General features: G+C 35.6%; 13 protein-coding genes and 1 pseudogene across 22 annotated transcripts in view; 8 read left to right on the forward strand and 6 right to left on the reverse strand.

Moving 5' to 3' along the window:
• Positions 1-6,911: 6,911 nt before the first annotated feature.
• LOC121247003 (ethylene-responsive transcription factor ERF003-like) lies at positions 6,912-8,107 on the reverse strand. The gene is made up of 2 exons (XM_041145334.1): positions 7,953-8,107; positions 6,912-7,673 (listed from the first exon to the last, which is right to left on the reverse strand). The coding sequence occupies exons 1-2, from the start codon at positions 8,033-8,035 to the stop codon at positions 7,232-7,234; spliced, it is 525 nt and encodes a 174-aa protein (XP_041001268.1). The 5' UTR covers positions 8,036-8,107; the 3' UTR covers positions 6,912-7,231.
• A 5,445-nt stretch (positions 8,108-13,552) lies between these two features.
• LOC121247473 lies at positions 13,553-26,012 on the reverse strand (annotated as a pseudogene).
• Positions 26,013-38,587: 12,575 nt separating this feature from the next.
• LOC121246511 (DCN1-like protein 4) lies at positions 38,588-49,996 on the forward strand. 4 transcript variants are annotated; one of them, XM_041144688.1, is made up of 10 exons: positions 38,588-38,835; positions 41,084-41,168; positions 41,896-41,970; positions 42,059-42,095; positions 42,496-42,579; positions 42,772-42,832; positions 42,942-43,048; positions 48,605-48,670; positions 49,601-49,736; positions 49,806-49,996. In XM_041144688.1, exons 1-9 carry the CDS (start codon positions 38,751-38,753, stop codon positions 49,694-49,696), a joined length of 696 nt encoding a protein of 231 aa, XP_041000622.1. In that variant the 5' UTR covers positions 38,588-38,750; the 3' UTR covers positions 49,697-49,736; positions 49,806-49,996. The 4 variants fall into 4 exon arrangements, with proteins under 4 accessions (XP_041000622.1, XP_041000618.1, XP_041000621.1 ...); XM_041144684.1 differs by having other exon boundaries at positions 49,825-49,996; XM_041144687.1 differs by having other exon boundaries at positions 49,601-49,732.
• Positions 49,997-53,601: 3,605 nt separating this feature from the next.
• Positions 53,602-56,171, reverse strand: LOC121244460 (deSI-like protein At4g17486). Of its 3 annotated transcripts, none has more exons than XM_041142546.1 (3): positions 55,278-56,171; positions 54,361-54,588; positions 53,602-54,074 (listed from the first exon to the last, which is right to left on the reverse strand). In XM_041142546.1, exons 1-3 carry the CDS (start codon positions 55,408-55,410, stop codon positions 53,809-53,811), a joined length of 627 nt encoding a protein of 208 aa, XP_040998480.1. In that variant the 5' UTR covers positions 55,411-56,171; the 3' UTR covers positions 53,602-53,808. The 3 variants fall into 3 exon arrangements, with proteins under 3 accessions (XP_040998480.1, XP_040998473.1, XP_040998487.1); XM_041142539.1 differs by having other exon boundaries at positions 54,361-54,648; positions 55,278-56,158; XM_041142553.1 differs by having other exon boundaries at positions 54,361-54,648; positions 55,268-55,403.
• An 854-nt stretch (positions 56,172-57,025) lies between these two features.
• On the forward strand, positions 57,026-59,828 carry LOC121244449 (uncharacterized protein At2g39795, mitochondrial-like). Its single transcript, XM_041142528.1, has 3 exons — positions 57,026-57,414; positions 58,831-59,153; positions 59,440-59,828. The coding sequence occupies exons 1-3, from the start codon at positions 57,157-57,159 to the stop codon at positions 59,606-59,608; spliced, it is 750 nt and encodes a 249-aa protein (XP_040998462.1). The 5' UTR covers positions 57,026-57,156; the 3' UTR covers positions 59,609-59,828.
• A 2,097-nt stretch (positions 59,829-61,925) lies between these two features.
• LOC121244440 (zinc finger protein 1-like) lies at positions 61,926-62,956 on the reverse strand. Its single transcript, XM_041142517.1, has one exon. The coding sequence runs from the start codon at positions 62,924-62,926 to the stop codon at positions 62,054-62,056; it is 873 nt and encodes a 290-aa protein (XP_040998451.1). The 5' UTR covers positions 62,927-62,956; the 3' UTR covers positions 61,926-62,053.
• A 3,024-nt stretch (positions 62,957-65,980) lies between these two features.
• On the reverse strand, positions 65,981-71,560 carry LOC121244481 (Golgi SNAP receptor complex member 1-1-like). The gene is made up of 5 exons (XM_041142563.1): positions 71,272-71,560; positions 70,161-70,400; positions 69,410-69,577; positions 66,819-66,932; positions 65,981-66,325 (listed from the first exon to the last, which is right to left on the reverse strand). Exons 1-5 carry the CDS (start codon positions 71,308-71,310, stop codon positions 66,212-66,214), a joined length of 675 nt encoding a protein of 224 aa, XP_040998497.1. The 5' UTR covers positions 71,311-71,560; the 3' UTR covers positions 65,981-66,211.
• Positions 71,561-71,643: 83 nt separating this feature from the next.
• Positions 71,644-76,954, forward strand: LOC121244413 (protein FAR1-RELATED SEQUENCE 1-like). Of its 5 annotated transcripts, none has more exons than XM_041142509.1 (9): positions 71,644-71,873; positions 73,259-73,403; positions 73,487-73,564; positions 73,639-73,707; positions 73,785-73,917; positions 74,022-76,107; positions 76,179-76,316; positions 76,412-76,629; positions 76,759-76,954. In XM_041142509.1, the coding sequence occupies exons 4-6, from the start codon at positions 73,648-73,650 to the stop codon at positions 74,897-74,899; spliced, it is 1,071 nt and encodes a 356-aa protein (XP_040998443.1). In that variant the 5' UTR covers positions 71,644-71,873; positions 73,259-73,403; positions 73,487-73,564; positions 73,639-73,647; the 3' UTR covers positions 74,900-76,107; positions 76,179-76,316; positions 76,412-76,629; positions 76,759-76,954. The 5 variants fall into 5 exon arrangements, with proteins under 5 accessions (XP_040998443.1, XP_040998426.1, XP_040998434.1 ...); XM_041142492.1 differs by having other exon boundaries at positions 71,645-71,873; positions 73,998-76,107; XM_041142500.1 differs by having other exon boundaries at positions 71,645-71,873; positions 73,265-73,403; positions 73,998-76,107.
• A 5,089-nt stretch (positions 76,955-82,043) lies between these two features.
• LOC121246862 (factor of DNA methylation 1) lies at positions 82,044-91,107 on the forward strand. Its single transcript, XM_041145172.1, has 8 exons — positions 82,044-82,273; positions 85,859-86,756; positions 87,148-87,329; positions 87,857-87,946; positions 88,054-88,341; positions 89,078-89,290; positions 89,680-89,917; positions 90,929-91,107. Exons 2-7 carry the CDS (start codon positions 85,859-85,861, stop codon positions 89,908-89,910), a joined length of 1,902 nt encoding a protein of 633 aa, XP_041001106.1. The 5' UTR covers positions 82,044-82,273; the 3' UTR covers positions 89,911-89,917; positions 90,929-91,107.
• Positions 91,108-94,240: 3,133 nt separating this feature from the next.
• LOC121246138 (probable CCR4-associated factor 1 homolog 7) lies at positions 94,241-95,791 on the reverse strand. The gene is made up of 2 exons (XM_041144154.1): positions 95,540-95,791; positions 94,241-95,406 (listed from the first exon to the last, which is right to left on the reverse strand). The coding sequence occupies exon 2, from the start codon at positions 95,209-95,211 to the stop codon at positions 94,387-94,389; it is 825 nt and encodes a 274-aa protein (XP_041000088.1). The 5' UTR covers positions 95,212-95,406; positions 95,540-95,791; the 3' UTR covers positions 94,241-94,386.
• A 5,212-nt stretch (positions 95,792-101,003) lies between these two features.
• On the forward strand, positions 101,004-103,415 carry LOC121246139 (40S ribosomal protein S12-like). Its single transcript, XM_041144155.1, has 5 exons — positions 101,004-101,125; positions 101,312-101,351; positions 102,144-102,432; positions 103,056-103,121; positions 103,218-103,415. The coding sequence occupies exons 2-5, from the start codon at positions 101,344-101,346 to the stop codon at positions 103,275-103,277; spliced, it is 423 nt and encodes a 140-aa protein (XP_041000089.1). The 5' UTR covers positions 101,004-101,125; positions 101,312-101,343; the 3' UTR covers positions 103,278-103,415.
• Positions 103,416-105,821: 2,406 nt separating this feature from the next.
• LOC121246155 lies at positions 105,822-114,183 on the forward strand. The gene is given in 15 exon segments (XM_041144177.1): positions 105,822-106,084; positions 107,009-107,212; positions 107,330-107,511; positions 108,276-108,402; positions 108,486-108,510; positions 108,513-108,682; positions 109,242-109,313; positions 109,428-110,381; positions 110,498-110,608; positions 111,295-111,368; positions 111,664-111,715; positions 112,316-112,399; positions 112,507-112,550; positions 113,397-113,468; positions 113,553-114,183. Coding segments are annotated over 15 exon segments (2,556 nt in total). The 5' UTR covers positions 105,822-105,955; the 3' UTR covers positions 113,809-114,183.
• Positions 114,184-117,348: 3,165 nt separating this feature from the next.
• LOC121246156 (cinnamoyl-CoA reductase 1-like) lies at positions 117,349-121,602 on the forward strand. Its single transcript, XM_041144178.1, has 6 exons — positions 117,349-117,436; positions 117,481-117,636; positions 117,864-118,018; positions 119,139-119,324; positions 119,882-120,234; positions 121,031-121,602. Exons 2-6 carry the CDS (start codon positions 117,489-117,491, stop codon positions 121,215-121,217), a joined length of 1,029 nt encoding a protein of 342 aa, XP_041000112.1. The 5' UTR covers positions 117,349-117,436; positions 117,481-117,488; the 3' UTR covers positions 121,218-121,602.
• A 20,221-nt stretch (positions 121,603-141,823) lies between these two features.
• LOC121246072 (cinnamoyl-CoA reductase 1-like) overlaps positions 141,824-143,532 on the forward strand; it is a 5,243-nt gene continuing 3,534 nt past the window's right edge. Inside the window, exons 1-3 of the mRNA XM_041144063.1 lie at positions 141,824-142,019; positions 142,260-142,414; positions 143,518-143,532. The exon at positions 143,518-143,532 is cut by the window's right edge and continues 171 nt beyond it. Coding sequence (XP_040999997.1) covers positions 141,839-142,019; positions 142,260-142,414; positions 143,518-143,532 — 351 coding nt within the window. The 5' untranslated portion in view covers positions 141,824-141,838. The remainder of the gene's footprint in view (positions 142,020-142,259; positions 142,415-143,517) is intronic.

Below are 143,532 nucleotides of genomic sequence, written 5' to 3' on the forward strand. Positions count from 1 at the left end.
TATGGGTACTTATGGTTTAGCCTTGTTCTACGTGCCAGTTTGGACAAAGTAGAGCGCCCTTAAATGCATGCCTGCAGTAGCCCGAATCGTATATAACAGTGTGTATATATATATATATATATATATAGAGGATATCAGCTAATTAGGCCAGTTCAGCTTGATTTGATCTTTGGTTTTGGCTGATTCTAGGGCCCACTCCCGAATCGTAGCCATAGAAGCATATTAAATCACGAAACGTACCGCGTGCAAGTAGTCTGTCATGCATTTGCATACATATAAATGGTAATACAAAATGTTGATGAAACTGGAACACGTACGACACAAAAATTTGATGTTAGATGTTTGGCTAACTGAGTTACATATATAATAATTTCAGGTCATGACCTTGTCGAGACGATCGATAACATCAATGCATCAAACAAAAGAAGCCATGGAGAAGGCCACAACTGCAAATTCCTGATCATTAGCAGCGGTGCTACACGTTATTAATGATATTCTGTCGATCATTCCAAGAAAAGAAACACTGCTTATAACTGATCCCCCACAGCTACAAACGCCAATTATTCGATCGACTATCTATGACAAAGAATAGATGGCCATTTCAAGCAGCTGGCTATGCACTAGCAGCACGCAGAACATGCTAGTTAAAATTGTTCATCCCGGTGGCCATGTTGAGCTCCATGATAGGCCCGTCCTTGCAGCAGAGGTCATGCATCGGAACCCAAGATGTTGCGTCGCCCATCCACATGTTTTCCAGCAGCCATGGGCAATTGTCGAACCTGAGACAACTCTAATGCCCGGCAAGAATTTCTACGTCGTACCCCTTGCAACCATACGGAAGCTTCAGCAGCGGAACGCTTTGAAAAATTCTTCCTCTTCAGGTCCGCAAACCCCAAGCACTCAATCTAGCAAAGGAGATCAGGAAGATCAAGAAAATGACATGAGTAAGGGTTCTACTCGTTCAAAACCAACACATGCTGCTGCTGCTAGCAATATGAAACCTAATACAGCCAAGCGGGGTTGCTTTTCTGATGGTAATTGCTTTATTTGCTTGCTAAGGGGAGCCAAGATTCAAGAGAACGGCGATATTAATTCGACTCAGGAAATTACAAGGTCACCAAGAAGCAGCAGCAGCATTAATAGTCCTGATCCAGATCACCAGGCCAAAGTGATTACCAGAAGGAGGAGGCATTTTCCGAGACACAGGAAAAGAGGGCTTCCCAAGAAACGGCTTGCATCTCTTGATCCTTGGCAACCAAGTCTGGAAAGCATCAAGGAAGAATCATTATAATTAGCAACCATTAATTTTAATTTTAACATGATGTACGTAAATTAAAATGGTCAAATTAAGTGGCACAATTATTCATAGATCATTTCCAAAATATTTCAATTCTGTAAAAGGCTTCGGAAACTTGTTTAAGATCAGGCTATTTCTGATCTGACCATCATTATTCAGCGAGCGTGTGACATGAAAATTTGCAAATAATGGAAAGTACTACAGTGCGCGCAGTATTAATATATATCATGATGATTAAGATATTTTTGGAAATATAGGAACAACGATAATTTTTATGGAGGGGGTCATGAGGATGATACTTTTATATTAATATCCCTTAGTTTAGTTTAGATGAGATGAGATTATATATTTTAAATAGTAATAAAATTTTTGAGTTAAGATGAGATTAACTAATTTGTAAAAAAATATATATTTGGATAATAAAATGAGATGAGATGAGATGAGATAATTTTTAATTTTTGAAATTTTAAAAAGGTGTTGATTCTACTATTGATTAAAGAGTCGAAAAGTGTACTGTTTATGCATTATTCATACATTGTTCACATACTGTTCATGTACTGTTCATTTATTGTTGAGATCAGTTTTGCACTATATACTTATTGTTCACTGTTAGTATTTACTATTTATTTTATAAGTAGATGTTTTTAAAATTTAAAAATGAAATATATTGTGTTTGGATATGGTAAACTACTGTACTGGCTAACCAAACCGGGCTAAGTATTTTGATCTAATGATTGGGCAAACAAATATTATAACTAGTTTGTTGATTATTAGTGCAAATTTTCATTTGTGATATTGTAACTTCTACTCGAGGTTGTACACATCGAAAATTGTTCTCCGGTCCATAATATGCGCGTTACTCGTCATTTATATATATAAGATAATTCTTAGAGCAGAAAGGAAAATATAGAAAAAAAAGGAAGAAAATTAAAGTTCAATTTATATATAATAAATTTGCATGGATCTCGATGGCCACATCTTAATAAAATATATAAATTGTTAGTACGTACGCAACTTGAGAGTATGAATATGTGAAGTGATGATAATTCGAAATGCAAAATATATTTAAAAAATAAATAAACTTACGAATATGGAAAACAAGCAAAATATAATTAAATAAGCGTGTATATTTAATTTTAATGCTAGGTATAAGTTTTAGGTATATTTGTAAAAAAGTAGTGAATCCCATAAAAAAAATTATTGTTATTTTTTTTCATAATGAGATCTTTTATATATATATATATATATATATAACAGACTTACAAGATTTGTATAATTAATGGAATTTATATAAATTATTACACATTTAAAAACAATTTTTCGATGGTCGGATTTGATAATGGGTCGTAGTTAGTCGAAACACAAACTGTAGTCAGGACTAAACTCTTGTGAAAATAGTAATTGGATATCAACCAATCTAACAAGTTATCTTGCTTTATTGATTTAAGTAAAAAAGTTTATCACTTTCCTAATTTCATTTTCTGCCAAACAAAACCTAGGCCGATCGAGCCCATTAGGATCTTTTCAAGTTTGTGCTTGAAACGTTGAGATAATGGGCTTATATCTACTCCCTCTTCACTGAATTCAATCGTTCTTCCAAGATCCAAGTCAACTACACCTTTTCCTTTCTTGGGCGGTCGTGTTCTTCAACCCAACTACCCAAGAAGGGAGAGAGAGAGAGATTGCAATTGGAGAACTTAAAAAGACAAACAAGATGCATTAATGTAATTTATGCTCGATATTATAAATTAAGCTGGAGCAATATTCGTTGATTTGTAAGAGGAGTTTAAAACTATAAATTTTCATTTTTTTTTTTTTCAATTTGATTTGTTAGCAATGCAGGTGTGTTGATCTCTACTTCGACTTGAAAATAGAACTTCTTACTGTTTATGCCACAAAGACATAGAAAGATATCAAGAGATGATGTTTGTCTCATCTTCTAATAATATTTAGGCCCAGTTTGTATTCGTAAATCATCTCAACTCATTTCAACTCATCTCAACTCATCTCACTACTATTCATTATTATTCATCAATTTTAACTCACAAATCTCACTACTATTCACAACCCATCTCACTACTATTTACAACCCATCTCAACTCATCTCAACTCATCTTCGAATCCAAACAATACCTTATTCTCACGAGGGGCCGTTGCTGTCTTGCTGAATTGTGCGTGCATGCTAGCAGTCACATGGTGATGGTGGATGTCCACGTGAAGGATTAATGGAGGAGGGGAATTGAACAAGAGCACATATGATCAAGGAGGGAAAAGGATGTAGCCAAAAGAGCAGGAATCCCCTTTTGTTTTCATTATATGCAAGATCATGAGGTAAGTACTAGAAGGTATAGCATGAATAGCGCCTAGCTAACCATGTGCATGCATGCGGCGATCGACCATACACATATATGTGGGGCCTCGGCCACTCTATTTGGGGGTAACATCATTGTCCATGTCATGAAGGGATGGGCAAGGAGATCAAGAACAAAAAGGAAAACATATTTAGGTTACAAACCCATGTCTTGCGCGTACATGTTTCATGTGCATGTGTGCGTGCGTGCGTACATGTAATTGACTCTCTATAAGTATGTGAGAGAGAGAGAGAGAGAAAGAGAGAGAGTTTCAAGTGATCTTTTCTAGAAGCTCATTCTACGGACAGAAATGCCCGCCACAGGCGCCCCCACAAGAATGTCACGAGTGTTTCAAAACCAGAATTCTTGACTAGCATGCATCTGATCAATCCAATGATTTGTATATATTAGATTGGAATAATGCTTAATTGTCATTAGAGGCCAACATCATGCTAAGTGCCATATATATGACGGCCCTCCTATCTCCATGATTTGGACATATATAAGATTCCTTGTATTATAACCATTTAAGGCTAAATCGATCCCTCATTCAACAGCGATAACTTTTTCCCATCTTATCGACGCACATTTGAATTATGTTTAACAGCAATATATACATGTCATGCATGAGGTTATGAATTTTAATTCGAACGGTCATGAGGGACAATATCAATCAATTCCCATTCAGATAAATAATCATGAAGCATGGTTTTAGAATAGAGGAATGTACCCCCACCATCTTTTCAAGTACTACTTAAATAATTAAGGGGTACGAGAAAAAAAAATAAAAAAATAAAAAAAGATCAGGCATGCAGAACTTCTGGTCTCTCATGAGTCATCATTGATCTTTTTCCCCGCATATATACAAATATATATTTGGCATGCATGACAAATTAAAGCTATATGCAGCAGCAGTTTATTTTCTGAAAAATTAATAACAAGTGAAAAAACAAAGAGCAATAAGCTGTCATTAATTAATATTGCTTAATTTAGATAGAGACCGTCAGAATTTAATGGTATGTGCTGTTTTTTCTCTCTTTTCCCCCCCAATTAGATCTTGATTGATAATGATATATACTCAGCAGTACTTCCAATGTTTGAGAGAATGGATCTTTGTAATATAAAGAAACCTAATTCACGACGTTGATTGATGCAGTAAGCTAGGGCGCGGATTTATTTTGTGTGATCAGTACTTTGACAAGATAAAAGTTCCAACACATTATAAACATGTGGGTCCAAAGTGTTGAGTCCCACTAGGGCTTTAATGTAAGCATGGGAGCAATCTACCATACAAAAGACTAAAGTAGCTGATCAGCCTTCACACTTCAACAAAAGTGACAACGAAAGTGCATTTCCATATCATATGAATAGTAGTGTAGCCTCCAAAAAGCAAAATGCTTTACTTATGAAAGAATTATTCTCCCAAAATATTAGAAGATTTCTTAGGATTAATGCAACAATTCCGTGTGTGGCAAAATCTTTTTCAAATTGAGCAATGCTAGGTACAGTCTCTATTTGGGGACTGTAAATTAATGCAAACCTAGATAATTTTATTTTTAAAATTTTATAAAATTACAAAATTATCCCTCCTAAAATGATGATTTTTCTCATTAAATAAAGAGCCTGCACATATTTTATATGTATAAATATATAAACAGGATTTTAGTCATATTTGGCTCTACTTTGTTTTCAAAAAAGAGGGGAACAAGAAGACAATAAGATAAGTTGCTGATCAGAACATGTCTTTTTTCTAAATTTGGGATTATTAAATTATATATATATATATATATCTATTTTTTAGTTCTTAAAATTTACCTATATTTCTTTTTTTTGTAAAGAAGAGCACGATAGTCTAATTTTATTGATTACTCTCACTTATGGCGTGGTAGAGGAAATTAACCGTGGTTATATACCTATGAATTAATTAATAGCGTTTCTTTTGAGTTTGGACTAAGCACACTGAAGATCATCTTTAAACTCGCGGACCTTGTTTTAAATGGAGTTGGATGATATATAATTTTGTAAGAATCTTAACTACCTTAGTGAGCTAAGATCAACACTTACTTTAGGGTGGATTTGAGACTCATTAATTAGACTTCATCTGCTTTTCTCCTTCTTAGAGATTAGGTTGTTAAAAAAAGGGATTAAAAAGAGTGTAGTGTGGGTCAAAAGTTCTGATGCTGTTGAAGAAATCAACGGATCTAAACTGGAAGGATAACAAAGCTGTCTAGTCTACGATCAGCCGGGAAAAAGTAAGTGGGAAAACAATAAGAAATGTCTATTTAGAGAAGAAAATGGACCATCGATCATGAGCTCCATACTCTGCAAACGTTAAGACTATCTCCATATTTGACAGCATCTGAATGCAATATTTGACTAGCTCCTAATTGTATTCTTAGTCCAAAGTATAAGGTGCCTTTTATTTCTATTGTTATTTGAGAAACAATAAATATTGTCGGGTTCATGTCGCGTATGTATGTATCTATCTATCTTCTACTTAAAGACTATCAAGTTCTGCTGATCAAATGAAGGAATGACAAAAAGCTCGGTGATCAACATCCATATATATACGACAAACTGGAAGGGAGTGGCATCAACAACCCAATTATCCAGCTAAAGCAAGAATTCGTGTGCTCCCATTCAATTGATGCATCAAGATATCACAAGCAGAACCCTTTTGTCCCTGAAATTCCATTCAAACAAAAGCACCAATATTGCATTCATAGAGCCAAAAGGGGTCATAAATAAATACAGAGGACTTTTGAACCATTCAGTGAGTTCGAGACATTGACAAAATGGGTGCTATAATTGCTCAAGTTGTGGGCTTAATTTGTCCCTGATGTTTCTTTTGTATCAATCTACCTCAATGTGATCCTTGCCTGAAAACAGCGACATCACCGGGGGGCTGGATGCATGCACGTTTAACAGTTTTGAACAAGATTTACTGTAGAAAACCACCGACATAATCATTTCCGATCTCTTTTCTTCTCCCACTCTTTCACCTTTATCTCGGTATACTCCAAAATTGGAGGTCCTGTGTTTTTTTTCTAACTTCCATATAAAATGGTACTACTTACTCGAATCGGCAGGAGTAGTAGTGCTCAGTTATTTGTGAGGATTAACAGTTGGTAAAAGCAGCAGTTGTCATGATTTCATTTCGACAAAAAGATCCACATCCAAGTTCCTGTATATCTTATTTCACACACCCAAAAAAAAAGGTCACTATACATCTGGGTCCTAAGTATTGAACCTTCTGATTCCCCCATGTCCGTACCTTCAAAGTTTGGCCAATTTCATTTCGCTTGCTGACAAAAAGAAAGGAAAAAAAAAAAAAAAAAGCAAAAGCAAAAGAAAAGATGGAAATGTGCCTTAATTTAATGATACAATGCTCTATATGTGGGCTGCTTAATATGACATTCTAACAAATTCATGTTTCATGAGATACATGTGCATCTTAGATTTCATTGCTGCTTGGTTGGCGTGCTCGATCAAATACTTGTTAGACAAAATCATATAGCATTATTACATAGTTATGATCTCGTATCTAAAAACAAAAAATTGCCATGGCAATTAGAAGATGATGCTACATTTTATATCCTACGGTGGAACAAACAATGTTGCGGAGTTCAATGGATCCATAATACAGCAACTCCTCAATCATTTGCTCTATATGGTCATCTTCAAGAGTTTTAAACTGCTGATGATGATCAGAACTCTCCGCTTGGCCCTTCTCGCCACTTTTTCCTGCAATGCCATTACTGGGGGAGAAATGGGTGTGCTCATGTGGAGCTTGGGGCTCGTTTTCTGCAGAATTTTTGGCCATCTGGAGGGATGCCAGGTGACATTTGTTTAGCTTGGCTGTCAAAGTTTCTGATAGAAGCTTGGAGGAATTGGATTGAGACTCATTGGGATTGTAAGAGAAATTGGTTCGTGCTTTTGGCCCGCACATGAGCCTTGCTGCTTCATCATATGCTCGAGCTGCATCCTCTGCAGTTTCAAATGTGCCTAGCCATATTCTGGTCTTCCTGTGCATTACAATTACATACATCAGAACGTTTCTTCAGTGAAAAAAGAAAAGAAAAACACTGACAGAGTCTAACTCCAAAAGATTCATCAGTGGGAATGGTTGAAAATGTATCTCGTACAAACGACACCCAAAAATAATAATAATAATAATAATTTCAGAAAAATCGGGACGTTTATTTTAGTATAGAGGAAAGCTGAAAGCATAGAGACGTTTATAATTTTGAGGTCTATGAAAATGATAGAAATGTGCATGAGAGATGCTTAGGAAAGGGAATTACAGTAGAGGGTGGCGAATTTCCGAGACCCAAGAACCCCAATGCCTCTGGCGGACACCTCGATATCGTTTTTGGGGCCTAGCCATGGCGATTAGTAGAAAAACGTTTCAAAAGGCTGCGAGAGCTGAATCGGTTTTGTTAATTGTTAAAAGCGATGCTAGAAGCCACAAGAAAGAGGTGAGTGAAGTAGTGGAGCAAAGCTAGCTTTATATACGCCTCTTTTGCGGCCATTTGGACAAGGGGGGTCCCAAAAAGGATTCTAGTCTTTTTTTTTTTTTTTTTTTCCTTCTCTTTCACACGAGGTGCGGTTGAGATAATGAGATGAGATGAGATGAGACGAGATGAAATGAGATGATTTTAAATAAATATTGAAAGTTAAATAAAATATTATTAAAATATTATTTTTTAATATTATATATTATTATTTTGAGACTTGTAAATTATTAAATTATTTATTATATTTTATGTGAAAAATTAAAAAATTATAATAATGAGATAAAATATTTACTATTTAAGCGGGTCCTTAATTAATTTAAAAATACACTATATATAAATAATAATAATAATAAAAGATCTAAGACTAATAAATTAGTCTGATTATGGCAAGGGAGGAGCCACTAATTCATTTTGGTAAAGTCCAGAGCCTAGACTGGACTTATTGCCTGTTGGCTGTGGTGTCACGATTAATGAACATTGAGTATCGTTGCAAGTTGAAAAGCGCCAAATGGGAGATCACTCGCTTCTGACCTTGCTTGTGAGGAAAAACATTTACTGATCTAGACTATTAGCGGCGGGTGGTTTGAATCAATATCAGTGGCCAAAAATACTCACTCACTTACGGCTGATCTGTTGATGCATGCACGTAGTAGCTAGTGAGGTGGGTTAGATCTAATAAATTGATCTTCTAATACCACAAGTATTAATTGCTAATTAAAAGACATGCAGCATGCAAAGCGCTAGCTGGGGCAGTGAGGCACAAAGATATATGATCAAGATGTGCTGATACTTTTATTTTTCTATATACGTGGGTCGATCGGAACATATGTACATATATATATAAATTAAGCAGTTTCAAAATATACTAATCATGAATTCTTTTTATGGTATCGAATATGACAAACTACTTCTTCGATCTACATTAATTATATATTTTATATGTGGATAAAGAAATTTTAAAAGTAGTTGATTTTTATTTTTATTTTTTATTCTATGTATGATCATGCACGTCGACAGAAATAAGTGATGTTCGTATTAATTTGTTGTAGGTATGGATGTTGCTACGTCCACATAAGATTTTTATCGAAATATTTTACCAAACACTTAAAATCTTTTTTTTAAAATATTTTCTTTCACTATTTTTTTAAACTATTTAAATATTTTTTAAAAATTAAAAAAATCACATATTCATTAATTTAAAAATACTTGCTTAATCATTAAATAAAAAATATATCGGTAAAAAATTCATGTTCGTGGATATAGTGTTTTCCATATAGGAAACCTACCCATGATATGCCAGCCACACTGCAATCTTGATCAAGGCACACCCACGTTTGATCATGCAATCTTCAAGCTAGCTCTCTCTCTCTCTCTCTCTCGTGGGTTTGTAATATGGTAGGAGCTGCCATATCTTTGTTGCAATATCGATCGGGCATGCAATTCGTGTATACATGATGATGCATGCTACATAAATAGATCATGGCTATCCACACCACGTCATGTTTGTTTCCTCCATTATTCAGTCTACGATTAGCTAGGTCACCTAACATGCCTTTGCCTGCATTTTGGTACGGTACTGTAACTACCATGACTTTAAGTCATGCAGTCCAAATTAAGCCATGAATCTAATGTGCGCGCGCGCGCCACACACACACACACACACATGATTATCTAAGAATGCATGCATCATGTAATTGTGTGAATCTCAGTGCTGATGATCAGGCTATCGGAATCTAATATTAGTCATATATATATATAGTAGCAGCCCTTCACTTATATCCTCAAGTGACATTATTAGGACTAAGTATATTATATGTTTCTTCAAGGCAGGGTGGAGGCCATGTGATCATCAATCGTTTTCAAAGGAGTTTTAAAGAAAAGAAACTCATGTTGCGAAGGGACAGTTCAAATTATCTTAATCGGTAGATCATGAGCTGGCCTCTTTTAGACAAATTAAAAGACGTATACGAGTACTGATCTCTTAGAATAAAGACGTGCAAACACATAAATTAAGCTAGCCAAGATTACGCGTGCTTTGCGATCCCCATACAAGTCAATAAAACAAAATCTTTATTTCTTCATCAAAATTCCAAGTTCTTGTATCGATTACGGCCGGTCTGTTTGAATATAGAGATGAGATGACCTCATCTAATTTTAACTAATAATCTCACTACTATTCACAAACTATCTCAACTGATCATCTCATCTCACTATCCAAACGAGTCCTAATATTCATTTTCTTGACATTTACTCAAGAATCACAGACTTGTTTATTTTATATCATGTGATCTAGCACTAACTTTAGCTTCTCCAACAGAGATCAGCCATGCAGACATGCATGATGCTCGACTTTAATGTCAGATAAGTACTATAGATCCTGATCATCACGATCTATAAATCATGGAAAACTTTAGTTTGGGCTTCAAATATTTCCTAATTTCTTGAGTTGTTAATGTTGTGAAATATTAGTCAAAAGGCCACGCGTGGCCCTCTACATGAGATTGGTTTTGATCTTCTTGAGGTCATGCAATCCTTATTGGATTGGTCGGTTCTCCCTCATTTCTTGTCTTTAGCTCTCTTTGTCGCTAATACTGCAGACTTTTTAAATATTTTGATGCGAGAAAGAGAGAAGAAGATAAAAGCTTGATAGATCTCATATCTGCGACTAAACTCCTTACTTTCTTTGGGTGAAATATGAGTAGGAATAGTGTACCATGATAGAGTACTGTATATGGTAACTTGACAAGACACCTACAAAGCTGAAAATCTCGTGAGAGTCCAAAATACGTCAATTGATCAAGAACTGGAAAAATCTATTTTCAAATCACATCATGTCTAAGCTAGGTGCATTAATATTACTGGCAAGTGGCAAATATATAGTTCTTGCATGCATTCGCGGCGCTGGTGCTTCTTCTTCGTGATGATGGTCTCTTTCTTACGCACGTGTTTAACGTGCAGACGACTCAGATTTGGACTGTACAAAAATTTGAAATTTGACTCCGCCTCCGACTTCGCACCTCACCGACTTCGATATTGTACATATTTTATAAAAATATATATTTTTTTTTTATAGATTAATCATATATATTTTATATAATTATATCTTATATAGTTAATTAAATTCAATAATATACTAGTATGAGCAAATTATTATAAAATAATATACTTATACTATAATATAAATAGACTAAATTCACTAATAATAGTTTAGTATACGTAAACACTATACTATTAACTATTACTACTATGTAACACTAATGTATAATAACAACTAATGCATAAACACTAATGTATAATAACATGTAATATTAATGTATAAACATTAATTAGTTTATGGGTAGGGCACTCCGACTCCAATGTAGGGCACTCTGACTCCAACATTATCGATGCTCAGCCCTAACTCGATCCAGAGTTGGTTTTCTACATTTTGCAACCTCTATCGTCTTCCATTAATTTGTTTTTATGTTGCGGAATTAAAACCCTTAGCCCTCTTAAAAAAAGAGAGTAAAATCAACACCATTTTTTATTGTATTAAAATATATATCACGATGGCGAAGAACAAAAAACACCAATAATCATAACATCTTGGGCATTTTAAAAACCTTAAAAGTCATGATTTAACGATCTGTTTATTCTAGCCATTGCTAAAAAGAATTGTAAAGCATGTGTTTGTGAAAAAATCTCACACACCATAAGAGCATATATATATTTATAGAAAAATTATACTCATCATCCCTACATGACGACACACCATACATAATTTTATAAATTTTAATTTCTTTTCTTACTAGAAGTGTGGTATATGGACGATGAGTAGAATAACTTAATTAGTTTAAAGAGGAAAAAAATAAAAAAATAAAAAATAAATAAAAATAAGTATGGTGTGTGGTGTATAGGATAATGAGTAGCAAAACTTATTGAGAAATATACTAAGAGGATTCGGTGCTTGATTGTGTGGTTGTCATATTTGTGCTTGATTGTGTAGTTTCCATTTGTGTGCATGTAGCCATTGGATTTGGCTCTTGGTTGAGTATATGGGTATTGTCAATAATCTCCCACAAACTGAGCAAAGATCAAAGGCCAAGTTTGGTGCGTAATGATTGATGTTCAGGACGTCCAAGAAGCTTTGTGAAAATGTTAGCAAGTTGGGAAGATGCAAGAATTTGCTGGATAAGGAGTAAGCCTAAAGCAACACATTCGCACCCATAGTGGTAATCAATCTCAATGTGTTTGCTATATGCATGAAAGACGGGATTACTAGTCATATGCAGAGCATTGAGACTGTCACAAAAGAGAATTGGAGCCAAGGGAAGGATAACACCAAATTCACGTAAAAGAAACGAAATCCAAGTGATTTTTGCAGTAGTATGCACCATGGCATGGTATTTTGCTTCAGAGCTAGATAGAGAAACATTATTTTGTTTCTTTGCAGACCACAAAATGCCTTTGCTTCCCAAGAAAATGCAGTATCTAGGGGTAGAACGTTGAGTATGAGGACAATTTGTCCAATTTACATAAAAAAATGCATAAAAATCAAGTGTAGAGTGGGAATTAAAATGTAACCAGTATCAATTGTATCATGTAAATAATGAAGGATATGTTTCACCACTTTGTAATGAGCCATAGTAGTATAATGCATAAGTTGAGACACAAAATTAACATCACAAGCTAAATCAGGACGAGTAAGGGTGGGAGATGTTGAAGTGCACCAATAATACTGCAATAGTGGGTCGGCTAAAAAAAAAAAAAGAAACATCACTAGTGAGGTCTTTGGTTTTGCGCATCACAGGTACCCATAGGTTTACAATCTTGCATTTGAGCACCATCCAAAATCTCAATGGCATATTTAGCTTGAGATAAGATAATACCATTAGAGTTGCGAGTGATCTAAATTCCCAAAAATAATGAATGGGTCCAAGGTCTTAATTCATAGCAAACTACCGACCAAGATCAGTTCACAGAATACTAGCAAATATCATCTGAAGTATTGAATCAGTATCACACTGATCTAGTGGTTAGACTCGGATAATCATACCATCCAAATTAAAGCGATCTCACGAGGATCTTGAACGCTAAGGTTAGTCAACAAAATACTACTCGGATCAACAGGACGAAGATTCTGAATCGTTGAACTGCCATTTAAATAACATTTAGGAAAGGATTCTCTACTCACACGACCAACAAGGAAACAGAAAACTGTGCGTAAAGCATCGCATCCGTTCATTTCATGATATAGAAAAACACAAAGAACAACTCCAAGGTGCCTTGATACAGCAATAATTAATTGTGGCAAAAATAAAAGATCTGGTCAAGTGTACTAAGCCAGAAAAAGATGAAGACAAAATCTCTGGTTATCTATAGTAATTCAAGTAACAAGCACCTTCAATTCACTTTGTACCAGTTCTGACTTGCAGCTTGCTTTTGACTTCAGACTTCTGAACCCAAGATTAAAAAAAGTCTCACTTTTCACCAGGTTGTTCCGAAGGGTAAATATATAATCATTTTATTTCATAATTTATCTGTACTCTAAACCATACACATGAATGTACCTGTGGTGAATGCAGGAAAATATAGGTCTTTGCAGTCGCTTGATTACTCCAGCCATAGCACACCTACAGCCAGTTAAAAAGTAAAGATTTCAATGCTCGTGTGAATAAAACAATAAATGGAACAAAAATATCATGTGGGTGCAATCCAATTCCAAATAAAACTGGTTTTATGACAATGAAAATGTTACATCCTTTTGTTGAATCAATATTGTATGCAAATATTATACGATCATTGTTGAAGGTATTGCAGGGTATGGGTTGACCGCAGCTAGCCATGGCCTGACAAAAAAACTTTTGTTACACATATACTTCAGCTAGAAAAGATCACTAACAACTATAGAAAAGATATCCCATGCATTAGGTTTCCTTTTTTTTGGCCTGAAATTGCACAATATATGCAGGAGGATTATATTATAGGTTGGCAAGAATGCGTAGGTACATCTATTCCAAACCATGACATTTTATTGTTGAAACATGTATCAACAAAACAAGTCTATATTGAATTAGTTACTGAAGAATAGAACCTATACTTCATTGAAATGCAGTAACAGTAATAAAAATGGTTGAAATATGATTTGAACTTTTATATGAGATCTGTACACACCTTGAGTCTCTGTTTAGTGTCTTTGTCTCAGAAATTAAAAGCACCATCTTACCCCCACAGTTGGAAAAGTGTGGTGCACATAAAACAGCAAAGACAGATAAGATCTTAAGCAGCAAGAGATTTATAGATAGAAACTACCAAACCGTTCAAAATGAGTTCAAGGACTTATGAAGATGCGAGTTTTCAGTAAAAGAATAAGCTATCAAATAAATAACTTACAAAGAGATCTAATGGCAATACAGAATCTTGCAGGATGAAAATTTAGAGAACTAATAAGAGTATATCTCATTGCCGTCCCTTTGGCATTTAAAAGAATAGTTTTTACTTTGTGTGAATGATCAAGGTGGGGTATACCAACCCTGCCTTCATCGAGCCAACCTGGACTAAAATTAGACAAAAAAAATATCAACAATCAAAACCATCCATTAATGTAAAAAATAAAAAACATGGAGTGACCTAGAAACTATAATAAAAACAGTTGACCAAAGTATTAGAAGTGGTAAAACAAAACCAAAAAAACATATGTTACATGCAAGCACCCTAAACTTAATCTTGTTCTCCATACAGACAGACAAATCGCTGATATAGCTTATTTTAATGGATTTCGAATTTGCAGGTGATATGTGTGAGAACTGGTGTTCGATTATTTGGGCCTTAATTGAGGTCTTAATCTGCAGTAAATGTTGAAAAATTATCACAATTAATGCCTACGTGATCTAGTAAATATTTAAAATTTGCTATCTTTTAATCCTTATATGCAATCTGATCAACTGACAGATCATAGTGGAAATGAGGATCTAGACTTTATAGACGATAAAGCTATAAGGCATGACGGTAAGATGTCAAATAAAACTCTTCGGTTATGGAAATGGATCACATACACATAGAAATAGACAAATGCTTTGTTCATCAACCGTTTGAGACAACCAAAAAAGATAGGTCAGAAGCAGCAATGCCAAAATTCAATAATAAAAAAATCTAGTGGATAATAGTAGACAAAGATAGGAAAGAATGTTCAAAAAGCAGATGCATACCAACCTTGCTGATCAGAAAAGGTAGTGACACATCTCTTTTGATACTTTAAAGGTGAAGTGATTCTCTTGAATTCAATGTGTTGGCATTCGGACCATAATCAGACTTCAAAGTTTTAAAGCGAAAATAAAGGAAATGAATGAATATCAGAATACTCAAACTCAATTTACATTTCAAACATCAAGGAATCTAAAGCATTTGTTCATTATTATGTAATATGCAATTTAATTTTTTTATGAGTAAACATGTAGGTTAAATTAACAGTAGTACAGAACAAGCCTCTCTTAACTCCCAGGAAGAGGCATTACAGGTTATGTTAAGTTTAACTCCTTTATACCAACAACATATAATCAGGTTTTCACAACATACCCACCAAGCTTATCTAATCCACTAAAGATAGATGTTGATATTGCCATATATATATATATATATATATATATATGTATGTATGTATATTAGTTTTGCAGATAGCCTTTTATGATCAAATGCTAAAAGCCTAGATTATGTCATTAATATCAACTGACATAATGAGTTATGAAAATTTTTATGGAAAAACTTTGAAACTTGAGTTATGATATTGAAGTACCACGTAGTTGGAAAGATTACAAAATCATGTCCAAGACATATTTCCACTGATTTCATTGAGAACATCACCTGCATGTTCTGCAAGTTGAAGACTACTGGATGTTGATCTGTAGTGCCAACCACCACCAGAGGATGTCTAACTATTAGTGCATAACAACGGTCTGGGAATTGTTGAGTATGCACTGGATTTGACTTTCAAGTATCCTGTTATGAGGTGGCTTGAATTCTGATTGAACAGTGCAAGTGTCGTAGATTCGCTCGAGCGAAGGTTCACTCAGCTCGAGCGAATTCAGACAGAGAGCTTCGCTCGACATTCGCTCGACATTCAGCTCGAGCGAATTCAGACAGAGAGCTTCGCTCAAATATCGCTCGACATTCAGCTCGAGCAATATCCAAGTCAAAGAGCTTCGCTCGACACCCAGCTCGAGCGAGTTCAGGCAGAGAGCTTCGCTCGACTCTCGCACAACTGTTGGCTTGAGCGAAGTGCAGAATATCTACGTTCGCTCGACACTTGCTCGACATTCGCTCGAGCCAATGTTCACAAAAGTGAATTCTCACTTTTCTTATAAATATCAAACGGCGCCTCTCATTTGAAATTAAGACTTCAGAATTCATTTGTCATTTGTTTTAGTGTTTTCTTGAGAGAGAAGTCTAGAGAGAGTTTTGAGAGATAACTTCCTTGTGAAGTTTTGTTGTATTGATTTGTACTCCATCTCTGTTGATAGTGAAATCTTCGATATCGACCCCACCAGTGGACGTAGGCTCATTTTGAGTCGAACCACTTAATTCTTGGTGTTCATTCTGTGTGATTGTCATCAATTTCTTTCGTTTTAGTTCCGCTACTATACTTCGCGTTAGTCCTAGCTTCACTTATTCCCAACAAACTGGTATCAGAGCTTGGCTCAGGATCTGGAGGGATGGCTATGGCTAAGTTCGAAGTGGAAAAATTTGACGGTCAGAACAGTTTCAGTCTATGGCGCATCAAGATGAAGGCTTTACTGCGACAACAGGGCTTGTCAAAAGTATTAGAAGTCTCGGTATCTGAAGATTCTCCGGCTCCTTCGAAAGAAGAAGAAGAAAAGGTACACAGTACTATTCTTTTGTCACTATCTGATGGAGTTTTAAGAGAGGTTGCTGATGAGGAGACTGCAACTGGTCTCTGGTCGGCACTTGAGAATCTGTACATGAAGAGATCTCTCACTAACCGGTTGTATTTGAAACAACGGTTATACACTCTCAAAATGAAGGAAGGTACTCTTATTTCTGAACACCTAGATGAATTTAATAAAATCATTATGGATCTGAGGAACATAGATATTAAGCTTGAAGAAGAAGATCAAGCGTTAATTATTTTATGTTCATTACCCACATCTTTTGAGAACTTTGTAAATTCCATGTTGTATGGTAGAAATACAATTTCCTTGGTAGATGTAAAGTCTGCTTTGAATTCTAAGGAGTTGAGGAATAAATTGAGTGTGAAGAACACTAATGAACAAGCTAGTGGCTTGTTTGTTAAGGGGTCCTCAAGCAGGGGTAGATCGAATGACAGGGGTTCAGAAAAGAATAAGGGGAAATCCAGGGGCAGTTCACAAACAACGTTTAGTAAGAAAAACGTCAAATGTCATTACTGCTATAAGTTTGGTCACTACAAGAACGAGTGTCCAAAATTGAAAAACAGGGAGGACGGCACTAGTTCATCTAATGCCGTTAGTGTTGCTGATAATAGGTCTAACGACCTAGATCTTGTTCTAGCAATAAGCGACTCCAATAGTCGCTTTAGTGACAAGTGGGTTTTGGACTCAGCTTGCACTTTCCATATGTGTCCCAAGAGGGACTGGTTCACTAACTATGAATCAGTCAACGGAGGTTCTGTTTTGTTAGGGAATGATATGGGTTGTAAAATTGCTGGAATTGGTTCAGTCAGAATCAAGATGTTTGATGGAATTGTCCGGACATTGTCTAATGTTCGACATATTCCAGAGTTGAAAAAGAATCTCATTTCTTTGGGTACTCTTGATTCTCTGGACTATAAGTACACTGGTGAAGGTGGAGCTATTAGAGTCAGTAAGGGCTCTATGGTTGTGATGAAAGGAGATAAGACAAATGGTCTTTATTTCCTTCAGGGCTCTACAGTGACAGGTGCAGCTGCAGTGTCAGTCTCAGATGATCCAGATTCAGATGTTACTCGTTTGTGGCATATGCGTTTGGGTCATATGAGTGAAAAGGGAATGTCAATTCTGAGTAAGCAGGGTTTGTTATGTAATCAGACGATAGGGAAACTGGATTTCTGTGAGCACTATGTGTTTGGCAAACAATGCAGGGTTCAGTTCTCTACAGGGGTTCACAGAACCAAAAGTTCTGTGGACTACATTCATTCTGATCTTTGGGGCCCATCTTCCGTCCCGTCAAAAGGTGGAGCTCAATACTTGCTTACGTTCATTGATGATTTCTCTCGGAAGGTTTGGGTCTACTTTTTGAAGCAGAAGAGTGATGTATTTGTCAACTTCAAACAGTGGAAAGCTTTGATTGAAAATCAGACGGGCAAGAAAATCAAGCGACTTCGCACTGACAATGGTATGGAGTTCTGCGGAGGTGAGTTTGATGAATTCTGCAGAAATGAGGGTATTGCCAGACATCGTACAGTTAGACATACTCCACAGCAAAACGGGGTAGCTGAACGGATGAACAGGACCCTTTTGGAGAGAGCTCGCAGCATGCTTTCTAATGCAGGCTTGGCTAAGGATTTCTGGGCCGAAGCAATCAACACGGCCTGTTACTTGATCAATCGCTCTCCAGCCACAGCGATTGGTTTGAAGACTCCGAATGAGGTATGGTCTGATACTCCTACTGATTATTCAAATTTGAAAATTTTTTGTTGTCCTGCATATTTCCATGTTAATGATGAAAAACTTGAGCCAAGGGCAAAGAAGGGCATATTCATTGGGTATGCCAGTGGGGTGAAGGGATTCAGATTGTGGTGTACTGATCCTAAATCACCCAAGTTTGTAATCAGTAGGGATGTCACTTTTGATGAAAAGTCCATGCTTAATCCGAGGAATGAGAATTCTGAGTCTACAGGACAAGAACAGGATGTTAGAAAGCAGGTGGAGTTTCAGGTGGAAGCATCACAAGGGCTGCCCAACGGCGCCCAAGATCATGCTATTGAAGATGAGCATGATTCCGATTCAAGTAGCGGCGCACAAGGTGAGCAAGACTACAGTATAGCAACTGGCAGACAGAGGAGGCAGATTAGACCACCTCAGAGGTATGCTCATGCAGATATGGTTATGTATGCTCTTACTACGGCAGAGAATATAGTTGGTCAGGAACCTTCCAGTTATTCAGAAGCTGTCAAGAGCATAGAATCTGCACAGTAGTGCGCAGCTATGACTGAAGAGATTGAGTCTCTTCACAAAAACCAAACATGGGATTTGGTTCTGTTGCCAAAGAAGGTAAAGATTGTTGGCTGCAAATGGGTTTTCAAAAGAAAAGAGGGAATCCAGGGTGATATAGATGCAAGGTACAAGGCACGCTTAGTTGCTAAGGGTTTCAGTCAGAGAGAAGGCATCGACTTCACTGAAGTCTTCTCTCCAGTGGTGAAACACAGTTCGATCAGATTACTACTAGCTTTAGTAGCATTGTATGACTTAGAGCTACAGCAACTTGATGTTAAAACAGTGTTCCTACATGGTGAACTTGAAGAAACCATTTACATGCATCAGCCAAAGGGATTCATTGTTGAAAACAAGGAAGATCATGTATGCAGATTGAAGAAGTCTTTATATGGTTTGAAGCAGTCGCCAAGGCAATGGTATAAGCGGTTTGATTCCTTTATGATTGATCATGGTTATTTGAGAAGTAACTATGATAGTTGTGTTTATCATAAGGAATTATCTGATAAGACTTTCATTTATTTGCTATTATATGTTGATGATATGCTTATTGCTGCTAGAAGCATATTTGACATAGGTTTGTTAAAGATCCAACTCAGAAATGAGTTTGAAATGAAAGACTTGGGTGCTGCAAAGAAGATTTTGGGAATGGAAATCTTCAGAGATAGGAAAGCTGGAAAGTTGTACTTGTCCCAGGGAAAGTACATTGAGAAAGTGCTTCAGAGATTGGGATGTTTGATTCCAAACCAGTAAGTACACCACTTGCTACGCACTTTAAGCTTTCAGCTTGCCTATCTCCTCAGACAACTAAAGAGGAATAGTTCATGGCTAGTGTTCCTTATTCAAGTGCAGTTGGCAGTATCATGTATGCAATGGTTTGCACCCGCCCAGACATTTCACAGGCAGTGAGCGTAGTTAGCAGGTATATGGCTAACCCAGGTAAGACTCATTGGCAGGCTGTGAAATGGATACTCAGGTATCTTAGGGGAACCCTGAACTTTGGGTTAATATTTGATAGAGATGTCGATCTCAGTTCCAAAGTTACTGGTTTTGTTGATTCAGATTATGCTGGAGACTTAGATAAAAGAAGATCATTGACAGGTTATGTTTTCACTCTGTGTGGGTCAGCTATCAGTTGGAAAGCAACACTGCAATCCACTGTTGCTTTATCAACTACCGAGGCAGAGTACATGGCAGCAGCAGAGGCTGTTAAGGAGGCCATTTGGTTGAAAGGCTTGGTCAATGATTTGGGTTTACAACAAGATGGGATCTCAGTATTCTGTGACAGTCAGAGTGCAATACATTTGACCAAAAATCAAATGTATCATGAAAGAACGAAGCATATTGATGTCAGGTACCATTTTCTCAGAGAGATTGTTATAGAGGGTGCTATACAGATTCTGAAGATTGCTACTACAGAAAATCCAACAGATATGATGACTAAGCCAGTTGCAGTATACAAGTTCAAACTTTGTTTGGACTTAATTGGTGTTCGCATTTTGTTATTCACGTAAGGGATTTGGTGGTGGGGATTGGTTTTGTGGTCGGAGGTTTTTTGTGTTTTGGCAGAGTTCAAGCCAAGGTGGAGATTTGTTATGAGGTGGCTTGAATTCTGATTGAACAGTGCAAGTGTCGTAGGTTCGCTCGAGCGGAGGTTCACTCAGCTCGAGCGAATTCAGACAGAGAGCTTCGCTCGACATTCGCTCGACATTCAGCTCGAGCGAATTCAGACAGAGAGCTTCGCTCAAATATCGCTCGACATTCAGCTCGAGCAATATCCAAGTCAGAGAGCTTCGCTCGACACTCGCTCGACACCCAGCTCGAGCGAGTTCAGGCAGAGAGCTTCGCTCGACTCTCGCACAACTGTTGGCTTGAGCGAAGTGCAGAATATCTACGTTCGCTCGACACTCGCTCGACATTCGCTCGAGCCAATGTTCACAAAAGTGAATTCTCACTTTTCTTATAAATATCAAACGGCGCCTCTCATTTGAAATTAAGACTTCAGAATTCATTTGTCATTTGTTTTAGTGTTTTCTTGAGAGAGAAGTCTAGAGAGAGTTTTGAGAGATAACTTCCTTGTGAAGTTTTGTTGTTTGATTTGTACTCCATCTCTGTTGATAGTGAAATCTTCGATACCGACCCCACCAGTGGACGTAGGCTCGTTTTGAGTCGAACCACTTAATTCTTGGTGTTCATTCTGTGTGATTGTCATCAATTTCTTTCGTTTTAGTTCCGCTACTATACTTCGCGTTAGTCCTAGCTTCACTTATTCCCAACATATCCCAATACCTAAGAATTGGTAAGAAACAATACAAATATTTGATCAAATATAAGAATCTTAGCAGTCAAGTGCACAAGAGCATCAGCTTATAAAACAGAAAAAAGATTAATAGCATGTAAAGCGATAAATAGCGCACAATTAACCAGATGATAGACACGCATGCCATAAATAATATTTCAATTGCTATCATACGAGGTTGTCGTGGCAACCTTATGATAAAGAAATCCAACTAGTCTAAATGCAGACAGGAATGAATGTTTTTACTTGAGGGTCTTGTCCCAACTTTCTGTAACTAAGAGGTTCATCTCTGGGATCCATGCAATCTCTTTGATGGATGCATCATGCACGGCCACAGACATTGGTTCCCCACTAGACAAAGGCCACATTATCGCTTGGTTATAACAGCCTCCAGAGAAGACAGTTATTCCATCATCTTTCCACGTCGAGCATAACACCTTATGAAAAAAATCAGCAAAGAGAATTATAGTTTCTATCCAAGAATTGGCAACAACGAGATTATTTGTATAGGTTATTAAGTTCAGTTTTACCGGTTGGTCGTGAGATATTGAGGCCTTGGGTGTACTACCTACAATAGCCCCACTGTCCATTATCTCCCAACATCTTACCTACAAACGTACGGCCTATGGGGTTGAAGAAAGGATAAAAGAAAAGACACACTAGAGCAAGATAATAAATTTAGTTTAGCAAACAAGAAAAGGGAAAACCAACTGAACAAACCTGGTTATCCCATGATGTAACGACAAGGTAATTGGCCTTAGGACTAAAACTGAATCACTGGGAGGTTGAGCCACCTAAAATTATATTTCAAAGTCATTTCAGCCCAATGATCCATTTTATTTTTAAACAAAATACATAATTGCAAAAAAAAAAGAAAACTCAAATCACGATTGGCAGAACGCAGAGATATTATAAAAATTTAGATTTCATAAATATCCAGGACTAGTCAGCTATACTTAGATATGTGCAGCCACCACAAAGCAATCTGAGCATGAATTTCTGATTGATAAACACTATTTTCATACAAATAAGTGCAGGAACTCGATATGTCAAAAGGTCACTATAATTAAAATCGATATGGAAGGAGGTTCATTAATTCAGGCACTAAAAAACAATGATATTTTCCAAGAACGAGAATAATAACTATCATTTCTCGAGAAATAATAAAAAATTAAAAAAAAAACTTACGATCAAAATTTATCTACGAAAATTGTTTAAAGATGAAGGGAAAAAGAAAAGCTGTAATTAGTATATTCTGTTACTAGTCAATTCAAGCTCAAAAATTGTTGAAATGCAGCAATTCAGGACAAAGATTCGGATGAAATAGTAAATGCCAAACAAATTGGCCATACAAACTTGTGTCCGAGAACACCAAGATATCTTGTCAAATTCATGTCGAAAACATAGTAAAAAAGTGTACCTGTTATTGGTTTGGTCTTATACGCATGGGCTTTGTCATTCAGCCCACAGATTTTTCTCAATGACAATTGCTTTATATATGAGTCCAATACTTGGGCCATATAAAATCCAATTCACTTCATTTTCTTTGGATCCACAAATTGGACCAAACAAATCAAGTCCAAGATTTGTTTTAAAAAGAAAACAGATCCAATTCACACCAAAACCCTACCTGATTTCTTTAACCTAATGACCCGAGTTCCTGTAGTAGAAAGAGACTCTGGTGCAGCCACTGGTCCGGTAAAAAACAAATCATTTTTCGGCAGATCTAAATGAAGGGACGCCGATGAGGACATTTCCGGCGTCCTCCCATGTCTCTGGCAGTCATTTTTAGTCAAAAACCGAGAATACAAAATAAAAATAAACATTTTTAACTACCAATTGTGGTGATTTTTTACAGTTCGAGTGGGCTACACACCGACAACGACCATAGAAACTCATAAACTGAACAAAAAACTTGTTCACCAAGAACCCCAAAACTAAAAGTGTATGAACAGGAGTGGTGAAAAATTACAAAATATGAAAAAAATGTATATTACAAATAAAACCTTATTTCTGCACAGGTTTGACAAGTTGCTCTGATACAACTTGTTGGATTTTGAATAAAATCCGAGAACACCATGATCTCTTGTCAAATATATGTAGAAAACATAGTAAAAGTGTGTGCTTGTAGCAATTGGATGGAAGAGCATAGCGGTATGATCTTCCACGTCCAATATTTACTCTCTGGTAAAAACTCACAATAATAAGATGTGTAAAGTAAAAAGTGAATCTAGAGTGGGGACCATAACGTTATATATATAACACCCAGAATTTCAGTTTTACCCATCGTAAAACAATGGAATTACATAGATCCTTAATGGGTCGCTAAACATGAATTGGGCCCATAACACTTTATGCTCATGAACTAACCAAAATCATGGGCTTCAAGAGATGTGTTGGCCCAATTATGTTACTTTATTAATCACATTTATTTGGCCTTACAAACATTATCCAAACTTTATATCAGGCAATTATACAATGTGAAATTCCAAATCTATGTAGGTTCATTAATTTAAATAATGTTAACAACTTGATCTTTTTAACATGTAATTGAGTTCAAGAATCACAATGCCTACCTCAAAGGACTTTATTAGGATTAGGGTTTAGAACTGCAGGGGTTCAATACCGAAAATAGACGTTGAAACTGCAAAATCTTAACACCGAGAAATAGAAAACCAAAAATCGGAATTAGAGTTATCAAGTTTTCAAAAGCATTAGAATTAGAATGGATAGAAGAGATGCCTCCTCAAGGAAACTAGCTGTTAATGTGTTTCGTGGGTTTGGACAACTCCATGCTTGCAACGTTCGGACTATCACTTGTATAGTGGAAAATGGGACCTCGGGATCCGTTATACCTCTAATGCTTAAGTTAGTTTTTATGTAAGAGATAAAGAGGAAATAAAAGTAGAGATCAGTGTAGAAGTTAACCTTCTTGTCAGTTGCAGGAAGCGTTTATTTATACCTGCCGACCTGGTCTCCATGGTAGTGGAGTGTTGCTCTACAGGAGATCAAATGTTCATGCTGCCTACTCACCGGGCTATAAGGCACTTAATTTTAATTATAATTTAAATATTTATTCGTTATTAAAAAAATATAAATTAATTTTTTTAACATTGATATTAGATTTTAAAAGAAAGAATTGGCATCAACTAATCATAATATTACAGAACTAGAACTTGAAGTATTCCAGTAAGATGATGCCACGCCATTGAAATGATAGCTGATGAAGACTAGCGGCCTTCTATGGTTATTTGAGATTTGGGCACTTCGTGTTTTTTAGATGAATATGAATTTTCTAGAATTGTGTGCTCGCACGAAACGAATAGGACGCGAGAGAGAGAATTTTTTATGTCAAAATAATATTTGACCAGCAACTTAAACTTAACATATTCGACTAGAGAAAATGATAAAAGTTAAAGATACTATAATTTTATTGAGTTTGCTATAATAAATTTTTATACAATTTAGTTAAACTTTACTCAAAATATAATTTTATTGAGCCAATTCACTCCTAATCCTCTTGGCATTCCCGCCGCCTTCATTATTTGAGACCTGAGAACGGTAGAATGACGAGCTTTCTTTTTCTAATTTCACTATCGTTGTGTTCCGTTTGGTTGCCGAGAAGATGCAGCGACTATAAGACAAACGCGAAAGCACAACTTTCAGAGATTTCATTCCTTTCTTCTTTCTCCTTTTCCTTGGTAATCAAACAGGGTTTCAGAGGCTATCATTTTGGGCTCTTCATGCGGAGATCTAGCATCTAACGGATAGAGATTTCTAGGGCTTGTAAGTTTGGATCTGCCATAATGTTTTGAGAATTTCTGTTCTTTCGAGCCCAATTGTTTGCTTAGAAAACACGATTTGTTACTGTTTGTATGAAAATCAGTTAATTAATGTGTTATCAGTGAATTAATGCTGTATTTGATATCATTAGGAATTTCCAGTGAACTTCGTAGAAGAAGAAACATGTCATTTTAGTAAAGTCCTGCGTAGTGGACGTTGATGGTTGCAATACATGTTTGCCCTTGGGTACAAGATACATTAAATTGCTTGAATGAGTTGAATTATCTGGAAAGTGTATTCTTACTTCATGTAAAGGCTCGATGTTTGATGATTACAAGGTACTGGACAGTTGCATCCAATAAATGATTTCTACATGCGAGTGAAGAGGGCGAGTTTCGCCTTCTGAAGGCAATGCTGTATGGATCTGGCATCAGCATGCATCGTGTTGGAACCAACTGTTGCTATCATTGTTATGATCTTATCAAGGGACTTTTTCTCACAGCCCTTTGTAGGGCTCTGCAAAAAAGGGCTTGGCCCGATCAAACCGAAAGGCCCGACATGGGCCCACCCGACTAAAATCGGGTTCAGCGGGTCAAAACCCATTACGGGTTCATTTAATCATCTATCGGTTGAAACCGATCACCCGAAAAGAAATTTCTATTTTTTCTGCTCTGTAAGGTGTTACGTAGCTCATCTCTGAACTTTTTTATTGTTTACCGTTCTTCTCTCTTGGGTCTTCGTGAAATTGCTATTCTTTGAGCGAAATTAGTTGGTGCTGCTCGGTTATTTGCATGCGGCCTGCCTGAAGATGCATTATCAACACAACAATGAAGGGTTTTTTATGTAGTGACTGTTGATGTTCATTCTTCGTTGAAAGGGGCTTTAAAACCAGAGGATAATTAGTGGGTCTACTCGTCTGAAAGCCGGCCATTGTTGCTCATTTTGCATGTTCAATCTTCCACAGTTTCCTCTTCTTTCAAAGGTTTGAATAATCATTCCCTTAGAAAATCTTTCTAGTTGTTTTGACAATTCAAAATGCTAGCTACGAAGCATTTGATCTTGTCCACGCTTATAAAGCATTTCTAGTTGTCCACGCTTCAGAAAATCTTGCTGGTTTTTGTTGATGGCCTCCTGATTTTTTGATACAATCAGCTGTGGTATTTTAAACTTTTTATTTTTTAATTTGATCTTGTCCTTCAAGTTCTTTTTTTTTTTTTTTAAACCAACCTTGAAGTTCTTTTTCGTAATTGCTTCCCAGTTAGTTTCATCTCTTTTGCTTCAATCGTATGGTATGAAGCCCAGATTTGGAAGAATGGGTAAACGTCACGCTCCCGATGAAGAAGAAAAAAATATCTACACAATCTCTTATTATTCACGCAATCTTTATATACCATATATTTTTTAATTTTTATTATTTTTTTTTATCAAATATTTAATATATGAATAATAAATAAAAAAATTAAATTATTTTAAAAAAAATAAACTCAAAAAAATTTTAAAAATATATATATAAAAATTTAAAAAAATTATAGTGCTTAAAGGGTGGATAGCATTGATTGAGAAAGAGGAGAGTTTTTCGGTTTAGTTTTTTTTTAAAGATCAGTCGGGTCATACGGGTTCGACCCAATTGTATTTTGAAGGGTTGGTTCGGGTTTGGTGCCTATCAGGTCGGGTCAGATACATACCCGGTGTTTTGAGCTCGGGTTGCAGGCCAAGCCCTTTGTGCCTGTGGAAATGTCATTGGGCCATTTATCTGATCCTTCAAATGCCCCACGTTGAAGATTTCCCGTATCTACATGCAAATGTCATGATGAATAAGATTGAGGGGGTGTTTAGATATTGAATTGATTTGAGTTAAATTGAGTTAAGATAATAAAATATTATTAGAATATTATTTTTTAATATTATTATAATTTTTAGATTTGAAAAAATTGAATTATTTATTATATTTTATATTAAAATTTGAAAAAATTGTAATGATGAGTTGAAATGAGTTGAAGTTCAAACGAAGCCTGAATCTTGGAGTTCAGAAGAATCACAACGCTCGATAATTTTCGTCAACTGCTTCCACTGCACAAGTCCTCCATATTGAACAGATTTTCTCATTCTTTTGTTGGTATCTTTGGTTCAATTATATCCTTCGTGACCAAGATTGCAGTCAGTTTCCCTTAGTTATTTTACCGTGAGGTATTTCTGAAAGAGGTGCACGTTGGTAGATTTTACTTATTTTTTCCCAAAGAGAATGCACGATATTTGTATGCCCTAAGAACGTATGTAATATTATTCTAAGTGGTATAACTCATGTCCCGTGACTTTGATTGAGATTTGACTCTGATATGTTTTTAACGATCTAATTTAAAAAAAATCTAAATCACATTTAAGCTTATGTTCCAAAAGACTTTAGGCTCGGTTTGGATTGAAATTGAGTTTTCAACTTATCTCATCTCATCTCATCATTATAATTTTTATTAATTTTTATATAAAATAAAATAAACAATTCAACTTTTTCAAATTTCAAAACAATAATAATATTAAAAAATTAATATTATTACAATATTTTATTCAACTTTCATTTCAACTCGTCTCATCTCATCGCAACTCACTATCTAAATTTAACTTTAGGTTTAGTTTGGATAGTGAGATGAGATTATCTGTAAATAGTAGTAAAATAATTTGTGAATAGTAGTGAAATGTTTGAGTTAAGATATTTTATGGAGTTTTGAGAAAAAATAGAAAAAAAGTTAAATAAAAATAGTATAAAGTTAAAATTTTATTATAATATAATTTTTAAATTTTATTTTTGTTTTGAAATTTAAAAAAGTTGAATTATTTTTTGTGTTTTGTGTTGAAGTATGAGAAAATTATAATGATTAGGTAATGATTAGATGAAAAAAGTTGAATATTTGAAATTGAAATTTTTTTATATTTATAATATTTAGATATTCATATGAGATAAGATGAGATGCGAGACTTTCAACATCCAAACCAGGCTTAATGATACAATTGAACTAAACTTACTAAAATCATTGTAGAAAATAAAGTCTTTATCACTTTCAAATAATATGAAGTCTCATTTATAATTATAGTCACCCGCTGAAATATTTGATATATAGAAAGGAAAATGCTAGTTTTAATTTTGTTCTATGAGTTTGCTCCCTAAATTTGATCGCTAATATATTTTAATTTTATTTAATGTTAAAACATTTTGCTGCTAATATATATATATATTAAAAATATATAATTATACTATAACCACACCCGTACATATTGGATAGGTCCATATATAAAAAAAGTAATGTTATATATACTCGTAGATAATGGTGCAAATTGGTCTATCTGGACCGAAGATGAACCGAACATCTTCGGTCTATTATTTTCTCAGACCGGACCAGACTGAACACCCATAGGGACCGGACCGAACCAGTAGCTATCAGTCCGGTCCGATTGGTCTATTCAGTCAGGCCTAATTTATTTTTTATTATTTTATTATATATTATTTTGTAAATCAATTAATAAAAAAATTATTTAAAATACTAAATTAAAATTAAGTGACTTATTAGTGTAGATTATGTAACTATATCAATAAAAAAATATTTTATATAGTCAATGATAATAAATTAGATAAAAATTACATTATTAATTTATATAATTACTATATAATTAGCTAATTAAGATTATATATTAATTAATTGATAGAATATTAACAAGTGTTAATAATATATTTAAAACTTTATATTGTTAATGGTCATAGGTTAGATGAAAATTACATAATAAATTGCATAATTATTATATAAATAATATATTTTTATTTTTATTTGTCATTCGGTTCGATCTGAGGTGGAAAAATCCTAGACCGAGACCGAACCGAAACTTTTCGGTCTTTTAAAATATGGACTGAGACTGTGACGCCCCAGACCTCCATGTAAGGAGACATGGAAATCGAGACGCCAGGATGGTGACAACAGGGTCACACATCCCAACGATAGTGCCAAGTGTGTGTACGTGCCACAGTGTACAATAAACAACGCAGCAGATAATTAAGTCAACTAAGTACTAGAATGATTAATACAATTTAAATAATCAGTAAAAATGTTTAAAAATTATACAGTCATCCAAAACAAATATTTTACAAGTCTCAAACCAAAACGAGTAATCTCAGATCACTCCTCGGGCGGAGCCGAATCCTCAGGCTCACCCTCGGCCTCATCTGCATCGAAATCTGTGTTACCACAAAATGGTATCACATGTAAGTATAGACCAAACAACTACGAGATAAAAATACATTAATGCGACCAATATGCATGCATATGATGAAATATACATTAGATCTAAAAATACCATTTTTTCCGAAAATAGATATTTTCAACACACCCCAAAATCCCATTTTGGCCCAAAAATATACTCCGTCATTTTCCCAGAAAATGACCCAAATCAATAAAACCTCACTTTCCCAGAAAATGAATCACATAAAATCCTTTTAATCAACACACGCTATTTTTCCATAAAACAACCCATTATTCCATTAACCAATGCATCATGATCTCCCCTAGGGATCATCCGCATGTCCTGGCTTCGTAGCGATGCTCAGTTCTGCGCCCAGCACGTTTGTGGCCAAGCACCCACTACGCAACGAGCGATGCCCAGTTTCGTGCCCAGCGCGTTCGTGGCCAAGCATCCTCTAGCCCCCGCCAGCAGAGGGGCCACGGAGTCGGCACGAGACCATCTCATCCGATCCCGTTGTCGCCCAGTGACAACCCAGGGGACGTCACTCAGTATATTCAGCTCCCGAGTGACCAGAAGAGCTCCACCGAAATAATACCCCATCTCGACTTGGGGTCGTGATACACATGCACCCAAAATCATTTAATACATGAAAACTCAATTTTCATAAAACACATGAACATGAATGCATGTACACGAAAACCCAGTTTTCTTTACAAACATGATCATGCCTGCAATATGCCATGTACATAAATAACACCAAAACAACAACCAACAATTCATAATACCAACCAAATACACAACTCTGTCCATAATCCATCCGACCCCCGAACTCCTCGGACTCAGTCCGGCATGTCCAACCAAATCACAATAATATGAGTTAGTGTAAAAATATATTTAAATCACGATAGTTCTTTGGAAAAATACTTACAGTGCTATATAATAATTTTCGAACGATCATGGTGGTGCAAAAGGTGGTGGCTCAGCAACGAAACAGTGTAAAATACACTGTGGCCGTGGGTCTCAAATACCCACTTTTGAATGGGGACAAACTAAGACCTGAAATTGATATGGTAGGGCTTAGAGAGGTCGGTGAAGCCAATGGTGGTGGTGGTTTGCCGTGGGTAGCGGCGCAAATGGTGGTTTTAGGCCAAAAATACCCAAATCGAAAATGGGGTTGGATGTGCTTCACCGGTGACGGATCGGAGCTGGGGTTGGGTCCATTGGGTTGCTAGGAGGTCAAGAATGAAGTGGTGAAGAAATGGCGGCCGATGGTGGCGCGACGGCGGCTCTGGAGTGAAGAGAGCGCCGCGGCTTGGTGTGGTGCGTGGGGGCTCTCGGCAGCGATGGAGGAGCTGGAAACCGAGGGAGGTGGTCGCCGACCGGTGGGGAAGCTGATGGGAGGGGCGGTTCGCGCACGGCGGTGGGTTGGGTGAGGGAGACACGGACGCACGGGAAGAGAGGGAGAGAAGGGTGTCGCGCGGGGGGGGGGGGGGAAGCTGGGGGAAAGAAAAAGAAGAAAAAAAAAAGGAAAGAAAAGAAAAATGAAGGGAAAGAAATGAGGTCTAATCTTCACATTTTGGGTCACAGAAAATGATCCAACGAAAATAATTTTAAAACAACAGATCCATTAAAATAAATTAAACGTAATGATACAATAAAAATAAAATAATTAAATCTCACAATCAATTAATTTAAAAAGAAGAACAATTTAAATGTACAACAATAAATAAATATTAAGAAAACATAAGAATTTAATTTTCACAATTTAAAGATCATAAAATAAACCATTTAAAATATCCGATAATTTTAAAACAAGAGAATAAATTTTTGAATTATTAAAATAATCATTCAATAAAAATACATTAAAATACGGAGTGTTACATCCTCCCCCTTAAAAAAAAAAACTCGTCCTCGAAATTAGCAAGGTCAAACATTAACGCTAAAACATGAATAAGATTCAACTAAGAGCAGACTTAAGAAACATACCGCCAGTCAATCAAATAAATATGGATACTGCTCTCTCATGACAGCTTCTCTCTCCCAAGAGAAATCCTTAGCCAACGGATCGCCCCATGACACATTCACCAAAGGTATTGTCTTAGACCTTAACCTTTGCTCTTTCCCATCCATAATCTGAGTCGGGGCAACTTCATAAGTAAGATTAGGCTGAAGTTCAATGCGTTCAGAGTCGACAAAACGCGGCTCTAGCTGTTCAAAACTCTTTTTCAAAGACGACACATGGAACACATCATGGACATCCCCAAAATAATCCGGCAGGGCAACTCTATAAGCAACTAGCCCAACTTTCTCTGAAATCTGGAAAGAGCCAACATACTCGGACTAAGCTTTCCCTTATTGCCAAAGCGCTTAACCCCTTCATCGAAGAGACTTTAAGGTAAACCCAATCACCTATTTCAAAGGATAAGTCTCTTCTCCTTGTATCTGTATAACTCTTTTGGCGACTTTGGGCTTCCGCCATTTTAGTCCTTATAAATTGAACTTGATCCTTCATTTCTTGAATTATCTCAGGCCCAATCAATTTACTTTCGCTAACTTCATCACAACACAATGGTGATCTACACTTCCTCCCATACAAAACTTCATACAAGGCCATCTGAATGGAGGAATGAAAACTATTATTATAATCAAACTCAAATAGAGATAGATGATTCTCCCAACTCCCTTGAAATTCTATGACACAAGACCGCAACATAACCTCAAGAGTCTGAATAGTACGCTCTGATTGACCGTCTGTCTGAGGATGATATACAGTACTAAATTTCAACTTAGTGCCTAAAGCTTCCTGCAAACTCTTCCAAAAATAGGACGTGAACCGCAGGTCCCGATCCGACACGATACTCTTGGGTACTCCGTACAAACACACTATCCCTTTGACATACAATCGAGTCATCTTACCCAAATAGTCAGTATTATTGATAGGCAAGAAATGTGCACTCTTGGTCAACCGATCAACTATCACCCAAACTAAGTTTTTTCCACTACGGTCCTCAGCAAACCAACAACAAAATCCATAGAATATCATCCCACTTCCACTCAGGAACAGGGAGAGGTTGAAGTCTACTAGCAGGTCCTTAAAGCTCAGCCTTAACTTGACGGCACGTGGCACATTTCTCAAAGAAAATATGGCGACATCCAACATACTCGTATTAGTCCTCCAACGGCACATCACGACTAGTATTCCTAGATGACTATGCTAACCAAAATCTTATTTTCCACAAGAACCTTAATACAATATCTAGAAAATTCTAATGATCAATAGCTCCATACAATAATCCATGCTAACCTCAATCAGCTTCTATGCTACAACTTCTAAACCTCCATTGAAGTCTACCTTTGGTAACCTAATGGCCACTTCCAAGGTTAACCATCAATAACAAATTGCACAACCAAAAGATTAATCTTCAACTACAAGAATCATCTAAAAATTTAAGTCACCACTAATTCCTCAAGATCAGTACAAAATCCGAACTTCTAACTACAACCACAAATATCACGCTTCTGCTGCACACTCTGATAATTCGTCACATGCATAAAATTTATGTCCTCATAAAAACTAGCACCATCGAGTACAAGGTGACTCCATACCTACTAACCAAAAAACTCTTACCACCTTTTGGTAAAAAATACTCTTTTTCCCAACACTAGGAGTTATCACTCATATTCCTCAATTAACTCCTGCTGCCTTGATCAAAATCAATATTCCATAAAATACATCTATGATCATAGACAGAAAACCAACCTCAGCATTCCAAATTGAAACTAAGCAACCTCAACCCAAAATATATCCGTCTCATCTACAATAAGGAGCATACTTTAAAAAGATTCGATTCCAACCCGACCAACCAAAAAAAGCACATATAAACTTTTATCCAATAATCTAAACCCAAAAGATCAACACTGACATTCAGAATAACATCTACTCTAGCGGTGACTAAACTCATTACGAACCATCATTGACTTCACCAAAATATTATCAAAACCTATTTGATAACTCGCCCCCTACTTCTACTCTTATAAGCTAGTATTAGTACGATTAGTTCCTTCAATAACACATCACTATTAAATCTCAAGGCCAGTCATATTGCTCAAATCATCAATCCACCAAAAGCCAATGCAAATCACCCAAGGATCATAATGCTTGATTAACTCACATACTTGATCATATTATTCATCGCTAATGCCTAAGCTTCAACTTCCAAGATCTTATCATACACCAAACATGACGACCCATCAATCTCTCTTCAAGTTAAATAACAATGTCCTTAATTCAACCAACTGGATTCTCAATCTCCAAAGAAAGTATAACCTCAAAATTTAAGTTCTTAGGTAACCTCAAGTCACAATTAATTCCTACAGATAATCACAATAATTATTGTTAACCATCATTCCATTGAGCAATCCGTTTCGACTACACACTCCGATTGACTCACCATAAACTCTAAACCAAAATCTCTTAAATTTAATACTATTGTATTTATTCATCTTCAACACCTACCCAAGACACTTCTTCCAAGCCAAAAATGAGACAAGAACCCTTGTATTCTCCGAAATGCATACACACTCACCACTACTACGCATCGATCTCATGCACACTTAGCTAGAACCAATAATCCTTCAAACGTGCAAGTGATCTGTCACTACCATTTCCATCATCTGTGCCTATATCTTCGAAATCAACAAGAATCATTTCCTACGTCCACACCATCTATTATTCCTTAAAATTGATATGGATTAAATCCTCAACCTGTCACTAACCTCGAGCTAAAAATAATCATTATCTGAACTAGATCAACATCTTCAATCCTCGAAAAATACACAAATTAGATCATTACCTTCTATCTCCAAAGAAGTTCTCTCCTAAAAATTCTCATATCAGTAACTCAACTCTGATCAATCCCAATTTAATGGTTACCAACTAATCAATTGATAGAGTAGCGTACCAAGTCTACAAAACTAAGAACTCAAATCCTATTATAATTCAACCCTTCAACTCTGCAATTTTAAAACCTTAAACCAGATAAAAAATCATTTCCCAAAATCTTGAAGATCCATGACCTTAAATCTAAAACATTCACCTTCTAAAACTTGTAAATTCTAAAACCCCGAATGTTATCAAACTGCTTATCAAAGTCGGCAAAATCGAAGACTTCTAATCTAAGTAATCCTTCAAATGCTTGTTGAACCTATCACCTTAAATCCAATAAACTTATTTCCTAAAAACTATGAGGCCTCAAACCTTAGGTGACCTTCTCAAAAATCTAACATTAGAATTCGTTGAACTTACAACCTCCTACTCCATAAACTCACTACATAATTTCTACGGAGGCTACGACCTCAATTAACCTAAGCGATTTAAAACTATTTCCCTTTTCAGTTGCGACTCGAGTTCCTACTCCAAAGAGTTCACCCAGATCATGTCGTTCCCTTCAAGTCTCGATATTAAAACAAACCAGTTGCCAAGAGTTTAGGCCTACTACACTAAGTGTTCAAGTCTAATAATGACATTCACAATCGCACAATCTTCCTGCCATAGCACAACTCTTAACCGGCTTTTCAATTCCGAACAAAAAAAAAAAAAAAAAAATTTCATAAATAAATAATCTACAACAAAATGAATAAAACCAACAATAAAATATCATAAGATAGAATGAATAAAACAAATGAAGCAGTGCACAATAAAATAAATAAATAAATAAATAAAATAACCTACCATAAAATGAAACAAATAATATAAAATAAACAAACAAGTAGTATACAACAAAATAAATAAAATCAACAAAATATAAAAACATAAATAAATTAAAACCATTAAAATAACATACTTCAAACCAAGTAATTTCAAATCACAAATTTAAAACTTTCTGGTACTCCACCTATGGGACATGTGGTTTTACCCAGAGCCGAACTGCTCTGATACCACCTGTGATGCCCCCGACCCCTATGTAAGGAGACATGAGAATCGAGACGCCATGATGGTGACAAGAGGGTCACACATCCCAACGATAGTGCCAAGTGTGTGTACATGCAACAATGTACAATAAACAACGCAGCGGATAATTAAGTCAACTAAGTATCAGAATGATTAATACAATTTAAACAATCAGTAAAAAGGTTTAAAAATTATACAGTCATCCAAAATAAATATTTTACAACTCTCAAACCAAAACGAGTGATCCCATATTACTCCTCGGGCGGAGCCGAATCTTCAGGCTCACCCTCAGCCTCATCTGCGTTACCACAAAATGGTACAATAGGTAAGTATAGACCAAACAACTATGAGATAAAAATACATTAATGCGACCAACATGCATGCATATGATGAAATATGCATTAGATCTAAAAATACTATTTTTTCCAAAAATAGATATTTTTAACACACGCCAAAATCTCATTTTGGCCCAAAAATAATACTCCGTCATTTTCTCAGAAAATGACTCAAATCAATAAAACCTCATTTTCCTATAAAATGAATCACATAAAATCATTTTAATCAACACACGCTATTTTCCCAGAAAACATCTCATTATTCCATTAACCAATGCACCATGATCTCCCCTAGGGATTATCCGCACGTCCTGACTTCGTAGCGATGCTCAGTTCCACGCCCAGCGAGTTCGTGGCCAAGCATCCTCTAGCCCCGCCAGCAGAGGGGCCACGGAGTCGGCACGAGACCATCTTGTCCGATCCCGTTGTCGCTCAGTGACAACCCTGGAGACGTCACTCAGTATATTCCGCTCTCGAGTGACCAGAGGAGCTCTACCGAGATAATACCCCATCTCGGCTTGGGGTCGTGATACACACGCACCCAAAATCTTTTAACACATGAAAATCCAGTTTTCATGAAACACATAAATATGAATGCATGTACACGAAAATCCAGTTTCCTTTACAAACATGATCATGCGTGCAATATGCCATATACATGAACAACACCAAAACAACAACCAACAATTCACAATACCAACCAAACACACAACTCCGTCCACAATCTATCCGACCCCCGAACTCCTCAGACTCAGTCCGGCATGTCCAACCAGATCACAATAATATGAGTTAGTGCAAAAATATATTTAAATCACGATAGTTCTTTGGAAAAATACTTACATTGCTATATAATAATTTTCGAATGATCACGGTGGTGCAAAAGGTGGTGGCTCAGTAACGAAACAGTGTAAAATACACTGTGGCCGTGGGTCTCAAATACCCACTTTTGAATGAGGACAAACTAAGACCCGAAATTGATAGGTAGGGCTTAGAGAGGTCGGTGAAGCCAATGGTGGTGGTGGTTTGCCGTGGGTGGCGGCGCAAATGGTGGTTTTAGGCCAAAAATACCCAAATCGAAAATGGGGTTGGATGTGCTTCACCGGTGACGGATCGGAGCTGGGGTTGGGTCCATTGGGTTGCTAGGAGGTCAAGGATGAAGTGGTGAAGAAATGGTGGCAGGTGGTGGCGTGACGGCGGCGCTGGAGTGAAGAGAGCGCCGCGGCTTGGTGTGGTGCGTGGGGGCTATTGACAGCGATAGAGGAGCTGGAAACGGAGGGAGGTGGTCGCCGGCCGGTGGGGAAGTTGATGGGAGGGGCGGTGTCACGCACGGCGGCGCGACGACGGTGGGTTGGGTGAGGGAGACACGGACGCACGGGAAGAGAGGGAGAGAAGGGTGTCGTGCGGGGGGAAGCTGGGGGAAAGAAAAAGAAGAAAAAAAAAGAAAGGAAAGAAAATAAAAAGGGAAAAAGAAAAATGAAGGGAAAGAAATGAGGTCCAATCCTCACATCTTGGGTCACAGAAAATGATCCAACGAAAATGATTTTAAAATAGCAAATCCATTAAAATAAATTAAACGTAATGATACAATCAAAATAAAATAATTAAATCTCACAATCAATTAATTTAAAAAGAAGAACAATTTAAATGTACAACAATAAATAAATATTACGAAAACATAACAATTTAATTTTCACAATTTAAAGATCATAAAATAAACCATTTAAAATATCCGATAATTTTAAAACAAGAGAATAAATTTTTGAATTATTAAAATAATTATTCAATAAAAAATACACTAAAATACAGGGTGTTACAGAGATTGACCGGTCTCAATCTCAGTCCAGTTCGGTCCAAATCGAAACGGTCGGTCTGGACCGACTGTCTATCAACCTTAGTGGTAGAGTGCGCAAGTGTTGCACAATCGTTTTGAAAATGAGTAAGGTCTATCATTAAAAAAAAAATAATTTTCCTCGTGAGTCTCGTATTTATTCACTTTATTATAAAAGAATTGCACAATATTTGTACATTTTACAACTACAAATATCATTTTTCATATAAAAATAAACGAAAGATCTTTGTCCATTGAGAGTGTGCAAAGGGCTCTTATTAAAAAGTTCACACGCGTAAGAATAAAAATAAGGACGGATTTATAAAATCAAATCATCTCATCTCATATAATCATTATAATTTTTTCAAACTCCTATACAAAATATAATAAACAATTTAACTTTTAACAAAACATCTAATCTCATCTCATCTGAACTGCGTATCTAAACGAGGCTTAAGAAAAGTTATACTCATTATTCTCACACATCACACATAATTTTTTTAATTTTTAATTTTTTTTCTTATTAAATTTATGAAATGTGTATGAATGATGAGTTAAAAAATTTAATTAATTTAAAAATAATAAAATAAAATAAAAATAAATGTAATATGTAACGCATGAGAAGGATAGCAGACTCTCGAAATAAAGTGTGTTATGGGAAATCTTACATGTGTGAATATCAATTTGATCAGTGTACGGAAACCTTGAACCTGAACGAACAATCGAATGGGCGGGCAATCAATCCATCAAACAAAATCCGACCGCCCTCGAACGCAGCCCACTGACACAATATCACGTCAATTTTATTTTATTTTTATAAATATATACACTCAGAAAACCGAGTAACCCAAACAAGAAACCCCCTCCCCCCCTCTCTCTCTCTCTCTCTCTCTCTCTCTCGATTTGGCGTTCCGCATAGCAGAGCTTCCGAGCGACGATTAGCTTCTTCGCTCATCGAGGTTTGGTCTTGATTCTCCGATACTGTCTCGCTGGAATTCCTGAAGATGCGACGTTCTGCATCCAGGAAAACGGGTCAACCAAATTCGACGTCGTCGGCCAATTCTTTACCCACCGATATCTTCCGCTCCGGTATTCGATCCTCTCCCTCTACCTTAACTCTTTCCTTTGGTTCAATTTGTTCCGTTGAATTCCGTTCTTAATTCTTTTTTCTCTGAATTTGAGGTTAATCTTCGGTGTTAAATATGTGAATTGTGATTTGAAAATGAATTCTGTTGTTCACGAGCTCGTGTTTTGAATTTAATTCTTTCATTTATCATGTGTGCATATGGTACAATTGAATGCCTCATACTTTTGCATTGAATAAAGAGATACATGGATTTACGTGGTTTGACATAAAATTCTACATTACGGGTCGTCTGATGGCAAAATCTACTCTATTAGGTGATTTTACAATCTCCCATAGTCTCACTTTGTCCTCAATACAATAGAGAAAATAGAGTTGGAAAAAGGTTCAAGAAAATGTCGTTCTTGTAAAAATCTGGAGACAGAATCCCATGAGAGTGTAGAGAAGTTCTCTTTACGTTTATAGAGGTCCCATCATTTTTTTTTTTAATAAGTAAACGATTATATTGATATGAATAGACATAGTTCAAATACACAAGATGGTATACAAAAGGTAACACCTATTTAGGGTGAGGAAATGGAAACAAGAAATTCATGAAAATTGAGGCCACGAAAATCTACAGTTGTGGCCCAAAGAAAAAGAGTGTTGACAAAAAATAATCTAAGTTCTTCTAATGAACGCTCCTTGTCTTCAAAACGTCCAGTCATTTCGAGATTTGTCCAATTGGCCACGAGCTCTGTCACTGTGGTAGGCATAACTCAAGCTAACTCTAATATGTTGAACACTTCATTCAATAACGTTCTAGCAACCTCACAATGCAACAGTAGATGATCCACAGTTTCACCACTTTTCCTACACGTATAACACCAATCTACTATGATCACCCTACATTTCCGTAGATTATCCATCGTCAAGATCTTATCCAATGCTGTTGTCCAAACGAAAAATGCCACTTTGGGAGGCGCTTTATTTTGCCAAATCCTTCTCCATGGGAATTGAGTATTCTGTGGTTGTGTGAGGTCCCATCATTTTATAGGGATTTTCTTCCTTTTCTGGAGTTATCCCTTTAGTAGCTGAATCTCACTGGCTTTGTATCACTCTCTCATTTTTGTATGTCAGTCAACCGGTGACAATGGGCTTCTAATGGACTAGACCCTAGTTCATTTTATACCCAACACTTCTTAACAAAGAAAAGTTTTTTTGAACTGATACGAAGAAAGCTCAAGTGACAATGCCCAACTAATTTGCACAGTCCATGACCAGAGAATCTTCTTAACTGTTAAGAATTTAAGTGAAGCCGCTAGATAACATGCTAAAAATGATAAATTTAGAGGAAATTGGAAGACTTTAAAGCTCGTTTGTTAGGAATCATTTTTGCCTTCTAGCACAAGGCAAGATCCGAAAGAAGGATTTGATGTAGAAAGAACTAGAGGGTGACCAAACCTTGATATCCCAATAAAAGTTGGATTTTTTAACCTCAAATATCATGCAAACGTTCTCTTTGGCTAGAGGTTAACCATTTTATCGAAAAGGAATCAGAGCTTATTAGGGAAAAAAGCAAATTTGAGCAAAGAGAAGAAAAAGAAACATTGCAGTTCTTTTCTTTTTTAGATATGGTTCCTCATGGACGCCAAAATAAAGGGAATTGTGAGTTAAGTAGGTTGACATTTCCTCTGTTCCAACTGAAATTACCTCTGTAAAATAGATGAGATTTGGAGAGTATGTTAAGTGTAAGGAAGAAAACCTTAAAAAATTATCATTATTATTACTTTTGTCCTTACCCCACTTTCTATATATGACCAAACAAAGTATTAGTGTCTATTCTCTTGTTATATGATTGTAGGGTGCTAGTGGAATGATCTGGAAATGATGCAGAACTTGAAGTTTAGTAACAGGCCGTTCATTTTTCATTTTCTGAGAATTTTGCAGATATTTCAGCGAGAAATAGTTGGGTAAATTATTGCATGGATTGGAAAACGTGTGAACAGCTTTCTTGTATACGGGAGGACAATTAAATTTAGATGTGTATGCTCCATCCTAAGTCCCATTTAATGGATGAGGAGGATCCACAAAGCCCAATTATGGCTTAGTTGAGTTGCGTGATAGCCGTTATGAATACATCGAAATAAATCGAAATAAAAATTTATCATTCCATCGCTTATGTATTTGTGGTCCGAACTATTTCATTAGTCAATTTTTGTTTTAATACTCAGTTTGCCAGTTTTTATAACAGTATCAATCTCATCTTTTCAGCCTCAAGTAAAGCAACTTCAAAAGAGTTGGAACGAATTGATAACCTATTTCATTCATATGCAAATAGGTCTTCTGGTATGATTGAGTAAGTCTACTCTATCGAAATTCAGATTCTTATCTGTAGCTTTAGTATTTGACTGTTTGCCTTTTAAATTGTGTAAAACTTAAAGTTGTATTTTACAATTTAAGTATTACAGACACTTGTAATCCAGTTTTGGTTGGCACTTAATTTTATATGTAATTATTTACTTAGCTTTATTTATTTCAATTTGAAGGCATGCTAGGCTGATTTGTACATTCTTTTGGCTAGTCATGTACAACTTGTTAAACCTCTACATAGATTTCGACTTCACTTAGGCTGATGTGTTCATTCAAAGGCATGGATAGGCATATGTTTGCTATGTCAAAAGGTAATTTTGGTCATCATGAGAATGGTGTGAATAGAGGGAAGTTCTTCTTTGGAGCTCGCTAGGAACTTGCTGAACTGCTTTTGCCTTCCTTCATTGCTTTACTTGGCTGCCTTTTGGGCTTTATATAATGTGATTCTTTCTTTGATTCCATAGCTTTTTTAGATTTTTGGTTGTAATCTTGAGGATGTATTATATTTATCCAATTACTTATTACTTATAAAAAAAAAAATTATCCAATTACTTACTATTTATAATAGAAACTTGATTTATTTCACCTAACCTTTATGATGACTAGCTTTGGTGTCAAAATCTGTCTTTTAACTTTTCTATATAGGAAGCTTTTTTTCATGTTGGAAATGCAAGCACAATCCTAATATACGTACTATTTTTTTCTTTTAACAGCCCAGAGGGAATTGAAACTCTTTGTTCGGATATGGAAGTAGATCATACTGATGTGAGGATCTTGATGCTTGCCTGGTAAACTTTTTATAGAGTTATTGTATATTTCTGTTCTTATATTTCATCCTCTAGCCCATTTATTAAAATTGATGGCTACATGTTTCAGGAAAATGAAAGCGGAAAAACAGGGATATTTTATCCTGGTAAGGATATTTTATTTACAGCATTTCCCTTTCTGTTCTTTTTTTTTTTTTTTTATCTTTTTTTTATTACATTGTTACATGAACATAATAGAAAATTATTGTTTTCAATACTCTTTGAAAATTTTTATATACTTGTCAACATCACCATAGATCATCGAAAAGCATCTAGTAATTTTTATAAAAAGCTCAAAACATCACCTAGTGGACAAGCAATATATTTCAAGCATGCGCAAGTAAACTAATACTAACACTAACACAAACTAATACATCACCATGAAGAAATGTAGTGCATTCTTCTTCTTACTCCTGTTCAATTCTTCGTGTTTTTCATACTCTAGACACCATGTTGCGTGTTTATTACGTTCATTCATATATTGAGATGATGCTACTTATTTTACAGGAAGAGTGGCGAAGAGGCCTTAAAGCACTGAGGGCTGACACTATAAATAAATTAAAAAAGGCACTCCCAGAGCTGGAGAAAGAGGTAAAATATCTGAACTAGTTTTCTTTCAGATACTAACTAAAAAAAGAAGTTTTCTTTCTGCAAACTGCAAACTTACCAGCAATTAGATATGTTTATAACATGCATAAAATGCTATGAGGCTACTGATGATGTTAACGAAAAAAAGGTTGCAAGTGTACTAATTTTTCCATTTTTCAAATATTCCCTGAGAAGGTTAAGAGGCCATCGACCTTTATGGATTTCTATTCCTATGCATTTCGATATTGTTTAACAGGTACAATTTTTTGGCTTCATTTCATTCAATCTTGAAACATATATATAGATTTTTATTTCATAATAGTTTCCTACTTCTACTTTCAACCACCTGTTATTTATTCTGCCAGAGGAGAAACAAAAGAGCATAGATATAGAGAGCATATGCGAATTATTGGATCTTGTTTTAGGCTCCCAATTTCACGCACAGGTCGACTTGTTTATTCAGTATTTAAAGGTGAGTGATGCCTAAGTTGAAGTATTTCCTCTTTTCTTTTTTTTGGTCATTTTTTCACAGTTATAGTTGTTCGGTTATGTTATTTATTGATTGTCGTGATTGATAGATCTGCAGCCCTCTTGTATAGTTGTGAGGGAAGGTTTCACTTCAATGTAAGCTGCTAGATATGTATAGTTCCAGCTTCACTCTAGTTTTCCAGCTTAATGATACACTGCTTGGCATTGTTATACCAATGAACTCTGCCATATTCCATGAAAATCAGAATTGATTTGCTGACTTGTTTCGCTTTTCTGCTGAGACTGCGGAGATCTATCTTACCTCTTGTAAGAAGTATGATGTGGTTACAAACAGATTGGTTTGATAGGCTTAGACTAGAAAGCAAACATCCTCTTTATAAGTGATGCTAATATTTTGTAATGCTTGATCATACATAACCTTCTCCTCTTTCTCTCTCATATGCAAACTATTAGAGGATATGGTTGTAATTAGTGTAACTTACGAGGGTATAATTGTCATTTGTACATAGTATATCTATGCTTTTGAACATCAATGAATAACAAGTAGTATTCTCTCTCTATGTTCAACTACATGGTATCAGAGAGTTGAGTAGTTGGTTGGTGGTGATTGTGCAATGAAACTAGTGGTGGTTAGTGTGGTATCACCATCATTGTCTGTGGTGGTTAGTGTGATTTTTCGTTTTTCCTCTTCGTCATTGGCGGCCGACAGCTTTTTTATTTTCAAGGTATTTCCGGTGACTTCAGGTGTCGTCTCCGGTATTGGGCACTAGAATCAAGCTCGCCAGCGTTGCCTGTGCACTTCAATGAGTTTCCTGTCGTCATCGGTTGCCAGAAGGTCTATTTATCGCCGACGACGTCGAAGTCGCGGGGTGTTTGTTTGCAGGTCTCAACTATCCAATCCTCGACTACGTATCCCCCCCAACCTGGAGTAAAAGCTTATTCGTATCCGGAATAACACCCGTTTGGTAACAAGAATACGGTAAACCCAACTTCGCTTATCCTCGTTTAGGATAACTTATTCCCGTTTAAAGTCAGTTTTGAAGCCGATACTAGCAATACCCGAAACATACCTAATACAGACCGATATAATCCGATACAAGCCGGTTCAGTCCCGATACATCCCAGTTTAGACCCGATACAGGCTGATTCTGAGTCGATACGTGCTTGTTTTGACCCATACAGGCTGATTCCACGATTCCACCTAATACAGACCCGAAATTTGGGTTCTTAAGCTAGGTTTCTACTTTTCCAGATTGTATTTCTCGGTTTTTCATCCATATTTCATATTTTGTGTGGATTCTTTGTCTCCAAGTTGAATTGTTGTGATACTTTTCTCCATGGCAACTAAATTTGAGTTACTGTCTCTTGCACCAAACTTTAACATGTCTATGATTTCGGTGAAGTTGAATGTAAAAAACTATATCTTGTGGTCAAAATCTGTTGAAATGTTTTTGAAAGGCAATGGTCTTCTTCGTACCCATTTGGTTGATCCAATGTCTTATTCAACTAGTTCTACATTTGCTCAGTGGGAGCAAGAAGATGCTCAAATCTTGTTCTTGATGTTGATCAATATTGAACCTAATATTTGCACTAGTTTAATACATTTTTGATACCGCTCAAGAGGTATGGAGGCATCTTAAACAGATGAATTCGGGTGCTGGGAACATAACCCCTTTTTATGAGTTGTGTCATCAATTCTTGGGTTGGAACAGGGTGCTTTGGGCCTAGAAGAATATTATTCTCAAGTGATGAGCATATGTGAAGAACTCAAAATGTATCAACCTATCACTTCTGATGTTTCAAGTATGCTACAACAACGTGAAGAGTTTAATGTTGTTCGGTTTCTTGTTAGCTTAAAACCTAAGTATGAGTCGGTGCGTTCTCAAATTTTGGCAAGTCCACAACTTCCCTTAAATTTTGGTGGGCATGGAGGCCTGAGTGGTAGAGGTGCACATGGGGGACGTGATGCCAGAGGTAATCACACTCAAGGTTGTGAATCTCGTAAGTGCACCCATTGTGGTCACACTAACCACTCGGTGGACTATCGTTGGGATCTACATGGTAGACCATCTGGGCCTGCTAATTAGGCTATTTGCCAAGATGCTACATCACTGTCAACAAGCTCCAACCTGACTCCAGAGATGATTAGCATATTGAAGGATGAGTATGATTAGTTTTTTGGGTCGCACGCGGGCGACTTCATCTTCCTTAGCTACTCTTGCCCATTCAGGTACAACGTCTGCATGTTTTGTCTCATCTACTCAAGATCCAGGGATCATCGATTCAGGAGCTAATGAACATCTGGCAGGTTTGTCTTGTTCCTTATCTAAGTTAGATACTATGACATTTCCAAAGAGTGTTACTCTTGCTAAAGTTACAGGCATTGGATCCACTAAGCTCACTGATTCTATATCCTTGTCATCTGTTCTATACGCTCCTAGTTTTCCCTTTAGTTTGTTGTCCATTAGTAAAATTACTCAAATTCTTCAATGTTCAGTGATCTTTTATCCCTTTATATGTATATTTCAGGATCTCAAGACGGGAAAGAAGATTGGTACGAGGCATGAAGCTGGTGGTCTGTATTACCTTGATGTCAAACAGTCACCCACTCGAGCCCTCACATCCTCATCATCATCTACTTTTGAATGGCATTGTCACCTTAGACACCCATCTCTTTCTCTTTTGAAACGTCAAACTAGGAATCTTGAAAATGTGTCTTTCTTTCCTTGTGATGCATGTCAGCTTAGCAAACACCATCGTGTCTTTTGTACCTTGAGTTGATGATCGAGCATCTAGTCATTTTGAATTGGTTCACTCTGATATATGGGGACCAATCAACATTGTATCAAACAAATTTCAGTATTTTGTTACATTTGTTGATAATTATTCTCGTATGACATGGTTGTTTCTGATGAAGGCACGATCTGAACTTTTTTCTGTATTCAAAGTCTTTCGGGAAGAAATTAAAGCTCAATTTAGACAAAAAGTTCAAGTTTTGCATTTTGACAATGCTAAAGAATGTCAATCTAGTGCCTTTGCTACTTAAGTAATAAAAGAATTGTTCATCAAACTTCATGCTCTTATACACCCCAATAAAATGGAGTGGGTGAATGCAAAAATCGCCATTTGTTAGATGTAACCCAAGCACTTTTACTGCATATGCATGTTTCTAAATGTTTTTGGAGTGATGGTGTTCTTACTGCATGTCACCTTATTAATCGTATGCCGTCATCAGTCATCGATGGTTCATCTCCCTACTCCATCTTGTTCCCTCCCTCTCCATCTTTTTCTCTCCCTTCAAAAATCTTTGAGTGTGTTTGCTATGTTTATAACCTTGGCCCAGACTTTGATAAGCTTGATCCACGTGCTACCAAGTGTTTCTTTGTTGGTTATTCCCAGACTCAAAAAGGATATCATTGCTATAGTCTTGTTCTTAGACGTTACTTCACGACTGTTGATGTAACCTTCTTTGAGTCCATACACTATTTCTCGGACACATCTTCGGTTGTTCAGTGTGATCCTCTACCATTATCTACTCTTACCCTTTCTTCTGCACACTCACCCACTTTTACCCAACCCTCCTCAGTGCCTTCTCTTGTTCTTTTACAGGTGTACTCGGGTCTCTTGCGGCCCTCGACTCCCATGCCTCCACCAACCTTTTCTCCATCTTCAGATCCTGAGTTACCTAGTGCTTCAGAGTCTCCACCTATTACTCTCCAAAAAGGTACTCGTTCCTGTGTTACTCAACATCAGATTAGCCAATATGTCTCTTGTTATGCCTTAGCTCTATCATTTTCATGTTTTACTTCTCAACTTTCAAAACTTTTTGTTCTTAAGACAGTTATGGATGCTTTATCTAATCTGGGATGGAGAACAACTATGAAAAATGAAATAGATGCTCTTCACCATAATGAGACATGGGATTTTGTTCCTCTACCACTTGGTAAACAACTTGTTGGTTGTAGATGGGTATATACAATCAAATTCCATTCCGATGGTTCTGTGGAACGTCTGAAAGCTCGCTTGGTTGCTAAGGGTTACACTCAAACTTATGGTATTGATTACGACGAGACTTTCTCCCCGGTTGCCAAAATTTCTTCTATTCGAGTATTGATCTCTCTTGCTGCTAATTTGGATTGGCCCTTATTTTAGTTGGATATTGAAAACGCATTCCTACATGGCGACTTAAATAAGGAAGTGTATATGGAGCAATCACCTGGGTTTGTTGCTTAGGGGAGTGTCGAGGTACTATGTGCAAGTTAAAAAATGCATTATACGGTTTGAAACAATCTTCTCGAGCATGGCTTGGGAGGTTCTCTGATGCTGTATTGGCATTTGGTCTTCATAGATGCCAAACAGACCACTCGATATTTCACCTACATAGTGATACAGGTCATATCTTGTTGGTTGTATATGTGGATGGCATTGTAATTACTGGGAGTGACTCAGTTGGAATTGCTAGGTTGAAACAATTTTTACATGATCAGTTTCAGACAAAATATGTGGGCAAACTTATATACTTTCTTGGAATTGAAGTCGGTAGATGTAAAAAAGATATTAACCTATTTCAGAGAAAATATGTATTTGACCTTCTGGAAGAAACTGGCATGTTAGGTGCACGACCTATTGACACTCCTATGGGCCCAAATCGTAAACTCTTGAAAGAGGAAGGGGAGTTGTTTGGAGATCCAGATTGGTATCAAAGACTTGTTGGAAAATTGAATTATTTTACTATCACTAGACCTAATATCTCTTATGCAGTGAGCCAATTTCTACAAATGCCCAGAGTCTCACATTGGGGTGCTATAATCCATATTCTTCGTTATCTTAAGCGAGCTCCTGGCCTTAGATTGTTGTATAGATCAAATGAACATCTTAGAATTGAAGTTTTTTCAGATGCTGATTGGGCAGGATCTCATTCAGATAGAAGATCGACTACTGGATATTGTACCTTTATGGGAGGTAACTTGGTTACATGGATGAGTAAGAAGCAAACAATAGTAGCTCAGTCTAGTGCAAAAGTTGAATACAGAGCAATGGCTCACACTATTAGTGAGCTGATATGGTTGCAACACTTTCTTGAAGAGAGTGGGTTTCCAGCTCCTGTCCCTCTTCAGTTATTTTGTGATAATCAAATTGCAGTGCATATTGCGTCTAATCTTGTATTCTATGAGAGAACTAAACACATTGAGATTGATTGTCACTTCATTTAGGATAAGATACTAAGTGGTGACATTTCTACACCATTTGTGAAGTCTGCTGATCAATTTGCATATAGGTTTACCAAACCACTGTATTATAGTCGGTTAAAACTTATTTGTTCTAAACTAGGTTTATATGTATGCCCCAACTTGAGGGGGAGTGTTAGAGGACATGGTTGTAATTAGTGTAACTTATGAGGGTATAATTATCATTTGTATGTAGTATGTATATGCTGTTGAACACCAATGAATAACAAGTAGTATTCTCTCTCTATGTTCGACTACACAAACAAAATAACTGAATAACTGGTTCTTGTATGTTTGTGTTCCAAACACAGACTCAGAATGATTACAAGGTCATAAACATGGACCAATGGATGGGCTTCTACCGCTTTTGCAATGAGGTACTCTTTAAATTTGGTTATAGAGCTCGTGTTTCTCCCTATTTATTTCTTTTTTACCTATACTGTATATGTACGCATGTGTACTCACACGGACAATTTATTACCTGTGACATGGGGCTCATGCACACAAACTCACCCTTACCACTTGGGCTACCCATGGGTGGGTAAATACCTGTCTGTTTCATGAAGAAGTAAAAACTCTAAATTTGATATATAATGAATTATCTCTGGTGCAAAGGTCACTGAGTTGTCTGGGGTGAAGTTTTTACTTGCAACTTACACTGAATGAATTCTAAATAAATTCACCACAACCTCGTGTTTGAGAGATCTATAGCAGTTGGGTAGTCAAGCATTACCGTTATAAATTTGTAAATAGAGCTCCACGTTTCCAATTTCAAAGCATTTGTAAGACTCACTTTACATATTTTTTATGATCCAACTCGAGGCCAAGTCCATGGCATTTCCTTTTTAATGAATTGCATTGGTGGAAGATGCATAATTTCAACTGTCTCTGTTTTGGTCAGAGAACCTCTGATTTCTATATGCACAGATTTCCTGCAAGTTTTCTCAGCATTAGGACTAAACTCCAAAACGAATCATACCAAACCACATGACGGTTTGGTGCTACAAACAAAATTGACGACTAAAGATGAATAGCAATTTTTAAATTTAATAATAAGACAGAAAAGTAAATGGGTAATGGAGTGGAAAATGATTCATTTTGTAGGTGAATTAAAAGTTTTCTCCCTAGACGTCTTAAGCTACCAATGACATTGCATTTGATATTGTGTTATTGAGCAACTCCTTTTCAAATCCAATATAGAAACAATTTTCTTTAGCTGGTGGATTTCAAAAGACGAGAGGGGTGTGTGTTGATTCATGGCTTATCATTTTAAAATCTGACCTGACATTGACACTATTTTTTTGCAGATAAGCTTTCCGGACCTTAGTAATTATGATCCTAACCTTGCTTGGCCCTTGATTCTGGACAATTTTGTTGAATGGTTGGAAGCAAAGCAGAGCTAATTAATATCCCTGCTGTAAACCAAAATTGTTGTTGAAGTAGGTAAGCCTGAAATCCCCTTCCCCAATGTCTTTTTCATCACATTTTTTATGCATCTCACTTTTTGTCAAGTTCACTGTTATGTTTGCAGGACCCCTCGGACTACACACGTCAAAGGCCTGAGGATTTCCTCTCTTTTCTTTTTTTTTTTTCTCCATTTACTTTTAAACATAAAATTCATGGCCTAGCTCCCCCCACCTTTGGAAGCTACTTGTTTGTGTTACAGATAATGCTTAAGAAAGTCTTGATATATTTTTTGTTCACTGTTGTTGCGGCTCCTACCGTCATTTTATACATGGATGCTCATACTATCCTTATCTGCTGTAAGTTACTAATATTTTAAGCCTGCTATAATATGCTCTTTTATGTTGTTGCCGTCAAATTATGGATGTGAATTATAGACTTGGCAAGGCATTTTTTTGGAAGAGAAATACTTTAGCTATGAAAAGATTACACAAAAGTAAGCTCATAAAATGATGTGGCTTGATGTGGTACGTCAGATTGTAAAATTACTTTTATGATAAAGTGGATTTAACAGATCATTAGTTTGTGAATTAATTTTTACGTAATCTCTATGTGTCTGTAATACTTCTCTGGTTAGAATTCCATCTTAATGTTTTATCTTCAATATGGACAACCCTAATAAACAAATTGGGTCTTCTCCTCTTAAAGAATGTTAGTTTTTTGATGCGGCTCGATACCTTTGATCAATTGTGTTGTGCAATTTTTAGTAAAAGTTCTTTCATTGTGATGGCTTATTTTCTCCTTCCCATCTGCCTTGGCTTGTGGCTCTCAATAATTTGCTTTGATTGAAAGATGGCTGTATATGGCTGCTTCTCCATGGACAGATGCAGTTGGTGATTTCTAGCCATTACTACGCTTTATTCTGCGTCTTAATCGATGATGTTATTGCTAGGTGCCATGTTCCCCATGTCTTTGTAATGACCCCAAAATATAAATACTAAGGTGTTTGGATATAGCGATAATTTTAGGTGATTTGAATTGATTTGTCAAAAATAATGTTTTGTGAATTCTATTGAGATATATTTGAATGTAAATAGGTTGAAATGTGCGAAATAAATTGAGATAAATTTAAATTTTTTATAAAAAATTAAAAAAATAATAAGGCTCATCTATTAATTTGAAATATGAGTTGAGAATTGAGATCACTCGATCACATGGATTCTGAGAATTAGGATATATTTTTCATTATAAAAAGAAAAAACTCATATTGAGAACTTCCATGTTAATTTACCCTGATTGGTGCTAAGGAAGGATGCCGATTACGGGAGTTTCAGAGCACGGATTGTGTGCCCTAAAAGGGTGTGAAAATAAAAAAAATAAAAAAAAGGGGGATAACAAGAGACATTATCTGACATGATTGAAGAGTGAAAAGACGTAGGAGATGACTCCACTTGTGATGGAGGTGCAGGAACCTTAATATTCCTTGCAATTAATCATTTACTACTTTTTTTTTTTTTTTTGTTTTTACAAATATTTATAAATAAATTAACGGATATAAAATATAAGTTTGGTTAAGTGAGAATCCTCTATAATCTTTTTAAAATTAACATATATTATAATATAAAAGTAGATAAAAATAAAGAGAGTGATCGGAATAAAAAAATTAACTCACACCTAATTTTCATAAAAGGAGATCGCTTGGTGATGATTTTAAATAATCTGATAAATAGATTATTAAACTGTAGTTAGAAGTCACAGTACAAATAGGTGTGTTGCAATGTGTTGGTCTGGACTGACTGAAAGGAACTGTCACTTCCACTTTCACTCGATCTTTAGTTAGGAAAAGCGGGAACATGGTGTAGCAACAAAAAATTGAAACGAATTGCCGGTGAGGAGCCACCACTGGCTATGGCGGCACGTGCAGTACACGAGCCACATCTAGAGAGGGTTGAAAGGACAAAACAGGAAGATTTGACGTCGCTAATCCTGATGGTGCCGCGTGTGGCGGCAAGAAGTTTCTGTAGGCATGGCAGCGCGTGAAACTCATGCACGACATAGATTGCACGTGAGGTTTACGCGCCACTCGAATGGACAAATTTCTTCTGTCGCCTTGAAGATCGGCTCCTCGAATGGACAAGAACGAGAGAGAATGATTTTTTTTGGACCTCTCGATCAATGTTCTATGGTTATGCTATAGTAGATAATTTACTACTTAGGTGAGGTAGATCATTGATTCTTTATATAGACTTTTTTTTCTTATTTCCTAATAAGCTATAAATATGTTAAAGAGGGTGTCAAATTTAAGCCAAGCTGGAAGAAACAATAACTCGATTGACTACCCAATGCTTGAGTTTTAAGTAGGACTTACACCGTTGGTTTAACAGGAGGGGATACTTTATATTATTATTATTATTATGTATCTATTTATCTTGTATTTGAATTAGGTGTGGGTGGTGGGCTACTACATTCGGCTTGTTTGGGCTGGCCAAGGGCACCCACTGCCCAAGGTCGGTGTGCGGGTGGAGCCCCACACGATTTTGGGAGGGCGTCCAAACAGGCCTAAAATTTTCACATTCGTCCAATCTTTATATATATTATAAAAGAAAAATATTTTTTAATAAAATGACGTCGTTTTATCACATATTCTATTATTAAAACTGGCCTCCCCTAGCCCTCTCATGATCTCTCTCCCTATCTCTTTTCCTCATATCTTCTGTTACGTCTTTGTTGTCTCTCTCTATCTCTAGTTATTGTCCTAAGTATCTCTATATGAAAGCTCTCTTTCAAGGCAAGATGACATCATTGTAGGCAGTGAGCGGATGACCTTGGGGCCAATTTGCCTCTCACATCTGAATAGGGGGGCACCTGGCCTTGGGGGCGGAGTCGGGACCTGGGAGCCCAACTCCTCCTGCCCATGCAGAGGCAGGGCCACCGCCCACCTTATGGAAGTGTCGGGTAGCACTCTTAATTTGAATGTCCTTAATTCTTCCCCACTTGTAAAAAAACATTAATTTAAAGTTGTTGAAGAATTAGAATGTGCAAAACATTGGGGAAAGGTAACTGCCTTTCGTGAAGAACAACGGGTATATTTTTTTCCAAATCTTGATATGTCTTTTGTAATCTTTTATTCAAATAAACTTTATAAATAAATAGAAATACACAATTTAAAGCTGTACAACGTTTGGAACTCGTTTAGAGCACTTGGAATGAGTTAGTCATAGATAAAATATAGCCAAAACTTGAGTAGCCAGCCAAAAACACACCCCATAACAAACTCAACAAAACTACAATAAATTTAGCTTGCAACTTTTTGGCTGAGCAAATATAGCTAGTGAAACTGGCTAGCCAAGCATTTTTTGTTTTTTTCATTATTTTATTTTTCCAGCTATTTCATTTTTCCTGCTACTTCTTTCCGCTTCTCTCATTTCGCATGGTTTGAGCCATTTAAGTCGTTGCAGGTGAAAAGAAAAATTGTTGAGAGATTCCATTATTTATTTTTATTTTGAAAAAAATAAGTTTATAAATTATTGGTAAATATTCAACTGGGCAGCAGTCATGTTTTTTAAATTTGGGATTGTTTAAATTTATTAACTAGGCTAATCCTTGGTATTTGTATATATAAAATTATAAATTGATTTCAAAAAAAAAAAAAAAATTATAAATTAATATTTAAATAAAATAATAATAGATTTAAAAAATTTATTATTTAATATTGTTAAAAAGTAGCAACCTAAATTAAAAAAAGTGAATGTTTAATTAAAATATGGTTAGACCACTGCTAATGTTCTGCTACTTTCAAATCAAATCATTAGTTTCGCCCACTAGAGTTCAAAGAACTACCTACAGACAGGAGAATCTGTCCAAAGGCACTGTCATGCAGTTTAGTACCAAAATAGGGTCAACAAAGATAAAGTTGCAGTCATTTCGTAGCTTTTCCTCCCAAAGAATAAAAGCGTAGACTCGTACAGGCATTTGCTGCGTGCCTTCGAGGTTCCTCAAGAACATGTAGATTCTCTTCGAGGTTCCTTTGAAAAGAATGAAGAAAAATATAAATCCACGATTTTTGCTCCTTCCTTCCCTTTGAGAATTTTTTTTTTCCTCGACCCAAAAGCTAAGGCGAAGATGGAGGAAGAGCACGTCTGCGTCTGCTTTTGTTTCTGCTTCTTCCCCTGCGGATTGTGGAGCTAGAAGGAGACAATGAAGAGGAGGAAGAAGAGTTAGAAGATATGACTCTGTTTGAGTCGCTTGTGACTTTCTTTTTCTTCTTCTTCTCTTCTTCGTCTTCTTCTTCTTCTTCGCATGGCTTGTCTTCGATTCTATGATGCCTTATTTTAGTTGAATTTAGAGTTGCTGGAATAACACATTTGCAAAGAAATCCTATAAAAAGAAGTAATCCTCGTTAATTTTGGAACCCAAAACAAAATCAACTCAAAGCAAGTGTGCTTAAAAGCAGCTTATTTATGAAGAAATATAAGAGTCTATCTCGAATGCTACTCTTCATTATAATTTAAGCAGCTCTTCATGCATGTCAACCACTTGAATCAAAAACCCGAAATTGAAGCAAAGGTGAACCTCTCCATTGCATCTACTGCAACAAAGTGAAAAACCCAAAACATTGACTGAAGTTAAAGAAACAAAAACAAAAACCCAAACAGGGTCTTACCGATTCTAGCAAGCCGATTGACCCAACTTGGGATTGGATTTCCAGTGAGCCTAACACAAGCATCATTGCAAAAATGGTTGCAGTTTTTGGTAATCAAATTATATGCATTCCCTCGATACTCACCTGCCAGCTCCTCCATGACTGCTCTCACCTCCGCCTGCTCCATACCCGTTTTTCCGATCAAGATTGTCTTCCTATATGTAAATCCTTCGCATTTTTTTGGTTCTCCTTCAAAAATTCCAGTTGATGGATACTCATGAGCTCCAAATGCATACTCAATACCATGGACTGAAATATACCCAATAAAAAGCCTTAATAGAACGACATAATATACAAGCGGTTCATCCAGCAAAAACCCAGAAAAGAGAATTGAGGAAATATACAAAAGTTTGAAAATAAAGAAGAAGATTCTCTGTTTATGTTTGATTGCTTGATAGATTTATAGAAAGCAGAGCAAAAAAGAAATAACTTTATTTATCACGGCGTTGAAGGTTAAGAAAGTTTTAGTACTCACATCAGACATCTCATATGTTTATTCGTCCTGTTGAGAATACATTTTTCCGTCTTTCCATGGCTACCACAACACAAAACATCCAAAACTCAATTCTGTAACACCTATTTTCCTTGCAATTTCTCATCAGCCAAACAAGACACAATAAACTATCCTCTATACTCCAAGCTGTAAATCCGAACGGTAACAGCTAATCAACTAAAATGATCAAAACCAGACTGAAAAGACAAGAGATAAAGATCAGATAAGCAATCTGGACTTGGGAAGCTAACCGAAGCGTAGATCTAACTAACAATGCACACCGCCAACTTCATCATCAGAGTTCAAATCTATGAAAAACAACCTCAAAGAGGACCAAAACAACAGAAGCAGAAAAAGAAGGAAGAAAAACAGTACCGTCACTGACCTTGTACACCAGAATGGTACGCTCCAAGGCCAAACCAATAGGCATACCCATTGATGGGCGTCAGATCGTACACATTGAGGTAAACCGGCACCGTTCCCGCTTCGTTTTCCCTCGAAACTTTTGTACACAACATGGTTTTCAGGATCTTAGTGCATGAACATTCATTTTAAACGCACCCCCCACGTTTATTTCTCAGTTATAAAAACCAATACAAAATCCTGAAAAGGAGAAAAATATTATATTTTTTTCTTCTTTTTAAGGGAATCAAAACTTTCTGCGAGGCGTTCCCCCGGCGGTGAATTTATTTTTGGGATATGGTTGATATATAAATCTGGGTTTGTAGATAAATGGCCCTGATGTTGGGGATTGTTTAACACTCTGAGCTGGGTCGGAGCCTACTTAAAAAGGAGATCGAGATTCTGTGAGAAAGTAACGTTTAGAGCATCTCCAACAGGCTATACAAACAGAGACTTACAATTCAGTGAATTCACTATCACGAGTCTTTTTCAGATGACGGTTTATAATAATATTTTTCTTTGAAGAAAGTATAGAGAGAGAGAGAGAGAAAATACGTCTATAATATCAGTTGTCAATGTTTTCAAGGGTAAGATATCAGCAATTAATTGAGAGGCTAGGATGTCATAATTAGGACTGATAATTTTTTGTATGCAATTCGTTAATTTGATATTGACTTGACACAAAATTCTAACGAGTAGTCTAAACTCGTTTTGCAATTTGTTCACCCTTTAACATCCAACCGTTGAGATGAAAAGCAGACTGGATATGCTTGAGGAGGGAGGCCAAGCTGTAAAGGGAATTGTGGTTGAAAACTAGGAAACAAGGGGTCAAAAATGCGGTAAAAAAACTAGAAAGAAGGATATTACGACGACCACCGACACCAACAATACATCAGAACGTTGATAAACAAGAGTTTGTGGGACTGAGACCAGGTTTGGGCTAAGTGGATCAGCAATCAGTTCCTGCTGCTTCCCTGCAAATTGCAATATCAGATTCGCAACACCCAAAAATAAGGGAGGGGCTTCTCGAGATGCTTTAAAAGTTGGACATGAATAAAAGGGTTCGGTTTGCTTGTTTAGATAGTGACATGAGATAATATGATTTTAGATAAATTAAATAAAATATTTTTAAAATATAATTTTTTAATATTATTATTATTTTAAAATTTAAAAAAGATAAATTATTTATTATATTTTATATATAAATTTTAAAAAATTATAATAATAAAATAAGGTGAGTTAATTTCTGCATCTAAACGACGCTTCTCAAGACAAAGCAAGTTGGGCTGAATCAGAGTTGAAACTCGTTGGCAGTTGAACCTCCTCAGTCCTCTCCTTACTTGTTTGGGTGATTTCAAACAAATAACCCAAGATGTTTGCAAGCAATCGGCATTGGTATCGAGGCTTGAGCCCATTGCGTGGCATCCGACTTAATGTCAAATGGGCTGTATTATGCTTTGACATTTTATCCACCAAACCGAAGTTAGTTATTGACCTCAACTTTGACCTTACTTATACAAAACTGTTAATTTATTGAGAACAAGAAAAAGTTCATATAAATAAATAACGAGAAATTTTATATGCATTATACAGTACATTTTTATGTTATTTTATTTTAATATTTTAATATATTTATTTAAAAAATAAAAAATTATATATTAATTAAATGATAATAGGCTTTATTGTAACATTTATAATAAATAAATAATACGTACGAGGGTGCATAAAATTTTACGGTTCTTCGCTTCTTCTGTACAGCAAAACCCCCAATATCATCTGCTTAAACCCTAACCTGTGAACTTTCTCTCTCCCCCCCTTGCATTTCACTTCACTTTGCCACAACAACAATAAGAAGTCTTTCAATGGCACGTCTAATCCGACCCTTATTTAGAAAAACTCTTTCTTCTTCTTCTTCTTCTTCTTCTTCCGGGGCCCTTCTAATCTGCCGTCTTCAGCCACTACCACAAGAACCCCTTCTCAAAACTATTGGAAACTCTCTATTTCAAACCCAACATAGAACTTACATCACCGAAATGCGCAAATCGGCCTTCGAAGGAAACATTCTCAGACTCCTCCGCAACGAGATCCAATACGAGCTCGAACGCTCCCCTCCCACCCAGGTTCTTTTTTTTTTTTTTTTTTTTCCTGATTTTTGTGAGTCTTTTGGTTTAGAAAGCAAATGGATCCCCATAAAAAGTACAAGAATTTTTTTGTTGCGGCGAATATGTGAAGGAAGTAAATGTTTATTTTTTTAAAAAAAAATGAAGTATTAATTTTTGGTGTCTGAGACCTAGAGGGCTTGATTGGTTCTCTGGGATAAAATTTCGAATTGATTTTAACTGAATATTTCTTCTATTCATGTTTAGTAAATGAAAATCCTTTAATTTTTTCCTGAATTGTTGCTTACTAGAATTTTAAACCGCATAACCGTAACAGTATCTTTTTTATTTAATGTTCACCTAATTACTTTTCAGCAATCTAATAGAGCTTTATTTATTATTTTCTTTTTATATAAGTAAGAGGTAAATTTTATTGATAAAATAGGCATAGCCCGTGTACAATTGAAGTATATAAAAGAACACCTAAATACATTCTAGCAACGATAGATTAAAGACAAGAAATCGTGAGTATTGTTTCCATTAAGCACAATGGTTGAAAACCAAAACAATTCGTGTGTACAAAAAAATTTTGAAGCTCCACCAATGTGCGTTTTCTATCTTCAAAGCATCGCTCATTCCTTTCCTACCAAATACACCACATAATGTACAACGGGATCATCTTCCACACTGCCGCCACTTGAGGACAACCTTGAATCTCCTTTCCGATCAAATAGAGCTTAAGGCTGCATTCGATTGCAAGACTCAGCTAAGCTCAGTCTAATTTTAAGCTGAGTCTAATATCCAAACACCCAACTCTTACGTGGGACCTATAATTTTTTTCAACTTAACACATCTTTATACGTGTGACCCATAATTTTTTTTCAACTTCCTATAAAAAGTACTAAACTCATCTTAACATTCAAACACACTTTAAACTCAGTTTAGATGAGTTTCATATAACTCCTTTTACTATTCAACTCATTGCTATTCATAAAGAACTTAGCTCAGCTCAACATCCAAACGTAGCCTAAGAGTCGATACTTGTTCTTTGGAACCTTTTTATGAAGCCTATGCTTTGGTTGGTTGATGAGAGTTTACTTGAATTAGAACTTTTTGATTGACGGGACTGGCACTAATAAAATCTCTTGCCTATATGAGCCTAGATACAATATTATTCCCATAATTCTATGAGTTATGTTTTCTGAAAGCGAAAAGGGATGAGCACGGTCATGATTTTGTGCTATTTTTCAGTTTCCTAGGTGTTTTTACTAGCAAAACAGGTAGTTAAAGAATTTTTCATATCTACCGATCAGAAAAAAGGTAAAGAATTTTTCATATGTATTTTCTTCTTGGTTTCTCGAGATTTTTTTCCTGAATAGTTTCACTCGATTAAACAGAGTCATTGGTTTAATACTTAAATATGTTCTCATGCTACAGCCTGTTACAAAATTTGATTCATTCACAGTTGATTCCCGGCCTGGAGAGCAGTGGATTAGATTGAAAAGAAAAATTGGAGATGAAGACATTAAAGTGGAAGTCACCATGTTCGATGGAGCCATTCCTACTGCGAAATCAGGTGGTGGCACTGGGGATGAAGTCCAACTTCACATTACCTTGATTGTCAATATCAGTAAATGCAAAGATGTTGATGTCTTGGAGATCACGTGCTCAGCTTGGCCAGATAGTATAGAGATTAACAGGCTTTTTATACGCCGTGGTGATAAGATGCCAGCTCAGCCTTATGTGGGGCCTGAATTCAAGTATGTTGAGTTTTTTCTTGTTTGTTTTCTTTTGATATTAAGGAACTGAAGTCAGTGTGGTATTTTGAATTACAGGAGCCAGTAGAACAATGCGTCCTTTTAATTGAATAGAACATAGTGTGAGTACTAGGAATATAAATTTCAATTGTATGCAGACCAGAGCATTGCCATATAGCACCGAATCAGATATTATTTTACTTTGTTTTCACATCACCCTAAGGTTGTGTTATAGAATTTTGGTCTGATTATGTGGTTTTTTTGTGCTTGGTTGTTTACAACTTTACAGGGAATTGGATGATGAGTTGCAAGATTCGCTTTACAAATTTTTGGAGGCAAGGGGTATAAATGATGAACTTGCTGTTTTCGTACATCAATACATGAAGAACAAAGATAAAACTGAGTTTATTAGATGGATGGAAACTGTGAAATCGTTCATTGAAAAGCAAGTGAAGTGATTTGTGATTGGTTTTGCAATGCTGTGGATGAGATTGCTCCTTGGGTCATATGTGCATTTCTCCCATGGAAATTTCAATGTAATATGTTGCTTATGGCAGCCACTAATGAGGGACCTGCTACGGTGCTAGCATAAACAATTTTGTCGAGATGTCTGCTAAGCTTCATGCACGAGTCAGTAACAATTTCGTCACCATGGAAGAAATTACTTGATTCTTTTGCGATGCCTTTATGTTTATGACTACTAAAAACTCTTTGAAGTGATGGGTTAAAGATTAACTTGAGTTCCCTTGTACTTGGGAGCATTGCCTTTCTAATAAATCTTGTTGGATTTTAAATACTCTGTTTTGATTTCAAAATGAGACCCCTCAGCTAGACAGCTGCTCGCTGCAAACTGACAGCCAACCTTTGTAGTTAGTTTCGCTCATGAGGAAAGGCCTTAAATGTATGTGAACTCATGCATGCTAGAATCACTTTGATGTTTGTTTTGTGATGAAATTAGTCATCCTCTTTATTCTGAGCATGTTGGCTGGTCTGCATCAGGTTCTGCTGCCTCTCGTCCGACTATTATTTTTAAGGCCCACAATATTAATCGACCATGTTGCCTGTATTAAGGCCCACAATATTAATCGACTATGGTTTTTGTTTTACAATATTATCGTACTGTATTAAAACATTTAAAAAGTCTGTCCAAGCAGTATGAATTTAGCCTGTTCCAAATTCAAACGCAACAATTAAGGCTCCGTTTGGATTGAGAAGTGATCTCATCTCATCTAATTATTATAATTTTCTGAAATTTTTACATAAAATATAATAAACAATTCAATTTTTTTAAATCTTAAAATAATAATAATATTAAAAAATAATATTTTATTTAATTTTCATCTCATCTCAACTCACTGTTCAAACGGCACCTAAATTAAGATTGCCGACAAAAAAACAAAAGTATTTTTCTTTAAATATCATAAGATTGTAACTGAGAAGAGCACTAATTTTTTCCACCTAATTCCAGCAAAAACGAAAGCTCCACATCTTCCTAGTGTCTCTTTCCGACTGGTGTTTTGAGTTGTTTCTTAATTCAAAGGCAAAAAGGAGGGGCGCACGATTTTTCAATGCAAAATAAGGTAAGGACTAAGGCAGTATAACACAAAAAAAATTGACAGCCCAACTGGTTCACAGCAAAGTGGCAAAAGCACCAGAACTTCCATTTTTCATTGACAAAGACTTGTATGACTTTTTTCTGTCATCCTCTCACAGCCCCATCTTAGTGTTTGATTACCATGATAATTAACTGTCACATAACCAGATTTCCGTTACTTTAACATCTTAAATCTAGGAGATTTTGTTGCATTATGATTAGCATGATGTTATGGTGTACAAATCAAAATTATTAAGTGGGCTCCATCTATTTATCTTCTTGGTAAGAAAAAGACAATCAAGATTTACACTTAAATTTTAATGCAATGTAATATACTATTAATTTGATGTGATGGCATAGCTGAGAGTACTCATCAATTATGTCCTTTATTTTTCACATATATATGGTCTATTGATTCAACTGCAAGTGGGTCCAGGAAGTTGTCACTCCAAAGAAATCACAACCGTTCGATTATTATAAATTGGGTGGGCCATGTTAAGTAGTAACAACAACAAATGATCATCATGAGCCTCCAAACATGTGCATATTTTCTTGGACCATGCCCCCACGTAACTATAATTAGATGGATGAACCTTGAATGAAATGAAGGATATAGTCACGTACAGAACTACGTCTGGTTGTCACTTGCCACCCCTCAAAGTTCAAATTTGAATAATCCCATGTAATTATTATTAGTTAATTGTCCAAGTTAGATTAGTTTTTGAAATGGCATGGGTAAGGATGTTCATTCATTCATTCATTCATGGATTAATGAGTCGTATAGTTCAACGGATGGATAGAACTTTTACTGTATCACTGTGAAATAAAATGTCGTTCAGCGGCCAAAAGCACCAAGAAATAATGCCAAAAATACTGTTTGATGTCTCCATCTTTCTTAAAAATCTCAGTTGATATCTTGGTCAAGAAATTGCGTCCAAAATTAAAGCATGTTAATTAGCCGCTTTTACTCGTGGAGTGTCAGATTTCTCTGCAAAGCGTCGCAATTAAGGAAAAGAGAGAACGGATTGTAACTTCAAAGATTATTGTTCATCACAAATTAAGCAACTTCAAAGTTCAAAGTTTCAAGTTCGAAGTCCAGTCAAACCCAAATCGAAGGGTAATTCCAAGTCATGAAATTGCAACGCGCGCGGAAGTAGTTAACAAATCTCTTGTTTCGTGGCCACAATGCGTTGATCGTAAACATAAATGGCAAAATGACTTCTAAAATCGATGAAGAAAAAAGAGAGACAGTTAAATTTGGAAAAAACCGGAAGGAAAAAAAAAACAAGATATAGATACAGAGAACTGGTTAGAGCTTAAGGGACAAGTCGAGCTTCTGCAACTCATCTTGTTTAGACCTCCACTGGCTGTTAAGTGAAGAAAGACCAACACTATCCCACCAAAACCCTCCAATTCCCTCAGTCGCCGGAGAGAACTTCCGACTGCTATCTAGTCTTGCAGTCCCACCAGTCTCAGCCGACGACGGCGCCAGTACTGCTACTCCCTTGTGAAAACTCTCCGCTGCAAGCCGCCCAATGGCTGGCTGTTGATGATCAAAAGGCTGTCTTGACCACCCCTTTTGGCCATAGAGATCATAAGGGGATCTTACAGTTGATGATTGGTAGGATGGCTTATGAATCATGGAGTGCACCTGGATCCCAAGAGACCTATTGAAAGAGCCATGCAAAGGTAAAGACGCCATGATAGGGTATCGGTTTCCAAAGGCTGCACCTATTTTCTGACTTCTTTTTGCTAGTGTCCGCTCTCGTTTATGAGCATTTTGGTGCCCTCCCAGTGCCTGTGAGCTATAGAATTTTCTATGGCAATAGTTGCATGAGAAAACCCGGGGCTCGTTTTCATAATTACCCTGATGATGATGATCAGGATCAGCGGCCGAAGAGTTTCTCGATGAGTTTACATCGACGGAATCGACGAGATCATTGAGTTCTGGCTTCGACGACCCATGATTGAAATCCTTGCTGCTGAAGAGGCTTAGATCCAATATAAGATCAGGATTCGAGTCTAGTGGCAGGTTTTGTTGATCTTCTTGTTCATGCTGGATTCCCTCGTGTGGGATTTCGGGTGAGTGATCATGTTTTGGGCATGATTGAGCCTCTGAAACAGAGATGATGGTTGAAGTTTCAGAGGAACGTGATTCTGTTAATGTACTTGGAAGGTCCATATGGAGAAAATGGTGCGTGAAAATTTTCCTCTTGGGTGATGAAATTTTGAGTTTAGAAGCAAAGAAGGATGAAGTATTTATTGGTGTAGTGATGTATGTTCTGTACAGTGGAAGGACGTACGGAAGACGTTTCACTGCTTCACAGTTGCAATGTCTTAATAATATAACCTAGGAATCGCTATTGCTTTGAGGAAATAAATAACTATTATTATTGGAAATGACACGAGTCTTCGATGTGAGCTGATACCATTCAGGTTTTAATTCTAATTCCGTTGTCTTCTTCCCACTCGTCTCCTTACTCTTCTTGTCTTTTGGGGTCTACCCTCTTTTGGATATAGTAAAGACTGAAAATCCAACGCACCATAAATCTGTCTTTTTTCTGGATTCCAGAAATTATGTAGGCCTTGTGTAGAATGGACGTGTCTTAGAAAAAGGCCATGTGATTTTGTAAATTGGTTTCAACAGGGTTGGGATGATTTGCAATATCTTCAAAGAAACGATTCTGTCCTTGTCCTCAATAATGGCTTATCGATCATTTATATAAATAGAACGAACACACACACACATATATATATATGACGTCTTAATTGTACCTGATATTATTTTTTGCAGTTCTAATTTCTAGTTTGGGTGTCAAGGTATTTTCAGAATATCTCACTACTATTTATTATTTTATTATTATTTTTTACTTACTTTTTATTACTATTCAATTTTTTTATTATTTTTTTTATTATTATTTACAGAATACCTCACTATCCAAACACAATATATATAGTGTCTGCCTGCACATTTTAGTGAGAAAAAAAGCATTAATACAGCTGGCAATGTTGGTTCATGATCACCTCCACATTATTGTAAGTCCGTGTTGGGAACTTTGTATGTGTAAATTAGAGGAATTCGATTACCATGACGATAGCAACATCAATATTATGAAATTATGATGGCTAAGACATCAGACTGATGATGATGATGACGATGATGATGATGATTGAAGTACTGTAAGAATATATATCATCTGGTGGGGATTATTTGAAGTGGGGTTGGTTTGTGTCCGTCCATGCAGCTTGATCTTCACTATCAGAGGGATGTAAAATAAGTACGCATCTTTCATCCTTTATTTATTGAATTTTTTTTGCTCCAATTATATATATATATATATGTTAATGATTTGATCATGAAAAAAATATTGTTCCTTTACTTTATACCGCACCTTTTTTTTAACCCCACTATGGATTTTGAATTTGAATCAAATAATTTACTGTACGTAGGAAAAAAAAGTCAATATCTACTCGTGATCTAATTTATAATATGTTAGACTGTTAAGAATATAATACAAATAATTAAGATTATATATATATATATATATATAGTCAATATCCAATCATCAATATATATAACACGAGCCGGAAAAAACAAAAGTTTAGCTTTCCTCCACACCCTTAATTTTAAACCTATCAGGTTGCCTTAGGAAGGAATTCTTTGACATTTGATGGATAAGTGAGAACCATATTTGTCGATCCCACAAGCCTCTTTTGTTTGTATTTTTGTAGTGTCATTTTTCTTCGCAAGAAAGGAAAATGACTAGGAAAAAGAATATAAGTTATGTCGGCATACTTCAGAAATTCTTAGGGCAGAAGGGATGTAGCAAATATATTGCATTAAAAAAATAAAAAAAAATAAAAAAAATAAAAAAAAGGAAGAAGAAGAAGACGACAACATTCGAAAGCACTTTTTTTTTTCTTCTGATTGGAATGTGCGAGCTCCCCAAAGTTGACGCGCTGCATTACTTTAAAGATGAGAATAATCTTTAAATCATTTTTTTTTTTTTTTTTTTTGTTTTTAAATGTAATTTGGATCATGGAGACATAGATCATTGAGATCTTCAATTCTTTAGTACCCAAATTCCATAGTTAGATCAAAACTTTGTGGGTGATATGAGTTGGCATAGAGCAGAGAATTGATCTCTCTCTCTCTCTCTCTCTCTCGGCTGTGAGCTAATAGTCTGTAACTATTATGGCAAACACATATTGACACATGTTGATAAGAAGGCACGAGGACTAGTACTAGATGAACAAGCTGATGTATGAAGCCGCGGAATTACTCTTATATGAACGACCTAAAATCAAGTTCCCAAAGTAAGGCTTCATTTGGTTACTAAATCCATCTCAACTCATCATTATAATTTTTTTAAATTTCAATACAAAATATAATAAATAATTCAACTTTTTCAAATCTCAAAATAATAATATTAATATTAAAAAATAATATTATAACAATATTTTATCATCTAAATTCAACTCAACTCAATTTAACATCCAAACGCAGCTATAACTTTCTTCCTTATTCTTCCTTGCATGAACCAGAGAAACACAAAAAGTGAAGAAGATCCAGAAGGCAAGTCGTCATAGGCTTGCTCTGTCCAATCATTTTGTGTTCCCAAATGGTTTTTTTTTTTTTTTTTTTCCTGTCTGTCTCGAAAGTAGTTTGTAGAGAAAGTTGTATAGAATTTGCATCACTGCCTTACCCACATAAGAAATATATGCATTGCTACTCAAAAAGACGACAAATTATATTCTTTCGACTCCTTTTCTCTGCTTCAAAAGTCATGGCAGAACTCATTATTTCTCCATGTTTGTCTCCCTAGCTAGGTTTGGCTGCTCTCCATTTTCTCAGAAGCAATTGGAATTTGAGACCATCATTTCAGTAGAGTAGTAATCATGATATGAAAATCTTCGGCTGGATTCTTTGACCTAATTTCCATCTCGATCTTTGAACAATCCATGCTGCTTGATCTCTGACATCTACAATGTCTATGTCAAATGTTTGCAAAGAAAGAACCTTCATTGTAGTTTTAAGATTCCAGTGATAAATCATATCCCTCATAAAAACGGCCTTGGAAAACTAATATCAGTATTTAGTATTCATTCTAGTATACGTACAATTCTGCAATCTTGCCCTCCACCCTTAACTACGGAGAGAGGAAATTTCATTGATCAATCGTCAACAAAGAAACAAAGAACCAAGCTTCTTGGAGAGAGGAAAGAAAGGTACAAGTAATGACAACATTATGAAAGCAGTGGTAATCCTGCTCAACATCTCTAATCTAGAAAGTATTGAACTTTACTGGACATTTGCATTCTTTTACAGATATGAATCAAGGTATATAATGCACTACCCTAAAAAAATGTCACCTCAACAACATAAGACAGCTCCCCTCATCTGGACATAGAGCATCAAAGAATACAATAGTTTCACCACAAACATGAAACACTTTAACGCTCATCCTCATTTGCTCAACCAGTAGATAAAAATGAGAAATGTGCATACAGATGCAACAAGCGAAAGTATAATGGTTTCCATAGACTTTTTTCTCTTTATTGCGGAGAGAATACTGTTCACCTGCACCATCATGTCCAAGTAGTATATCAATCTAACAACTAAGTAAAACTGTCTACAACTTTCTTTTTTCTTGAGCGTGGTGTGTGCCATGTTATTGGCCAGAGGTTGATGAAGAATTCAAATATCCAATAAAAAAAATATTATCTAACATGTTGCAAATTGTCCATAAGACGATCTCATCCTGTTACGTTGCAGATTGTGAAAATAAGCTCCTTAAATTTGCCCACACATGATAAAATGCTTCTTATTGACTCGTGTCATTTCTATGGTGGTGGGCCTTACTTTTGTGCAGTTTACTCAATCTCGTCAATCTTAATTCATTCTTCATAGTTTATGCGCCATGTAAATAACAAAAGCAAATTCCATTTCATGAGCCACTTCAATGAGTTCTATCATGGCAGCCTCCCAAACAAAACACATGCACAAAAAGGGCTAACCCACCTATATGAGTTCCAAGAAGTATCTATAACCCCATCAGCAAAACTCTACATACCGTTGGGAGACGGCTGCTAACATTGCTGAGCTTTGAGTTGATGCCACCAAAACTCGAATGTTGGAGGACAAGTGCACCCAGTGTTGCTTGAGCTTGAGAAATCACAGTATCCATCTATAGCATGGCAAGGGCAGGTAATTCAGTAAAAAGGCAGAAGTTGTAAACTAACAGTTCTTCATATTTGTTTCTTCCCCTTAATTAAAACTAATCACCAAAATAAAATCATTTTACAAATTTTTTTGTGATCTGTCCATGACATATCCACATAACAGAAATAGGTAAAATTGATAGACAAGCATCATTGAGCATAAAACACTACAAAGTTTGATAATAACAAAGCAGTCCCATTTCTATTTCCTAAAAACAGCCTCATCCTCCACCCAATTTTTCAGATGACTTAGATTCATGATCAACCTTGAACTCAAGGGTTCATCTTATTCAACCACTGAGCCTAAGGTCAGACTCCCAGACTAAGATTGCCACCTCTTACAGAAGATTTTCAGAAGGGCATAATGAAACAATAAATCTTGACTATGGGAATTGGTTATCAGCTTGGAGCAAGTACCAGCCAGGACAAAACTAGAAAAAAGTTTCAGTTCCAGGACTGTGTCTTTGAAAAATAGCAAAAGTAGCAAGACAAATGAGAAATACTTATGCCTTTATTTAACAGGTCACAGATGCCAGAAAAGGAAGGCAGTTAGGCTAGTCAAGCTCTTTGCTCAACCATTCCAAAACGTTACAAGATCCAAGTACGTGTGGGTCCTCTTTTTATGGCATGGATACAATTTTGTGGGATTCCTACTTTACCAAGTGTACTACTGACTTATGATGTGTTTACTATTCTAAACATGCATAAATATCTCATTTGGTATTATTTTAATTTTTACAAAAAAAAAAAAAAATTGTCACAAAAATTCTCATCTCATTTGGGGAGTGAGATGAGAATTTTTAGTTTTAGATGAACGTTTAAAATATTGTTTATTGTTTTGGGATTTGAAAAAGTTGAATTGAGATTTGAAAAAGTTGAATTGTTTATTATTGTGTGGGAGTTTGGGAAAGTTGTAATGATGAGATGAGATGAGAATTTGATGTCTCATCCCATGCCCCAAACATATCAAGGGGTGGTCTGGATTCAGAGATGAGTTGAGATGGTTTGTGAATAGTAGAATAAAATATTGTTAGAATATTATTATTGTTTTGGGATTTGAAAAAATTGAATTGTTTATTAAATCTTGTGTGAAAATTTGGAAAAATTGTAATGATGAGATGAGTTGAAATGAGTTTTGAATCCAAACCACCCCTAAAAAAGTAATGATGTGACCATTCCATCTCATCTTTGACAAGACAAGAACAATACATATATATATATATATATATATTTTTTGATAAGTAAACAAGTACTATTAATCCAAGAATGGGCAACAAATGCCAATTACAAAGTCGGTATGCCCTATTTACAACAAGAACAATACATATATTCCTAGGTTAATTAGAACTCAAACTTACTAAAACTATTTTTTTTTATAAATAAAAATTTATTACTATCAATAGGTGTAACCAAGTATATTGGGTGTATACAAGAGAGAATACCTAGCCCATAATAGAGTACCCCTAATGACCAATAACAAATACTAAACTTACTAAAACATAATACTAAACATCGGATGTGAGATGGATACATATATGTAAAAATTCTAAAAACAGAGAAACAAATAGTGTTACTGAAGCAATCAGACTGACAATTCCATTTCATCTAAAATAAGAAAATTTTTTAAGATATATCGTTACGATTAAAAAGCCACAAGGCACGTTGACCCTAAATAGAACTTTATGTAGAAATCAACCCATCCTACACCTGCCACATTGGAAGAATTTGGATTTATATTTGAATTAGGATTTGGATTTCATATTAACCATAATTTCAAATCCAAGATTATGAAAAGTTTTAAAAGCTTGTTTGGCTTTGGTGCAAACCCAAATCCAAATTTTAAAAATGATCCAAATAAGGGATTTGATTTTAAAGACCCAGTCCAAATGCTCCTCCCCAAATCCATGCATCCAAACACACCATAAATGTACTGCAAAAGATTCTGTCAGAACTGAATCACCGAAACTGGGGCCTGGATTGCCAGATCAGTTCCACATTCCCTTACAAGCATAGGCAAAAACAATGGGTGCAAATTGTTTCATTATAAAATCATTTCATTATAAATCCCGAGGCTCATCCACCATGCATAAGGTGCAGTGCTGAAGTCTAAAATGGATTCAAAAGAATGCAATCATTAATTCTAAAAGGTAACAACATATATATATATATATATATATATATTCAGGCACAAATTGAAGCATGGAAAGAAAAAGAAGGAAGGTTTGCATGAAATAGTTAGTATTTCTAAAACAATCAATATATCATGTAACTTGCTTGCTCCTTTGTTAGTTCCTCATTCTCAAAGCAACTCCTAAATTATACAACTGATTAAATATAAGTCTCCAACTTCATCTAGAACTTAAAAACTGCATCTAATAGAGGACACACACACACACACACACACAAAAAGAATAAGAAGGGGTACCACTGTACTCAACAGTACCTGTCCTGTGCTTCGGCTAATAGATGCATGCTCTTTTAGGAGGGCTTGCTCAGCAGAACCAACACTGTCTTCCAAGTCTAATCTTGAGCAATTGAACTCTCTAAAATCCTCAAGGAGTGAAGCATGTTCTTGCTTAGCTTTGAGGCTTGAGCGGAGACGACAAAACTCCTGCACTTCAATAATGTCTACAAGAAGTTGGCGTCTGATAGGTTCAATCTAAGTGAATTACGCACTATAACTCACAGCAAAAAAAGAAAGTAGAGGTGATGGAGAATATTTACACAAGAAGATGAAGCAGAAGAATAAAGGAACTAGACAAGCTGCTTCACTGGCTCCTACATAGCATGAGACCAAGCTCAAAAACAAATTTTTCTAAAAAGGAATGGGAATTGTGAAGCAGGGCAAGGATAGATACATGTATTAGAACACTGTAAAGAAGGTAAAGCAGGTCCTAGGAGTTGAGAGAGAGAGAGAGAGAGGCAAGAACAAATATTTTTTATTCACATTTCTTCAACCCAAGTCAATGTCTTAAATTTTCAAAAGAATTGAAAGGTGCAAGAGCTCAGGAGACATAAGTGACAATGGCCTAACAGGCATATATACCTCTTCTGAAGTAATGCAAAACATCTTCGAGACCTCTTACACAGAGGCAGAAGGACCATACTATGAAGTTAGATTCTAATTCTTTCTGAAGTTAGATTCTAATTCTTTCTGAAAAATGAAGTAAACATTGATTGAGAAGCCACACTACCTGAGTAAGATCTTGCAGAATCTCTTGATGCCTAGTCAAGGTGTGAGAAACCATTTCTGATCCCCCTGATGATACCCAAGCTTGCATCTGCAAATTTACCTGCTGGAGCTGTTTTAACAGTAGGTCTATCCCAGATTCAAAATCATTCTCTGAAGTATCAGTTTTTGCCATGCTCTTTGTAGAAACCACCTTACGATATGAATTCATTTGTTCATCCAACCGAGCTTCAAGCTTCCGAGCCTGCAATCACAGACGGAAATACTCACTGGAAAAATTACATTTACCACCTAGCAAGAACTTAAGAAAAATAAAACGCACACAGTACAGCCCATGATGAATGCCCTGTTCAGTACATACAAAAATATTAATCGGCATATACGTTCTTAGAATTATGCAGTCCTATCAACTTATAAAAAAAAATCATTACAATTTTTTTTTTTTTTTTTTTTACTTCTAAAAAAAAAAAAAGAATTATGCGGTACTATCATCTGAGATCTAATACGCTAAATTGTTAGCTTAAAATGAGACAGGAGCTAAATCTGCAAAGAGAAGTTGGGTTGAAGAAGTTGGTAGACAATGTAATTATAGCAAGAAATTCTTCATTTATTTGTCGATCTACCTTCTTTTCCAATATTTGAGAGGTTGCGGTCCATATATATAGATACGCTTATATGGCCAATGATTGCAACAATTAGGATCAGAGATTAAATTTAGACGAGGAAAAGGCCATCTTTACCTAAGTTTTTTATATGTATGATAAGTTGATGATAAAATGTCATTGCCATCCGTGGAGAAAAAAAAATCCCAAGTTTAAACAAATGACCAGGAAAATGGAAAAGTTCCCAAAGGAGGGAGATGCAGAAATTTCTTTTATTATAGGTATGGCGATAATTGAAGCAAAAAATAAGGAATCACAAGCTGATCTCAGACATTCAATTTTCCACTCAGTAGAAACTCCAATTCCGGCTGCCGACAAACCGAAGGACAAACAAAACAAAACAATCGAAGTTTAAACATCTGTACTCGCACAGTTCCGAACTTCCTTATTATATATTTCCCAGCAATCAAGGAGAATTAAAGAGAATGATTAAAGGAGGAGAACAAATCGGACCTGTTTGCGAAGGGCGTCCCATGAGCTCGGCACATCCATCGTTCCTCCAAATCCTCCTCTCTGGTATATTCTCCAAAGTTACACTCCTCCCTCTTCTTCCTGTTTCTCGTAATTTTCTAAGAGATTTGGATTTTAGAGGTTGTTTGGCGACAGAGACAGATTGCCTGCTTCTTCTCATCGGCAATCAGCGATTGGACCGAGTGATTACATGCGTATGCGTTCTCCTTACTCCTTGGTGCTAATAAAAAGGGTAAAACAAATGCTGCTCCGTCCCCTCACTCTTACCGCTTACTGCTTGATGATGTGGCACTGGCACGTGGCGATCACGTGATTAAAAAAAAAAAAAAAAATCCCAAACCAACTCGTCCCCTTCTGAAAGTGAAACCAACTAGTCCATTCCGTCCAATCTTTTTGAAACCCTGGAGCCCCAAATCTGTGATTCCTCCTTCCCACTCCGTCCGAGCATGTGCAAATCTAAATCCAAGCAACAATCCCTCCCGGTAACACTCCGTCCAAACCGAAGCAACCATCCCTCGCGGTAACAGTCCGTCCAAACACAAGCAATTATCCCACCGTAGAATCCCCGAGCATTTGGCGAGCAGGTTAGCTCTTTTCTGTTTGTATATCTGGTTCTATAGCTATAGCTTATTGGTATGCATACTTGGGAAATGGGCATTGAAATAATGTTAGATTCATCGTGGAATTGCTAAAATTTTGCGTAAATTCTGGTTAAAGTTCGATTTTTTGTATTCATTTTGGACTGTGGTATTCATTTGGAAGTTCGAAAATTTGAGATTGTTCAATACAAATGCTTTCCGTGGTTGTATTTTTGTAGATTAATGCCCTTCGGATTGCACTGAAAGCCTGATATGTCCCCATAATGTACAAGTACAGAATTCGTGGGACATATTAATAGTAAAGACGCCAGGAACGTACTGCGGAGGATGTAATCCTAGACCCATTATTTTTCGAGTAGTACTAGACATCAGCCCCTGTTCACTATACACCCCACACACCTGATGTGTATTTCTTTCTTTTTTCTTTTTTTTTTTTTTTTTTTCCTTTCAAAACGCACGGTTTGAAACACCAACCATTTCATTCGAATTTCACCCCATTCGACATTAACCCCGCGTCGCCGTCGCTCCTCCCTCTTCCTGGTGCCGCCATTCACTACCATTCCGTCTGCCCAGCTCCTCCCTCTCTCTCTCTCTCTCTCTCTCTCTCTGCTTTCGTTTGTTTTTCTTGTGCATTTAATTTTGTTATGCACTTGCGCTTGTGTTGTGCTGTGGAGTGGTAGATCGGAATTTCGTTTGTTCTTCTTTATCTCGTTTTTATCGGCAGCCATGACTGTTAATGATTTGTGTAGTTATATTTTCGGGCATTTTGATCTGCAAGCTGTCTCTTTTTTTTTTTTTTTTCTTCTTTCTCTTCCTGGGCATTTTGGTAGGCTCTGTTTTGTGGTCTGAATATCCGGTTGTCAGTGAAGGGAAATTCCATTTGGTGAAAAAACGGAGGGAGAGATGAAACCATTGCATATGTTTGTTTAGCAATGTGCTGTATATAATACGAGAAAGATTTCTTGTTCAATTTTGTATTAATTTATCTCGGTGATAAATCTAAGCCTTAAAACACCAACTCTAGTAATATCTCATTCCTCTGGTACATGACCCTTAACAGTCTCATATATGCCTCATACTCTATGTACGGAACAATCATCAACATACTGAGAATCTTGACAAAAATTCTTAATAAAACTCAACGATAAAGGAGATGGTTTCTAACATCCTAAAATCCTTTATTTAATTTTTTTTTTTTTTTTCAAAATACATTGAAGAAGTCATATTTTCTCTTGTAACAATCTATTGGAAGGGACTAAAACACCAACTCTGTCTTGCACTTTCTGTTTTCAAAGTTTAGGCAGAATGACATATAGCATGCAGCACTTAACCATTGTAAGCTTGACTGGTCCTCTCATTCGCATTCTCAGTTTTAGTGTGATGGGAGAAGAGGAAGATGGAATCCCACCCAAGCCTTCGACGTCAACCTCACAGTCGTATGTTGGTCCCATAAATCCATACTACCCACCATTAATGAGGCCTCAAAATACATATTAAAATCCAAATGTCTACCATGTGGATAGCCAGGTTGATGTATTTTATTTTTTAATAAATTTTGTTTGGCGTGCTTTTGAATCTAACAAATTGCATAATTGCAGCATCCTTTTGAACAAAATAGGCCTTACCCTCCGTCAAGCAATCCAGAGGAGTTGAGGCGAGTTGAAGAGTCATTTCAGGTATATTTATGTTAATTGTTCAACAAATTCGTTCTTGCATCCATCTGTTTTTCTAACAATGTGCTTGAATGCAGCAACCTTATATGTCTTACCCTCCGTCGAGTAATCCGGAGGACTTGAGGCGTGTTGAAACGACCCTCCAGGTATATTTAGACTTGACTTTTTTAAAAACAATTTGAACTATGTCCATGAATTTTTTTGACAACCTACTTGAATGCAGCATCCTATGATGTCATCTCCTTATATGCCCTGCCCTCCGTTGAGTAATACGGGGGACTTGAGGCAAGAAACGACCCCCGCTTCAACTGTGCCAACTAGTGCGGAATTTGAACAAAGTTTTCATTCTAATGGTGGTATGTCACTTTTTAAAAAATTACTTTAATGATGCCAATATTTAATTGATGCTAATCCATCCATACCTTCTCATTTTAAGAGACTGTATCCGATGTAAATGAAGAGGCAGAGGGGGAGGGTACCACTCTTGTCTCGAATGATGATGTACGAGTTGAAGCACCAAGATCCGGTATGGAATTTGCGAGTGAGAAAGAGCTCATGACCTATTATAAGCGATATGCCAAACAAGAGGGTTTTGGTGTAAGGACGCAGAGGACAAAGAGAGATGATGATGGGAGGGCTGTGTATGTGACAATTGGTTGTGCTCGTGGTGGCAAGTACCAACCTAAACACAGTAATATCTCAAGGCCACGGCCAACAACTAAAACGGATTGTAAGGCGAAGGTAAATGCAACCTTGAACAAGAATGACAAATGGGTTTTCACCACTGTTGAAAATGCGCACAACCATAGTACTTTGAGCCCCAAGAAGTCCAGACTTTTGAGATCTCACAAGTGTGTAGATGAATACAGTCAAATGATGTTTGATTTGAATGATAGAGCAGGTATTCGAATGAACAATAATTATTTTGCAGTTGTTGAGGAGGGAGGGTTTGAGAATCTTGAATCTCAAGAGAAAGATTGTCAAAATTTCATTGACAAGAAGGCTAGACATTTAAGGTTGGGTAAAGGAGGTGGTGAAGCACTTAATGAGTACTTTCAGAGAATGAGAGAGATGAATGATGGCTTCATTTCTGTCATGGACGTGGATGATGAGGGAAGGTTACGAAATGTGTTTTGGGTTGATGCACGAAGTAGAGCAGCATATGAAGATTTCGGAGATGTTGTGACCTTCGATACGACGTACCTAATAAATAGGTATGGGATTCCTTTTGCCGCCTTTGTTGGTGTTAACCATCATGGGCAATCAATACTATTAGGGCAGGGTTGCTATCAAGCGAGGATATATGTACTTTTGTTTGGTTGTTCCAAGTGTGGTTGAATTGCATGAATGGTCAGGCGCCAAAAGCCATCATAACCGACCAAGATCAGGCAATGAAGAGTGCTATTGCCACTGTATTTCCCAAAACTTGTCATAGATATTGTTTATGGCATATAATGCGCAAACTTCCAGAGAAGTTAGGATCTCACTCCCAATTCAACGCAGGGTTGAAAACTTCCATTCAAACTGCATTATATGATTCACAGACCTGCACAGAATTTGAGGAGAGGTGGGGTCAACTACTTGAAAAGTACGATCTTCAAGGCAATAACTGGCTTCAATCCTTATACGACGAAAGGTCTTTTTGGGTTCCGGTTTACTTGAAGAATGTATTTTGGGCTGGTATGAGCACGACACAACGATCGGAAAGCATGAATGCTTTTTTCGACGGGTATGTCCATTCCGGTACGACTTTTAAGAAATTCATCGACCAATTTGATAATGCTCTAAGAAAGAAGGTGGAGGTAGAAGTAACAGCTGATTTCAATTCTAGCAACCAAACAATCCCCTGCGTGTCCCCTTTCAGCATTGAGAAGCAATTTCAAAAGTTATATACAAATGCAAAGTTTAAAGAGGTCCAAAGGGAACTGATAGGCTTAATGTGTTGTAATTGTACACTTGTAAGCACGCAGGGGTGCATTTCAACCTTTGATGTCTTGGATGAAATATGTATTGATGACCGCACCAAAACAGTCCACTACTCAGTTTTCTATAACGAAGAGGAGTGCAAGTTAAAATGCACGTGTGCATTGTTTGAGATGAGGGGGATTCTATGTAGGCATGCACTTAGAGTTTGTCAATTAAAGAAGATTAATGTGTTGCCGGATATGTATGTCTTGGATCGCTGGAGAAAGGATAAGAAGAGGAGATACACATTAATCAAAAGTTGTTATGATGACTTGCGGGATAGCGAAGACGCATGGAGGTATGAGATTGTGATTAAAAGATGTTTGAAATTAGCAACGCGTATATCCTCAAGTGATGAGCATGTCAATGCATTCCTATGCTATGTCGATGAGTTTGAGTCAAAGTGCGAAGGTTTAACAATTGGGTCCAAATCCGAATCAACAAAGGTCAGACCAAAGATAGTTGCGGATAAAGGTAAGAAGATATTAAGCTCTCATGTTGTCCGAGAGAAAGGGAGACCCCCAACTAAAAGAAAGGATCCGCCCATGGAAAAGATGGCAACGAAGAGAGAGAATAAACAGGTAATAATTTTATGCTATTAATAGTTAGTATACCTTTTCTAATATATGTCTAATTTTGTTTTGGAATTTAGACTTGCAGGAAAATCTTTGATGATGACACACAATTGGGTGACATCCTGAGATCTGATGCCAAACAATTTGATGAGGGGGTTGGTGTTGGAACACAAAACAGCATTGTCACACAATCGATGCCATCAGGAAATGACGAGGTCTTTAGCTCTTGGTTAACTGTCTTTTCAATATTTTTTTTATTAAAGCATGCATGCATAATTGAAAAGGTGTAATTATAGTTGTTTTCTTTCAGATGTGTGACCATATTGATGCATAATTGGAGATGCTATGTTTCATTTTTGTACGTCTTGGAGAGGGTATGGTGTAGTTTGTGAATATGCAAAGGTTTAATTTTTGTATCTCTTGGAGAGGGTATGGTGTAGTTTGTGGAGATGTTGTGTTTCATTTTTGTACCTCTTGGAGAGGCTATGGAGCTATGCCAAGGCTTTGATCACTAGCTAACATGCAAAGGTCTGTTTTCTTTCCTTTTTATTTTGAATCTAAAAAATATACTGATCTTTAGTAATTTTTTGGAGTATTTAGCAGTATTTAATCATGGGAATTTTTTCTAGAGCAATTAAGGATGCTAGTTATGTGCAGATTGGTGTAATAATGGTGTTCTTGTCAGTCCAAGCAAAGGTCTAAAAAATGCATTATGTTCCTCACGTCCCTTTTCCTTTTTACCTAACATGCAAAGGTTTGTTCCTCACGTCCCTTTTCTTTTTTAGACCTGGTTCTGAACTTTGTTTAAAACTTTGTTTGTAGATATAATAATTTTCCAGATATATTTTCATCATTATTTGTTTGCAGTGGTGAGTATTTATGGAGATGCTGTTTACATTATTCTATCTGCAGTGGTGAGTATTTTCCTCATTATTGTGGTGTTCTTGTTATGGTTTATCATGAGACATATTTTCCTGACTATGGCTTTCAGTCTCTGATCTGTCTGTATCTGTCATTTTTCATATCTGGGTTTGAACTTTGGTAAACACTCTAGCAAGTATTTTGAATGGTTTTGTGTCACTTCTTTCGGATGGAGGATTTTGACAAGATTGGAGGGGAAGACAAGACCAGGATTTTCATTTGCTATGTATTTAGTTCTTGTACAACTTTAATTTGTACCTGTTGGAGACTAAGCATGCATTGATCTCTGTATAAGTTTATTTCATGTGAATGAGATGAGGGAATTTGGCAAGATTGCAAAATGGTTTTAATGGTTGTCTCTTGTAATGTTTTAATGGTTTGCTATTGTTCAGACTCCAGAGCGCAAACAAAAAGAGGAAGATCAGATGTAGATGATGTTAGGCTAGCAGGGGGTTAATTGAGTAACATAATAGGGAATCTTATATATGCATATATTTTGAGTGAATGAGAGATGAAAGTACAGCTTGAGCCTTCGTGTGGACACCATTTAGGCATCGTTCTTGTATCATAATTTATGTGCAATTTTGCAAACATGTAGACAATATACAATAAACATAATGTTACCAATACGAATATATAAATTTCATTGAAAAGTAAGTGCATGTTTGGGATTGTGGTGAGAAAAAAAAAAATTTTTTATAAGTATTAAATTATTTTTTTGTCCAAAATTATTTTTATTTTTTTAATAAGTTGGGGCTCATAGCTTATAACTTAAATAATAAGCTCTATAGTTCAAAAGTCGTTTATTGTTTGATAAACATGTATCTAAAGTACTTTTAAAGTTAGTTACATTAATTTTTTAATAATATATAGTTATATGCAGGAGCTTGTTGTATAAAAGTTCAATTTGGTGTTTTTTTTAAAAAGTAGTCTTTCAAATTTTTTAGGTGATTAAAGCACTTTTTATAAATTTATCAAACATATCATTTTTTCTTTAAAAGAGCTTTTAAATAGTTAAAAGCACATTTTAAACTTTCAAGTTCTATCACAAACAGGCTCTAAGGAAACCAGTCTAGAGTTAAGCTGTTTTCATTACACAATTTTTCATTGAAAGGTCATCACAAAGGTCACAACTTGAGAAGTACTATTATAATTGTTCCATTCAAAAATTTCCATCTACTCCATACAATGTTATTTAAATACAATTTATCTGAACAAGTCAAAACTATTACAAATTTGACTACCAGTAACACAATAATTTTCAAACACAATAATTTTCAATTTTCCTTATGAAGAGTTGTCTCTCTCTCTCTCATACTTTATCTTCTCCTTTTTCAAATTTTATACTCGTGCTGCAATACGTCATCCTACATCTTCCAAACTTTATTTCCTCTTGTACGAATGTCATCTAGTTTGTGAAGTATATCTGTCCAAACAAAAAATTTGCATTTTGCTTCTCTCTGCACACAGTACAAACATTTAATTAAAATGATAAAAAATCAAACTCAATAAGCTAATTAACATGATAAGTTGCTTTACCGGGTTATACACTAGATGTCAGATGCACTGAGAATGCCAGAACCTGAACTCCTTGACCATGTTGGATTGGATTCTATTGTTTACTTGCGTATATAATTGACAGGGTATGTAGCACTTGATGCCAAAATTGACTTGGAAGAAAGTTTATTGAAAATGTAGTACTTAATTATAACCTTGTGGTTCTCTAGTGAAACCCTAGTTTCTGAGTATTCATGCTTTCAGTTGAATTAGAGACATTAAAAATTCAAACAAAGATTCGGGCCTTAAAACACAGATCCTTAAAAAAAAGTTTGGGTAATAGAAAATGAACTTTTCCTACACTTTAGCATAATAAAATAAGTCTTGTATCATCCAGTATATGGGATCATATTTTGTCATCCTTTGAACTACTTAGGTAACATATGAAAGAGAAAAAATATGTCTACTTTTGGTACGTTATCTCTTATTACATTAATATTCCTATGCAAAACATGATGAGATACAGATAATCAGAGACAACTCATTTATATATAAGAATGGTCGTTGTATTGTTTCCTTTTTTATATAAAAATTCTCAGTAATTCTTGTATGGTCTCCTCCTAATTGATCATCTCCTCCAAACAAAATTTTTAAACTAACCTTCTAAACTTGCCCTACTTTTCTATTTCGCTTGCTTTAATCATTAGTCTTCGTTTCTGTATAATAAAGCAGGGATCGATCCAGTATCGATCAATATCGTTGGCTAAGCATGCACTTATAGTTAAGTATTCTGCATGCAAGTTCTTCCTGCTAGCTTGCTGCTGCTCAAACCCAGAAACTATTTCCCTGCATACACCCTTTCTCTCTCTCTCTCTCTCTCTCTCTCTAATTAAGTAGAGTACAACCACTAACAATATATATCATTGGGAGTACTTCATTTTGGCTCAACGATTTCATGATCATCACCAGGTTTTTCTCCCCCAAACCAATCAATTACTTCTATATATGCAGAAGATGTTGATGTTCAGGGAGGTCACATCTGGTCTCCTCCTAATTGATCATCTCCTCCAAACAAACTTTTTAAACTAACAGACTCCACAAACCAATCAAGTACTTCTATATATGAATAACAGACCCCACAAACCAATCGAGATAAATGGACAATGAGAGACTACAAGCACTTATAACCCATAAAAATTTCGTCCAGATTACAATCACCAAATATTTTTCCAAGTAAGGAAACAGAACAAAAATTTCGTCCAGAATACAAAAGTAATACCCAGAGATCTGGGTAAGTATTCCTTAGATCCATTAGGTCAATGGATGAAAAAACAGGTAATAATTTTATTAAGGGAACCCGAGTAAGGAAACAGAAAGAAAATTACCTTGCCATGGCGAAAAACAAGCACGCGATTTTCCCCTTCTGCAGATCTTTGCGGCAAGAGAAAAACACACTTTACCGCAAATGAAGCAAGTAGATCCCTTCCGTAGATATCTACGATGAGAGAAAAACTCAATTAGGTCAAGTTGAAGGGAGGACGATCCTTGTTTGAGAATCGATATAGTAAATCACAGAGGAGCGAAAGAGGGAAATGGGAGTTGCAAAGAGAGTCGGAAGGGAGGGGGAGCTGGGACGAAGCACGGGGAGGGGGTAAATCATAGAAGGAAATTGCGATTTGTTGCTTCCGGGGAGTAGAGGCTGATGTGCAGAACTGGTTCACTTTTTAGTGAGCCTGGTTTGCCAGCTCAGGTGTGGGGTGTAGATTTACTAAACCGGCTGATGTGCAACATTTTTCTTATTTTTCTCTCTTGTCGATCATTCGACGATGGTAATTTTTCGTTGGCCGAAAAATGTTATTAATCATAGAATAATAACAATGCATTAAATAATTAATAAATAGTCTCACAAAAAAATAAAAAATAGATAAATATAATAAAAATTTTTATAATCAAGCCAGTGCACATCTAATAAAATATTTATATATCATAATTTGATTTGTAATATAAATTTTATTAATAATATTATAAATCAAATTGTATCATTTTTTTATGAAAATAGATTTCATTTCATTTAACGAATCGAAGTTACAGCTGTGACTTATTAATACAGGAAAAACTCGAACTACAAGCCAAACTAACGTAATCTGCTCTGGGATACCCCCACACACAAATTTCTTTATAACGAGTATTGTCTTAACTTCTAAAAAACTTCCTCCCAACAGAGATGAATGCTTTATTATAAAACGGAACTAAACGTACCATTTTCTAAAGAAGAGAAGTACTATCTTCATCCTCTCCCAAAGGAGGATTACTATCTTTCCGACTCCTTCGAAAGTAGGAAAGAGACTCTCATGCTATGGACACCAAGTCTAATAACCAATTTCTTTTTATTATTAAGAAAACAAACACTAAAACTGAAAATAAACCGAAAATAAAACACTGAGAAAAAAACATTGCTCGTAGGGCTACATCTCATTCCTCTCTCGCAGCCGCCGCCCTTCTTCTTTCTTTTTATTTTATTTATTTTATTTTTTACTTTTTTTGGCTTTCTCCTACGTTGCTTTCGCCAATGACCCCCTCCCCGACACCTCAGTCGCTGCTTGTTTCCTCCACTGGCTTCGAGTTGCCCTTCCAATGTCTGGCTCGCTCGCCTCCACCACGACCATCGTCTCCTATCAAGTAGATATGTCCTGCGCCCCATTCCAAAAGGCTAGATCATGAAGAGACATATCTCCTAATTTGTTGTATCGTTCATCATCAATAATTGTAGCAATCTCTCCCATTTATTTCTATATTGCATTATTTTTACCTTCGGTAAATAGCTCATATGTTATCTTGTAATTACTACAGTTATATATTTCCTTGTTTAGTTCTCTGTACGGCTACATAGACTAGCTGTAAACATTATATTAATGGATCACTAGGTATGCTTTAGCCTTGAGTCTGCTAAATCTTCTTCTACTTTTTAAGTTGAGATCTGGTGCCCCGCATGATTATTTATATTATATTTTTAATACTTTTCTTCACGTGAGCCAGTAACTTTTTTAACAAATAGATTTAATATGTGAAATATTTAATTAAATAGATAGAGTGTAGAGTTAAGATTTAAACTTAATACTTCTACTCTGATATAATACTATGTAAAATCATCATTTATTCAAAAAGTTTAAACTGATGAAAAGAAATAGATTTTTTTTTTATTATTTGTATTATATTCTTAACAATATCTAATTAAAAAATTCACAGAGAAATTTGATTTTGAGGCAACTCGCATGGACTAATCTTATATCCAAACATTTTAAAAATTAAGAACTATTATAATGAACGGTAAGCTATCAGTATACTAAAATAAGAATAAGATGAAAGTATATAACATGAGAAATTATTAAATATTCTTAGATTAAGAATGATGATGTGAGAGTAAGCTCTTTGCAAGCATCAATTTTAATTTAAATAAAATTGTTATAAAATAAATTACAAACTCTAAATCAGCAGCTGAAGTTGGAACTACACTTTGGGCAATAGGATGGGGTCCAGTCCAAGTCCAACAACAGTAAAGCCCTCTTCCCTTTGTCTGACTTTCCCCTACTTCGACCATGAAAATTACACTGCGTTTCAGAAGTTGAACGGTTACAATTGGCTCCCCTCGGGTACTGTAATCTGCACTTGCCTTTAGGCAGAACACAACACGCGCTCATCTCGCTTCGTCTAAAGAACCAGAAGAAGAAAGAGAGAGTCAGAAAGAGAGTCCAATGTAAGTCACTGCCCTTTCTTTATAAAATTTATATGTAGATTTTTCTTTTCGTCTAATGAAAGGGAAATCTGTGGTACCTGAAGAATGCTGGTGAATTCGCACGTTCAATGCGGCTTAAATTTATGGTGGATATATGAGTTTAACGATTTTTGCTAGGGTTTCTGGTCCTGACGGGTTTGCTTAATGAACCTGAGACCACAATATACGGACCTTTTGCATTTTTTTTTTCCCACGTATTTATGGCAGAAGGGTTTTCTTTGTTTGCAAACGAATATGGGTACTATTACTAATAGCCGTGTAAAAGGATTTGGGTGATCCATTTAAGAAGTTTGGACAAAATCCATTCGCTAAAATTTCTGAAAACTGTCTTTTCTGGGAATAAAATTTTGATATTAGTCTTTGTAGTAGTGCAATGCAGACCAAACCCGTTCCTACCAGGGGTTCGAAGGAAAGAGAATGTTATCTTGTTGAGTAATTTTCGAATAAAACAAAACCTGTTTCCTGAAAGTTTTTTTTTTCTTTTTTCTTTTTTATAAGTAAGAATTTTTTTATTAATCCATGTAATTAGGTATAGCCCATGTACACAGAGAGTTTACAAAAGATTAACCTAATTTCAAGCTAAGCGCTGTGAAAATAAGTATAAAAGTGTCATTAGGTTGCGTTTGGATGTTGAAATGAGTTGAGATGAGTTGAGATGAAAGTTGAATAATTGTTAGAATATTATTTTTTAATATTATTATTATTTTGGGATTTGAAAATTTTGAATTATTTATTATATTTTGTATTGGAATTTGAAAAAGTTTTAATGATTAGATAAGATGAGTTGAGATGAGTTTGGGATCCAAATTGGCCATAAGGCTAGTCCCATTCAATACAATGGCTGAAGCCCAAAGTAACAATATATGATAGAGAAAGTCCCTAAACCCTCCCATTGATCGTTCCCTGTTGTCGTAGCAGCGGCCATTCCTTTCATTCCATATGCACCACATTAAGCATAGTGGCACCATCTTCCAGACAGCAGCAATTTGACGATTACCCTGAATTCCTCTCCAGCACAACAATAAGTCAACCACCCTCCTAGGCATGACCCAGGCAATGCCAAGCCTAGAGAAGATTTCATCCCATAGAGCCTTAACCACTTTGCAGCGAAGAAGAAGATAATCCACTGTTTCTCCTTTTCTTTTACACATAAAGCACCAGTCTATTATAAAAAATCCACGCCTTCTCAGCTTGTCAATGGTCAATATTTTCCCATGGGAGGCCAGCCAGCTGAAGAAAGCAACTTTAAGCAGAACATTACTCCTCCATATGCTCTTCCAAGGGAAAACAGTAGAAGGGTGAGGCGAGAAAACCTTGTAGAAGGATCTGACTGAGAATTGCTTGTTCCTGGAATGAGTCCAAAGCAGCCTGTCTTTCCCTTCAGCTTTAAGATTCAGCGCATATAGTGCCCTGTAAAATGATGTAATATCTCCTACCTCCCAATCCTGAACAGCTCTAATGAACCTCACTGATCATTGGGGAGAACCAGCTGAAATGACCCTGTTGTCAGCCACTGAAGCATCCTTGTCCAACGCAATCTCATAGAGATAAGGGAAAGCGTTCTTCAAGGCGATATCTCCACACCAAGTATCGGACCAGAATCTGATCACCTCTTGTCTGAAATGATTGGAGAAAACTTCCCATCCGTTCCGAATAAATTTCCACACTCCCACCCCATATGCTCCTCTTATTTCATTAGAGCACCATCCTCCCCAACTGCTCCCATATTTGAATTCAATGACATTCCTCCAAAGCGCGTCCCCTTCCCGATGATACCGCCATAATTGAAGGTTCTCAAGTTTTTAATCCCCAAACTGCCACAAGATAGAGGGGTGCTGATTTTATCCCTCTTGATCAAGTGGAATTTTTTCTCATCCTCTATGCCTCCCCACACGAAAAATCTTCTCCAATCTATTGGCCATCCCTGCAGATAAGGGTAATAAAGATAGGAAATATGTTGGGAGGTCGTGCCCTTGATTAGGGTGATTCTACCACCTTTAGACAAATAGATCCACTTCCAACTTGCCAATTTACATTCAATCTTTTCAACAATTACATCCCACATTGCTTTGGATTTGTTGGAGCCCCTAAAGGAAGACCGAGATACTTCATAGGCAAGGATGACACCTTGTAGTCTAATTTTTCAGCCAATTCTCCTAGATTATGAACCAAGCCAACAGGGACCATTTCAGACTTAGATAAGTTCACCTTAAGGCCGGAAACAACTTCAAAACAAAGTAATACTGTCCTCAGGGAACGAATTTGGTCGGGATCTGGGTCGCATAGAATCAGGGTGTTGTCGGCAAAGAGAAGATGAGAGATATGTAGACGACCATTCGAAGGGCTGCCCACATTCTAGCAGGAAGATAACATTCTTATTTTGGAACATAAAATTGCGTAAGTAGCAGGGAGATCCAGCAACTTTACAAGTAACTATGAAGCTACGAGCTTTGTCCATATTGACTAGTTTGTTTGGACTGAACTTTTGCTACTTGGTTAGTGACGAAAAAAATTAGAGGGGCCTAGTCTTATAGATAAGAAGTTTGACTCATCAATTTGCTGAAATATGTTTCGACATTTTATTTATCTTTCATCCTACTCAATATTCAAATATCTCAACTTACTAGTTATAGTAACACATTCTGGTACTACCTCAATTGCCATATTGATGCTCTCATTTGGGTTTCCTGTTTGATATAAGAGAACTTCTCATGTTTCCTTCTCTCTTCTTCTCATTATTTTAGTTTTTAACATTTTAGCGCAGAAGTTTCAAAGAGATTGTCTCCTGTATGTATTACAAGATCTTCACAAAATATTAATGCAGTTATGGTTGAGATCTACACAAGTAGCTTACAATTCTTCATCTATTTCGAAGAGATATCCCTTTGTACTTGAGCTTTGCCTACTTTTATGAATCAAAATTCTTGATTACCTATAAAAAAAATCTATTTTGTCTTTCTTATAAAAAAAAAATCTATTTCGAAGAGATAATCTGTATTTTTCTTTCTCATGTGTGGAAGGCCTCCACCAACTTCAAGGGTTATTGAGCAACCATATTTTGCTCATTTTGGTTCTAGTCCAATTGTAAAAAACTAACAAAGAAGAAGAAGCAAAATCTCTTTAGTTTTGAACTGGTTTGTATTTAATTTTATTTCTCACTTTAAGCCATGTTTTTGAGTGGCTGAACTGATGCCATATACTCGAATCCCGAAAAGTGTGGATATATTATGTTAGAAATTAAAATGATTGTTTCATTTCATATTGAAGTTTAGCAATATTATCCAATTTTCTTTGCAACATTTATATTTCAGTGTGCTCGGGCCTTATATGCGTCTGAATGAGAACATAACCGTGCATCACTCTTCTAAACTTGCTGGATAATCATCGCTTTTATTTTTGCTTAAATCTTTCAGGTAAAACTGCTGCTACCGTTCATCAGAGTGTTTTCTTAGAAGCTTCTAGTCTGAGCATTTGGGGATTTCTAACATATCTTCAAACATTTTCAGTCTTCTAACATTTTTTTTTCAATGATTGTGTAAATTTCAGATGGAATACAGCTCTGAAGAGTCAGATATTAGCGAATCTGAGATCAATGACTACATAGGGAAACCATATGAACAGCTGAGGGTGGGAAAGTACAAAGTTAAGGGTCTGAATGGCACCCTTAGATGCCCCTTCTGTGCTGGGAAGAAGAAACAAGACTACAAATACAAGGATTTGCTTCAACATGCTTCAGGAGTGGGTAAAGGTTCTGCTAACAGAAGTGGAAAACAAAAGGCAAACCACCTTGCCTTGGCAAAGTACTTGGAGACTGACCTAGCCAGTGAAGTGGATCAAGTCCAACAACCAGTTTTACCACAAACTGTCACACAACCTTCAAAGCAAGATGATCTGTATGTCTGGCCTTGGATGGGCATTGTTGTTAACATAATATGCAGCCCAACGGATAGAAAGACTTTTCATGGTTCTGAATACTGGTTGAAAAGGTTCAGTAAATTTAAACCGTTAGAGGTTCATATTTTCTCAGATGAAAATGAATTGAATGCAAGGGCTGTAGTGAAATTTAATAATGATTGGAACGGTTTCATGAATGCAACTGAATTTGAGAAATCATTTGAGACCGAGCATTGCAGCAAGAAGGATTGGAATGCACAGAAAGCACATCTTGGCTCTAATACATATGGGTGGTGTGCACGTGCTGATGATTTTGATGCAGAAGGGCCTATAGGGGCTTTCCTTCGGGATAAAGGGCAGTTAAGAACAGTATCTGACATTGACCAGGAAGCCGCTCGAATGAGAAACAATGTTGTGGCAAATCTTGCCAATGAAATTGATATTACAATTGAAAATCTCAATGAACTGCAGTACAAATACAATGAAAAGACGATGTCCTTAAGTAGGATCCTTGTGGAGAAAGACAAGCTACACTCTGCATTTCTTGAAGGTTTGCTCCTACACTTGCTTTGTTTGTTGATACATGCTCGTTTACTGCACCTGTTACTGTCTGGTCAAAATTTCCTTTTTTTTTGGCTGATGCTTAGCAAACCGATATGATATAAACATATGTGGTGCCTTCGTTCCCAATAGTCTTGATGAATGTTCAATGTACTTATTCCTTACTGCTGGATTTGGACTAACTGATCGATCATAAGAGCTATGATTGTCTGTAACATAAAAGGAAAGAAGTTGTTCAAGGTTACACTTTGAAATAAGTTAGTAGTGTTCAGCCCAAGGAATGAGTCGATCACAAAATCCTGCCCCTCATGTTAGATATTGTTAATACTATCATAATTTTGCATGACAAACTAATCGTGTTTAACTGTTTGATTTATCAGAAACAAGGAAGATGCAGCGGCTTGCACGAGATAATGTTCGAAGGATATTTGAGGAACAAGAAAAACTGAATTACGAATTGGAGGCTAAGAAAAAGAAACTTGATTCCTGGAGCAAAGAGTTGAACAAACGTGAAGCACTAACTGAGCTTGAGAGACAAAAGCTGGATGAGGATTTGAAAAAGGTGATATGTGGATGTGGCATTTCCAAAGTGTCAATTTTTATTTTTTTGTTAGCAAGAAGTTTTAACATTCGATTTCACTTGCTTCCCAGCTGGATAATAACTCTTGGTAGTTTTAGATGTACTTGATTTAGATGAACTTGCTCATGATTTGAGCTATGTTCCTTTGGGCGCTTGTCGCGTGCTGGAAGTAGGGACCAATTTAGCATTTTTTTCCCTATTTATGCACGTTTTATCTTCACGTCCTATGTGATGGTACGTTTACTGTTGATATAAATATGTATAGCAGTATGTATGTATGTATGTATATCTCTATATATTACTACTTATAAAAAAAAAAAAATATCTATATATTACTGCCCCAATTATCTTTTAGTTCAATCTAATCAAAACTACTAGTGCTGGCTTATTTGGAATAAATAAATAGATTTTGGAGAAGCTGTTTGAAGTGCTGCATGCAAATTCATTTTCTTTGATGATGTACATGATGCTTCATGCTGAATACTGATATTGATTTTTGGTTGTTCTAGCATGATGTGAGGAACAATTCTCTTCAATTGGCTTCCATGGAGCAAAAAAAGGCTGATGAGAATGTCTTAAGGCTGGTTGAAGAGCAAAAGGTCTGGCCTAGTTAGGTTTTAACTAGTCTGTCGCATGCACTCTTTAAGAGTAGCTCTTTTTCTTACTCTTTCTATATAATTTATTAATCAGAATCGTAAATTTTCAGAGGGAGAAAGAGGAGGCCCTTAATAAGATACTTCAGTTGGAAAAACAGCTGGATGATAAACAGAAGTTGGAAATGGAAATTGAAGAGATAAAAGGGAAACTGCAGGTGATGAAGCATCTTGGAGATGAAGATGATGCAGCAATTCAGAAGAAGATGGAGGAAATGAATGATGAATTGAAAGAAAAATTTGAAGATCTGAATGATATGGAATCCATGAATCAAGTTCTTATTACAAAAGAGCGAGAGAGCAATGATGAGCTACAAGAAGCTCGCAAACAATTAATTGCGGTATGATTTTTATTTTTATTTTTATTTTTTGCTGCATATGTTTGGCTATATGCATGGGTCTGGGTGTTTGGGGACCTTATACATGTAAGAGAAGTCACTAGTTGAAGATTGTGCTGGAAAGCGATTGAGTCATTTTTTCAAGTCTCGCATAAGAATCAAGAACCACCGATCAAAATGCCCCAATTGAGAAATCTCTAAAAGCAGAAGTGGATGCCGTCAATGGATTAAGACATTGCTTTATCTCTTAATAGAAATCTCTAAAGGCATGTTGCTTTTCTGGCGAGGAAACAAAAACTAATGTTGCCTTAATAGATTGCATGCTTTTGTTTGGTCACTGTATAAAACAAGATATTCACATCCAATTGATAGCAGTTATGTGAGTTAATAGGTGTAATCCCATGTATACATCCTGTGTACTTGGGCTATGCTATCTTTATATCAATAAAATATCTTCTTACTTATAAAAAAAAAAAAAGTTATGTGAGCTAAATCTTCTATGTTTTCGTGAAATGACAATCAAAGTTTAAGGAATGGGCACAGACTATGTCTAATTGTATAGCCCGAAAGACCGTCATGGCATCTAATGGACAAAAAAGTTAAAATTCATAACCTCCTAGAGATGAATATGCCTGCAAGCATGCCTGATGCTAAAATGATTTTTTTTTTTTTTTAAAAAAAAAGACTTACATTAAAAAGTAATGGAAGATGCTTTCCTTTTTTTTTTTTTTTTCTTTAGGGCTTGATGGATATGCTGAGTGGTCGCACTAATATTGGAATAAAGAGAATGGGTGAAATTGATCAGAAGCCATTTCAGAATACATGTAAGCAGCGCTTTTCCCTTGAGGAAGCAAATTTTCAGGCCTCAACACTATGCTCCCTATGGGAGGAGAATCTGAAAGATCCAAATTGGCATCCTTTTAAAGTTGTTGTCATCAATGGGACTGCCCAGGTATATTCTTTTAATATTGCTAAGCCTCTCATACTCATAAAAAAAAAAAAAAAAAATTAAAGCCTGTCATTCTTCTATTTCATGTACACAGATTTGTTATGAGCTTGTGGGAATTCACGGTATCATTTATAATATATAGTTGCATACGTTGTTATTTTAAGAGGCATGAATCAAAATTATCTTATAAATGTATGAATTCTGCTTACAAGTTCATGATGGGCAATCTGCCTCCTACATGTTTATATAATTTTTTTCCCTTATGTGGAATGTCCTTTTAGGCCTGCTTAACTGACCAAAGAAGTCATTCATGTTGGTTTATCTGAATAAACCCGTCCCAAATTGCCTAGGTCTTGAAAGATTAATCACTTGTTTCAATTTTTGTAATGCAGGAATTTGTAAATGAAGAAGATGAGAAGCTTCGAAATCTCAAACAAGAGTGGGGGGATGATATATACACGGCTGTCATTATCGCACTGAAAGAGATCAATGAGTATAATCCAAGTGGCAGATACGTCATATCTGAGCTCTGGAACTTCAAAGAAGAAAGGAAAGCCACATTAAAGGAGGTCATCAGTTACATCATGAAGAATATCAAGACACTGAAGCGCAAGAGACAGTGAGGCAGAGGTTAGTAATTTTTTCATATATATTAATGAACTGTTTGTTAAGTGCTGTGTTGAAATACTAAGCTCCAACTGAAATACTGTGATTGTGTTGCCAAACAAGCTTGAAAGATAATGGGCTTAAGTATCTGTCAAGAAACGTGGTTAACTTTCATTACAAAGACGAGATGATAGAGCGGTTATTTTTGTTTAGTTCAATCTAAACATGAGAGTACACTTGCATATAAGGATCAAATGGCAGGAAAAACATCTTTTTGATTAGTCAAATGACAGGAAAAAATACAAACGACCCCAATCAGTTCAATATTTGCCATTTAGTGTTAGTATGATTTGGTTTAGCTTATTAACATATATGTTTTCTTTTATGGCCAATCATCTTGAATCGTACATATATGAAATTCTTAAACAATTTAAGTTATGAATAAGGGGTAACAACTTCTACGTCATTTCAAGTTTTGTCAGCAATAGTAAAATTAATGAAAAATATTTTTGTCATGTCATTAGATATAATAAAATCATTTAAACGATTGTACAGTAACTGTTACTTCCAGATACAATTAAGCAAATTGAATTTTAAATTTATTTATCTTTTTTATATGTAATTGGCTATTAATTTATTGATGTACGTATTGCATCAACCCTTGCCTTATTGTTTCGTTTGATGTATTATATCCCAATGCTGAATTCTGACAGCTTCGAACCATTAAACTAAAAGTTATAGAACATAACAAATGGGTTTGCTTTTATAACGTATGGATTTCACACATGTTACTTTTGATGGTTACAAGGGGCTGTCTGGGTGCAATGGTATAGACTTGGCAACTGTAAAAAGAATGGAAGAGTGGGACCATATCCAACCCACCCCCTTAGAACCCACCCCTCTTGAGTGGGATCAGCGCTGGATAACAACCCTTTTAGTTCATTTTAATGGTCTACTTTGAAATTTTGAATATTAACACATCGTGTTGAAATTTCATGAGCTGCTGTTTCTTGATTTTAATGCTAATGAATGCAGGAAAATTTGGGAGGTGGAATTCCAAGAGGGAGTTTAAGGTCACGGCCGCTGTCATAACAACTTGTTTTTATTTTAATGGCCTATATCATAAGTCAGCTAGATGCATAGCTCATTTTGTATTTGAACTTGGATTCCATTTTCTGCTATGAATTGTGAACTTATATCGGATGAAATTTCTTTAGTTAACGTAGTTTCATAACCAACATTATGATAAAAAAATTTACTATTTCCAGCCGAAGAAGGGATTCTTCTGGATTGGCCTTGCTTCAGCTAATGTGGATGATTAAAGAGCTTTCCGGATTGACCTTAATCTGGATTTGGTCAAATCCGTCACTAGTTTTGATTAAACTTGTCCTATGCTTAGGAAATGAAAAATGTTATCTATACTTATAATTTTGCTTATATAACCCTACGGGTTGATATGCCAACTATTGAAAATTTTGTAAATTTTAAAATTTGAAATTAAAATTAAAATCTATAAATAGTAACTGATGAAAAGAATTTTTTTTTGCAACGAATGCTATCACGTTCTAAAGTTTTTATTTTTATTTTAAAAAAACACTTTCACAATTTCCTTTCTAAGTAATACTACGTACAAGCTTTTCAGACTTTATAAAAAATGAATCTCGCTATAAAGAGAGTAGGATTTTGTAGTTTGTACACTTTTACGGTAGAGTCTATTTTAGGGCAAGACGGAGGCTCCTAAAAGGAAGGTTCTAAGAAATTATTCAAGCTCTGGCATATTTGAAGCTTAAAACTATACTCGCACAATCAAAACTCAAGAGGTAACAATTAAACACTTTCCCATGAAACAGCAAATACATGAAATTCCGTAGAAAAGCTCGACACTCATTAGTAAGGTGACAAGATAAATGTGAGATTCAGTTGAATTTTCAACAGATCAACCTTACTGAACAAAGCCTAGAATCAACCATTGTTACTAAAGAAGAAATTCCAAATGAGTAAAAACAAGCTGCAAAAAAAGAAACAAATTCATCGATGGAAATGTACCACAAATTTACAAAAGAAAACGGAAATGTAGACTAGAGAGAGTGGGAGACAGACAGAGAGTTGATGGGTCCTCTTTAGAGAGAGAGAGAGAGAGAGAGAGAGGCACAACTTTAACAGCGATGCAACAAAGCCATTCATAACCTCTTTCAATCGTACAGCAATATGCAAATCAACACATAATCAGTGACAGAACCAAAGAGCAGTGGACTAAACAGAGGATGAAACCCCCCCCATTATCTCTTCAGAATTCATACTAATGGCAAAAGCAGTTGATTTAACTTCTCTAGAATGTTTTTACTTCCAATTGGAGTAAACAGGGATGTCCTTCGTAGTCAAGGGTATTTATCAGAGCTATATACGCTACTGTGATGCAGAATGTTGAGGTGACAATCATGAATTGCATTTACGGCAACAAACCGCTCAAACTGGCAGTCCTGCTTAAAAAGCTAAAGTCAAGATGAAACATTCTTTGATGAGTGATGAGATTCAAAAAAAAAATAGTCAAGAAAAAGCATGATCAGACGGATATTTGCAATATAATTTCCATCATATATTGCGTGATAGCCACAACCATTTAAAGAACTCTCATTTCAAAACCTCCTGATGCTTTTTTTTCTTTCATCTCTCAAATCGAGTGGATATTTATTTCTGTTCATACTCGACAGCAATACCTAATTATTGGAAACAGTGGCATATTAGCCTCTCTTGTTCTTTTCTCTCTCTTTTTTGTAATTCCTTAATTGTTCAATATGCGAGCAAACTATCCATGGTTCGACGTATGCAATACTTAGTCTCTCCACTTCCAACAATTGCAGAAGCTTGTTCAATTCACCCACCATCAAAGCTATTGAAGAACCTCTTCAGATGCTTCATTGTTTGATATCACAAAGGATCAAAATGTAATGTCATAAGCAGAAGTTTGTGAAATAATAAAAACGAATAACAAAAAATATAATTATCTTATGATGCCATATAATAGTTAAAGAACACCATGTCCCGACAATCATGTTGCACTTACTGAATCATGCCATGTTGGGCACACAGAATACCAGAATGGTTAACAAGAGTGTATAACCTAAAATTAACTCCTGAAAGAAATCAAGACACAGAACTAGCAAGTCTTAAATTACAGAAAGATGTGTGCCTGCATCTACAATGTTCAAATAGCACCACAAGAATGCCTGCATCTACAATGTTCCAAAGCTCAAAACCATTAATTCGATGTTAAAGTAATAGCTCATATGTGCAAGCACTTAAGCTGCTCGTGATACGCATTACTTATGATTTCGATGTACATAGCAAATAAAAGGAAAAAAGATGCATTATGCCAAGAGTTTCTCTTGTATTGAGAAAGATGGTCTGTTACCCTAATGGTGAGTAAATATATGTGAATAGTAAATCTTGAATAGAATATTCCATTGTGCTATAACCAGAAACATACAGAATGAGGTGACTCTTGCTCTTTTGGATGCGTCTTCTTCCATTGGTGAACAACCATTAAAAATGTTTGTATGTTGTTAGCCCTTTAGCCTTCAGGAAAGAGTTGGGGAGAAAAAAGATTTTAAGCAACTCACAACTAGCAGTTGTAAGAGATTGTTCCAAGAATATAGGAACGAGGCATGATCAAACTTTATCACACAGATCCAAGGCAAGGGAAGTAGCTAAAACAATAATTATGTATCAGCTTACCTTAAGTTACAGAATTAAAATAACTGCTTCAGCTTGACGTTTTAGGAATACCTCAAAAATTTAAAACTAGGATGACATCACCATCAAACGATCCTAGAAAAAACTTACTTCTGAACCCAGGATCATCCATTTTTCAAATTTAATCAGAACAATCATGCATAATATTATCACATGCCCGATGTAAAACAAGAAGTTCTTCAATAAATCCATCAAGACAGAAATAAATGGGAAGTTTTACATGCTCAGAAAACAGTGCAGAAAGGAAAACAATGAGAACATCACAAGCCCTGAAAAATGAACACAACAGTCAAAGTATGACGCCCCAAGTAGCTTTAACTTGTAGAAGATGTTTCACCGCCTAATCCTAAATCAAACGACTCCATTTTCATTAATAAACATCAAAACCACGTAGCATCATTCCCTTTGTTAAGTTAAAACCAAAAACAGTATTCTTTCTTATGAAGCGGAATCTTGGAGACCGTGTAAACGCACTAAGTGATTTAGCCGATAAACTCCAGACCCAACTAACCGTCCGACATCAGTAAACCAAAACACGGTAATTGCTAGAAGTGTTAAGGCAATAAGAAAAGTTGTGAAGAAGCACACAATAACTATCCAATATAAAATATCCCTAAAATTAAGAAACTTTGTTGCCAAAAAGTGCACAGTTATGATGTGTATATATGAGACAAACATACAGCTAAAACCACATGATTCTAATCTCTTCATCTCTTGCTTATTTATTTTTGTTTCTCTTTTCAAAGAGTATTCTGTCCATTCTCGACACCTAAACCGTACAATACACCAGCATACTTCTCCAGGGAACCGCTAAAGAAATTATCCTTCAACTTCCTGAAGGCACACGACGTGAGCAAACTATCCGAACCCGCCTGGTGACAAACCCCGACTCGCTCCACCTCCAACAACTCTGCCAACTTATTCAACCCACCGTGCAAACTATTGCAAAACTTCATCAAGTGCTTGATATCATACACCGTCGGAAAATACATGTTAATCAAATTAAAGAACTCCACCTGCGTATCCGGCAGATTCCGACACGTCAGAAGCTTGAGCAAGTACCCGAAGTCGTACCCGCTGTGAAAAGTCACCCAGTGGACGCTGTCGTTCAAGACGACGCCGGAGGACATTAGCAACTCGCCGAAGCGCACTGCATCGACGCCCCTCTCGTTGTTCAACATGAAATTGATGCCGCTCTGGCGAAGGAGCTCGATGGAATCGTTGGCGAAGACGTCCGATTTGGGATCGAACTCCCTGAAATTGAACTGCCAGATGAAGTGCTGACCGGTCCCGCTGGTGGGTAGGTTGCCGAGCTCGTCGGAGAAGGTGAGCCCCAGCTGGATCAGCTTGAGCACGTCCACGTTGTCCTTTAGGGTCTGGTAGTGGTACTCGTAGTTGGACCCGAAGTTCCCGACGGGACGTAGAACGATCCCGGGGAATTCCGTGTCCATCGCCACATACGGGAAGTCATCCACGATATCTCGGATCAGGGCGAACTCCGCTTCGAGATTCTCGGCCCAAACTTCGCGGATCTCTATTGTCTCGCTTTTCGGTAGCAGATGCATTCCGCTTCAAAAGAAACCCTAAAATTCGATCGGAACCGCCGATTTCCCGATTGCACCAAATATTCATACAATTAATAGCTATACCCGGAAAGAAGCTACGCGCTTCTCGTCTCTGAGGGATCGCGATCGAAGAGGTTTCGAAGCGAACAAAGTCGATGATATTAAGGCTTAAGCCAACGAGCAAGAAAGACTCAGCTATAGTTTGGATTCGAAGATGAGTTGAGATAAGTTGAGATGAGTTGTGAATAGTAGTGAGATTTGTGAGTTAAAATTGATGAATAATAATAAATAATAGTGAGATAACTTGAGATGATTTGTAAATACAAACAAAAATGGGTGAGGATGTAGGACGTGACCCTCGAATCAGGGAAACTCAAGGGATTGAGAAGCAGATTCGAGAGAGAAGGCGAAAGGTTTTTACTTTCTATTCTTTAAGTTTTGTTGAGATTAATCATGGCTTCCCCCTTTCTGTCTCTATGATTGGCTTGCAGATTTGCAACGAATGGATGTATGAGGGCGGTGGAGCGATCATGAGACAGACAATTACTTCAAAGATCAGAAATGGTGGGTGGTTTTTTTTTTTTTTTTTTCCTCAATTTTTTTTTTTCCTCAACTTTTCACTTTATTGTAGTTTGATTATAAATTTATTTATTTATGTAGGGATAATAAATAAATATGATAATTTTTCTGATACATGAACTGAAATGGTGAAGGTAATCTCAGGGCTGTAAATAATTCGGTTCGGATCGGTAAAATTGATTGGATAGGATCAAATTCCAGACCATTTGCTCTTGATCTCAAAATATATGGACCGATGAAATTCGGTCCGGTTTCAGAATTTATAAATTTTGGATCAAAGTGGGTCAAACCCTATATATATTTTTTAAAAATATTTTTAATAATTTAATATATTATTTTTATATAGTATTTATATAAGTTAATGATATAATTTTTATCTAATTTATTATCATTGACCATAATAAATCATATGTTATCGATTAATAAATCATAGTATTTATATACTATCGATTAATAATAAATCATAAATCATGTGATAATTTATGTCATTATGTATAAATAGTTAATATATTCATACATACTCTACTATTTACACTTAATTAAAGTAATTAGGTAATTTTTTTTTAAATACCTAAGTTATAAGCAAGTATGAATAATTTATGTACAATGAAATTATTTGATATTTATTAACCACATATAAAATGTATGACATTATTAATAATTATGCATACTAAATAATAAAATCTAAGTTAGTAAGTAGTAACAATCAATATCATAAATATAATTATAGTAAAATATTTTTTTAATGAGGTAGTTACATAATCTACATTAATAATTTATTTAATTTTAATTTAATAATTTAAATATTTTATATTAATTTATTTGAAAATAATAATAAATAATTGGGTTGACCGAACAAACCTTTCTGATCCATATGGATGTTCGGTCCAATTTTTGGTCTATCACCCCCGAACCGAACCGATTTATAGCCTTAGGTAATCTCATATGGGGAATAGCAATTTTTATAGATTTGTAATATCTTGGATTTGTAGAAACATAGTAGCTGTTTTAAAAACTGTGATAAATTGGTATTTTAAATATAGATTTGATATGGTTTAGAACTTCCTTAAATTGTTAAATCTTTATTTTATGATAAAAATAATAATAACATGCACTTCAATTTTATAATATAAATTTTTGTTGGTAGGATTTATCCTATATATTGACCTCTTTATTAGAATTTAGTTTAGCTCATAGAGTGTGGACAAGTTTTTCTAAATTAAAAGAATATTATTCCACCAACAACTCAAATTAAACAACATAACAAGACAAAGTACCTTTTTTTTTTTTTTTTTTTTAAGAAACAAGACAAAGTACTTGATTCAATGCTACAAAGCGAAAACAAAGCATGGTCTCACTCTTAAACGTCAAATAAAATTAAAAAAATTAAAACTTTTTTTCCTGCCAATTTCACTTCAATCTATTGAAAGATCAGTGCTACTTCAATTTCCCGTAAATTTCATCCATCTCCCATTATTCATGATATTGAAATTAGAAAAACTCTAGACGTAGTCGCGTGGTGTAAGCGTCGGGTAAGCGCCGCTGATGTGTCAAAATAAAATAAAAACGCACCGTTTTGAATAATTTTCATTTCCTCTCTATGTTTCCATTTCGAATCCTCCCTCAAACCTGTAGTCCAATCCCTCCCTCCCGCTCTGAGTTTCCATTTCCTTCCATCGAAGCCTCCCTCCCTCGAAGCGCCCCTCGAAGTCTCTGTAGTTGGAAGCTGCCGCCCTCCCTCCCTCAGTGTCGGAATGAAAGCCTGAGACAACCCACACGGAGCCGCCTTCGAAACCTCATTCTCTCAGTTTTGTCTCCCTCATAGCCTCCCTCCCTTCGTCATCCTCAGTTTGTCTTCATCTTCTTCTTCCCACGAAGCCAACATACTTTCTGGGGTGCACTGCTACAATAAGCCAATAATGTGAGAGGGATGAACATAAAGTCTACAATTGCAAGGGGGTCTGTGAATGGGAAAGGAAACTCGTGGGTTGTCGACTTATTTCCTAATCTTACAACATAAGAACAACACCCACATTCATCACCAAACAATTGTGAGAAATTGAAATCCTTTTTTAGGAAATTTCTTTAACCATTGAAAAAAAAAAGCCTCACTTTCAATTGAAAAAAAAAAGCTTCAAAACAGAGCTTCAGACAATAGATTCAAAACAGAGCAAATTCATCCAATACATTCAAAGCACAACCCAAACTGTGATTTCTCACCACACGGTGAAGAAGCAGACGAAGACCCCACACGGTAGAGCATTGTGAAGAAGAAGACGAAGACCCACCGTGATTTCTTACTGGTTTGTTTACAGACGACGACGCCGAAGACCAAACGCAGATGACGCTTACCCCCACGTGACTGCTCAGCCTTTTTCTCATTTTTTTCCACTTTCTTTCAACAATCCAAGCAACAACAACGAAGTTTTTTCCAACATAACCCAGAGCTTTTTAGAAGAACATAAGAAAAGGAAACTTGAAGAAGAAGCCAGTAGTATTTTCCCGCATTTCTTGTTCTTGTTTTTCTTTTTTTCTTTTTTTTTTAATTAATGTGGCATTGCCATGTCAGGCCGACTGCCCCTAGCAGAATTGATTGAAATTATTCATTCATCAACATTACATGCATGTATTCTTTGAACTAGTGGGGTGAAGAGCAGTGGCCTTGAAAGTAGGCCTGTGCAAAATACCCGCTGGGCTGCACAACCGATTGGGTCAAACCTGCTAAAGTCTGGTTGAGTCAATGTCGATTTCGACATCCATCCAATCCGATTAATATCGGACAACATTTGAACCCGACTCAAAATCCATTGCAGTGAAAAAGCAAAGTCCCTCTCTCGTTTCTCACTTCCGTTACTCTTTGTTGGGTCTATCTGGATTGTGAGAAAAGTTAAGCATCAAGGTATTGATCGTGAGGTTGTTCTTGAGGTTGTTCCTCCTCTTGTAGAGCTTGAACCCTTGTTGCTTCTTTTGTCAAGTCCCGATGGGAGGTATGCTATGGTTCTTGGATGGGGCTTGGTTCTGTTTTGACGATGGTTTGGTAGTCTTCAGTGAGCCGGTGAGCATCTGGACAACTTGTTTGAAGGTGGAGGTGTCTGCTTGGACAAACGTTGTTGGGTAGGGGTTGGAGTCAGATCTAGTGCCTTTGAGCCGTCGTCCATGATGGCAAAATGCAACCCTCGCCATGGTAAGCTAATAGATTTCTGTTAGATTGTAAACTAATCATCCACTCCTTGGGCCCTCTTAAAAAAATTCGGTGTATTATATACTTAAAAGTGTTTTTTTTATATTTATTTTTTAGATTTTCATTCATTTTTCCCCTCGGACTCAAGCTTTTTAAGGTTCTGCATCGTAGTGGAGTGAAAAAGCAACAAATGAGAATTGAGAACAAATTTCTGATTTTGGGTTGGAGGTTTTTTTGGTATCTGTTTGGGTTTTTTGGCTATGTATTTTGTGTTGTGAAGAATCAAGAATGAGATTGTTTCGGATCGCACTTCTATTTCATCAAATCCTTTCAGTTTTTTCTTTCTAGCATTTAGGAAATATTTTTATGTTTTATGCTTTATGTTGGTTTTATCTATGTCTGTTTATTGGAAAAATGGAGGAAAGCTTGATGACAATGATATTAAAATTATATTATTATTTTTTTCTTTTTCGTAATCTCAAAGAAGATAGTTTCAAATCAATTGTTGAGTCGGGGAGGAAAGGCCGAACAATCCCGACGTCTTGGAGAAGGACTGAGGAAGTTAGGGTAGTGTCTGCAGAAGGCAATGATGATTATGACCCGACCCGAATGTACCTGATCGGATCGGGTTGGCGCCTTTTAATAAAAGTTTCAGGTCGGATCAGGGCCAAACCCGGCTTGGACACATCAGGTTGCAGGCCTACTTGAAAGCATGAACATGACATTCCTGCATTTCAAGCCCCAACCAAAGATATTTTTTTAAAGAAAAATACTTTTAATTACAAAGAAATTCTACAAAAATAAATTTATAAACTAACGTGACTTTACGCAATACGTTAGATTGTAAAGCTACTTTTATTATAAATGAAATATAACGTATCATATAAAATTATATCAATTTGTAAATTTATTTTTGTAAAATCTAGTTCCGGCTGTTTCTAATTTCTCCTTTTGAAATAAATGAATCCTCGAGCACATGTTTGTTTCTTTGTTACATATAAGCATATCTTATGGTCCCTATGTATATACATATTGATTAAGAACGAGGCCCTTTTTTTGTGGTGTTACAAGCATGCATCCAATTCCAAATATCGACCGAAGGCTATTTGATTACAACAGACACAAATAAATGACCAACCCCTAACTCTTCGAGCATGCATGCAAAAAACAACCAAACTCTTTCGAACATGCTTTTATACAGCCACAAAGAAGATTTTCCAAGTCGTTTGCTTGGTTGTATTCCTCGAATTCTTCTAAACAAAGGTTAGTTTAATGTGGTCTTATTTGGTTATACAATTCAGATGAGATAATATAAGATATTTTGTTGAAAGCTAAATAAAATATTTTTATAATATAATTTTTATTTTAGAATTTGAAAAAGTGGAATTGTTTATTATATTTTGTGTGAAAATTTAAAAAAATTGTAATAATTATATGAAATGAAATGAGAAGAAATAGTTTAATTTTGTGTAACCAAACCAGCGCTTAAAACTTTCAAAAAGAACCAGCAGCATAAAAGAATACAACTAACGCACATAATATATGTATGTGTGTTTGTATGTGTATATATATATATATATATATGTATTGGCAAAAAGAAAACACACACACACGAAAAATGCTATTATTTATAACAGATTTTTTCATCTACAATAAGAAGTTTTTTTCAGGTCGAATAATCCCAAGATTGAGAAGTGATATCATTTCATTTCATCTTCATTACAGTTTTTTTAAATTTTTACATAAAATATATTAAACAATTCAATTTTTCAAATATCAAAACAATAATAATATTAAAAAAAAATATTATAATAATATTTTATTCAACTCATCTAAAACCATCTTATCTCATCTCATTTCTCAATCTAAACATCCTAATTCTCTCCTTCTCTTTGTTGGGTAAGCTGAATAAACACTTGGGATTGAGCTAATTGAGATATCCCCAAATATATTTTGTGTGTATGTGTATGAGAGAGACTCTAACCCGACCCGACCCGACCCGACCATTATATTCTAAGACCAGAGGCAATTTCGTAAATTGTGGCTCAAAAAGTAGGGTTTTAGGGTTTGCTTTATAAAGTCCCGTTGTTTCGGCCCTGTCATCTTGCCTGCTCGCTTCGCCAACAGACACATTCGGCTGCGTCAATCTTCAAGGTCGTATCCTCTTTCTTTCTCTACACTTGTGTATCTTTTTTAACTGACTTGTACTTTTTTGGTGTATTCTCGTTCATTTTTTATAGATTTTCTTTTTCACGAGAACCATCAAATCGTAAGCTGTTATTATTTAGGATCTGAATTCTTTCTATTTTTCCCTAAATGTATACGTTTTATGTTATTCAGGAGCGCGAAAGAAAGAAATCGAGGCATTAAGAATGTCGGGGTAAGTAATCGTTTTCTATTAAGAGTAACTACTGAGATGAATTTTTTCTCTTGCCTATATTTTGGAGTGGTTGGGCTTATGTGTTCGTATTATAAGAAAGCAAAGTTTCCTTGAAGTGAGTTTTTCTTTTTAATAATTTGATGAGCAATGATATTCTGAGCTGGTGCCATCTTGGGATTTGGTTGCACTAGAAACTTTCGAGAGCAAGTAATACATCTCTCTCTCTCTCTCTCTCTCTCTCTCTCTCTCTCTTTAAAAAAAAGGGATGTTAAGTAATAAGTAATTTTGGGGGTGGCTCGATCTTGGGGTATTGGTGGACTAGAAATTGCACAAGGCTAGCAGATTACTTAAGTGTGGGGGAGATTTGCATTTGACAACTGTTTGATGAGAATGCTGGGTGTACTTAGACTTTCAGAGTGAATTCAGTGTCATTGGTAGAAGTATGGATTTGTTACAGATGCTTGCAGATTTAATTTGGTCATACCCAGAGAGGCACATGAAATAACTCGCTGTTATTTGTGATTATCTGTTGTCTGGTATGGAAATGAAGCCATTTTTAAGATGGGTAGTGGCTAAATGCTTTCTCCATGAAAATGACTGACCAAAGTGATTGATCTAGCGACACTAGCAGTTTTTTTTAACAATAAGGGGGGGGGGGATGTAAATTTGGTCTGTCGGAGGAACTTGTCATCGTTCAGTAGGATAAAATGTACATGAGCTCACTCAGTAGTTGGGTAGTTGGTGATTCACATTTGTTGATTACTCACTGATTTCAATCTGGATCTTAAGCAGTGAAGAGGCTACTGCTGCGGTTGAGACACCTGCCCCTGTTCTTGGGGAGACTATGGATATCATGACAGCCTTGCAACTCGTGCTGAGAAAATCGCGTGCTCATGGTGGGCTTGCTCGTGGCCTTCATGAAGGTGCAAAAGTGATTGAGAAGCATGCCGCCCAGCTTTGTGTACTGGCAGAGGACTGTGACCAGCCAGATTATGTTAAACTGGTTAAAGCTCTTTGTGCTGACCACAATGTAAACTTGATGACAGTTCCTAGTGCAAAGTCACTAGGCGAGTGGGCTGGTGTAAGTATCATCCTTTTGGAAAAATTTTCCTACTTTGTTTACTTTCTTTAAATGCTTTTATTCTCCTTCATTTATAAAGTGAGATGACAGTTGCCTTTTTTCTTTATTCAAGATTTTCTAAGTTAGAACTTGTAATTAATAAAATTGGAAGATCTGCTAATTTTTCTTGTGAATTTTTACATAAAGAGATACTCCGTCAGTAAGCACAAAACGATAAGTGGTTAGCAAAGATGTATTTATTTATTTATTATTTTTTTTTTTGGGGGGGGGGGGGGGGGGGCAATTGTTGACTTTAATCCTAAAACTTAAAGTCAATAATTTCACTCATTGGTTGGTATTCTCTTATGAAGTACTAGTTAGTAGCCAGTGAAGTTATAGATGTTAATGCATTTGGTTTCTAGTTTCCGTTGTTTAACCTACCAACTAATAGAGTAGTGCTCTCTCAATTTTCTATGTAATATGGTTCTATCTATATCAATATGCTCATAGCTTTGCATTATTATGGCTTTGATTTTTGAATTAATATATTTTCGCCTAATTGATCATTAATTCTGATTCATTCATCGACCATCAAACTCTATTACAGGTTCTATCTAACATCTGGTTGTGCTTGCTCTGTGCAGTTGTGCAAGATTGATTCAGAGGGCAAAGCCAGAAAGGTTGTTGGTTGCTCCTGTGTTGTTGTGAAGGTAATATAAAATCCAAAAAATGGCACACATGATGGCGCATACAACTTTACTAGCCATCAAATGAATTCTTAAATTTTTCTCGAACTGATTTTGTAGGATTTTGGCGAGGATCATGAAGCTCTTCATATTATTAGGGAGCATGTCAAGTCTCACTGAATAGCTAGCAATGGTTGGTTTTGTGGGATGTGATGTGATGCGATGTTTTGTCCCTATAGACTTTTCCTTTTTGTTTATTTGGTGGAATTTCACTAGGAGTTTTCTCGAGTGTTGCTATATCAAAGTTACTTGGTTCTAGTTGTTTGCTCTTTAACAGTCTTTAATAGCTGCTATTGCCTTGCCCCTCTCGTTTTGTTTTCGTATTCATGATAAGAAATCTATTCGAATATGATGACAAGGTGCGAGCCATTATTTACATAAGCAAACGAGGAAGATGTCGATCGATAATCAATACAAAGGTTTCCGCGCAAACAATCGTATATGTTACCATTTCATTATTTATTATTAATTTTTTTTTTTTTTTTTTTGTGAAAATCTCGGGTAGATGATGACATTAGTTAAATAATTAAAGAGTTCTACTTACCATTTGGACATACCCTTCACATTGGAAAAAAATAATAATACTTGAAATTTTAAACTTTTTGCACAAATTAATTGAGGGTATATCTTTTTGTTCAAACTTCAAATCCAATATTAAGGAGAATGAGAATAAAAAAGAGAAAATTATTTGGTATTCCTTCAATGAGAATAAAAAAAATGAAAGATTGTTAGATATTTCTAGAATACCTATGATGTGGTAGTCCTATTCTATTATAACATGTAATGTAATTAAAATTATTTATGTAAGCATTAATTTTAATTGACATACTATTTTATGTTAAAATCTGAATATCATGCATCCCCTGTAAGTACTTAATAATTATTCATTAAAATAAAAGGAAAAAAAGTAGATACACTCTTTATTGTGACTTAAAAATGATTAGTGTTGATAATAATAATATATTAATGGATAAAATTTGTAGGATGTCTAATTATTAGGAAAAAAAAAAAACGAAGGGTTTATAAATTAAGTCGGATGAAAATCCTCTATATTTTATGCGAATATAAAAGGAGTCACTATTTTGTGAAGTTGATGGTTTCTTTATCTTCTCTCCGCTTTATTATTTTACATTTCCTTTTCCTTTTTGCTCGACCTTTCCTAATGCTCTTTAAACCTATTCTATACAAAATATTCCTTTAATCATCAAAGTTATACCGATCTTATTATTTTCAACTCGAATATCAATCTCTATCGAGCAATTTGTTAATATATTCATAAATTTCTTCAACGAAACCCTAATTGGATGTGGTTAGGTTGCATTGCCGACGACGTTTTATTTGAGAAAGCCCCTCGTATGTGTTGTTCGTGAGAAGATGAATTAAGGTAATCTTTATATGTTATCATCCTTTGCAAGATTTTTATACATACGAAGATATAGATAGGTTGAATACTTGTTTTTCTTCCTCTCTCCCCCCTCCATATTTTAGGCATAGATCTTAGGCATAAATATGTTACTTAGTTTGATACGTTTGACACGCCTATAACTTACAATCAATTTTGATTCTCGAATTGAAAGAAGTTAGGGTTCAACTCAGTTTTCAATCACTAAGAATACCAACCAATGAGTGAAAGTATGGTGCCTAGATCTTCTATAGTTTGTCTCAAATAAACTTCTTTTAAGGTCATGCATCTAAATATCTACACTAGTAGTCTGTATGTATTTACATGAAGAATGTTTTAGGTTTTTCCATTAAGAATTTTCAAATAAGGCCTATTGCTTGTTTTTCATTAATGTCAAGTAAACAAATAGTTATCTTGACAAATCTAGATTAAATATTATATTTATTTAATCAAATCAGTTTTGTTTTTTATTGTAATGAGTTTTGCTGCTTATAAGTTGTCGCGTACACATTTCATTTACTTCGAGATCTATTAATGTTACAAAAAAATAATCAAAACACATTTTTATGTTATTTGATGTGGTAGACTCTCACATCTGTGTTGCGTTTGATGTGTTGATAAACAAGTTTACAAATATATTTTTTCTATTATACTTATGACTTATTAGGTTTAGACTATCCCTTTATGCAATAAGTATTGGATTATATATTTAATTTAGCTATAGAATTTCATTTAATGGATATTTATTAGAGAAGAAAATTCATTCTTTTTGTATAAAATTAAAGAAGTCCAGACGAGTAATCTATTTAAGAAACACAAATCTGATATAATATGGATAACAATTGCTTGAACAATAGTATGGCATGTAAGTTGTGCTCCTAAACTTGGATTGCACATTGCCAAAGCAAGCATTCATACCATATTAATCAACATTTCAAAATTTATAGGCAGTTTTGAACTTCCCACATTATAGAATTTTGAATAAAAAAGTGATAAAAGTATAAAATAGGTATAATAATTGTAGAATAAATATAAAAAATAGATATTGTAGAATTCTAAGAATTTAAAGGGAGAGAAAAAATCCCAAAGAATCTGTATTTTGACGATCAGTCTCTCAAAACAGCTATAAAGCGCCAATGGGAAGATTCTCAAAAAGAAGCAAAATATGTGAGAAAAAGGGAAAACCCAGTACCGGAATTGAGACCCAAAATTCAGTCATAATTGATAAACTGGGCGGAATCCGAAACTGCCCATTTGTAAGTCTGTGCTTGCATGCTCAACACTTACCTTAAAACCCTTAAACTCAGCTGTGCGGAGTTATTAGCACTCAACCATTTCCTCTGGTCTTTAAATTCTCCTAGGGCTTTAAATGGCCTCAATTTGAGTGAAATTCTGCATGAGCTTTCTGGGCTGTGAGCTGAAAATGACTTCCTCTGAGGGAGAACTTGAGGAGCAGCTTAAGGAGACTGGGAATAAGCTCCTTAACCCTCCTTCCTCCATTGATGAGCTCCTCAATCTTCTGGATGTAACGAGCCTTTGTTCCCTCATATAAATTTGCCTTTGGGGTTGTTTTCGTTGAGTGAGTTTGTTGAAACGTCGGTCTGTTGTGAGTTTATATGGGTTGATAAGCATATTCTTAATCAATTTGCTGGTGTTGGTATATGGGTTCTCCCTTCCCAAGTGTCTGTTTAACGTTTAATCTTTCAAGTGGGCGTATGCAAACATATATAATGATTCTAGTAAACTAAGGGTTTTGTTTACTGCAATGTTGAATCAATGATGACTTTATATTGTTTTGTCATGGCTTGTTTGACCAATGAGATGTTTTTCATGGTTAGGAGCCTGATGGTGTTGGTACACGGGTTTTCTTTTCTCAATTGCTTATGTTTCAAATACGTATATCCACAACCAAAATTTCTTGGAACGTGAATTTACTGAAATAAGTGTATTGTGTAGTTGATGATTTATTTTTGTGGTTCCAATGGGTTTATGATTGTTACCGTGGTTTTTTCCCTTCCAATTGGTTGTGGGTATTGTTCAAGTAGGTTAGTGTTTCTCTGTCAAATCAATGTTGAGTTTTTCATCAATCGACGATATTTATGAAAATTTTCTGCCATATGCTTTAGTTCTTCATTATTATTTGAATGAATTTCTTTACTTATCGAAAAAAATCTTGACTTTTTTCAGTCTGATGAATGCCAATTTGAGCTTCTAATCCATTTGAGCAAAATTGCTTTAATCTGTCCTGGAACGTTCATCCTTTGTTTGTCTTGACTTCTATTTTCCTCTGGTTCTGATTTTCTTTCAGTATATAATTGTTAATTTTCCCAGTTGCTTTGATGGTTGACATTAATCCAACTCTCATCCTTTTTTTTTTTTTTTTTTTTCATTCCATATTTTAATCGAGGCTAAACCTTCGTTAAATTGAATTGTTTCCTTCAACTTTCAGAGAGTTGAGAGTTTGTTAGCAAATGTGGAACAAGCGCCATCAGAATCAATGAAAGATGCACTTTTACCCTCGATGAAGGCACTGATCGCTAATGAACTTTTGACACATTCTGAAATGGACGTGAAGGTTTCAGTTGCATCTTGCCTTACTGAGATTACAAGGATAACAGCTCCGGATGCCCCTTACAATGATGATCAAATGAAGGTACCCATGACAGTTAAAACATTCTTGGGATTAAAACGAAAATTTCATACTAAAAAAATGGATCCATTTTTTTTCTGGATCTTAAATAAACTGCTTCTCCAATTCATTGATGCACAGGAAATTTTTCATCTAACTGTAGCAGCATTTGAACAATTGCCTCACATGTCTAGTCGCTATTATACAAAGGCGGTTTCAATTCTTGAAACCGTTGCAAAGGTCAGGTCATGCTTGGTGATGCTAGACCTTGAGTGCGATTCATTGGTAGTTGAAATGTTTCAAAATTTCTTAAAAGGTCTCAGGTAAAAGCAATATCACTGGTATTTGTTATTCTACTAACCCTCTACTCTTGCTAATATTGTTTTTTTTGATGAGTTACTATTGCTAATACTTAGCTGGAGAGAGCAATACAACAAGAGTTTAGCACACAAATAATGGTTGATGTGTTCTTTTCATTGCGTAGCAGTTTTCTTGTCACAAATTTATTTACCGTTACTTGAACAATCATACTGTTTAATAGAAATGCAGCTCGTGTGACAAGGTTAAAGTTTTGCATGCATACCTGAAATGTTTGCAGCACTAAAATTCTTCACTGCTGTCGTGTGACAAGGTTAATGTTTGCAAGGCTATCAGTAACAGGTTTATTTATCTCTGTAACATACTTTTCTAGTAAAAAAATGGATTCTGGGTGAAAAGTCTATGCTAAGGAATCCTGATGCCTGCAGCTAGCGACTGCTGCTGCTCTGCTGAGAACATGGCTTGCATTGATTTGAGTGTAATTATTTCATCGATAAAATACTTACAAGTAAGGCCATAAATGTGGAGGATGTAGACAGGAGTATCAGCATTATCAAGGAAGAGGAGTTTGCAAATTAGAAAATAATTTGAAGGAAGTCTAGCAGGATGTTGTTTGGAAGAATTTAAGGGCTATTTGAATTTTCCAGTAGAAGCAATGCATAATATTTTCTGAGTGTTCTCTAAATAAATGAGTTGCGTATTTTTAATGTCTAACCCCCCTGCGTATTTTCTATTTCTAATCTGCGTATCTGCTCTTGGTCTACTCAAGGTCCAACCAACCACACACTGTATTTTCAGCCATGGAAATGATTATGACCTTGGTCATAGATGAAAGTGAAGAAATTTCCTCAGATCTTCTCATTCCTCTTCTAGCTAGTGTAAAAAAGGAAAATGAGGTAATTTTATTGACTTTACATATGCTGCATCTCAATTTCTTTATGAAAATTGGAATCTTATCTATCTTTACTCACTGTTCCAGACTGCTTCGCCTATTGAGTGGGAACTGGGGAGAGAATTATTACTAATTGTGCTGTTAAGCTTGAACATTGTCTCAAGGAAGCAGTTCAATCTATGGGCATTGCTTTGGATGAATATTCTCAAACAGTTGCTTCTATATGTCAAAGTGGTTCTGTTCCCCTTGAACATGAACATGTCAATGGCTATGGGGAGCATTCGGTGCGTATCAAATTCTCATTTATGGAATGATCTTCAGTTAGCCAGTATACTAGTTGCTGATATCATACTTTTTCATGCCTCTTTCCCAAGTAGTCTTTTTTTTTTCTTTTTCTCTAAAACTAGGCTGGGTACTTCCTTTTCCTCGGAATGTTTCTCAAGGTGAATTACAACCTCCTTGTTGCTCTCCTACCTACCATTTGATTTTCAAAGGAGGGACAGCGATTACAGGGAGGAAGTTAGGATTAAAGTGTATGGGGAACCTGGCTGGACTGAAATTTTCTGAGAGGCCGCCATTAAATAAAATTATATAAAAAGAGCCTGAAATATCCTTTTTATTTCAAAATTTTGGCGGCAAACTAACAAAAAAGCCCTTACATTTTCCCTACCTTCATGGGGACCCCTAGATTGGTCACTTAATGAATGTATAGTAACAGTCGTTTTAAGGTTTGACTTACCTGCTGTTTCAAGGCTCACATTTCCTGCTGTTTGATTTCGTGCCTTTTGACTTGCATACACGATTCTGTAACAAGCTCTGATTAATTGCATTTATGTGCTTCAGGCTGATGATAAGTTAGAAGAAAGCACAGATTCTGATCTGCCACCAAAGACAGATCCAAATGAGCCACCCCAGGTATCTCATTACCCCTGACATCTCCAAGTCATTTGTCCATTTAATTTTGTTTGTATTTACTACTATTTATTTTTATTATGGAAGCTTTACAAAATTTTAATTTTTATCTATTAGGTGACTGAGGGTCTTGCTCCAGATACTGTTTGTGGCACCAAAGTTGGCCAACCTGTGGATGGTACTTTGAAATCAGCAATGAGTAATGGCATTAGGAATGATGAAACTTTAAAAAACGAAAAAACTTCAAAATCATTACAGAGTCGTGTTCTTGCTAAACATTCCAAAAGCATTGGTGCAAGAAGCAATGCTGAGCCTGGCAGCTTAGGCTCTACAAAGGCAGCCAAGTCAGAAATTGAGCGAGTCTCTGTTCCAAAGAAAAGGGGTAGGAAACCTAATTCCTTAATGAATCCTGAGGAAGGCTATGATCATACTTGGATTTCTCCTGGAAGAAAAGCTACGATCACGCATCGCAGAAAATCTCATGATGGGGGAGTTGATGATACACCTTCTGAAAACCCAGATTCCTCAATGGCCAATTTATCCCTTGAGAATGTGACTGAACCATCAGCTTTCAAAGCTAAAACTAACGAGATCGTAGTTCCTGCTGCTCCATCCCCAGAGCATGGCCTTCCTGATTCAAGCCTTCGTAAAAGGGGCCGGCCAAAGAAAAAAGGGAACACAGTGAATCAAGATGCCGATCCTGATTCCCTTTCTAGGTCAAAGGGAAGGTTTTTGAAAGCTCATGTTGGGGAGAAAGCTCTGCAATCTGCAGATCTGAGTATGAAAAAGGAATCTGAAGTTTTGAGTAACTGTAACGCAAAAGCACAGGGACGCTCAAGAAAGATTAGAATTGCTACAACGCCCAAAGAAGAGACAGCGGTAGCTCCTGGATATGTAGTGTCAGAAAAGGAAGCTGATGTCCCTTGTGTTCCTGAGGAAAAACCTCCGTGTCCATCAACTATGAATGTAGATGGAATGAATGATAAGTCCTTAATCCAACTGGTTATCAAGAAAAGGAAGAGGGGTGATGTGCCTTCAAAAAAGGATATTTCTGAAACATCCCGCAGTAAGGTACTGCAATTAATCCTTTCAAATTCTTCCACTCAAGATGTATGTTAAGCTCCACTACTCTCTCTCTCCAGCTTTTTAATGATGGGTTTTTTCCCCCTCCGGTCACCACTTTATAGATGATTTCAAAGTCTGCAACTAAGTCAACCAATAGAGATGACAGTTACTTGGAAGAAACCTCTAAATCTAAACTCAAGAGGATGCGTACCACCGGAAAGAAAGAGGTACAAGTATGTAATCAGCTTTGTAGTGTTGCTTGTGTTTGATAGTGAACCATGGCGTATTCCAGTTATTCTATGGATCACTTTGTTTTAATATAATTAATCAATAGATTACTTATAAAAAAAAATATCAATAGATTCTTCTCTTAATTTTTGGGGTTGTCTGGACCATCTGTTTTTTGAGAGTAATTGAAAATGTTAACTCGTGGTCTTGGTTTATGGTCAGTTTTTCTACTTGCATTGAGGAGATATTAGTTCATCTGCGTACTCTTTATTTGACCGAATTAATCGTTCTTACTGAATATGCTTTTACTTCCTCTTTGTCATGTCTCTGTAAACAACATGCTTAGCTATTAAAGAAAAACTAGAGTCTCAATATCATATCTTAATGTTCACATCCAAGTCCTGATTATCAGACTCAGACATAGTACTGTCGAATTTATTTAGCTGGGAGATGCATAGTAAAAACTCTCACTTAAGTTTTACCTTTTTGATATAATGGCGCTACTGGAAAGATTCTGCAAAGTATTATTTGTATGTTGAAGATCTGGATTTCTAGTAGGATGCCTAGGAAGTGAGGCAACACATTAGCTTAATATTCTCCTCATCCCATTCTCCTGTTTATCTGAGTTATATGTTATGTTTTACAACTTTTTGCCTCTTTAATTTGTCGGTGCTTAATTTTTCTAATGCAGTCTTCTGAAAAGTCTGACCTTGATGAGCACTTAGTCGGTAGCAGAATAAAAGTTTGGTGGCCATTGGACAAGATGTGAGTACTTAAGGACTGTATAACGTTCCTCTTTGTAATATTCTTGCTAAATCTTTGAACTCTCTATTTTGCCCTCTTTCAATATGTCTTTCCAAGTTGATTGTGTTTTCTCCATTCCAATTACCATCAATCCTTTTAGACCTTGATAAACATTAAGGCTCCGTAAATTTTTGTTACTATGTTATACTAAATATGCGCTTTGCATTTTGGTGAAAAAGAAGCCTCCAGTGAGGTTTATGACACTGAATTGAAAGGCCTTCTTTTCTTTTGTTATATGATAGTTCTTATTTTGCAGGTTTTATGATGGCGTTGTAAATTCTTATGACCCTGTTAAAAAGAAGCACCAGGTGAAATGGCTCTCACTAATCCCAACATGCTATTTTCTTTTCTCTCTCTTTTTTGCTATTTTCATAACCTCTTTCATGTACTTGGGCTTGGATCTTTGCATATTCTGTCATGCTTACGAGTGTGTCTCTTCCATAAAATCACAGTCCATTTTTGTGTTTTCTCAGCCAGCCTTTGGTCATGTTCTTTCTGATGCTCCTCTTACCCTTGATGTAACATCAAGTTGAACTAAACCACACCATCTAACCTGTTTTCTCTGAGTTTCATTTCTTGTTTATTTTTTATTGGCACCGGCTGTTTGGAATAAAGTCCCGACTAATCCTAGGGGTGCACAGGCTCTCGGCAAGGAATTTCCCGCAAGTGCACCTTGGATAATTCAAGGGAAATTCCTCTAGTTCGATGGCTCCTATAAATTGTTTGAATCCAAGGATTCAAATGTTAGACCTGGAGGGAGCAGACCACCAAGACCAAGGCTCTTACCACTTGAGCCAAACCCTAGGGCTATCATTTCTTGTTTCTGATTATTATCATTCTTAATTTTTTTTTTTTTTGTTATGAACAGGTGTTATATGCTTTTTTTTTTTTTTTATCGTTATGAACAGGTTTTATATGCTGACGGTGATGAAGAAGTCTTAAATCTCAAAAAGGAATGCTGGGAACTGGTTGGAGATAATGTTTTGCCTGTTGTGCGTGTTTTGCCTTTGGATTGTTTTCCCAATTTGTCTTATTTTAGAAAAAAAAGTAAATGAAAAATAACTCTTGTATACTGTTATTATGCTGATATTATTAACAGGGTCAAGAGACTAATGCTCAAGAACCATGTGCTTCATCTGATCTGTGAGTTGTATATCTTGTTTTTTTTATCCTTCCAGAATAATGCTTTATTTTGCGTATTGATATATGGCAACTGAAACTTGATAGTATTTTTTTGAATTGTAATTATACTGTCAGTTCAGTAAATTAATTACTTTTGGCCTTTATCAATAATTACGTGAAGCAAGTGAATAATTCTATTTTTAATTTACTCCAGAAGTTTCCTTTTTATATTCTGGATGGCCCTCAGATAAAAACTCTACTGCTGTTCACTAATATGGGAATTGTTTTTTGGCATATTTAGCAGTAGCTACTTTCGTAAAGAATAAAAATGCTAATTGGATCCTTCTAACTCAACTTCTTTGGATTGTCATGTTCCTTTTTTCTTCGATTTTTGCTAGTTTGACAAGTCTCGTGTTTATGTTTGCTCCTGCATAGATCGGTTTCAAAGGTGTTTGTGCAACTTGTGGGATTTGCTAAATTCTAGGTGTTATGGTGATATGGGATCGGGCTTTATGCTCACATAGTTGTTCAATGCTGATACCTGATAGGGAATAACTTGGGTGCATAGCTGGGTATTGGAGTGTCACAAATTTAAATTTACTTGAATTGAATTTACTTGCATTTTTCTTTTAAACTTTACATGGCAAAAGCTTTGCATTCCTTAATGCCATGGTAAAAAAAGGGACAAGTTGGAATGCAATGAGGAACATAATTTGCATTGCATCTTTAGATTCCCTATTAATAATTTTCCTTTATCCAAATTGTTTGATATGGTGATTGCCTGATGTATGTTGTTTCCTTATACTTGTGTGATCTTATACGTTACATACATATATATGTGTATATTTTTGCTGTGCATTTTGCCAGACTGCAAAAGAGGAGGGGGAAAGCAAAGTCAAAGTCAGCCAAACGAGAAATAGTTGATTCTTCTTCGAAAAGGTTGGTTCACAATCTTTCATAAATCTATGAATGTTTCCTCTGTTTTATGTGTCCCATGGACTGAAAAGACTGGAGGCTTTCCAGGAGTGGAGCTTTGGGTGGCAGATCTGAAGTCGTCGAACGAACAGAATCTGGTGGTAATTCTGCAGATAATCTTGAGCCCGACAAACCTATTGTTGTTTCCGAGTCTGTGAATGACCCTTCTATGGCAGAAGATGGGTTGAAAGATGATGACCATATAAAGTCTACTGGAAAATTGAGGATTGAGAGGCTAAAGACTGGTACCAACTTAATGCAGAACATGCCTAAGGCTACGGCCTTGCCCAAGGGATTCCTTTAACTTACAGATATATGTTAGAAAGGGTGCAAAGAAATGGAGGTAGTTAAGTTCTATTTACCTGAGTTAGACAAGGTTGTGTATAGAGTGAGTGGTGACTGAAGCTCTAAGGCTTATAATTTTGGCTTTAGGACAGGGTAGTATCAGTTATAGTCTCTTTCTTTTGTTTCTCATGTAACGGCAGAAGCAAGCATAGGGTGTTTTCTGCCATCAGGGACTGGTTTATGCATTTGAACTCTTACCAACTTGTTTCATGTTATTGTTCTCTGGGTTCTGCTCATCTCCCAGTTTGAAACTCTCCAATTGATCCAATGTAGGGGTTTTTCAAACCTGTCATGTCGACTTTTATCAATAAAACGCAGAACGTTTCCTTTCAAAGAAATGAATTTCAGTTGAACTTGAACAGGGTTGTGTTTTAAAATTTTCCTTTCCTGCTTGCAATTTTGCACGACAGATCACCCAAAATAAAAACCAGAGTTAATAAAATGCCCTCAAATCTCAGTACAATGATATATATCACCAGAGTCAACAGAAGAGCTACGCTTGCACCTACATAGATATAATCAGATGTACAGCAGATTAGAATGAGAAGTTCCATATTCATTTCCCCAATTTTCTTCTCACTCTCTCTCTCTCTCGTTCCATATTCATTTCCCAATTTTCTTCTCACTCTCTCTCTCTCTCTCTCTCTCTCTCTCTCTCTCTCTCACCTAACCCAAAACTAGTTGCCTAATTTTTGAAGTGTATTACTTCTTCCATCATCCCCACCATCATACCTACTAAAAGAGACAGCACTTATGTTTCAATTTCAAACGTTAATCCTTATAAGCACCGAATAATAGTCTTATCATCTGTATGTTAGGCTGCTAAATTCTCAAACAATAATACATCACAGTTGATCAGCCCTATTGCCTACAAGGACGGATATCAATGTTTCAAAATTGTAGGACTTTAACAAAGCATCGCTCTCTTTTATCGATCAATGCTATCGGACATGCAAGCATTTTCCTTTTGAATATTATTGAATATTTAATAGATTTAAAATTTCTCTATCTCAGCCCTAACCTACAACTAATAATACTACTGCCATAGCTAGGTAGCTATTAATGTTTGGCTCCAAATTTCCAAAAGTCAGGAATTTTTGTAGGCCCACTAAATGGTTCCTAGCATCCGCCCTCCCGCTTGAGGCGAGCAGGGACATCTACTCACGCATGAAGCAAACGGGTGGATGCCTACCTTTAGGAGATGTCGAGGGTGGGTGCTAGGCTGGACTTCGGCTCGTCCAGATTTTCACTCGTTCGCTCTGCCTAATATATATTAAAAAAATTTGGATTTATATATATATATATATATATATATATAAATAGAGAGAGAGAGAGGACCAAAGAACGCTCATTTGAAAGAGCTTGATGGAGCAAATGAGAGGTTAACTTCATGGAAAGCTGATCTTCTTGATTACGAGGGCCTCAAGGCAGCCATTAATGGGTGTGCTGGAGTTTTTCACACTTCATGGTTAATTATTATATTTAAAAATATTGAATCTAAACGAATAATTTCTACCTTTTTTTTTTTCCTCTCATCAGTTTTTTAAAATTTCTCTATCCCCTGACCTACAACTAATAGTACTACCTACTGTCATAGCTAGGCAGTTATTAATGTTTGGCTCCAATTTTTTATTTTTAAAAAAGATAAATTTACTACTAAATAACAATTTGTATACAACTATCCATTTTAGCCTATCACTATCCATTTTCAATTTGTATACAATTTGTCAATAAATTGTGAATGAGTTGTTAGTCTATCAATATCCATTTTCAATTTGTATACAATTTGTCTATAAATTGTGAATGAATTGTTAGTCTATCACTATTCAAAAGTTAGGATTTATATAGTCCTGTTGAGTAGGTTCTAGCATCCGTCCTCCTATTTGAGACAGCGAGTGTCGGGTTGGACTTCGACTCACCTAAATTTTTACTTATTTACTCGATCTATAATATATATATATGTATATTAAAAAAAATCATAATGAAATGACGCGATTTTTCATTTCATTACAAGGATTAATAAAATTCAATATTTCCTCTAAACTTGGCTTACTTTTTTTTTAGATTTTGAAAATTAATGATCAGTCATTTCATATTCCTTTTTAAAAAGCGTACGTTTGATTAGCAAACTTTCTAGATTGTCCAAAAAAGCAGAAAGCACGGCAATATTAACCATCATATGTACGCAAGACTTTTTTAAAAATGTCCGAAATTTGCGATCAAACTTTTAAACTCGTTCAGATTTTAAACTGAATTGAGTTAAATTAAATTGAGATGAAAAAATATTAATATTAATATTATTTTAAAATTTAAAAAAGTTAAATTGTTTATTATATTTTATAATAAAATTGTAATAATAAATTGAGATGAGTTGAGATGAATTTAAGAACCAAACGAAGCTGGAAGATTTGAATAGTGACTTGAGATAAGAAGAGATGAGATAAAATTTAAATGTTAAATAAAATAATTTTTTAATATTATTTTATTTTAAAATTTAAAAAAATTGAATTGACCATTATATTTTATATAAAAATTTTAAAAAGTTGTAATGATTAGATGAGATGTGATGAGATAATGAGCTTTTTGTATCCAAATCTCCCCTTAGATTAGAAAGTTCTTTGAAAATAGTGAGCTTCATTAGATTTTACATACGAAAAATGATATTTACAATCATGGAGTGTGCAAGCGCCGTGTAATTTCTTTAAAAAAGTGAGTAAATATGTGATCCACATAAAAAAACTAATTTTTTGATAATGGATTCTACTATTTTTCAAAATGATTGTGCGGCGTTTGCGCACTCCAAGATTGTATGTAACATTATTCTTTATATATAATAAACAAGTCCATACAAGCCTTTTGTGAAAAAAAATGAATCTCACTAATAAAAAAAAAAATATTTTTACACATTTTTAGGTGAAGTCCACTTTTTTACAAGGATTTGTATGAGACTTGTACAAATCATTTCTTATAGAGATGATACTTGCGTCATGGAGTACTACACAAGCGTTGCGGGATCTCTTTGAAAAAGGTGAGTATATACAGGATCCACATGAAAAAAAAAAATTAATTTTTTAATAATAAATCTTACTCTTTTTAAAAATGATTGTGCGACGCTTGTGCATTCTACTATTGTATGTAACATTATTCTTTCTCATAATATATTTAGAAAAAAAAAAAAAAAACAGGATGAGTTAATTATTTTGTTTAATTTTGTAAAAAAAAAAAATTATTAGTACCTAGAACCCCCCAAAAATTGCCGCACTGATCATAGCATCATCTCATTCTCATGGGCAAGAAAAAAATCTTTTTTTCCTAAGCATTTGAATTTTGGATTAACTAATTTGGAGTCTTGGACGTACGATGTAGATATATAGTTCTGGTAATTTATTGTTTTTGTTATTTTGTTTTTTCTATCGACTGTTTACCCCGTGGTAGGTGGGGTGATCTTTTGCTTATAAAAAGCAAAAACCATACACCAGTTTAACCAAAATACGTAGCTTATGCCTCTCGTTTCTTCCATTCCAGCAGCAGCACGTTTCTTAATTTCCTTGATCTCTCCCTTTTCTTACCAAATCCAAACAGTGAACACCAAACGTCGGACGACACATGATGATCTATATATCCAAAAAAGACCAAGTTATGCCAGTACTTCATCATGAACTTGGTTCCTCCTCAGTTTCCGGACAAACTGTTTGCGTCACCGGCGCAGGCGGCTTCATTGCCTCATGGATCGTGAATCTTCTCCTAGATAGAGGCTACACTGTTAAAGGGACTGTGAGAAATCCAGGTAATTATTAGACGTTGGAGTACAGTTCAATATTCCGAGATGCAGGTTTATATATATATATATATATATATATATGAAAGAGCTGGCATCTTCCTGGGACGTTGATACGTAGTTTTCTTTCATTAAATTGCATAGAATTAATTAATTCCTTTAATATATATTTACTAATGCATGATTTCATGCGTACTGTGTATATATGCACTGCGCGCATGGGTTAATATATATAGAGGACCCAAAGAATGCTCATTTGAAAGAGCTTGATGGAGCAAAGGAGAGGTTAACTTTATGGAAAGCTGATCTTCTTGATTACGAGAGCCTCAAGGCAGCCATTAATGGGTGTGCTGGAGTTTTTCACACCGCGTCACCCGTGACCGATGATCCCGTTAGTACATGAATTTCTCATCTTTTATTTCGTTGCTATATATCTATTCATATTCATGCATGTACATGAGTGACGTTACATCATTAATATAATGAATATATAATTTTAAGTTTTGATTTGCAATACGTATATATATAATTAATGCTATACAGTACTATTGATGTGTGGCACCTTTATCACGATGATAAATGCATGTGTCACATATTATATATATAGTGATATGAAAAATTAAAATAAGATAATAATATGGTATATAGAATTTTCTCATATATATATATATATAAAAAATAAAAAGATAGAAACATTATTCTTGGCCAAAATCATTAAATCTGACAGTACTACTTTAGAAACTTTTTTTGCGGTTGTGGCACGATTCGACAGAAATGATTGTATTGTGGTGGATTAGTCATGGCACCACTCGTATACGCTACAAAATATCATGAAATATTATTAATGGGCATGTATATATGATCGGTAAGTTCAATTCAAAAGCTCACTAAGTCGTGTGTTTGTTGTGATAGGCATATTGTAGATTTTTTTTTTATCGAATTTTAATTTAGAGAAATGATTTGTACAAGTATCAAATAGATAAATTTCATGCAAGTCCTTGTAAAAAAGTAGACCTCACCTTAAAAAAGTGTAAAAAAAATTATTTTTTATTAGTAGGACCTACTTTTTTTATAAAATGCTTGTATGAAGCTTGTCTTGTTGAGAAGAATTTATGGAGCACTAGCTATATAGTTATTGTGAAGTCTATTTCATTTGTGTCTATCTCTCCCACTCTAGGCTTTAGAGTTTCTAAGAAATTAATTAAGATCCAAATCTTTAAATATATATATTTTTTTAAATCATCTTAGTATGATTGATCCTTATATATTTATTACATCTATTTTTAATATATAATGATAAAACTTATTAGTGGAGAACGAAAAATAATATTGTATTACTTCCAAGAATTCTTTTCTTTCAATAATTTATTATAACCATTTTCTTTTATTGTTTGCGTCGTTTTGTTATTCATGATCGATCGATCGATCGAGCACAGTTTCGTACGTTTTAAATTCTCTCAATTAATAAAATTATTAATGGTTGTGGTTGTGATTACAACTTGAAACGAAAGGAACAAATGTTGGAGCCGGCCGTGAATGGGACGAAGAACGTAATCATGGCAGCGGCAGAGGCCAAAGTGCGACGGGTGGTATTCACATCATCAATCGGCTCGGTGTACATGGACCCTACTAGGAATCCAAATGTCGTGGTTGATGAATCTTGTTGGAGTGACCTCGACTTTTGCAAGAACACCAAGGTCGTTATATGTTACATTAATTTACGTATAAATCAAAGGACATATATATATATAATATTATATTTACTTCTTTCTTCAGATGATTGGACACGTACTACGTGAATTGAATCCGTACTACTAAAATACTAGAATTTTCAAAGCTAGGCATCAATATATGTAAAGTGGTTAACCAATTAATAGCAAGGCCGGCCAGTCATATATTTCTAGCTAGAAAAATTTTAAACATAAGCTCCACACTCTTATGATTTTAAAAATTGTAAAGTGATTTTATTTTTTGATCCTGTTTCATAAAATATAAAATTTGAAGATAAAAAAATAAAATCACATATTTTTAAGTGGTGTGCAGAGTGTAAAACTTCTATATATCACGACTCATATATATATACACACACGTAGGTCAAGTAAATTCAGATATGGAGGCCGAGCGACTATCTTGACAATATTGAAATATATAAGAACGAAATTAATAAAGTTACAAAATTTAGTATTTTTCTATGATAACTAATGAATATTTTGATCATGGGACGAAGCTGTTTGGATTTGAATTAATAATGCAGAATTGGTATTGCTATGGGAAGGCAGTGGCAGAGCAGGCAGCATGGGAGGAGTCGAAGGAGAAAGGGGTGGATATGGTGGCGGTGAATCCGGCGTTGGTGATAGGACCATTGTTGCAGCCAACAGTGAATGCAAGCATTATTCATATCCTCAAATACCTGACTGGATCTGCTAAAACATATGCAAACTCCGTTCAAGCTTATGTCCATGTCAGGGATGTTGCCCTTGCTCACATTCTCGTTTTCGAGACTCCCTCTGCGTCTGGACGATACCTTTGTGCTGAGAGCGTGCTTCACCGTGGAGATGTCGTCGAAATTCTTCTCAACTTCTTCCCAGAGTATCCAATTCCAACCAAGTTAGTTTATTTTTCTTTCTTTCTTTCTTTCTTTTTTTTTTTTTTTTTTTTTTTTTTTTTTTAATTTTTTAATTTTTTTAAGGAGAGTTTGAAAGAAACACGGATCATGCTCACAGTTCACCACACACCAATATGCATGCATGATGAAATTTCTCACCAAATCACTAAGAATTCCCAGAACATGACTAGCTGGACCCAACGTATTGCTGAGTTGTCATGAGTCATGACATAAGAAATTAGGCCAGTAAAAGAGTGTTTATCTAATAATTTAGAAAGAGTTTTTGGACGTACGTGGAGACTTAAGTAGCTAGCTTGCTTTTAGCATGCATGGCAGGTAGGAAATGTACGTAAAACCTTTTGCATGTTTACGTATATATATAATGTATATTATATATTCTATAAAATTATATATGGTGGGGGCATGCAGTAGGTAAATCAACACCAACTTTGTTTACGTGATGTACAGATCAAAATGGGTGTAAAATTGATGCACGATCTGCTGCTTGAATATTATATATAAATATATATACACACACACATACAGCTAGAAGTATTAAGGAGTTAAATTCCAATTGATAAAAAAAAAAAAAAAAAATAGTAGTTATACTAATATATCATGGAGGTACGTGAAGATACCTTACCAAATCCGATGTAACTGTCGGACTTGGAACCCTGTCAGATTGATTGAACGCATGCAGCAGTCTTTGTATCTTTCTTGGAAGCTGTAATATTGTTTCTTGTTTAATTTGCAAGTTAAATGACGATGATGATGATATGAAACGTGATATGTACGTAGGTGTTCGGATGAAAAGAACCCGAGAGCAAAACCCTACAAATTCTCCAACCAAAAGCTGAAGGACTTGGGTTTAGAGTTCACCCCGGTGAAGCAGTCCCTATACGAGACCGTCGAGAGCTTGCAGCAGAAGGCCATCCTTCCTGTCCCTAAACAGCAAGAAGTTTCTGATCTCTTAATCCAGCAGTAGTCTTTAAAATAAATAATTATATTCTAAGATCTCTACATCATGCATACACCATCTGACATAATTTGATTTGGATCGATAAATTTTAAATTTTTCAAATCAAATTTATATTCCTCGTGGATGGTTTGTAGTAGTGTAGAGACTTTAGTTATTGCCTCCATTTTCTTCAGCGGTATAAGTAGTACTGTAATTGCCAGTCGAAATACATACATACATACATACATATGAAAGAAGTGCAAGCATATACGCATATATATATATATATATATATATATATTAATGGATCGGACTGCTTAATATTGATCAGATGATCGATGCTGATTGACGATTTGTGTAAAATAAAACTATAATATGAAAGTTCGCATGATGTACTATTAATTCATTCTTCCTCTTCCTGAAAAAGCTTCTTACGTAGTTGGTATGGGTACGAGAAAATAAAACCGACAGATCAGACGTCGACATGTTCAAACACGTTAAATATAAACTAAAATCTTTTTGAAGAATAAAAACAACGACATTAATGACAAAAGTACGCGTTGGCAATTGATTAATTTGGATGAATGTTTATGAGCAGGAGATCCAACACCCAACCTATATATATATATATATATATATATATATATATATATATATGTAGTTAATTACGTCCTAACCTAACAATGGACGTTCACTTACCCTCGAAAGCGATATATCGAACATCACTAATTCCTCATCGCCACCTTTCGTTTTAACTTTTTTATAATAAAGCAAGATGTTACGCAATCTTTTTTTATAATAATTTTGTTAGTAATTATATTTCAATTGAGTGATATTTTTATAAATTCATTTATGAAAGGAATATCATTTTAAAATTAATATGATTAGATAAACAGTTGTGAAAATAGTTGTCTACATATCATTACTTTTCTTATAAAACTGGAAATGAAACATCTTAATTCCCTTTTGTATTTTTATCTTTCTTATTGTGAGTAAAAACTTTCTCAAATTTTGTATTCAAATTGAAGTGTTTTAAATAATTTAATTTGTAAGATTTAAATTTTAAAAATAATATTTAAAATTAAATTATATCACGTGAATAATATGTGATACAAATAACTCAAATAAAATTAATTTTGGTTATTATAAAGATGCTACACAACTAGTACTCAACCATGGGCTACGAGAGAAGAGAATGGGCTAGGATTCTGATTTTAGGTCCTGCCAAAGTTTCCTCATAGACTATTTATGGGCCTCAGAAGAATGGCCTGTGTCCTCATTATTTCTTCATGATCTTGTTCATCCACTTCTTCTACCTGTCAATTGTTTTGACTTTTGAACTACAAGGAGATCTTGCCCACGTACAACCTAGAATCGTGTCAAAATATTATAATTGTAAGGGTTAAAAGACAAAATTAGACACATTATACGATAATAATTATTCTATTTTTAAGTCAGTATCTAGAATAGATTAGATTAGAAATACATAATTTGATTTGAAAAATAAATTTTAAAATTTGAATGATGTGGATGCATGAATACTGACTTATTTTATACTTATTTACACTTAATATTCTTTGGTAAATATTTTTAGTAAAGTCTGACATTAACGGCTGTAATTAACCTCTGAATTGAATTGTGAATGGCCACAGGGAAAAATCTTATATTTCCACGAAAAAGTTAATTTCTTTTTCAAGTGTTAAGAGGTGGCTTGAATTCAGATTGAACAGTGCATGTGTCGTAGGTTCGCTCGAGCGGAGGTTCACTCGGCTCGAACGAAGTCAGACAGAGAGATTCGCTCGATATTCGCTCGACACTTAGTTCACTTAGCTCGAACGAATTCAGACAGAGAGCTTCGCTCGACACTTAGCTCGAACGAATCAGACAGAGAGCTTCGCTCGACATTCGCTCGACACTCAGCTCGAGCAATATCCAAGTCAGAGAGCTTCGCTCGACTCTCGCTCAACTGTTGGCTTGAGCGAAGTGCAGAAAATCTACGCTCGCTCGACACTCGCTCGAGCCAATGTTCACAAAAGTGAATTCTCACTTTTCCTATAAATATCAAACGGCACCTCCTCTTTGAAAAAGACTTCAGAAATCATTTTGTCTTGTTTTTAAGTGATTTCTTGAGAGAGAAGTCTAGAGTGAGTTTGAGAGATAACTTCCTTGTGAAGTTTTGTTGTATTTATCTGTACTCCATCTCTGTTGATAGTGAAATCTTCGATACCGACCCCACCAGTGAACGTAGGCTCATTTTGAGTCGAACCACTTAATTTTTGGTGTTCTTTCTGTGTGATTGTCATCAATTTCTTTCGTTTAGTTCCGTTACTATACTTCGAGTTAGTCTTAGATCTACAATTATTCCTAACATCAAGTGACCCAACACGGGCAAGATGTACATAGGTTGACTGAGAATCTCAGTTCGTGTACGTACGTACGTGTCTGGAGCGTATATATAAAATTATATTTTTGGATCAAACTGACTTCAACTTTTATCACGCGAAAGGAAAGGGGCCCCTCATGCAAGCAGCAAGCTTCAGCCATATTTGAAAGTCTTTATCTGAATTACAAGTTATTATAACCTCTCAACATGAGAATACCAAAACAAGGATGTCGCTCGCAGAAGAAAACAAGCAAACAACAATGATTTCTCAAACACGTGTGGAGAATTAGTAAAGACCAGAACAGCATCTTATTATAATAAACAAAACAAGGCGGTCGAAATTCTCTTGTCCTGGAAATTAATTGTACGTGGACGTTCATGAAACATGTGAATATACATAGACCCCGGCTAGCCTTTCTAATTTTGATCAGATTCATCGGACTGACCGACACCACATGACCAAATTCCCAATTGTATTAATATATAATTAATTCAGTCAGTCCGTGCTTGCTAGAGTCATCTTCATGCAGTAGTACTTCAATCTAGGATTAGGTACTTCATTGACCATAAATATCTTTCAAGTCAAACCCGAGCGTGCACGTGGACCGGACACGCTCTTTCTCATCCAGACATGAATATTACAAGTGCGCGTTGGTTTACTCCTGGTTTCCGTCAACTCCCACTACTACAGTCTACACTGTACAGCTATATGTACCAATCCTCAAACCAATTATCATTACTTCCTCGATGGATCAAATAATACGATAATTAATCTATTTACACATATCTATCAACACACGAAATTTCATTTTTTTTAATGAAAACTTACTGTATAATTTTGTATAAATAATAATTGATATTTTAATATTTTGTAATGAATATATTAATATAATAAATTTCACGTTAGGCTAGTAAATTACTTAAAACTTCATCCCGTTTGGATAATGAGATGAGATAAAATGAGTTAAAATAGTTTGTGAATATTAATAAAATTATTAGTTAAAATTAAATTGGATGAGATGAGAAAAAATGAGATAATTTAATCTCACATCTATATCCAAACGGGCTATTCTGTTGTTAATATTTAGATAGCTAGTGAACACATCGAAGAGTTTTTAAGCAATTCAAACGTTTTGAAATTTATACCCAATATTTGAAAACACTGCCATCCTAAAATAAAAAAATTAACAAAGAAGTCATAAACGTCACTAACAGGTAAAGAATTAATGAATGACTTGTTCAAATGGAAAAATAACCGAAGAAGACCTAGCTAATTACCTAGGGCACGAGTCTAATCATATAAATTCAAAAGAAAATATTATGATTATGAGGATTAAAACTTTGGTTAAATTAATAATCAACGGTCTTAGAGTTTATAAATCAATAATTAAGTTTTTAATAATTAATATCAGAGTAAAAATTACGTAAAAAATTTAAATCGTAAAAGAAGTGACCTATAGACTGGATTAAGATGGAAGCAGAAGATGGTCCTAAGAGCATTGATATTAGCTTCATCAAAGCCATCTTCAAAATTTGATGAAAAATACATGTTTTTCGTAATTCCAAGACCTCCCTATCTATAACTCTACATTAGATTAGTCATTAGATTCATCAAAATAATAATATAATATTATTTTTATACTAATAATATATTTTTTTTCATATTTTGCAATCACACTATATATCCAAACAAAACCCAATGATTAATAATCAAAGATTAAACGGAATTAGATAGGAGCAAGGGATATTTTAGCTAATAATATTATATTATTATAACAAATAAAAATTACTGTGGCTATAACCCTATAGTATTAACCTTATACGAATTTAATTGGGTTATTATTTAAAGAATAAATTATTATATTACTATACACTGTTTAAGCAGGAAATAAGTTGATTTTAGTTTTTACAATAAAATATTATTTTTGATGATGAACTGTACATTTTCAAATTTGAAATTGTATTTAAAATCACTGTAATTATACATTTTAGTGAAGTCAATGCCGATCCTCTAATTACCAACAAGTTGATAAAGTATGTGCAATATTTCCAACGTACTGTTGATGTATGTATAGTACTGGTGCTTATGATCTCATGCATGGCGTCAAGGGTCTGTCTGTACGTATTTGCATGTGCTAACCCGGAATTAGGTGAAGTGGCGGATCGGTACTGTTGAAATGGAAGCGAAGGACAATTTGGCATTGGGTTTCTACTTTCTACCTTGAATTTCATGCATTACGTACGTCCTAATCAATTGGTCAGCGGTGGATTCCAGCCATTCATGCACACTTGCTACTAATTCATTTGAATTCAACCAATGTTTGACTCATATATCGTAAACTGCGGTGACTTTCGTACTGAAAGATCACTTATAAAATACAATTAATTATTAAATCTATATTTCCATCTTAATATACAGAAAAAAAAAAAAAAACAATTGTGTTGCTAAATAGATAATATTTGACAAACTTGAGGACAATAAGATCTATTTGGGAGTTCTTGGAGGAAACCTCTAAATCTAAACTCAAGAGGATGCGTACCACCGGAAAGAAAGAGTACAAGTATGTAATCAGCTTTGTAGTGTCGCTTGTGTTTGGTAGTGAACCATGGCGTATTCCAGTTATTCTATGGATCACTTTGTTTTAATATAATTAATCAATAGATTACTTATAAAAAAAACAAAAATCAATAGATTGTTCTCTCTTAATTTTTGGGGTTGTCTGGACCATTTGTTTTTTGAGAGTAATTGAAAATGTTAACTCCTGGTCTTGGTTTATGGTCAGTTTTTCTACGGAGGAGATATTAGTTCATCTGCGTACTCTTTATTTGACCGAATTAGTCGTTCTTACTGAATATGCTTTTACTTCCTCTCTGTCATGTCTCTGTAAACAACATGCTTAGCTATTAAAGAAAAACTAGATTCTCAATATATATCATATCTTAATGTTCACATCCAAGTCCTGATTATCAGACTCAGACATAGTACAGTCGAATTTATTTAGGTGGGAGATGCAAAGTAAAAACTCTCATTCAAGTTTTATCTTTTTGATATAAGGCGCTACTGGAAAGATTCTGCAAAGTATTATAATTTGTATGTTGAAGATCTGGATTTCTAGTAGGATGCCTAGGAAGTGAGGCAACTCAATAGCACGTGTAGTTTTAGATTTTAACTCCATTTGTTCAATCCGTGAGGCTATATTCCAACACCCCCCTCAAGATGAACATGTATATTTAGGATGTTCATCTTGCGGAGAGTATGATGAAATGGAAGAGAGCCTAGAGGCTTTGTTAAAATATCTGCCAGTTGCAATCTTGAAGGGACTTGGAAGAGCTTGATGATATTTTGTTGCAGCTTCTCTCTAATAAGATGACAGTCTATCTGTATGTGCTTTGTTCTCTCGTGTTGGACTGGATTAGTTGCAAAAGATAATGCTGATTTACTGCCAGTACAAACCAAAGTTGGTTGCTGGTGGTTGATACTTAGGTCCTGTAGTGCATAAAGGAGCCATTGAATCTCACAAGCTGTTGAAGCAAGGGCCATATATTCTGCTTCTGCAGAAGATCTGCTTATTGTAGCTTGTTTTTTACTCTTCCATGAAATTAATGAATCACCCAAAAAGATGGCAAAGCCTGTTACACTCCTTCGAGTGTCAATACACCATGCCCAATCACTATCTGAGAAAGCCTTGAGTTGCAATTTTGATGAAGCTGGGAAGAATAATCCTTGTCCAAGGGTTACCTTCAGATACCCCAGAACTGGAATGGTTGCTTAGTAATGACTAATAGCTGGTTTGGCTAAAAATTGACTGAGAACTTGGACTGAATAGACAAGGTCAGGTCGAGTTATTGTTAAGTATAACAATCTCCCAATTAATCTTCTGTAGGCTGAAGGATCTTCATACAAATCAGAATCTGAAGCAGTGTGCTTTAAATTTGATTCCATTGGAAAAGTTGCAGGTCTTGCACCAAGAATTCCAATTTGTTCAAGTATGTCTATAACATACTTCCTTTGACAAATTGATATGCCAGTTTTAGATCTTGCTACCTCCAATCCGAAAAAATATTTGAGTTATCCCAAATCTTTAATTGTAAATTTATCATGTAGAAAAGTTTTTAGCAGTTGTATTTCAAGCAAGTTGTCACAGGCCAAAAGAATATCATCTGCATAGACTAGTAAAGCTATGAAGGATGATTCAGACTTCTTGATAAACAAAGAACAATTTGAGCTAGCTTGAGTAAAACCATAATTAAGCAATGTTGTGGACAGTTTAGCAAACCATTGCCTAGATGCTTGTTTCAAACCATAGAGACTCTTTAGAAGTTTACAAACTTTATTTTCTCTTTTGGCAACCAAACTAGGGGGCAACTCCATATAAACTTCTTCATGCAATTCACTATGTAAAAATGCATTATTAACATATAATTGGTGAATATGCTAATTTTTAATAGCAACTATAGCAAGCAGTAGCCGAATGGAAGTAATCTTTGCTACTAGAGAAAAAGTGTCAAAGAAGTCCAATCCTTCTTGTTGAGTGTAGCCTTTAGCTACCAATCTAGCTTTGTATCTCTCTATTGTTCCATTTGCCTTATACTTGATTCGAAATATCCACTTACAACCCATGGTCTGTTTATTTTTAGGAAGAGTAACAAGTTTCCAAGTCTTATTTAACGCTAAGGCATTTATTTCATTTTGCATTGCGACTTGCCATTTAGGAATTTTAGCAGGCAATTTATAATTTTTGGGTTCTTGGGAGGCTGAAAGGGATACTAGAAAGGCTTTATGAGAAGTGGACAATCGATTTGCAGAAAGAAAATCAGATATGAGATATAGAATACCTTTATTAGGAGAGCAATCAGCAATAGCAGATGAGTGACTTGCATTTGAAACCTGTGAAGCAGTACCACAATAATAATCCTGCAAGTAATTTGGCATTTGTTTAATTCTTGAAGATTTTCTAAGATGTGGTAAGGCTATTTGAGGAACAAATCCATTGTTCAAATGTAGTTGATGGTTTGTAAGATTTTGATCTGAGGTGAGGTTTTGATTTGATGTAAGATTATGATCTAAATTAAGGTTCTGATGTGAGGTTAGATTTTGATCAGAATGAATATCACAAGAATGAATATTAGAAGAATGAAAGTAGAAATCTGAAGCAAAATTTGTTGGAGGAAATAAGAAGGTATGTGTTTCAGGATTAGATGGAAAAGCCTTGAAAGAAAAGACATTTTCATAAAAGACTACATTTCTTGAGATGAATACCTTAATGGTGTTAAGGTCCATTAATTTGTAGCCTTTTATGTCAAAAGGATAACCTAAGAATAGAAATTTTGTGGCTCTCGTGTCAAATTTGCATCTATGATTTGTGAGTGTTGATACAAAGCAAGGACAGCCAAACACTTTGAGGTGAGAAAGATTATGAAGTTTATCAAATAGCATTATGAATGGTGTTTTGTTTTTGAGAAGAGTAGGAATTCTATTTATAATGTGTGCTGCAGTGAACACACAGTCACTCCAAAAGTTTAAAGGCATGTTTGCTTGAAACATTAAGGCCTTGACAATGTTTAATAAATGTTGATGTTTCCTTTCCACAACTCAATTTTTTTGTGGAGTTTCCACACAACTTCTTTGATGTATAATGCCATTGTCATTATAGAATTGAGTCAAAAGGAATCCAGGTCCATTGTCTGACCTTACTGTTTTGATAGGAGCACTAAACTGTGTTTCTACTATTTTGCAGAAATTTTTGAGAATAGATTTCATCTTGAGCATGTATACCCAAGTACAACGTATATAGTCATCAACAATCATAAAGAAGTATTTGAAACCAGAGTAGGAAACAACATTGAAGGGACCCCATATATCACAATGGATCAAGTCAAACGTTTTATTTGAACTGGTTTGAGATATAGGAAGTGAAATTTTTCTTTACTTTGCCAAATGACATGCATCACAGACATTGGTAAAATTGAAAGATATAGATGACTCTAGCTGTCTAAGAAAAGGTAATCCTAAGTTAGAAACATGGTCTAATCTGTAATGCCAAGTATCTAATTGATTTTGAGTAATAGTTGTGACAAAAGATGAAGAATTAAACTTGGGCTGATTCATGTAGTAGCTTTTGAAGTAGTTTGAGATAGGTGGTACAGTCCATGTTTCTCAAAGGCAATCCCAATCATCTTCTTTGTTAATTGATCCTATAAAAGGGAACATGAGTCAAAGAAAGAGACAAATATTAGACTGCTTTGTTAGTTTAGAAATAGATAGTAAATTGAATGAAAAACTGGGGACACATAACACATCATGCAAATATAATGTGTTTGAGAGACAAATATTGCCAATATGTGAAGCTGGAACAGAGTTCCCATTTGGCAAATTAATTGAGGTATTGATTGATTAGGTGTAGATGAATATAATAGTGGTGAATAGATTATATGATCTGTTGTACCTGTATCCAGAATCCTCAATCAGGTGTAGATGAATATAATAGTGGTGAATAGATTATATGATCTGTTGTACCTGTATCCAGAATCCATGAGGATACATACTGTAAAGATGAAGAAACATAATAACAAAGGTTTGAAGGTTTACTAGAAAATTGAGAAGTCACAATGTTTACAGCTGGTGAAGTTGTTTGGGTTGATATTGGAGATGAGTTAGAATTTGCAAGTGCTAGCAATTTATTGAATTCCTCAGAAGTTAAAGAAAACTTTTATTCTTGTTATTGTTTAGAAAGTAGACTTCAGAGGTTGACATAGCAGCATGAGCAGTGGGTGGACTCCATTTCCCTTTTGGTCAAGTCCAGCCAGGAGGGTAACCATGAAGTTGGAAACATTTCTCTACTGTATGTCTATTGTACCCACAATGAGTGCAATATAGAGAAGATCTCTTTTGTTTGTCTTTGGAAAACTTCGATGGAATATATGGCTGATTATTCTGTTTGGCAAGCAAAGCATGAGTTTCATTGCTGACAGAATTATTGAGTTGTCTCTGGCTTTCCTCTTGAAGTAGTAAAGAGAATACTTTTGCCATACTTGGCAATGGTGAAACCATAAGCAATTGGCTTCGAATTGAAGCGTACGAGTCATTTAAACCAACCAAGAATTTTAACACATAATCAGACTGCTGTCTGATTAGCAAAAAATCAAACAGGTTGCAGGTACATATTGCCATCTTTCCACAACTACAAGTTGGGAATGGTTTGTAATTAACATACTCATCCCATAAGGTTTTGAAAGAACTAAAATACTCAGTGATCGATAAAGAACCCTAAGTAATAGAACTTAGAGATTTTTCAAGATGAAAAACTCTAGGATCATCGCATCTTAACACGTGTAACTTTAGATTTTAACTCCATTTGTTCAATCCTTGAGGCTATATTCCAATAGCAACCAAAACTTGATAGTATTTTTTTGAATTGTAATTATACTGTTAGTTCGGTAAATTAATTACTTTGGGCCATTATCAATAATTACGTGAAGCAAGTGAATAATTCTATGTTTAATTTACTCCAAAAGTTTCCTTTTTATATTCTGGATGGCCATTGGATAAAAACTCTACAACTGTTCACTAATATGGGAATTGGTTTTTGGCATATTTAGTAGTAACTACTATCTTAAAGAATAAAAATGCTAATTGGATCCACGCAACTTCTTTGGATTGTCATGTTCCTTTTTTCTTCCATTTTTGCTAGTTTGACAAGTCTCGTGTTTATGTTTGCTCCTGCATAAAGCATAATCGGTTTCAAAGGTGTTTGTGCAACTTGTGGGATTTGCTAAATTTTAGGTGTTATGGTGATATGGGATCGGGCTTTATGCTCACATAGTTGTTCAATGTTGATACCTGATTGGGAATAACTTAGGTACATAGCTGGGTATTGGAGTGTTACAAATTTAAATTTACTTGAATTGAATTTACTTGCATTTTTTTTAAACTTTACATGGCAAAAGCTTTGCATTCCTTAATGCCATGGTAAAAAAAAGGGACATGTTGGAATACAATGAGGAACATAATTTTCATGGCATCTTTAGATTCCCTATTAGTAATTTTCCTTGATCCAAATTGTTTGATATGGTGATTGCTTGATGTATATTGTTTCCTTATACTTGTGTGATCTTCTAAGTACATACATACATACAAATATATATATATATATATATATGTATATTTATGCTATGCATTTTGCCAGACTGCAAAAGAGAAGGGGGAAAGCAAAGTCAAAGTCAGCCAAACGAGAAATAGTTGATTATTCTTCAAAAAGGTTGGTTCACAATCTTTCATAAACCTATGAATGTTTCCTCTGTTTTATGTGTCCCATGGACTGAAAAGTATGGAGGCTTTCTAGGAGTGGAGCTTTGGGTGGCAAATCTGAAGTCATTGAACGAACATAATCTGGTGGTAATTCTACAGATAATTTTGAGCCCGACAAACCTGTTGTTGTTTCCATGTCTGTGAATGACACTTCTATGGCATGTAAAAGATCAAGTAGATATTGCGGCTGAAAATCAGGAGGTTTCAAACCATCTACTAGCTACTGATATCAATGCTACAAATACGGGATGAGGAAGCCATGATCTTGCTGTTTGATTTTGATTTCCGTAACTGACATATGAATTTAAAGGTATTGCTGAAAGTTAGCACTTGATTGTAAAAACGTCTTTCTATTTATACTCTCTATAATCCACCGATATCAATTAATCAAATATACAAGTATTCAAAATTGTATTATTTTATTTTCTTTCATGGTATCATACTGACAAAAAAAAAAACCATGTCTTCCTCTCCCTCATCTTCAACCAGCCTTCCCACCCCAACCTCCCATCCACCTTATTTTATTTCCATGAATAATGTTGTTACTGTCAAGCTCACTTTTGAGAATTATCTCCTCTGGAAAGCACAACTTGTTCCTTACTTCCGTGGCCAAGATTTATCTGGCTACCTTGATGGAACCATACCTATTCGTCCCAAAACTGTCTTTATCACCCAACCTGAAAACGGCCCCATCACTAAAATAAGCAACTCTGCCTACACTCACTGGGTCCGACAAGATAACATCGTCCTTAGCACTATCATGTCTTCTCTCTCTGAAGGTGTTCTTGCCTAGGTGGTCAACTATACCACTTCCCATACTGTTTGGCGTGCTCTTGAGGAGAATTTTTCTTCGCGATCTTGTGCCAAAACTGTGCAAATTCGCACACAACTGGCGACCACTACCAAAGACAGTAAAACTGGTACTGAATATTTTTTGTTTATTAAGAAAGTAACCGATGAGTTAGCTATTGCAGGCCAGCCCATGACATGCGAAGATATTATTACATACGTTCTTGCAGGGTTAGGCCATGAATATGACAGTTTTGTGGCCTCTATTTCTGCTCGGACTGATACAGTGTCTCTTGAAGAGATACTTTCTACTTCTCACAACAGAGGCACGCATCTCTTGGCATCAGTTTGCCTCACCTATTTAGCAGACATCCATCAATGTTGCTCAAAAGCAATTTCAGTTCTTTACAAATAGAGGACGCGGTGGCTATCGTAGCAGAGGACGGGGCCAACGTAATGGTTCCAACACTAATACCTGAACCAATGATCAGAACACTCTGGTTTGTCAAGTTTGTAATAAACTAAGCCATTCGGCTCGAAAATGTTACCATCGCTTTGATCTCTCTTATCAGGACTCCTTTAAAACTGACAACAAGCAAGTCATAATTGCTTCAAATGGTGCAAATTGAGACACCGAATGGCACGCAGACTCAGGCACCACTCATCATGTTACATCTCGGAAACCTGAACCTCAAATCTGAAGATTACGATGGTTCAGATCATGTTTAAGTGGGAAATGGCCAATGTTTGCACATTACAAAAATTGGTTCCTTTCAACTCTCTACTCCTAATTCTTCCCACCTTCTCATTCTTGAAATTCAAAAGAACTTATTATCTGTGCAATAATTTTGTGTTGATAACCATGTAAATTTTGAATTTCACGACAAATATTTTCTTGTGAAGGACTACTTGGGGAAGGTCCATCATCAAGGCCAACTCAGTAATAGACTCTATCAATTCAACTCCACTTTTCGTCGCCCTCATACTTTCTTCATTGTCCATGTCTCCACTTGCGAATGGCATTGCCGTCTTGGACATGCATCCCACCCCGTTCTCAACAAAGTCCTCCTCAATAATAAACTTCCAACTAAAAACAATAAAAGGTCGTCTATTTGCTCCGAATGTCAAATGGCTAAAAGCCATGATTTACCCTTTCAGTCTTCTTCGCATGTTTCTCGTCATTCATTAGATTTAATTTTCAGCGATGTATGGGGACCTGCCTCTGTGGCTTCCACCACGGGTGCTAAATATTATGTTAGTTTCCTTGATGATTATTCAAAATTTGTGTGGATGTTTTCAATCAAATTGAAATATGACGTTGAACAAATTTTTCTTCAATTCCAAGCCTACGTTGAAAAACATTTTGAAAGGAAAATTAAATCAATTCAATCCGATTGGGGTGGTGAATACTGCCGATTACATACCTATTTTCAACATCATGGAATCAATCATCGGGTGGCATGTCCTTACACCTACCAACAAAATGGATCGATTGAACGTAAACATCGACATATTGTCGAAATTGGTCTAAGTTTGTTGGCTCACTCAAAACTTCATTTCATCTATTGGGAAGATGCTTTCCACACTGCAGCATACATCATAAATCGCCTTCCAACACTGTCCTCCAAAATAAATCTCCTTTTGAATTAATGTATCATCGTGTGCCCGATTACTCATTCATGCGTGTGTTTGGTTGTGCTTGTTGGCCAAACATGAGACCCTATAACAAAAATAAACTCAATTTTCGGTCTCAAACCTGCATCTTCCTCGGCTACAATTTGGGTCATCATGGATACAAATGCTTTGATCCCTCTACAGGTAAAACTTACATTTCAAGGCACGTAATTTTTGATGAAACGCTTTTTCCAGCTTTCCAGTAAGTCGAACCCGAGACACCTCCCACTTCGTCCGTGTCTCCTCCATCCATCATCACTATCTCCTCTCCTCCAAACACCACTCCCATGCAACCTAGTTCATTTCCTGCGAGAACACAATCTACACATTGCTCTTCTTCTTTTACAGGAACAGGGGACTTGATCTTGCCCAATTTCCCTCCTGATAGTGATGCTCCTTTAGACCAAGCAGTTACTCAAGATTGTTCTACATCCCAGCTGTTTTTAATAGCCATCCTATGGTCACAAGATCCAAAAATAATATTCTTCAACCATGGAAGCATGCTGATGACTATATTCGTTACCCACTTCCAAAAGTGCTGATAGCAGAAACAATCACTGAAGCTCACAAACCAACCTCCTTTATGACAACCATCAAACATAGCCACTAGTGTGATGCTATGAATAAAGAATTTGATGCACTTCTCCAAAATGGTACGTGGTCCCTTATTACACCTTTATCTCGAGCCAATATCATAGGATGCCATTGGGTATATCGAATCAAACGGAAAGCCGATGGAACCATTGAGCGCTACAAAGCTCGTTTGGTTGCTAAAGACTTTCATCAACAGGAAGAGATTGATTTCACGAAAACTTTCAGTCCAATTGTGAAGCATGCAACCATTCAGCTAGTTTTATCTATTGTCGTAACTTATGAATGGCCTATCCTTCAACTTAACGTACAAAATGCATTTTTGCATGGAGATTTACAAGAAGCGGTATTCATGACTGAACCTCAAGGTTATATTCACCCACAATATCCGCATCATGTATCCAATCTCCACAAGTCATATATGGCTTGCGCCAAGCCCTAAGAGCTTGGTTTTCAAAGCTCTCTGATAAACTCAAGTCACTCAATTTCTATGAAAGCAAGGCTGATAACTCTCTGTTTGTACTGAAGACCACCAATGAGGTACTTTACATTTTAATATATGTTGATGATATATTAATTACAGGGTCAAGTTCTCATGCTATCAACCGAATAATTCAAAGTCTCAAAGCTTCATTTGTTGTCAAAGAACTGGGCAATCTTTACTTTTTCCTTGGAGTAGAAGCGGTTCGAAGCTCCGACGGACTCTATCTCACTCAGAGAAAATATATTGTTGATTTTTTAAAGAGGAGTAAAATGGACAAAGCTAAGCCGTGTACCACCCCAATGGCTTCTAATTGTCATCTGGTTGCTAACGATGGATCACCATGCACTGATGTTAGCCTATGCCGAAGTATTGTAGGCAGCATGCAATACTTGGCATTTACGCGGCTAGATTTGGCTTTTGCCGTTCACAAAGTCAATAAGTTCATGCACAAGCCCATAGACTCTCATTGGCAAGCCGTCAAGAGAATATTGCGGTACTTAAAGCACACAGTTTCAACTGGTCTCCTCATCACCAAAGTTAATAACTTAAGAATTCAAGCATACTCCGACTCTAATTGGGATGCAGATCGAGATGACTGAAGATAAGTTGGTGCATATTGTATTTTTCAAGGACCCAATCTAATCTCATGGAGCTGTAAACAACAGTAAACGATGGCCCGAAGGAGCACTGAGGCTGAATATAAATCACTTGCAAACACAGCTGCCAAAATAATATGGATCCGCTCCATCTTGTCTGAGTTACGGCTCTTTATTTGTCAAACTTCGGTGCTTTGGTATGATAATATTGGAGCAACATATCTCTCATCCAATCCGGTATTTCACGCACGAACAAAACACATTAAAATTGATTTTCATTTTGTTAGAGATCAAGTATCTCGCAAGCAGCTAGCAGTGCGATTTATTTCAAGCCGCGATCAACTAGCGGATGCCTTGACAAAACCACTACCACCTATCAAATTTAAGGATGTGCAATTCAATCTAAATGTCTGTGATCTTCCCTTCAGATTGAGGGGGCGTGTAAAAGATCAAGTAGATATTGTGGCTGAATATCAGGAGGTTTCAAACCATCTACTAGCTACCGATATCAATGCTACAAATACGGGATGAGGAAGCCATGATCCTGCTGTTTGATTTTGATTTCCGTAATTGACATTTGAATTTTAATGTATTGCTGAAAGTTAGCACTTGATTATAAAAATGTCTTTTTATTTATACTCTCTGTAATCCACCGATATCGATTAATCAAATATACAAGTATTCAAAATTGTATTACTTTGTTTTCTTTCGTGGCAGAAGATGGGTTGAAAGATGAAGACCATATAAAGTCTACTAGAAAATTGAGGATTGAGAGGCTAAAGACTGGTACCAGCTTGATGCGAAATATGCCTAAGGCTATGACCTTGCCCAAAGGATTCCTTTAACTTATAGATATATGTTAGAAAGGGTGCAAAGAAATGGGGGTAGTACAGTTCTATTTACCTGAGTTAGACAAGGTTGTGTATAGAGTGAGTGGTGACAGAAGCTCTAAGGCTTATAATTTTGGCTTTAGGATAGGGTAGTATCAGTTATAGTCTCTTTCTTTTGTTTCACATGTAACGGCAGAAGCAAGCATAGGGTGTTTTCTGCCATCAGAGACTGGTTTATGCATTTGAACTCTTACCAACTTGTTTCATGTTATTGTTCTATGGGTTCTGCTCATCTCCCAGTTTGAAACTCTCGAATTGGTCAAACCTATCATGTCGAATTTTATCAATAAAACACAAAATGTTTCCTTTCAAAGAAATGAATTTCAATTGAACTTGAACAAGGTTGTGTTAACATATTTTCCTTTCTTGCTTGCAATTTTGCACGAGAGATCACCCAAAATAAAAACTAGAGTTAATAAAATGCCCTTAAATCTCAGTACAATACTATATATCACCAGAGTTAACAAAAGAGCTACGAATCCAATCTTTGCACCAACATATATACAATCAAATGTATAGCAAATTAGAATGAGAAGTTCCATACTCATTTCCCCAATTTTCTTTTCACTATTCATATTCTCTCTCTCTCTCTCTCACCTAACCCAAAACTAGTTGCCTAATTTTTGAAGTGTATTACTTCCTCCATCATCCCCATTATCATACCTACAAAAAGAGAGAGTACTTATGTTTCAATTTCAAACGTTAATCCTTATAAGCACCAAAGAATAGTCTTATCATATGTATGTTAGGCTGCTAAATTCTCAAACAATAACAAGGGTGGCTTTACAGCTACCACTCCCAGCTCCTGTTGGGAGCTACCGTTAGTCTTTGCATTTGTTTTTGTTTTTGTTTTTTTTTTTTTTTGCTTTCTTATATATGTATTTTTTTAACAATTTTAAATATTTTTAAAAAAATTAAAAAAATACAATATTATTAAAAAATACATTTTTAATCACTAAGTAAAAAAAATATTAAATAAATAAATAAAAAATGGGAGCGAGAGCTACCAGTGGTAGCCCCCTGCGGGAAGTGTATCATTTCCCAACAATAATACATCATAGTTAATCAGCCCTATTGCCTTGAAGGAGAGATATCAGTGTTTCAAAATTGTAGGACTTTAATAAAGCATCGCTCACTTTTCTCGGTCAATGCTATCGGACATGCGAGCATTTTCCTTTGAATATTATTAAATATTTAATAGATTTAAAATTTCTCTATCTCTGCTCTAACCTACGCTATTAATGTTTGGCTCCTAACCTACTGCCATAACTTGGCGGCTATTAATGTTCAGCTCCTAACCTACAACTAATACAAATAGTACTACTGCCATAACTAGCGGCTATAATGTTCGGCTCCGAACCTACAACTAATAGTACTACTGCCATAGCTAGCAGTTATTAATGTTTAGCTCCTAACCTACAACTAATAGTACTACAACCATAGCTAGTGGCTATTAATGTTCGGCTCCAAACCTACAACTACAACTAATAGTACTACTGCCATGGCCGCTATTAATGTTCGGCTCCAAATTTTCAAAAGTCAGAATTTTCGTAGGTTAACATTATGGAAAGCTGATCTTCTTGATTACGAGGGCCTCAAGGCAACCATTAATGGGTGTGTTGGAGGTTTTTACACCTCATGATTAATTATATTTAAAAATATTGAATCTAATCAAATAATTTATCAACAATGCTACAGGCAACCATCGGGCGTAATTGTTGGGTAATCAACTGACGTCAGCCGACATATTTATTAAAAACAAAACAGAAGAAGAAGAAGACGACGAAACGGGAGGGAATAATTCAGATTTTCAATACAACAATAGAAAATTGAAAACCAATCTCATTTGCTCTCTGCATTGTCGTCGTCTTTAGGTCTCCCATTCATGAACATAGCTCCATATCCTCACTGCATTGTCTTTGTGTCTGTCTCTGTTCGACCAGTTTTACACATTCTTTATTGTTCTGGATGCGTGAAGTTCATCCTACTGCCATTCTACTAACATTTTTTTTTCTAGATGCCAACACCCACAAGTTCAGCTTTCTTTCTTTTTTAAGTGGTTGGGAGCCTCATGTTCCACTTCATGATTACAGTGCTTCTCAACACTTTAATGCTTGTTATGAAAATTAACTTCAAGCAGAGTTTTAACTGCATTAAATTCTGGTTTGCTAGTATTCAATACTTTCTGAATATTTTTTTTTTTTTTTTGCTTATTCACTTTGCGACTGTTATTTATGCAGGTAACTTGCCATTCACAGACCAAAATAATCACAGACCAAAATCTCACAGACCAAAATAATAAGAGAAAAATATAACTATTTAAACCTCCATCAAGATATCTTTTCAAATCTCACAGACCAAAATTTCTCCATCTCATAATGTTACCTAAAGGCCTTGATTCATTGCCTAATCGAAATGATTACCCGTGAAATCGCTTCCTTCCGTGTTGCTAGATTCGTGTGTGTGAGCTTCCTTCCATTTCGTGATGGTCTCTGTCACTAATTTCAAGAAGGGAGGGACGTCGATGGTATTAGGGTTAGGGAGAAGGGGACGCAGGAGAAGGGAGAAGAGAAAAACTACAACCCCTCAAATTCATCTCAGTCAAAACGGTATGTTTTGACAAACTTGGTGAAACACACCGTTTCACTAAGTCCCAGACTCCCACCTCCCTCATTTGAGAAATCGGACGTCGATTTTCTCTTCAATGAAACACACTGTTTCATTAATATGAGTTGGCGGTTACACGCCAGTTGCATGAGCCGATTATACTTTTTTTTTTCCTCTCATCAATTTTTTAAAATTTCGCTATCCCCTGACCTACAACTAACAGTACTACCTACCCTAACCTACAACTAACAGTACTACCTACTATCATAGCTAGGCGGTTATTAATATTTGGCTCCAATTTTTTTTAAAAAAAATGATAAATTTACTACTAACTAACAATTTGTATACAATTATGTAATAAAATAATATTATTTTAAATTTAATTTTGATTTTTACTTTTGATTTGATGTATTTAAATATAATAAAAATATTATTGTATTTAAAGTTATCTATAAGTTGTAAATGAGTTGTTAGTTTATCACTACCTATTTTTAAAAGTTAGGATTTCTATAGTCTTGCTAAGTAGTTTCCCACGTCCACTCTTCTGCTTGAGACAACGGGTGTCGGGCTGGACTTCGACTCGCATGAATTTTCATTCGTTCACTTGATTCAATATATATATATGTATATTAAAAAAATCGTAATGAAATGACGTGATTTTTCATTTCACTACAAGGATTAATAAAATCCAATATTTCCTCTAAACTTGGCTTACATTTTTTTTTTCTTTTTTGAAAATTATTGATTAGTCATTTCATATTCCTTTTTAAAAAGCATACGTTTAATTAGCAAACTTTCCAGGTTGTCCAAAAAAGCAGAAAGGACGGAAATAATTATTTTTTTCTAAAAATGATATTTTCAGTCATGGAATACGCAAAAGCCATATAATCTCTTTAAAAAAGTGAGTAAATACGAGACTCACATAAAAAAAACTAATTGTTTAATAGTGGATTCCATTATTTTTCAAAACGATTGTGTGGCGTTTGCGCACTCCACGATTATATGTAATATAAAAAGTAATGCTACATACAATAAACAAGCCCATACAAGCCTTTTGTAAAAAAAGTGGATCCCACTAATAAATAATAGTTTTTTTTAAATGCTTCTTTGCCCCCTCATTTTGACACCTCATGTATTTTGATTTTTTTTAATTTTTTAATTTACTTAATAGTTAAGAAAGTGACTATTAATGTATTGATTTTTTTTATTATTTTTTAAAAAAATTAAAATGATTAAAAAATTTGAATAAAAAAATTGACAAAAATGAAAAGATCAATTTGGCCTGCGGTCACTTGGAGCGGTACTGCTCAGGCGGCAGAGTAGCACCACTATTTTTTTTTTTTTTACATTTTTTTATGTGGAGTCTACTTTTTTACAAGGACTTGTATGAGACTTGTACAAATCATTTTTCATAGAGAAATAATATTTGCAGCCATTGAGTACTACACAAGTACAGCAGAATCTCTTTGAAAAAAATGAGTAAATACGGGAGCCATATGAAAATAATTAATTAATTTTTTAATAATGGACCTCTCTTTTTTAAAACAATTACGCAGAGTTTGTGCACTCTATGACTATACGTAGCATTACTCTTTCTCATAATATATTTAGAAAAAAAAATAGGATGAGTTATTTTGTTTAATTTTGTAAATATATATATATATATATATTATTACCTAGAACCCCCTGAAAAATGCCGCACTGATCATATATAGCATCATCTCATTCTCATGGGCAAGAAAAAACATTCTCTTTTTTATAAACATTTGCATTTTGGATTAACTAATTTGGAGTCTTGGACTTACGATGTAGATATATAGTGTAACGCTCCAATAGAAGGCCCAAACCACATGGCCTATATTCCAAAATGACTAGTCAATGATACAATTGGAAATAAAATCTGGCCCAAATCGAAACCCACGACGTGCGAACAGAAAAGAGCTTTCCGGATTGGGATCATATGTGTGATTCTGATACCCCTAGTCAAAGTTATGGCCAAAATACCGAGACGTGCCCAAAACTGTCATAATCAAGGAAAGATCACAATTTTCTATCCTATTTGCACTGATCTGCCACCTCAAGGTATTTCAATGCAGTCAACGTACAATCTGACAACTCAACATCATCTAACTCAGATCCTCCTGCATCTGTAGGTGGGGTGATCTTTTGCTTATAAAAAGCAAAAACCATACACCAGATTAACCAGAATATATAGCTTATGCCTCTCTCGTTTTTTCCATTCCAGCAACAGCACGTTTCTTAATTTCCTTGATCTCTACCTTTTCTTACCAAATCCAAACAGTGAACACCAAACGTTGGACGACACATGATGATCTATATATCCGAAAAAGACCAAGTTATGCCAGTACTTCATCATGAACTTGGCTCCTCCTCAGTTTCTGGACAAACTGTTTGCGTCACCGGCGCAGGCGGCTTCATTGCCTCATGGATCGTGAATCTTCTCCTAGATAGAGGCTACACTGTTAAAGGGACTGTGAGAAATCCAGGTAATTATTAGACGTTGGAGTACATGAGTTCATTCCGAGATGCAGGTTTTTATTTATTTATATATATATATATATATATATATATATATGAAATCGCGGCATCTTCCTGGGACGTTGACACGTAGTTTTCTTTCATTAAATTGCATGGAATTAATTAATTCCTTTAATATATATTTACTAATGCATGATTTCATGTGTACTGTGTATATATGCACTGCACGCATGGGTTAATATGTATAGAGGATCCAAAGAATGCTCATTTGAAAGAGCTTGATGGAGCAAAGGAGAGGTTAACTTTATGGAAAGCTGATCTTCTTGATTACGAGGGCCTCAAGGCAGCCATTAATGGGTGTGCTGGAGTTTTTCACACCGCGTCACCCGTGACCGATGATCCCGTTAGTACATGAATTTCTCATCTTTTATTTCGTTGCTATATATCTATTCATATTCATGCATGTACATGAGTGACGTTACATCATTAATATAATGAATATATAATTTTAAGTTTTGATTTGCAATACGTATATATATAATTAATGCTATACAGTACTATTGATGTGTGGCACCTTTATCACGATGATAAATGCATGTGTCACATATTATATATATAGTGATATGAAAAATTAAAATAAGATAATAATATGGTATATAGAATTTTCTCATATATATATATATATATATATATAAAATAAAAAGATAGAAACATTATTCTTGGCCAAAATCATTAAATCTGACAGTACTACTTTAGAAACTTTTTTTGCGGTTGTGGCACGATTCGACAGAAATGATTGTATTGTGGTGGATTAGTCATGGCTCCACTCGTATACGCTACAAAATATCATGAAATATTATTAATGGGCATGTATATATGATCGGTTAAGTTCAAATCAAAAGCGTACTAAGTCATGTGTTTGTTGTGATAGGCATATTAATGTAATTTAGAGAAATAATTTATACAAGTCTCAAATAGATAAATTCCATACAAGTCTTTGTAAAAAAGTAGAATCTACCTTAAAAAAGTGTAAAAAAAAACTATTCTTTATTAGTGGACCCATTTTTTTATAAAAGATCTATATAAAACTTGTCTTGTTGAAAAGAATTTATAGAGCACTAGCTATATAGATATTGTGAAGTCTATTTCATTTGTGTCTATCTCTCCCACTCTAGGCTTTAGAGTTTCTAAGAAATTAATTAAGATCCAAATCTTTAAATATATATTTTTTAAAATCATCATAGTATGATTGATCCTTAGATATTTATTACATCTATTTTTAATATATAATGATAAAACTTATTAGTGGAGAACGAAAAATAATATTGTATTAATTCCAAGAATTTTTTTCTTTCAATAATTTATTATAACCAATTTCTTTTATTGTTTGTGTCGTTTTGTTATTCATGATCGATCGATCGAGCACAGTTTCGTACGTTTTAAATTCTCTCAATTAATAAAATTATTAATGGTTGTGGTTGTGATTACAACTTGAATTAATGAAAGGAACAAATGTTGGAG

Source organism: Juglans microcarpa x Juglans regia, chromosome 1S (assembly GCF_004785595.1).
Source record: "Juglans microcarpa x Juglans regia isolate MS1-56 chromosome 1S, Jm3101_v1.0, whole genome shotgun sequence".
Classification (NCBI taxonomy): Eukaryota; Viridiplantae; Streptophyta; class Magnoliopsida; order Fagales; family Juglandaceae; genus Juglans; species Juglans microcarpa x Juglans regia.

Coding starts and splice junctions, on each gene's coding strand:
- LOC121246511 (XM_041144688.1), top strand. CDS start 38,751: ATGCGACGTTCTGCATCCAGGAAAACGGGTCAACCAAATTCGACGTCG. Junction 41,169..41,895: donor AGGTCTTCTGGTATGATTGA/GTAAGTCTACTC, acceptor TTCTTTTAACAG/CCCAGAGGGAATTGAAACTC. Junction 42,833..42,941: donor ATTTCGATATTGTTTAACAG/GTACAATTTTTT, acceptor TTATTCTGCCAG/AGGAGAAACAAAAGAGCATA.
- LOC121244413 (XM_041142480.1), top strand. CDS start 74,905: ATGAATGGTCAGGCGCCAAAAGCCATCATAACCGACCAAGATCAGGCA. Junction 76,108..76,178: donor CGAAGAGAGAGAATAAACAG/GTAATAATTTTA, acceptor TTTGGAATTTAG/ACTTGCAGGAAAATCTTTGA. Junction 76,317..76,411: donor TGCCATCAGGAAATGACGAG/GTCTTTAGCTCT, acceptor GTTTTCTTTCAG/ATGTGTGACCATATTGATGC.
- LOC121244460 (XM_041142539.1), bottom strand. CDS start 55,410: ATGTTGTGTACAAAAGTTTCGAGGGAAAACGAAGCGGGAACGGTGCCG. Junction 54,649..55,277: donor GTACCATTCTGGTGTACAAG/GTCAGTGACGGT, acceptor GGTATATTTCAG/TCCATGGTATTGAGTATGCA. Junction 54,075..54,360: donor CAATCGGCTTGCTAGAATCG/GTAAGACCCTGT, acceptor TTCTTTTTATAG/GATTTCTTTGCAAATGTGTT.
- LOC121244449 (XM_041142528.1), top strand. CDS start 57,157: ATGGCACGTCTAATCCGACCCTTATTTAGAAAAACTCTTTCTTCTTCT. Junction 57,415..58,830: donor AACGCTCCCCTCCCACCCAG/GTTCTTTTTTTT, acceptor CTCATGCTACAG/CCTGTTACAAAATTTGATTC. Junction 59,154..59,439: donor TATGTGGGGCCTGAATTCAA/GTATGTTGAGTT, acceptor ACAACTTTACAG/GGAATTGGATGATGAGTTGC.
- LOC121246862 (XM_041145172.1), top strand. CDS start 85,859: ATGGAATACAGCTCTGAAGAGTCAGATATTAGCGAATCTGAGATCAAT. Junction 86,757..87,147: donor ACACTCTGCATTTCTTGAAG/GTTTGCTCCTAC, acceptor TTGATTTATCAG/AAACAAGGAAGATGCAGCGG. Junction 87,947..88,053: donor GGCTGGTTGAAGAGCAAAAG/GTCTGGCCTAGT, acceptor GTAAATTTTCAG/AGGGAGAAAGAGGAGGCCCT.
- LOC121246139 (XM_041144155.1), top strand. Junction 102,433..103,055: donor CACTAGGCGAGTGGGCTGGT/GTAAGTATCATC, acceptor TGCTCTGTGCAG/TTGTGCAAGATTGATTCAGA. Junction 103,122..103,217: donor GCTCCTGTGTTGTTGTGAAG/GTAATATAAAAT, acceptor CTGATTTTGTAG/GATTTTGGCGAGGATCATGA.
- LOC121246156 (XM_041144178.1), top strand. CDS start 117,489: ATGCCAGTACTTCATCATGAACTTGGTTCCTCCTCAGTTTCCGGACAA. Junction 118,019..119,138: donor CACCCGTGACCGATGATCCC/GTTAGTACATGA, acceptor TTGAAACGAAAG/GAACAAATGTTGGAGCCGGC. Junction 119,325..119,881: donor ACTTTTGCAAGAACACCAAG/GTCGTTATATGT, acceptor TTAATAATGCAG/AATTGGTATTGCTATGGGAA.
- LOC121247003 (XM_041145334.1), bottom strand. CDS start 8,035: ATGGCTAGGCCCCAAAAACGATATCGAGGTGTCCGCCAGAGGCATTGG. Junction 7,674..7,952: donor GAAATTCGCCACCCTCTACT/GTAATTCCCTTT, acceptor TGTAATGCACAG/GAAGACCAGAATATGGCTAG.
- LOC121244481 (XM_041142563.1), bottom strand. CDS start 71,310: ATGGATGTGCCGAGCTCATGGGACGCCCTTCGCAAACAG. Junction 66,933..69,409: donor TTAGCCGAAGCACAGGACAG/GTACTGTTGAGT, acceptor GCCATGCTATAG/ATGGATACTGTGATTTCTCA. Junction 66,326..66,818: donor TTAGCAGCCGTCTCCCAACG/GTATGTAGAGTT, acceptor ATGATGGTGCAG/GTGAACAGTATTCTCTCCGC.
- LOC121246138 (XM_041144154.1), bottom strand. CDS start 95,211: ATGCATCTGCTACCGAAAAGCGAGACAATAGAGATCCGCGAAGTTTGG.
- LOC121244440 (XM_041142517.1), bottom strand. CDS start 62,926: ATGGACCTTCCAAGTACATTAACAGAATCACGTTCCTCTGAAACTTCA.